Below are 144179 nucleotides of genomic sequence, written 5' to 3'. Positions count from 1 at the left end.
TTTATGTCTAGCATTAGAAAAATATTCTCCAACTGCATCCTGATTTTCAAGAACGAAATCGTCAAATATAACAACTGAATTATCTTCACATTCGTCGAAGATAAATTCATTTTCCATAAATGTAGCAATTTTTATCTTTTTATATTCAGTTTTTTCATCTTTTTATAAATTCTGAGTATTTCGAATGACTAAAGCTTTTGAATAAACACACAAGCGATTTATCTAATTTCAGTTTAACGATCCTGGAGCTAGAATATAATTCAATAATTAATGCTGTTTTTCCACAAGCTTCTGGTCCTATTAATTATACATTGAATAGAATTTGTTAAAAGCTTACAATGTTTTCTTTTTATTTCTTCTCTTGGAATTCTTATTTTTGGTTTCCAATCAGTTGTCATTTAATGAAATAAACTTGTATTCATATTAAATGAGTCACCTATTTCCACTAAGTGGTGAGTCATCTCTTTTCATAAAAATATTGACTGTACCTATATGTGAAAGTTACATCGATAACTATTAAATTATTTTGTGCTAAAGAAACAACAGAAATTCCTGTTGGTCAATATAGTTTAAAAAGTTAAGAAAAATTTATTCATTCAAAAAAGCCAAATATTGACATTAAGTAGATGAAATTTTAAATGGAATTGTTATTGAGAGCGATGTTAAATTATGTTTGGATATAAATGATAGTATAAGAAGTGTGCTTGGTTTTATTGATCAAGCTATTGAAGCTAACAAAAAGCTGTTGCTAATTACTACCCAAATTTATTCCTTTCGAATTAATTAACACAATTTCTAATTTATCTGATTGAATGTCTGGTGAGTATACTGGTCATTTTCACTAAGAAATCAATATCATAGCTTCCTTCAAGTCTACTGCTGAATTTGGTGGACCACTAATTCATGAAACACGTTATCCTGTATTTATTCCAATTTTTGATCCTGTTCAGGATTTATAAAGAACTATAACCAATGAATATGAGAATTTGACTGACGTCAATGGTACTACTGTAATAGCTACTTTATAAGAGCTTAATAAATATTTATCTTTAATAAATAATGAACAAAATAGAGAGCTATTAATTTTACCAATTCCCTGTGAATGTGAAAATTAAGAATAACGTAAAAGCTTCCAACAAGATCACAGAAATTAATACAAATATTGAAAATGATTGGTTTCATCCCAGTTATGCTTAACTGTAGATGCTCATCTACAGTTAGATTATTGGAGTTGATGGTATGTATTGCATTACATCTGATGGAAAAATGACTAAAAAATGTACTGACGAATTTGTGGCAATGCTGTTTGAAATTATCACCATGAAGAAACAATTTTTGTCTACAATGGAACATCCTTTTATTTCTTCATCTGTCCTTATGCAATTGACATCGTCTCTAGCCAATGTATTAACCATGGAAACTCATATCCTCAATAACTGGAAGATAAAAAGTAAGAAAAATTGAGTCCTTCATTCTTTATAAATATATTGGTGGATTTTTCAAAGATTATAAAGAAATTATTTTTTTGAAAGGAGATTTAAGAGTAGTTTTTACATGGTCTTCAAGTGCTGAAGATTCCATTTATCGATGGGCTGACCATAATCGAGCTCGTGTTGAAGATTCCTATGGAAGCTACTGTTGTGTGTTCTTGTGATTAGATATGAACCAGAATAGCCACTCAAGCTAAAGTAAAAAAGACGAAAAATTTCGAAGATTCCCATAACTTCCATTGAACCAAAAAGCATAGAGATTGCTGCATTGAATGGAAAGAGAAATTTTGAACTAGATGTCACCAATTACTATAATTCTATAGAATTTGATATGCCTCATTTCATCTTCATTGTTTTCCATACAAAAAGGAACAATAATTGACCTTTGTTTGATCACATCAAATTTCAAAATATCTAGATAGAGAATAGAATAAACGAAGTTTTTCCTAAGGAAATATGGAATCCACGTCCACCAAATAATTATCTGAAAGCATATGAGGTTTTCCTACATTTTGAGAGAGTCACACTATTGAATACTAATGCCAATAAAAGTCCCTTCAATATTATTGAAAATAATTGTATACATATAATAAACATGTCCAGGAGAATGAATGAATTAACTACTCAGAAAACGACAATAAAGCTGTGTCCCACATTCAGTAATAAAATTTCGAATGATACAATTGCTTACGTAGTCACGTATGGCAAGAAAAATTTCACACATGATGCTCAGCATAGAATTTCGTGTGAAAAATTTTAATCTTAATAAATTTTTAATCTATTTCAATGGAGGTTCCTACTAAAAAAGCTCAATAATGCAAACAGGTCTAATTCATTTAAAAAGATTAGTGAGTTTGAAATAAATAATTTATATTACATTACAGTCTGTGAATAATTAAAAATTAAATATAGTGAAAAAAATTGTCTCGAGCATGATAATAAATTTAAAATAATTTCGCCAAACAGATATTTGGAATTAAATAGTGGTTGTGAATTTCAATTTGTTTAAGATGGAGTTATTAAACTGAGATGTAAGGGAATGATTAAACATAAAAGTAATGATAATGAAATTCAAGATCCAGAATTTTCGGTATAATTGCAATTGGCAGCCGCCATCTGTTTCTTTTACTTTTTTATTGTTTTTTAGCTATCCATTTTTAATATTTTTGGTCAATAATTAATCTTTTTGTTAATTTATGACAGTCTATGTAGTATATGGGATGTTGTTGATTCTTATTTAGGCGATATTGTTTGCTCAGTAATTTGTGTCATAGTCCACACTAGCTGCCCACTTAGTAGACAAGAGTATAAGTCAATGAAGAAATTTAAGTGAGAAATTCAACTATAATAATGGATAAAAATACAGTTGTTTGTGACATTATTAGTCACATAACAAAAAAACGTAATGGATATAAAAACAGACTCTACTTATTGGCTGATAGGTATTGTTTGATGTGTTTGTATACATACATTTTTGCTAGTCAATAAATGTTGATGTTCTGAAACGTTGTTTCACTTCTGAGCATTTTACCACACAAAACTGATCAATAACATATGTTATGAAATTTGCTTTGATCATTAATAAACTTTATTGTTGTTAGTTCCTCAATTCCAATACTATACTTCAATTTTTTGTATCATGCATGGTACTCGTAGCCTCAGTTGCACTGTTCAGTGCTGGGCTAAGTGTACTGACATGACGTGAGAGACATTGTGAATACACCCTGATGTGGTTGTGCCTTTAGAATGCTCCAGTGACTTTTATAGTGCTGCTGTTTCTTTGGTTCATTACAAGTTCTGAGAAAACTATATAGTATCTTTGTTGTTCGACTTTTGGCAAGCATTCTGTTTTCATTTATTATATTTTAGCTATTTGTTAAAATTTCACTTGCAGCTATTAAATTGGAAAGAATATTTTTTGTAAGCATCTGTTAAATGTACAATCACACAGTCAGTAACTCTACTTTGTTTTTGATGTGCAATGAGGCATCTATTCTAGAACTTTAGCCATAGATTTGACAGCTACCTCTTGTTACCATGATGAAGGCTCTGGCTTGTTTAGAGGAGGCTGCATTTTCTCACTAGAGGCATAGCCTGCTCTACACAAGCCAGAGCCTTCAAGATGACAACACCATGCAGTTGTCAAATAGGCCTCTGGATTCACAGAGTGGACTTGTCACTGCACATTTTAAAAAAGCTATTTTAAACTCTGATATATGTAAATGTGCATTTACCACATGCTCACAAAAACGATATACTGATATCTTCATATTAAAATATCCACAAATGTCATTTTTACAAATGTAGCAAATTATACAACAAGAAAAAAACATTGCCCAAAATGCAGAAATCAAGCACTGTGTATGACAGGATGTGCCATGTGCTCATACATGAACACAATTTCACAATTAACGAATGTGCACACGAATGAATCAATGATATTATTCTCATTTAAATGGGCAAGAATGGAATTTTAACAAATGATGAAAATTATGGTAGACAAAAGCTAAACACTGTGCTGCTGTCAAGTATAGTGAAGAATGTACATATGATATGCATATATTTAATGCATCAAAAAATTTCTTTTCAATGGCAACAAATGTAAACGATGATGATGAATTGTTTTCATATGTTAAAGGTAATGTGCAAAAAATCATATGTAATATTATTATACAATCGCTTAATTCAAAGGCCCAGGTGTTTGTATACCCAGAAACAATTACTGAAAAGGAAATCTAAAACATTTTGGAAAGCAGAGCAAATGTGCAGTGTGAGCACAACTTTCATTTAAGTGGTAGGATAAGGTTTAGTGTGGAGTTGTTGAAAATGGTATATATTTCACCTTATGCTGGTTATCGACACAGTTCTTTTATCACAATAACCAACAGATAAAAACTGGAACCATATGTACAATAACAAGGTATGAGATTAGTTGAATATATGTGTATTTGATTTACTTTCAACTCTACTATGTAAGGAAATAATTTTATTACTGTCAAACCTGGCTACAGGTTCAGTTTTTAAAACTCCTTTTACTGCTCTAGAAAAATAATGAATTGTTCATTACAATATGGTAAACTTTTCTCTTCCTACAATCTTATGAAAATTTGCACAAATGCCCATAGGTCTTTTAATCACATTTTCTGCAACTGCATTTCATTTCTCTTATGACAATCTGGCCCTTGATTCAGTGTACTTTCTTTGGGATCTTTCCCAAACTCACATGTTCGTTGGTTTATTTAAATAATATGGTGGTTTGGGGAAAATTCTTCAAATCGCACCTTTACATAATTTTGATCAAGTTCTTGGGTAATACTACTTCTTGGTTAATACTACTCATTTACTTGAAAATCATCAAAGGTACTGTTATTAATGCACTTTTCTTTGAAATTTTTTGCATAGACCATGGCTCTCTTGGAAATTATCCAACATTTCCTTGGAATTGGTGTGTGTATGTCTGTATCTGTTGAGAACCAGAATACTACAGTGCAGCTCTTATCGTCACTGTCACAACATCCGTGTGTGCATACTGGGACAATTTATCTGTGTAGCATGAGAGAAATGTTATTTAATTCACAATAACACCCATTTATATTAAGTAAAGCTGGGTCCCCACAGGTATGAATTTCTTACACATACATTCCCTTCCATGTCTCATATTAGTCAGCTTAAATGTGGAAACACTCAACTCAACTTCCACACTGTTATGCCAACTTACATGAGGGATACGAAAGTTAAAAGGTGTTCTACTTTCTTGCATTATGTCGCTTCCGCCATCATCACATAAAGCTTCAGCATCTGCTGAAGGGTAGGTTTGCTCTCTAGAATCGTTTCTTTCTGTACATGAAAAGTTAGCATAGTGCCAACATAATGGGCTTACATGAGGGATACGAAAGTTAAAAGGTGTTCTATTTCTTCAGCTTCAGCACCTGCTGCTGGGTGGGTCTGCTCTCATTTTGCTTTGTTCGATGGCGCAGATCTAGAATCGTTTATTTGTGTACATGAAAAGTTAGGATAATCCAAAATAATGGTCTTAACCTTCAATTTAGCAGATAAATACTTTATAAAGTGACAAAATGTTCTTAGCAAGTGTGATAGGAAAGTCATTCTAGCATACAGCAACATTTTATAGTAACTTATTTGTAACGAAGTAAGACACCATCATTTGAAATGACAAAGTGGATTCAAAAGTATGAAACTGACAGTTGAACTTTAAGAGGCTATATTATTGCACAACAATTAACACTGTAATGGTATTTTTTATTTCAGTATAATGATCAAAATTTTTTGCTTGTCATTGAGTGTAAATATTATAGTGAAATGGAAAATTTTTGTGACTTAAGAGATTTACAACTACTATTGATCTTCATTAAAATTCTATGTAAATATAACAGAGGTCGAATTGCAGCTATCATTGAATAATGATCGTTCTGCACAATAGTACAAAGTTTGTTTATGGACTTAAGTGCCAAACTGGTAAAAGAAATGTATAATTATAAGTGTCTGTGAGCTATCAGAACCTTGACTAACTCTAAAAATAAAAACAAAGCTGAACTGTTGAGACAAAAACCTTGCTTTCTGACATATGTTCTGTGTATTGCAGATAACTTAAATATTTAGAAATAGTGCTGTTTAGAATGTAATAATTCTATTGTTGTGCCTCCAGTTGCCAGCTATTTCAATGTTGCATGTAATTTAATATGAGCTGACAGAGCGTCTCACATGCATTGTTAGACTTTCCTACAGAGACAGAAATATGGCTCATAAAGATTTCAGAATTGATTTTATTTATTAGAAATGCTTTCTGTGTGTTACACCATACTTGACAGATAACTCCCTTATTAGCATATTGGATACTCCCAAACGATTCCTACAAGATACCCAATTCCAGCTCTGGAATTTGTGGATCGGTTGTCTCTTTGTCAGCGGCACTATAAGCTCTTCAGTTATGTGCTGCACAACTACTGTAAGAATAATATCACTAGCCACCAGCTTCAAAGTCACCTAAGTAGCATTTCCACCTACGATGCGTGGAAACGCTAATTTGCCTGTAAATTTAGAGGTGGGGAGATGCACATGTAAAAATCACATACCTGTGGAAACACAGTTTCTCTTACAACTTTTTACTAACGTGTTGCAGCTATGCACTATGGTCTGTCTTCACACTATCACAATATCTCTTATGTAATAACAGATCAGTAAGAAAACTCGCCTTTGCAGAGAGATCAGAGGTCTTTGGACGTCTGGGGGGAATTGCCTCAGTATATGTTGAAGTTGAAACGATCACAAATAGTATTTCCCTGAATACAGTACTACATCGTCAGCAAGCCGTCTTCGCAGCATTGCCACTTGTCATGCCTCCAGGTTGTGTCAGTTGTACCAGGAAGCTTCATATGTACTATGTTTACATGGGGCTCCCAAAATTGGACTTCGTAAATCGATTTCACAAACCGTTTGTGGTTGGTCATGTAAACACTCCAGAATCGATTCTGGAAATCCGTTTGTAGCTGCCGGTTTTCCACTTTCACAACACATTTTGTTTCCCATGTACGAGTAAACACACAACCACTTTTGAATTATGATTGGATTGTCAGGTATGTCTTGTTTTCAAATTATTCGACTAATTCGAATGGGGTATCTTGCTTACTGTGCAGTAGAAGATTAGAAGATATACTGTAGTAGACTCAGCATGAAACTGACTACCTCCAACATTTAAGTGAAGAGCAACAGCGATTGTCCTGACTATATCAGAAACTGGAACATCTGCTTTTCAGACGCCATATTTAATTGGGCTAGCAAATTCGATTCAGATCTAAGTAAGTAAACGCAACAGCGAAAAACGATTTTCGAAATACAGTTTCCATCTTTTGTAAGATTATCACATGTAAATGTATTGATGATGATTTCGATATGAGATCCTGTTGCAAATAGAAACAAGCAGGATAGAATAAGAATCTCCTTGGTATGAAACATTTTTAAGGGCCCTCCACACTTTCAATATTTATTGACAACACTAGTTTTCAAACCTTCATTATGATGAAGCAACCTCACACTAACAATAATACTGACAAAAACTGTCAGTTGACAGCACGGTTTTACAACGATAAGATGTCGAAAACCCAAAGGGAAGTGTGTGCTGTAATTTCATTAGCTATCAACAGGAAATGTGTCTGAATGGTTGAAAGAAGGAATTGCTGGTCACTTTTTAATTTATTGACTGAAATCAGAACTGCTGACCCAAAACATTTCATAAATTGTTTTCTAATGCACCCTGTATCACACACCAAGTTATTAATGCTGATATGAGATAAAATAGGGAAGCAAAGTATGTTCATGAGAGAGGCAGTGGCAGTCGACAAGAGATTAGGAGTAACTTTGAGATTTCTGATGACAGTTGGGTCATTTTAATGCTTGAAGTTTAGTTCTGTGATATCAGCAAACTCAATTAGCAACATTCGATGCAAATCTGTGAAGCAATTATATCTGCCTAGGAAGGATATGTTCAAACAATAAAAATTAAACCTTTGTGATAATTTGGTGAAACTGGCATGCATTTTTCAGCCCTCTTACTAGTCATTACCGATAGGTGTATAACGTATTTTTTCTGAGTAGAGGCGGTTCTCAAAATTACTATGTAATTCACCAGTTTTCACTACATTTTCGAATTAAAAAAGTGAGCAGTGTCATAGAGAATCCTCCATTAATAATCTTAATGTGCCACATATGGTAGAATGGATATCCTTGCACATGCCTATAAATATTGTTTTGTCTTAGAAGACTACTCATAACATGTAGGAGAGAAAGTATGCTGACTCCCCTAACTGACTGATTCTGCCATGAGGTGTCAGTTCCTCTGCTTGTGACTCAAGGAATCACACCTTAAGGGACCCTCACAGCTTCAACAATATTATCAAATCGTGAACATATTGGCACTTTGAGGGAACATATTGATATATTGTCAGTACTATAAATAGCTCTTCAAACTATTGTTAGTATTATTAATAGATACTGAGTGTGTGAGGTCAAGTATTGATGATTTTACAATATTCTCCATTTAGATGTTGACAGAGTATCATTAACCAGCCACATGGTGTTATGGTACACTGTTTACATTTCCAATTCGGTGTTTCATCACACCTCAGATTCAGTTTTTAAGTAGTCCATAGTGAGTAGAAGAGGAAGTGTACAGACTCCCTGCATATTATCACAGGTAGCATGAGACAGGTTGACTGTGAACTAGGAGTAGCACTATCGCTTCAGACTCAACTTGATGCGCTTCTGCTTTATGGGATGGAGTATTTCATATGCATGTTTTGTGTGTTTGCTTATGGTGTTGTGTGTGTAACGTTGATAAGTTGTAGTGTGTGGTTACAAAATGGTGTTAGGACTTCTAATTACTTGTATTTAAATAAGAAAAAGAAGAGGAAAGCACACATGCAAGTTCCTGCATGCAGATCTGTTTGCACAGAAAATAAAGGCAAAGCACTCCAAGTGACAAGGAAACAGTCACATGTGTTATAAGGATAATGTTTGTTTTTAATAATTTTCTGCTTAATTAACAGAATAGTTGTTCCTTTTGCATTCCATGAGTTAGAAAAGTAGCAAGATCCATTAATTATCGTGAAAACAGTCAAACAGCACTGATTCTATGACAAATCATTCCTGAAGCAATACTTTCATATATGTTTATATTTTCAGCTTATTCCGCTGAAACAAGAGATTCCCATGAACGGTCTCAACCCTAATTTTAAAAAGACCCAATGCATTGAGTTATGTTCATCTAGAGGTACTACACCAATGATAAGTGTAACACGTGGTGAGGAAATAAAAAATAGGCTGGAAACTTCAAAATTCTAAGGGGTCCATAAAGGTAAGAATTTAAATTCGGGAAAAACCCATTTTGGTACTCTTAAAACAACTTAGTTGAGCCACATTTACACATAGAATCCTTGCAAATCTTGGGAAGAGACAAATGAGTAAGTTGACATATTTTGCATATTTTCTTTGTTAGTCATGTAGACTAATGATCTGGGATAACTTATCTTTAAGAAAGAATGTCTTCATTACACAAAGATGTGCTGTTGTGCTCACCCATGACCATCTTGTAGACATCTGGTTAAGGAATTGGACATTCTGACTACTGCTTCACAGTATATTTATTTCCTCATGAAGTTTGTTGTAAATAACCCACTACAGTTCAAGTGGAACAATGATGTACATAATTAGACAACCAGAAGGAAAAATTACATTCATTACTCCACATTAAGGTTGTGTTTTGCACAAAAAATGGATGCACAATGCTGCAACAGAAGTTTTTGATCATTTACCAAGTGATATAAAATATTTGGATGACAGCAAAGTATAATTTATAAGAAACTGAAAAAGTTTATTCTTGAAAACTCCTTCCATTCCGCAGAAGAATTTCTATTTCTTTAATGTGTAAAAGGTGGTGGGTAGAAACTACCGAAATTACTAATTCACATCTGTATACCTTTTTTTTCTTTCTGCAAAAGAAATTATAAATGTAACCATATGTACAAATTAATTTGCTATGTGAATATACAATGATTTCTTCCACATCATTACCATCTGTTGTACAAAATGATCCATGGAACATGTTACTAATTAACTAATTAACTCGTACACTGTGAAAGTGTATTCGAAATATGGAGCAGAAGAGCATGATTTTCAAGTTTGTTCTTACAATTGTATGGAGTATATTTCCCTAAATTAATAGAATCAGTAAGTTTCAACTAAGTGTAACTGAACTGCAGTTCTTGTTGGAATATTAATTCGTGAAAAATCGGCACAGATATGTGCGTATTTTCTTCTTGTAAAAATTCTCAGTTGCTTCCACAGTACGCATATTTATTCCATATGCTCATCTGATACATTTTAGCAAATTTCTGAGATGTTTCCAAAGGAAGTGACAAATCATGCTGCATACAATACCTGCATCCTTTGTGCGACTTCGTTTTAAGAGTAGGATGCCAATAACAAACACACTGTAGTGCTGCATTCCTTATCAATTGGCATCTCCTTGATATTTTGTAAACTATGTACGTTTCTTACAGAGTTTAGAATGATATAGGCATTTTTGAGTCGTCTTATGCTTTAAACTGCAAGCTGCTTTTGCAGTAGATTTATAGGTACTTCCTCGTTCTGTGTTCTCAGTTTACACAATTTCCAGTTTCTTACACTTTTGTGTTCTTTTTACTGGAGGTACTGCTGTGTCCAGCATTGATTTTTATCTGTGTTTTCATGGACTGAAGCCACTTTGGCGCACATCACAACTTCCTCTCGTTTACAGTATTATGTGCTACACCTGCTCTTTTGCGAGTGTTTTACTGGTAATTTTCTTTTGTGCAGAATTTTAGATCAGGCCTGGCAAGGCGTGGCTCGCGTGATAATCCCCTCCATTGAGCGCTTCCCCCTCTAAATACTACTCTGGCGGTGACGTCACGGCCTTTGGCCGCAGCCTTCTGGTCGTTTGTTTATCAGCAATCGAGTGAGGCAGTGCCTCTTCGACTTCGAAGAGGCATCGCGGTTTCGTCATTGTGCTTGATCTAGGCGTAATGTTCAGATTTGCTCTCTTTAACGCTATTGTACAAGTTGTTTTTGTGTTTATTACTGTGGCTGCAATTCCAGTTTTAATTGTGGTTATTTCTCTGGATAAAACCATCGAAAAAAATAATACTGGAAAGCTTGTTTTTCATGTGGAGTGCAAGATTAACATAATTATGATGAAAATCTCAATGTTTAATATGTAAAAAATGCTTGAGTCAAAACAAAGGCAGAATACTTACTTGACATTTCTCTTCACACCATGCGCTAATATACTGGCGTTACTGTTATGACATTAACTTTAAAAATGAGGTACACGAGTTACTTGACCTATCGAATTTTAAAGAAAAGAATTCAACTACATTGTATGTCTTATGCTTAAAATTAGCAAAACCTTGGAAATGCTTCAGCAACAACTTACACGTGAAATAATCTGTAAAAGAAATGGCAAAAGCGTTTGTTATTGATGATGCCACAATACATTTTAAAACAGGTGCAATGCCACCTAATACTGTGAATTACTGGTATGGGACATAACTTAAAAAATGAACAGAAACTTAATTGCTAACTAATTTATTTTTTATGTTTGACAAGAGTACCGATTGAACAGATGATAGTCAATCATTAATTTATTGGCGTAATGAAGGATGACATTTCTGTATATGAAAAGTTACTCGCTGTAGTTCCAATGCTCGGAAAAAAAGATTTGAATATTTTAACTGCAGTTAAAAAGTGTGCTGATAAAACTGGTGGTTTTAAAAAATTCTCTGCAATTTGTACCGATGGGGCAAAAGCAGTGGTTGGTAGCGAAAATGATTTCGTTGGTCAATTAAGAATGGATTGAGTAGTTAAGTTTTTCATTGCATTATTCGTATGGAAGCACCATGTGCGAAAAGTCAGACTGATGTCTGCAAGGAAAGATGTAACGAAAATTACGAATATAATACCCTAAGGAAATCCATAAATATTTCATCGAAAAATTTGAACACTTTTTCGAAAAAGTTAACGCAGAATACGTAGACATACTTCTTCATTCAGAAATTCGTTGAATCAATGCAGAAGGGTGTTTAACTCGTTTTTTTTTTCACTTAGAACACAAATTTTCAAATTTTTAAAGAGAACTAAAATCAAATACCAAAGAATTTGAAGATGAGCTGAATTATTTCACTTCTTTATCCGAATTAGCATTTCTAACAGATTTTAACATCATTTCAGTAATCTGAATCTACATTCGGAAGTTTGGCTTTAGGTGTGAGTCTAAAAAGGTTCTAATGACTCTGAGCACTATGGGACTTAACTTCTGAGGTCATCAGTCTCCTAGAACTTAGAACTACTTAAACCTAACTAACCTAAGGACATCACACACATCCATGCCCGAGGCAGGATTCGAACCTGCGACCGTAGCGACTGTAGCGCCTAGAACCGCTCAGTCACTCCGGCCGGATAGGTGTGAGTCTGCCCCATCCGACTGATTAGCCTGCCTGTTTAGATGAAGATAAATAACGCACCAACGATATATTTTTTGCTGGGATGACAACGATTTTTTTTCGTTCGTAGGCCAAATAATACAGAACGTCTTTTACACGTAGTGTACACAAAGACAAACTCTAGAGACAACGAATAAGCCTCTTACTGACTCGTTGCTAAGGGCTACCCACCATCATAGGACTAACCTTAGAGTAAACGTGAAGATGTAAATTACTATAAGCTAAGAGTAAACGGATCAGAGTTCATGGACAAAACACATCACTCTTGGCGGCCGGCGTGGAACTGGTTTGACTAGGTAGAGCACTCGCGGCACGATACACGCATCAAACGCTTGCACACAACACTGTAAAGAACTGCTGACCGCGGTCGCTACAATAGCTCTTACGGCGGAAGCGAGCTGCGTTCCTGGAATCGCTTCGGTGCGTTTAAATGGTTCAAATGGCTCTGAGCACTATGCGACTCAACTTCTGAGGTCATCAGTCGCCTATAACTTAGAACTAATTAAACCTAACTAACCTAAGGACATCACACACATCCATGCCCGAGGCAGGATTCGAACCTGCGACCGTAGCGGTCGCTCGGCTCCGGACTGTAGCGCCTAGAACCGCACGGCCACTCCGGCCGGCGCTTCGGTGTGTGCCCGAGATCTCGCGGTGCCCTGGTTCTCTGGTGCTGACGTCGTGGCCGTTGCTGGTGCAGGAGTTGCTGTTGCTGGACCAGGCGGTGGTGCAGGAGTTGCTGTGTCCGGGCCAGATGCTGCACGAGGCTGTGTATGTTGAGCGTCAGTGGCGGGAGGGGATGGATGGCGGCTCGTTGAAGACATATGCGCGGTTTGAACCTGTCTACTGTAACGGTAGTTTGCTTGCCATTGACCAGAATGTTCAGAGTGCGATCTCCTCTCTTGACGACACGATACAGCGCAGTGTATAGTGGTCGTAGGGCCGGTCTAACGCCATCAGTATCCAAAATCATAAGTGTGCACATATTGAGGTCTTCGTGGACAAACGTGGCAACAGTTACGTGTCTGGACGGCTGTGGAGGTTGAATCTTCTTGACATGACCTCTATGGCTATGGCGACGGTACATCGGGCTGTCGAGACACATCTACAAATTCACCAGGCAGTCGTAGTGACTATCTATGCACCAGTTCTGCAGAGGAACTGTCCAGTTCGGGTTTGTACATATTCCGTAAGCCAAGTAGAACCATCGGAAGAGCTTCTTTCGACCCGGCGACGTGGCACATTAGAACTGCTTTTAGTGTTCGGCCTAATGCTCTATCATTCTGTTGCTGGCCGGGTGGTAGTTGGTTGTTTTGTGCTGATTCATGCCACAGAATACTGCCAACTTGGCGAACAATTTTTATTCGAACTGATTGCCATGATCTGTTGTAAAGTGCAGAGGACAGCCAAAACGTGAAACTCAGTTTAGCACGAAGGCATGCGCCAAAGTTTCTGTGGAGATGTCTTCCACAGCTACCGCTTCTGGCCAATGGGTGAATCGGTCAGTCATTGTCAGCAGGTAGTGTTGACCATTCGAAGGCGGTAGTGGTCCCACGACGACCACGTGCAAGTGGGTGAATCAAGTAGTAGTGTCGGAACAGTTGCCGATCGGCGCACATACGCGCTAACTGACCTTGCAGCACTGTCGTTCTAAGCAACATCACGTCCACCCAAGGCAGTATTTCTTCATTCCTGGTCATACGAAGCGATCTGTGACGAGGCGCAACGTAGATCGCGCGCCAGGGTGACACAGATTCTGTAAAGATTCGAAGGCGTTCTTCCAATATCTTGCTGGTGAAAACGGCCATGGTTTTGCTGTTGGGCCGCCACTGTGGCCGAGCGCTTCGAGGCGCTTCGGTCCGGAACCGCGCTTCTGCTACGGTCGCAGATTCGAATCTTGCTTCAGGTATGGATATGTGTGATGTCGTCAGGTTAGTTAGGTTTAAGTAGTTCTAAGTCTAGGGGACCGATTGCCTCAGATGTTAAGTCCCATAGCGCTTAGAGGCATTTGAAACATTTTGCTGTTGATACATCACAGTATAATTTGATGCCAGTGCCAGGAACGTCGACGAATTGCAAGTCTAACGACGAAGTTCTTTCTTATAACAGCTCTCGCAGTTCCTAGTTGATTCATTGTGCTTTCGTGAGCTCTGAGTAGTCAATGGCGGAAATGCTACTGACTTGGGACAGACAGTCTATTATCACATTCTCAATCCCGGATATGTGTTGAATGTCCATGTTGAACTGTGTGATGAACATAATGTTGCTGTGGCGAACTGTTGGCGTTGTTCTGCCGAAATGCATACATGAGCAGCTTGTGGTCAGTGAAGATTACAAACTCACTGGCTTCTAGTTAAGGTTGGAAGTACTTGATTGCATCGTATATCGCTAACAGTTCGCGGTCATAAACGCTCCATTTCTGTTGCGATGTTGACAGTTTCTGTGATTTTTCTCACGTAGAGGCTGCCATGCATCATGCGATGCTGCAACACAGCACCCTCCGCCACCTGGATCGCATCTACCACCAATGCTGACGGTGCTCCTGTGTCAGCGTGCTCCAACAATGCAGCGTCCGCTATCGCTTGTTTTGCTTGTTTGAACACAGCAATTCATGCGATCTCTCCCAGTTATATATATGCGTTCCCTTCTCATTTCGGATCTGCGAGCACAGTCGTTAATGGTTCTTGAATTGATGCTGGCCATGGTAGATGCCGACGAAAAAAATTTAGCATCCATAGAAATCGTTGCAGCTCCTTAAATGTGGAAGGCTTGGGGATTCTCAAAATCGCTTCCGCTTTTTCAGGTAACGGTATGGGGCCTGATTGGATAGTGCAGTGTGTAAAAAAATCGATTTGTGGTTGACCAAAAATATACTTCACTGTGTCCAGAACAACGCCATATTCGTCCAGCCATTTGAAAAGTTCTATTTGATGCTGGCGATGTTCTTCTGGTGAGGCTGAGAATACCAATATGTCGCCAAGGTAAGAGAAACAGAATGGCAACCCTAGAAACACTGAATCGATAAATCTCTGCCTTGTCTGTGCTGTGTTCCTGAGACCAAATGTCAAACAGCTCAAACAGTGTAATTATAGCCATTTTCAGGAAGGCTTCCTTGGTGACAGGTATCTGCATGTATGCTTCAGTGCAACCCAACATACTGTACAGGTGGACACCACTCAACACTTCGTTGGAATCGCAGAGTAACAGCAGTGGACGACGATCTGGCACTGTATGGGCTATAAGTGCTCCGTAGTCGCTGCAAGGGATCAATGCACCACACTTTTTTGGCAGCAGATGCAGCGGTGAAGACCAAGGACTTCTGGACAGTCTCGAATCATACCGACGAATTCTACCTTTGCAATTTCTAAGCGATCCAGCGATAACCATCGCGGCCTACAGGATATAGCGGGTCCCACAGTGTGTTCAAAAATGTGTTGAATCCTTTGAGAGGTGTCAGTACTCATCAAAACAAGAAAAATACGTCCAATAAATATGAGTTTGTAAATGCATACTTTCCACGATAAACAAGTGTTTACAGGAGGTTTTCACCACAGCGTCCATCCATGACAATGCACTCCTCTGCCGTCTGGTATAAGAAGTGATGAGTCCTTTGAAATAGACCCAGTTGTTGTACCTGCTGGCACACACTGAAGATGCGACCCTGTAGTGCCTGCATGTCATTGATTGGTATGGTGTAGACCAATTCCTTCAAGTGTTCCCCCCCCCCCCCCCCCTCCAACCAGTTCAGCAATCCTGAAATGTCTGCGTCAGATGTTTGTGCACATTTTGACGAAAGTGTGTTGGTGTGCCATCATGTATGAACCACATCTGTATTCTTTGCTGCAATGGCACAGCCTCCAGCAAGGTAGGCAACACATTAATGAGAAAGTCCAGATAATGCACCACAGTTAACCTTTGAGGTAGTATGTATAGCCCTGTCAATCTATCACCAAGTTTGCCTGCCCATTCATTCATTGAGAATCGGTGTTGATGCCCTCTTTCCTGAATTGCTCGGGAATTTACATCTGCCCATACATGCCGGTTATGGAAATTCACAAGACCTTCTATTGTGAACCCTGCTCTATCAGTAAATAAAATCTTTGGTGTGAACAGTGTATCTGTGGCACACTTCTGCAACAGACATTGAAAGAACTGCCATCTAGCATGATGATCCTGTGGCCTTAGGGCCTGAAAGTGCTGTGGATGATACAGGTACAACAATTGTTCATAAAGTAACCCCCCTCCAGATAAGGAAGTGAGGCAGCCCTTCTGCTGCTGCTAATCATCGCACACTGGTCCCAGCAGCTTCTTCCACCGAGCGTAGCACACACTCCTCCAAGTCAGGTGTGCAGACTGTGCAGGGCCTTCCATTGTCAGTCATTCGAGGTGCGAGGGTACCTGTGTCCCTCAGACTCTGGAAAACTCTGCCAAACAGCTTACCAGAGGGCACTCTGCGCTGTGGATATATTTCAGTGTAGAGGACATGGGTTCACAGGCTACGTCCATTTGATAAACCATAGCAGAATGCCACATCCACTATTTCACTTGTCGAGTGGTGGGTTTCCATTGCTAACAAGTGGTGGAAGACATAAAATGTAAATGTACTACACCATTTTCACGTACGAACAGCGCAGTAACAGTAAATATATAATTTAATCCGCATTTGGAAGAAGGTAAAACTCCAGATATGTACTCAGGGTTGACAACACTGTACAATAAGGCACACCAACACGACGAAAACTAACGTAGCCTACAACACGACTCGAACCACACAATTGATGCAGATCACCTAATGGTAGGTAGAATACTGTGAGTAAGACATTATAATATCCTGCCGACACATTTTTGAGTAAACTCGATCTTTTTCGCTACCCATTTGGATTACATTCTCTCCTTCATCATCGGCATCATCAGTGTCCTCTTCACATCCTGTATAGTCTTTAATTTCACCAGAAGTTTGTCATTGTTGGATAAATAGTAACAAGTTTTGGTACTCATTTCAGCTTTCGTCCCACTATATATGCATAATATATTGCAGGTTGCTCCTAACTCCGCTTCTGAATATGGTGCTTCAATGAATGACTGCTTAGCTTCAGGTTCACCAGACTGTGACTGAAAACTAAAACCAGAAAATTCTCTCAAGCGTTTCCAATGTCTTGTGTCATCTGGAACTGTTCCAAAAAGTAATTTATGTAGAGATTTGATGGTTTTAACCGGGGCAGAGGTTATATTTTTATTTATTTTTCCGATTTCACCCAACGTTGCCATTTTTAGATTTTTTCTCGTTTCTTGTCGGCTGTTTCTCCTTTCGTCACGCTTAAAATTTCTCATTGCGTCGCTCTGCTACCGTTAATCGTCGTTAAAATGTGAATCCTCGTCATAAACCCCAAATCAGCAGAATTACTTGTCGCTACATCGTCGCAGGCGAAACGGCGCTCAGAAAAGTTTGTCGTAAATGTCGTAGATTAGGCAGGAAAACTGCGTCGTGACATCTCAGGCGTGTCCCCAAAATTTGTAGGATAAACGTTAGCTGATGTTCATGAAGAACTATTTATTAATCTCCAAATTACAAAATTTAGTACTGAACTGTCAAAGAAACAAAAGAACTTAATCGACAAACTCATTTTTTTACATGAGTATTGTTTCTCGATGAACATACAAAATTTTTGTTCAATATTCAGCTTCTCTGGCGTGTCACTAATCTCGTCAGCAGGTAATTCATTAAACCATTGATCTGGATCTCACATCAGTAATATGATCGTAGACTTTTTGTCTAATACAGGATGGAGCAGGGAATTATGCCTAATTTTAAATTGGTACTGCGGAGAAAGAGACGGCAATGGAAGTGCGGAGATGGAGTTTAAGGTCAGGGTGGCAGTGGACGTACACGTTAGTGCCGTTGTCAGGTCAGTATTACACTATCATATTTCTATCACAAAGAAATATCATCAAATATTAGTCAAATTTGTTTGACAAAGATCTTTGACGTGGCGCTAAAAAGGGGTATTGTACTGTCGTCATATTTTTTGTCTCATTTCAAGATGGCGGATAATAACCTGTTACGCGCTGTAGTTGCTAATACCGCAATTGCATTGTGTGTGTATTTGGAAGAAAAACAGGAGAAAAAAGCAAACAAACTTGAATGAGGCCATAGGCATTACATCGAGATAGTAAAAGCATCCAGCAAAATTTGATGTGGGAGCTGCAAGTGAAAGATATCAACTCTTATATGTAAATTACTTACGAATGGATGACAGTGTATTTCATTATTTGATCAGTAAAGCGGCTTCCCGTATTACAAAACAGAATACTCTCTTGAGAAACATTATATCTGTAGGACACAGGCAAACTGTGACCCCTGTACTTCTTGATACAGGAGAGAGCTACTCTAGTTTACAACACAGCACTCGAACATCACATTGCACATTAACCAAAATAATTCGAGAAAAAAGCACTGAAGGGGGAATATGTAAAGGTAAATAAATGTTTAGTACACTATATGGGCAATAAGAACTATTTTCATTTTTGAATAATTTAATTAATGGGGTTACTGTTCCACCAACTACGAAATTAATAAAAAGTACGAAGAAGATGAAGCGCTTTTTAACTTGTGGCTCCCAGAGTTCAAAAATAGACAAGTAGGAAGGAAAGCTAGGAAAGAATTTCCTATTTTACAGAGTGACCGCATATTCTATTCTGGCTTGCTGAAAAGCTGACTGGATGTTTCCAGATGTGGAGTTGGATGGCAGTAACTGTGCTTGTGGATATATGTCGCCTGCAACATATTCCACCTGCCCATGAACACACAATTAATAGCATGCACTGTGCCCCTTGCTCACCCCTTCACCCTAGTAGAAGCAAGTTTAAGTCGAAGGAGCACACCAACTTTGAAGCCATGTTTACGAACTCACTACAGAGACGTCAGATAGCTGTAGCGACACCGACGCTGTAAGCGGTTACATTTCTCGTTGCAGTGAAAATAAGACGAACGACTTTTATCATCAAATCTACGGCGAGGCCCTAGATTTTATCATGTTTATTTGGCGAAAGGCGAGATTTGACAACGTTCCCTATTACGCCATCAGATTTCTTTGACATATATATTTGACATATCAACTTTGGCAGATATGACAGTGTAATATCGGCCTTAGTAGCAAACACGGTGTTGTGAAACAGACAATGTGGTTTTACTGTCGAAATCTATATATCCTAAAACTGGTCCATAGGGCAGTACAGCGTGCTGTGAGTACTCTATATCAAATCCTCCCCTGAAACCGTGTTCCTGACCATATATCGATTCTGTTATTGGTAGGGAATATTCGTCGATGTGGCTATGTTATGAAAAAGGGATCTGGAGCCCGGAGGACCGCAGAACTCCTGAAAACATGACGTGTAAGAAGGTCTGTATTTCAGTTCCCTAAACGTTCTGCCCGCAAGCGTTTGTCTTTGCTTGCACTTTCTAGTCGTACTGTGTGTCGGATTCTCTGCAAAGACCTCCAATTTCATCCGTATAAAATGGTTATCGCTTAAGAACTGTCACAACAGGACTGGCAAAATCGACGTTCAGTCTGTGAAGATTTGACTGAAAACGTTCCTCAAGATTCGCACATTTTCTTCAGTGATGATGCACACTTTCACGTCCCTGGGTGTGTTAATAAACAGATTATGTGTTATTGGAGTTGTGTTAATCCTGGGGAAATTCATGAGAGATCTCGTCACAGTCATGGGGTCACAGTCTGGTGTGCAATTAGTGCTGAGGAAATCGTTGGACCTTATTTTTTTTTAGGAGAACAACCATTCTATTACCGTCAATAGTGGATAATTTCTGAACATGATCCAAAACGTTTTTGAACCAGAACTTCAACAAATGCATATGAAACTCGTTTCATTTCAGCAAGATGGTGCCACCACCCATCTTTTGAAGAAAATCTTTGTCAGTCATTTGATCTCTCTGTTTGACGACATTCCATGTCTTTATGATCGCCTGATTTAAATCTGTAGTACTACACTACTGGCCATTAAAATTGCTACACCACGTAGATGACGTGCTACAGACGCGAAATTTGACCGACAGGAAGAATATGCTGTGATACGCAAATGATTAGCTTTCAAGAGCATTCAAACAAGGTTGACGTCGGTGGCGACACGTTCAACGTGCTGACATGAGGAAAGTTTCCAACCGATTTCTCATACACAAACAGCAGTTGACCAGCGTTGCCTAGTTAAACGTTGTTTTGATGCCTCGTGTAAGGAGCAGAAATGTGTGCCATCACGTTTCCTACTTTGATAAAGGTTGGATTGTAGACTGTCGCGATTGCGGTTTATCGTATCGCGACATTGCTGCTCGCGTTGGTCGAGATCCAAAGACTGTTAGCAAAATATGGGTTGAAGAGAGTAATACGGAATGCCGTGCTGGATCCCAACGGCCTCATATCACTAGCAGTCGAGATGACAGGTATCTTAAGGCCGGTTCCCACTAGAGCGCGGCAGCGCGGCGTGCGGCAACGGCAGCGGTAAGCGTTTTCCGCTTTGACGCGGCGGCTCGTGGAATTGGCGTTCCCATCTGGAAGCGGCAGACGCTAGCGGTAGCCAATGACTGACAGCCACTGAGGTACGGGGTGCGACCCACCGAAACGACCGGTGTGTTTGAATAACTGTATCTTACACCTACATGAAGGAAAGACGAAGTTGGATGAAGACATACCAATTTTTCATTTTCTGTAGAATCTACTCTTTCACATATTTCATTATTCAAGTTCTCATTTCAACATAAAAAGATTTCATGATTACCGTTCATGATTGTTCACTATCTCCCAACACATTGAAACAATGTACGATAAAAGAGATTATTCAGATAGTTGAGCGAGACAAAAATTTTAAAATGTGACACGGTAGCATGTACACGAAAATAGTAAGAACACAAAGGCTTGGTGGAAGGGATGAAAGTGGAAGCCACCTGATAGAATTTCCCACAGACCATAGTGTAATCAGCGCCAGCACCTTGCTTAAGAATCACGAAAGAATGATAAATATTTGGAACAGAGTTTTCGAAACCATATTTTAAATTGTAAGGGATTTCCTGGTGCAGACGCAAACCTGACTGAAGACTGTCAATAGCAAGAAAAGCGTTCTGAAAAAGAAAATTTGTTCACACCGAATATAAGTTCTAATGGTTGGATACTATTTTATAAAGATGTTTGTGTGGAGTGCACCTTTGTATGTAAGTGAAACGTGGACGATGAACAGTTCTGTCAAGAAGACAATGGACGCTTTCAAAACGTGGTGATCGATAAGAATGCTGAAGATTAGATACGAGGATCGTGTGACTAAAGAAGAGGTACGGAATTAAATAGAGGAGGAAGAGGAAATTACGGCACAACTTTGACAACAATAGGGGTTAGTTGACAGGACGTATTATGGGTCGTCAAAGAGTGAGGACAAAGGGGTTGGGTGATAGTATTCTGATAATAATCATCTGTTGAAATACTATTCTACTATTTTATCTATTAATGTAAGCAGTGAATTTACTCTTCCATGCATTCCTCCACAAAATATTTAAACCAAAACTGAAATCAGCTGATCACCAAATCTTTCAACCACTGCCTGACAACTACTGGATTCACTTTCAACTTTCTATAACTATCACTGGCTAGCCACACACATACAGATATAAGGAGAACAGAAATAAACAAACATTAGTTTTCAGCATATAATTCTGCAGGTTGGCAACATGTACATAAACAAACCAGACAGGAAGGGACGTGGGGTGAACACACTGTAGTTACGACAATCACAATTTTCGGTAAAACTTCTTCTGCTAGTGACAGAAGAAAAAAGAGCGAACATGAAAATGTGCTTATGTTCCATAATCTAAGTTTTAGCTCAACCTCCAGCATGTGACCAGGTGAGGGGAAACGTATATGTCCGCCAAAAACTCGATTCACTGTAAGTAATCAGTCATTCACGTAAAAAAAGATGTGAACTGTTTTATAATCTGCAAGTATCACACATCAAAACAAAACTGAATCATTCTAGATTCCACCGAAGATGCCTTGAAGAAAAAGGTGAAACGCGTCTTGAATCAGTAAAGTATACTGCATAAAGAAAAAAAAAAGTTTGTCACTTACCAAAGGAAATAATCAATAGCTGTAGATATTTAGTAAATTACATCTTATGACATACCAGCAAATTAGTTTCGGTTTAACTTATCATTCCACATGCTATTAATTGCTGTTTAAAAAAATTCATCTATCCCTTCTGAAAAACTGTAGTTACTTTCATATCTCGGTAGATAAACAGGTTTAGGATATTTATCATGCGGCGAAATACATGACTTTTCACAAGTTATCGTTTGCAAAAAAACATGTTTCGATTTCTTGCACCGTTTACAAAATTTGCGGTTGATACAACCACATGGTTTACGACGAGCAGGACGAAGTACCGGTCGCGTCGCGAGCAACCCACGCGCAGTCACGGCACAGCCCGTCTGCCGACATATCATTCAATATCTCGAGAACGCTGATAGCTATCGATCTGCAAACAATCTCGATATGTTGACTAAATTTCATACGCAATAATGTATTACCTAAAATGAACTGTACGCAAAGTCCACGCAATGCGTTTTTACCTCTGCACACTCATTAAAATTTCATGTAAGGGTTTACGTAAATGCGATACAGCACGTAACCACGACGAATAACGAAAAGAAATTCGGTTCTTTATCGAGAGAAGATATCAGGCTGTAACATGCCCAAGAATCAAATTTTTCTGCCGAATAGTTTCCTTGGAATCGGATGATAAGTATTTCATAGCTGCCGCCGCGTCCGCGCCAGCGGTTCGGCGGCAGTTCGTGTGGCCCGGGGTTCCGTACCTGACGTCACGCTCAGCGCGTTCTGTGATTGGCGGCGCGCACATGGAGCGCGGCACGCGGCAGCGGAAGCGGTTCGACATGGTCAAACCGCGACGCAGAGCCCGCCGCGCCGTGCCGCTGACGCGCGGTTTTGACGCGCGGCAGCCCTAGTGGGAACCGGCCTTTATCCACATGGCTGTAACGGATCGTGCAGCCACGTCTCGATCCCTGAGACAACAGATGGGGATGTTTGCAAGACAACAACCATTTGCACGAACAGTTTGACGACGTTTACAGCAGCATGGACTATCAGCTCGTAGACCATGGCTGCGGTTACCCTTGACGCTGCATCACAGACAGGAGTGCCCGCAATGGTGTACTCAACGACGAACCTGAGTGCACGAATGGCGAAATGTCATTCTGTCGGATGAATTCCGGTTCTGTTTACAGCATTATGATGGTCGCATCCTTGATTGGCGACATCGCAGTGAACGCACATTGGAAGTGTGTATTCGTCATCGCCATACTGGCGTATCACTCAGTGTGATGGTATGGGGTGCCACTGGTTACACGTCTCGGTCACCTCTTGTTCGCATTGACAGCACTTTGAACAGTGGACATTACATTTCACATGTGTTACGACCTGTGGCTCTACCCTTCATTCGATCCCTGCGTAACCCTACACTTCAGCAGGATAATGCACGACCGCATGTTGCAGGTCCTGTATGGGCCTTTCTGGATACAGAAAATGTTTGACTGCTGCCCTGGCCAGCTCATTCTCCAGATCTCTCACCAATTGAAAACGTCTGGTCAATGGTGGCCGAGCAACTGGCTCGTCCCAGTACGCCAGTCACTACTCTCGATGAACTGTGGTATCGTGTTGAAACTGCATGGGCAGTTGTACCCGTACACACCATCCAAGCTCTGTTTGACTCAATGCCCAGGCATATCAAGGCCGTTATTATGGCCACAGGTGGTTGTTCTGGGTACTGATTTCTCGGGATCTATGCACCTAAATTGCGTGAAAATGTAATCACATGTCAGTTCTAGTATAATATATTTGTCCAATGAATTCCCATTTATCATCTGCATTTCTTCTTGGTGTAGCAATTTTAATGGCCAGTAGTGCAAATTCCAACTAATTTGCAAGCTGAAAGCTCCAAGTATAGAGCTGAAATGATGGCTGAATGCATTGGCAATCCATTGATGTCAAAGTACCAACAGATATACTTCGAGGTATTGGATAATACAGGGTGTACATAAAGTCTGGGAACACTTTCAGTTATTTATTGCACAAGAATTGAACATTGTACAGATGTCATACGTATTGCACTTTGAACAAACATTCGATATGCGAACCATGAGTAACCCGGCAGATGTCAATACGGGAATCGAATTCTTGCTATATCCGTCCCAGCAAGGTGTCGTCGACTGTAGCAGTCACTTCCCATGTTCTCACCCGGAGCTCTGCACCATCACATGGTAGAGGTGGTACATACACCAGATCTTTAATGTGTTCCCACAAAAAAAATCACACGGAGTGAGATCTGATGATTGGGGAGGCCATTTCGTGAAACAGCTCACTCCGCACCTGAACTCTCCATGTTTGCGACTAGCGCTGACTATCGGCAAATTACTAAACTACACTGTGGTGGTATACATTCTCTTCAAAGTGACTTATCTATGATATCTGTACAATGTTTTGTTATTGTGCAATAAATAATTAAAGCGTTGCCAGGCTTTATGTACACCAGGTATTATAATACAACTGAAATCAAGATTTTCCCATTGTGAGAAACTTCTCTTCCTTAAATTAGGCGATACTACTCAGTTCGCCCATTATGGTCAGCATTTCCCTGTAAACAGTGTGGATTCATTTTTAGAAACATATAGTTTGTCCTTCAGTAGCTCGCAGTTGAATGTAGAACTGAAGACTGTTTTATTCCTAACATATACATTTCACTCCACTGGCATACCAATTATTTCCTTAGAAGGGGTGGAGGGGGGGGGGGGAGTCAAGCAAACCCATTTACTGATTTTGTCCTTCAGCAAAACCTTTAACAATACATGCACACCGACAGTGTGGGAAGGTGTGTTAGGTAAGTAGCACTGTGTTGTTCTACTGAGAGAAACAACTCATTAACACTAACAGGGACCCAGTTTGATAGATATTGCTCTTGAAAACAATTTCGTTGTTTTAATTTTTAAAAAGACTTCATTTATCTGAGATGATATTTGTCCTACTTTGTTTTGAAACCCATTTACTGATTTCGTCCTTCAGCGAAACCTTTAACAGTACATGCACACCGATAGTGTAGGAAGGTGTGTTAGGTAAGTAGCACTGTGTTGTTCTACTGAGAGAAACAAATCATTAACACTAACAGGGACCCAGTTTATAGATATTGCTCTTGAAAACAATTTAGTTGCTTTAATTTTTAAAAAGACTTCATTTATATGAGATGACATTTGCCCTACTTTGTTTTGAAACAATCTACAAAAAGGAGTTTATGTTTACCCATTTACTGATTTCGTCTTTCAGCAAAACCTTTAAGAATACATGCACACCGATAGTGTGGGAAGGTGTGTTAGGTAACCAACACTGTGTTGTTCTACAGAGAGAAAAACACATTAACACTAACATGGACCCAGTTAATAGTAATGCTCTTGAAAACAATTTAGTTGCCTTAATTTTTAAAAAGACTTCATTTATCTGAGATGACATTGGTCCTACTTTGTTTTGAGACCATCTACGAAAAGGAGTTTATGTTTACCCATTTACTGATTTTGTCTTCAGCAAAACCCTTAAAAATACATGCACACCGACAGTATGGGAAGGTGTGTTAGGTAATCAGCACTGTGTTGTTCTACAGAGAGAAACAACACATTAACACTAACATGGACCCTGTTTCTAGAGATTGCTCTTGAAAACAATTTCGTTGCTTTAATTTTTAAAAAGACTTCATTTATCTGAGATGACATTTGTCCTACTTTGTTTTGAGACCATCTACGAAATTGAGTTCATGTTTAGTGTAGACTGCAATATCAATTGGCCAGAGAGAGACCCTTTGTTAGCATTACTATTTTACAAACACTCTGCATCACATCTTAATAAAAACAAAACATAATTTGTGTGAAAAAGAAGAAGACATTTATTTTGTTTTGTATTTAAACTAAGAAATTTTACATACAATTTCCAAGCTTAGTTTTCCTTTTGGCAGTTCTGGAGACAAATTCATTCATGACATCCATTAAGATTAATTTTTCTAGCCCTATATTGATGAATGCGGATGAGGAGTAGATGGGTGGTTCTCGACTAAGTCAGTGTTGATCTGAGGCAAGTTTTAAGTCATCTCAAGGCGCTGAACGACCTCCCAGAGGATGCTGACGATACTGGAACTGTCAGAATCAGAATGATGAGGCGAATACCTTCCTGAAAGACTACTATACCAGGATCAGCAATAAGTTTCTTCCAATGTAGGATATATTATATAGTTGCATACCAGTAGCAACGTTTAGCAGCATTTCGAATTGTGCATGAAGCCTGTCCAAGTTACAATCTGTTGTATGTACTACAAGCAATTCTTACAAACGTCGTGTAGATGAAGGATGTGTTTGGAGGACGTAATAAGTATCTCTTCAAGATGGGATAGTCGCTTTACATCGTCTTGGTTGACTCTTCAATCAATCTCATTCAGAAGATAAGGGATTTCAAACAAATCTTTCCTAAATTTTCGTTCTTGAGACAATGCTTTGGGAACAGATGGTGTTTCTGTATGTTACAATTTCGCTAGCAATTTTCTTGGGCTTGAGATATTTGGATCTTTCGTATTTAGGTTCTTACAATAATCTTTGGGTTTCTGTTACAGCATATCAAATGCTTCTGTAGTCCTAAGATTTGAGAGAACTGATTTTAGAAGGTCTAAAGAATGTTTCACTCCCGCTGTTTCAAAATTCGGATTATCTAGGCATCCGGCCAGTTTCTCGCACGGCCCAAACACTTCAGTTGCTGCTGTTATAAAGAAAATAATTTCAAACTTTTCGAGCCACTTCGCATAGCCCCGTAGGACTGACCTTTCGTCTCTAACTGAGCTTGATAATTTCAGTATATTAGTCACCGTTTTTTTCTGGACCCGCTCGTAGTTTTCCCTGAAACGTGTCAAAGATTTTATTCTTATAGCCCATTGGATGGGACACATTGGACTCAGTCACTGAGCTTTGCGGTGTGGATTTGTATCATCGACACCAGATAGTAGCACAGCATCTGCATACACGTTTTTCCTTTTAAGAAGTTCCAGAATTATGCTTGAAACGCTTTTCACAGTTACCAGAACATCGCATAATGGATCACAGCTCCTTGAAACTTCCTGTAGCTCAAGATACGAACAAAGAATGCTGCAATGGATGAAGCAACTCTTTGGCTGGTCTTGAAAAAGGATTTCCTTCACACCTTTCTTCCACCTAGACATATTAGCTGCACCATCGAAACAGCGGGCGTGTAGAAACTTAATTTGTGGTTAGAGTCTTAGAAGGATGTCTTTAATGGCAATTGCCAGCGTTTGCGCCTTAGAGTCCGGCGGACTAAAATAAACACAGAAAAAAATATTTTATTTCTAGGGTCTCAGGGTCAACACAACGTACACAAAGAGTGAACTACTCCTAGCCAGCCACCTCCGTCGTTGAATCTTCCATAATTCTGTAAAATGGGGACGGTTTTATTTGCTGCAAAATTTCTCGCTGGATCATGTGAACCATAATTTCCAGTACTTCGTTTTGTATCTCTGGTGCCAACCAATGTCACGGCGTTACAGACATATCTTCAGTTCTGGCACATCATTCTTCCTCTCAAAGAGAAGTGTCATGAGATTCCCAGAGATCGTTTCATGACCTCTCAGCGCATTTACTGTTCGTCTCAAGAACCTGAGTGAACTTACAATTATTAGCAAAGCGGTTCTAGCTTTCTCCTGATCGATCAGCAGATATCGCGCAACTTGGGCAGTCACAGGTGTGCTACTTCCACGTTGCTGAATAAAAGCGAGAGATTCTCGATGAAAAAGACTGTCTCGTGTATCTTTTAATTTTTCCGTAGCTTTTTGACAGTTGCAGAAACTTTCTTTGAGAAAAACAGGCTTTTTCTATGCTGTTCTATTGTTCACTAAGTGCATGGATTGAATGCAGTCATAGCAGAAAACACCGCCACTCTTTTCATCGTAATGTAGTCATGGATAAGCCACAAACCATTCCGATTTACAGGATCTTCCATTCTTTCGTGGAAACTTATGCTTTTCTGAAGAGTGAAATTTTGTTTCAAAAATAGGTATACTTGAAGTAGAGCCGATTGTGTTTTCAAATGAGAATGCGATGTTTACATGATTTGACAGTTCTATGCCACAACTTTTATGTCCATCGCCACTACCTGAAATCGTTTAGTATAGAAACGTGCAACATGACGTATCTCGCACACATCATACAAACTTAAAATTGCTTTCAGCAAGCCAAGTATGTTAATGGTGAGCATATAGTATAATAGCACAAGCATAGGAAGAAACATCCATAGTTGGCCATAAAATATTAAGCTTAACAGTATCAATGCTTGTGCTTTCTTGTATCTTTGGCTAGTATTGCTGCTATCAGACTGAGACTGGCCACTCTCATGAGTAACTCTAATACAAATGATCTGATATTTTTAGTGCTACTACCACCTCCAAAAATTCCTTGATAGATTTTTGTGACATTGTGCAGTACCACACCTAAAACAACAAAATAGTAATAATCGTATATAAATATTAGCCATGACCCATGGATCGATATATACATAAAAAGGGAACTAGAAGTTACATACTGAAATTTAAAAATGACACTTTAACTCACCAACTATATGTGTTGCAAGTAAGAGGAATCACTGTAAACATTGTTGAACATCTATACAATGAATTACAAAAGTGGGTGCAAATCAGACCTTAAAGTGCTGCTGTGTAAATGGAAAAACATTAACATCAAATGTAACAAACTTTCACAATTCGTATCAAATCGATTGCGACTGATGATTTATTAAAAGGAAACTCACGTGGTAAATAAAGGATTTGCAGCTGTAAAGATAATGTGTGCTACCATATTTGTTTGATAATAAACTGCCATGTAAAGCATTGCATTTTTGTGTTTATTTGACATTAAACTTTCGGTTGTTAAATCAATTTAAGTAAACTGAATAACGTTTGTAACGTTACATGTAATATTCGTGATGAAACTTGTATGAAGTACAGAGAACTCAAATCTCGTTTTCTGTGTAGAAATGATTTTCTCAATTGCTGTATAAGAGGCAGGAATGAAGTCGCACTCACACTATATTAAAACTTCTCGCCAAAGGTGAGTGTATATTTTTACATGATGGTGTTTTTGCGAAAAGTTTTATAGCAAACATTGATTTGCATTATAGCACTGTACTTTTCCTATCATAAGCTAATGAACAGCATAAATATACTTCCACGTTATGATAGATAAAAACATCTCAATATTTATTCTACAGAGAACTTCTCATCTCTTTGTGTACTATTATTTGCTGAAAACCTTGTTTCAATATGCTGACCTGTTTATGAGTAGTGACTTGTCTCTAAGCTCTCTGCGTGACGTGCAGGAACTTGTCATATGTGGCATATCACCAACACATACAATCCATTTACTCGTCACTGGAAGGATTCAGCTTTCTTACGACGATAAAAGATTACTTTGGTACGTTAGCTACAGTTGGTACGCTGCTATACACTACCTAAAGTGAAATAGCCAGTAAGGTCATTCTTCACTGCAAATTCTTCGAATTACGTTCAATAAGTTATGGTACTTCATTTTTCAACATCGTAAAAACTGTGACTAATAATGAAAAGGTAGCCACTTCACTGCCAAGCACGAATGTTCGGCTTTAATGTGTCAGATTTTTTTTTTTATGAAATCACATGAGAAACTTTGCACAGTAAAAAAAAATCATGCAAATGCAAAAAAAGTATTTTCTTAATTTTTGTATGCAAATAGTAAAACGATTTCCTAACAAACTAATTTCAGAAAAGAATTAACTTTGCCTCATTTGTATAAAACAGTGATCCACATGGCTGAAAATTCGGTTTCTTCTTCGACTCTTTTGTGTAGCAGTGTGGGAAAGTTTTCCACAGTTCGTGACAGTAATACCGTGTCTATGAGCCGTGGATAATGAATTGCAATAATGAGTCTGGATAATAAAGCATACACCACGATAAAATTATCTACAATGCTGTAAACTGAGGGCTGTTTTTAGCATGAAAGGCATTACCTAAGCAGTAACTGCCACGACTTATTGAGTGAATTGCGTAGCTATTATTGCAGAGCTGACTATGAGAAATTTGGCCCCCAAACGAAGTTGTATGTGTCAAATCATAAATGTATTATGTATTCCTGTGACACATAAATGGGAGATATCATGATTAGCCAAATTAATTAAAATTTTCATACTGAAATGTGGATGTAGTGAGTGTTATGAACTATGTACTTCATATCAGCTTGCTACATATTAATGTTTCGGAACATACGTCTTAATTTCTGATGCTGCTGCAGCAGTGAACTTTCTCTTGCTGTGGCATAAAAGGATGATGTGAATATATGCCTAATTTAAGACAATCTGCAAGGAGTTATGGAAGGATTTTCTTGTAATACTACACCTAGCTCAAACGCATGCATCCAGTTACTAGTTTTCATGCAGCTTGCAAGAATTATTACTTCTTAGTTCTCGATACGATGTTATACATACGTAGTTTGCGCCTTTCTGTACGAGTTTACCCTATATTGTTACATAGTTACTATCAACACCTTTGCTGATTGAGCCTCTACTTGCTTTGTTGTAGTGGTAGGCAACGCTTTTTCACCGACGTTTGTTAGTTATTTATGGAACATTTCTTCACTTTTTCCTGCATGAATCCTTGAGGCTGACCTATTTCCCACTGATATGGATAGTCAAGCGAGTTCTGAGTGTTCCAGTCTAGATGGAGGAATTTTTCTGTCGCTTTTGCATTGAGGTTTGGTGCCCCCTTTAACTCAAAAGCATTTCCACTGTATCGAAAATAACTGACATCTTTCTACAAATACTTTCGGGTTCGCCATAGCCCTCCACCCCCACCTCCCCATAAAAGTCTTAAGGAGAAATGTGGGAATATAATTAAACTTCCGTTCTTCAGTGAGCTACTGAGAACAATCAGTATTGAGCTAGGAGATTTATGACAAATAAATCACATAAAATAATATCTTTCACCACAAAGGATCACTCATATCAACTCGAAACTGCAAATCAAATGTGTCTATCTCTATGTTTGTACGGAAAACTGGAGAAAAATCACTTGCTACACTGTACACGTTTCACGCTTATTACCAGAGCAACAATGCATTTCGATGTAGCTACGGCATGATAAGGAAGGGAAAAAGGGGAGAGTGTTAGAATACCGCCTCTCCTCACATTTAGATAATCAAATTGTTTTTATTTCCTTAAATGTTGAATTGTTCGTAGATTGCGGTGGACATAGTCGTAGCGGCAATCTAGGTCAGGCATACAGACTGCTGTTTGGACATTGTTGGCCGGTGTTTGTCATTTTCGATAGCACCACACGTGGCTTGTGCCTGCTCGGCCGCGAGACTAAACTGATCAAAAAAAACTCTGCACCAGCTGCAGATCTGCGAGTGTATGTGGGCTTAGATTAAAGGGGAACTGAACAGTAAGTAGAGAGGGTAGCAGAAACACTTGTTTTGAACAGTATATTACACTACTGGCCACTAAAATTGTTACACCAAGAAGAAATGCAGATGATAAACGGGAATTCATTGGACAAATATATTATACTAGAGCTGACATGTGATTACATTTTCACGCAATTTAGGTGCATAGATCCTGAGAAATCAATATCCAGAACAACCACCTCTGGCCGTAATAACGGCCTTGATACGCTTGAGTATTGAGTCAGACAGAGCTTGGATGGCGTGTACAGGTACAGCTTCCTATGCAGCTTCAACACGATACCACAGTTCATCGAGAGTAGTGACTGGCGTATTGTGACAAGCCGGTTGCTCGGCCACCATTGACCAGGCGTTTTCAATTGGTGAGAGGTCTGGAGAATGTGCTGGCCAGGGCAGCAGTCGAACATTTTCTGTATCCAGAAAGGCCCATACAGGACCTGCAACATGCGGTCGTGCATTATCCTGCTGAAATGTAGTCTTTTGCAGGGATCAAATGAAGGGTAGAGCCATGGGTCGTATCACATCTGAAATGTAATGTCCACTGTTCAAAGTGCCGTCAATGTGAACAAGAGGTGACCGAGATGTGTAACCAATGGCACTCCATACCATCACGCCGAGGATGCGCCAGTATGGCGATGACGAATACACCCTTCCAATGTGTGTTCACCGCGATGTCAGCAATCAAGGATGCTGTAAACAGAACCTGGACTCATCCGAAATAATGACGTTTTGCCATTCGTGCACCCAGGTTCGTCATTGAGTACACCATCGCAGGCGCTCCTGTCTGTGATGCTGCGTCAAGAGTAACAGCAGCCATGGTCTCCGAGCTGATAGTACATGCTGCTGCTAACGTCGTCGAAATGTTCGTGCAGATGGTTGTTGTCTTGCAAACACCCCCATCTGTTGACTCAGGGATCGAGACGTGGCTGCACGATCCGTTACAGCCATGCGGATAAGATGCTTGTCATCTCGACTGCTAGTGATACGAGGCCGTTGGGATCCATCACGGCGTTCCGTATTACCCTCCTGAATCCACTGATTCCATATTCTGCTATAACAGTGATTGGATGTCGACCAACGCGAGCAGCAAGGTCGCGATACGATAAACCGCAATCGCGATAGACTAAAATCCGACCTTTATCAAAGTCGGAAACGTGATTTCTTCTCATTACACGGGGCATCACATCAACCTTTCACCAGGCAACGCCGGTCAGCTGCTGTTTGTGTATGAGAAATCGGTTGGAACCTTTCCTCAAGTCAGCAGGTTGTAGGTGTCGCCACCGGCGCCGAACTTGTGTGAATGCTCTGAAAAGCTAATCATATGTATATCACAGCATCTTCTTCCTGTCGGTTAAATTTCGCGTCTGTAGCACGTCATCTTCCTGGTCTCGCAATTGTAATAGCGAGTTTTGTATTAAGCACGTGCAGAGGATAACTGTTAACAACGTAAAGAGACAGCAAAACCAGTTTTTTACAGTCAAGATTTCTGCCTTAAGTGTGGCGCTCCTCTCCTAAAATCGGTGCACTGGCTAGTCTGTAGTTCGCACATACGATTTAGGCCTTACGCCTATACGACCCGAGGACCCTATCATCTCAACTACTGTTCGAAAGTGCTGTGCAGAATTTGTTACCCATGCATACAGAGGTCCCATTGGGAGCCAGACTGAAAAATGGGACGAAGGGAGAGGACAAAACGTAGTAGACGTTATAAGATGCTTCAGTCAAACGCTAAAATTGTGCCAACAAAAATAATGATCCTACATTTCTTGACGGCAACAGTTTATTCACTGGCTCTGCCTATAGATATAAGAAAACTCCAAATTAATTTTGAGGGGGGGGGGGGCAGAAACCGTATCTCACCCTCCACAGAGTGGTTTCACTCTCTCAGTTTGGGAAACATTATCAAAAGAAATTTCATTATTAAAAGAATGATTGTGAATGAAATGGACCAAATTCTTCCAGAAGCTTTCAAACTATTTGCCTAATTGTTACCATTCCTGCAACAAGTGTTTCAGTTCAAAGGAGTTTTGCTTACCTAAAACGTGTAAAAACTTTTTTGGGAACAGTGTGGCCTAGAATTGCTGATCAGCTCTTGTGTGTACCTCTACTGGAAAGTCAGTACTGAAATGCTTGAAAACCAAGACACATGGTATGACGATGTGATCAAAAGATTCGAGAAGAAGAAGGACAGTCGAGTTAACTTGTTTTACAAGTAACAGCGCTCAAACGCCCAATCTGCCAGTAGTAGTGGTGGTGGGGATGGTCGTTAGAAACGGTAGGTATGCAAATTTTAAAAGAGAAAAAAGGCGATTTTCCAACTTGTTTCTCCAGAATGTAGGCTCATGATCCGCTACTAGAGGGACGGCACTTGCCGAATTTGGTCTTCGGAATCGAAACTTAATGAAATTAAACATCCAACTGAACTTTATTGAGGTAATAAATAAATGTTTCTAGCATTTTTCGTTTCTGTTTTACTAACTTTTAGCACTAGGGGTAATTCCCTACCGCTCAGGGTACCACACCTCACATTTTTATTCAAATAATCTTTAGAAGCGGCATTCCATATACTTTTATTAGTGTCATCTATAAAAGTCAGCGAGCTTCCCTTGGAGTCAACAAGCTTTATTGCACATAGATTGCTTCACAGAATAACCTCGATACGGTACAGTGCAAAATCACACATGGGCCCCATCTGCCTGTCGTCTGCTAAAATGCGCAAAAATTTCCACCGACAGAGGGAAGCTAGGCGTTTCACGCATGGTCTCCATTTCCAGTAAAGCACAAATGCGCATGTGTTGATCCACTCCTGGAAATTTATGCGCATGTGCACAGTTAAACACGAAAGATGCGTCGTGCGGACGAACCTATGAACCGCTTACAAACTGAATATGAGGTATGATACAAACAATGGTGAATTAAAAATTTAAACAGTGCACAGCACACTAATGCCGTGTGGCTGGTTCATGCGAGTCTGTCAACATCTAAATGCAAAATATTATCAGACCGTCAATACTTGACTTCACACGTTCAACATGAATGATTTGAGAGGTTATAATACTGCCCGTCAATATTTCTAGTATTGGCAACAAGTAAATTAAGCTCATTCAGACGGTCAGTACATTGACATTTTTACAATATCATTGAACGTGAGAGGACCCCTGATGTGTATTGGTTTCGACTATTTAGTATCTATGGTCGAAGTGTCCTAGCTATTTTTGAAGATCTTAGGACATTTGTTTGCACACTAAAACAGCAGGACAGCGTGTTGTTATGGTTCGGACATGGCACCTGTGAACGTGAAGAGAGCGGTGTCAGCTTTTTCTGTTTACTCCAAAAAGAATGTAGGTTACTCAGATGAATGTGGAAGTCTGTTGTTTATATGACTGGATTTTCCAAGCCAGTGGACAGTTCTGTAAATAATTTTGAAGCTTAAAACTTTTCTATTAATGCGTTCAAGTGATCACAGAAATAATAGCACAAATTTAGAAACAATAACAATGCCACTAACGATTATTCAGTGGTAATTAAGCAAAACCTGTATCGTGAATGCATTTCAAAATTCTACCTGTCGTACAGAATAATTCCGCAGAGAACTCTGTGCTAGTTGTCAATTGTTCACCTCTCCAAGATTTTATTTTAATTTACAGTCAGAGCGCACATGATTTGAGTAGATATCAGGCTTATTTACATAATCGTGTTACGCATTTATTGTCTCAGTTTCATTTGCCACTACCTTTAATGAAGCACCATAATTCATAGCCGTTTGTAATAGTGGCTGTTAGTGAATGATACAGTATGTGATTTCAAAGTGAAACTAGTTTATTCTATATATAGTTAGTTGGAATAATTTTTTTAGAGGGGAGCCTACAAAGATAAACCTGGTATTCTAGAAATGCCTCGTGATCAACTGTTTGCAGATAAATTACATATCATGGTTAGTTTCATTTTTCTTCACAAATATTTCTCATTTTTGAAAGAAATGTCTGCAGCGCCCTCAAGGGATTAATTAAATGGGTACACATCTATTGAACAACTTTCCAGATGTGATGAAACTTAAGATTAAAAAGACTTTGTTGGGTAACTCTAGTGAAGGGTATCTTCACAGAAACTCTTACTTACTTTTAGTTTATTTTATAATAAAACTTATCCCTGTAATACAGTTATGTGTTTTAATGTTAAGTCATTGCATCGCACATAAAGAATGCGCATATTCAGACTTAACCACATTCCAGTGGCCCACTCCACAGAACCTGTGGAATATGATTGATGTAATGTAAAATATTATCATGATCTTCTTCATAATGTGTTTATTGACTGTAATGCAATAGTGTAATGTCAACTAGGGTAGTGGAAATGTCAGTTTTCATTGAAACATTCCCAGGATATGAATTCACCTTTCTTACCTCATGATGTAACTGTATTACAGGCAATGGTATTGGCTTCACATGAAAGTTTATTTTCTTTGCTGTAATACCATCCCTTTTTTGGGGTGCGTGGGGAGGGGACATAGATTTCCATCTATGTGTGTTCTCTCTCCCCTCAAATTTTCCCAAGGAACTTGGACTTAGTACAGGAAATAACTTATTTACGTGGGAACTTTTCTTTCATGACCTGATTTATACAGTATAGAAATGTGGGATTTGTTGCATTTCTTACAGGCACTTACTCCTAATTTCTATAAAACATATAAGTTTTCAAATTTCAGGTTGTGAAAAAGAAGAAGAAACTAGATGTACTTAAGAAAGACAACAAAAGACTAGAAGTGCCAAATCAAGATACCTTGGAAGACATCTCCATAATCACTAAGAGGCAGTCCTCTGGTAGGTATGAAATACATTTGTGTATATTTAAGCGCCACCACGAATGTGAATTTGAAGTTCTGATAGCACAGTAAATTGAAAAAGTGACTGCCGAGATTGCTCGAACCACAACAGTAAGGTACTTGCGCCGTATTAGGCATGGTTCTGTGAGAGGTTGTATGCCCTTTCCGTCTCTGACATGAAAAATTAGCTGACACAGCCACTGTTTGTCTGAACTGTCTAACTTGGAACTTCAATCATATGTTGAGCAAGCTAGTGCAGTAGTTGCCTCTGTATACATCATAGAGGATTGAGATTAAACCCTCTTCTAGTTATCTAGGTTTTGTGGTTTACTGGACAAGACAAGAACCAATTTTCCATTCCAAGTTTGTGCCGTGATGACATCATCACTGAGACATTACAATCTTACTTCTTTCCGTAGTGTCATTTAATATTTTTTGTAACTAAAGTTAAGAATAGTGGCTGTGCAGCCTGGGCACTTTTCTTGTATGTTACATAAGTCTGCAGTGTGTCAGTTTTGTATAACAAATGTGAGGATAGTTTTAGGCAAGAAAGTGGGCAAGATATATTCTTTATGACTTGATGAAATGTATCTGTAAACTTTTTATTGCTTCAGATTGTTATTGTTGAGCAATTTACAGTGTAATGGGAATACAGTGGATTAATATATGCAGCCTGTATTATCAGAAACAAGTGAAAATGTGGCAAGTACACTGCAAACAGTTAACAGTTTGATGATATTTGTTGTTCTGTTTTGCACAATGGAACTAAAAAATGGTACAAATGGGTGTGAGCACTATGGGACTTAACATCTGAGATCATCACTCCCCTAGAACTTAGAACTACTTAAACATAACTAACTTAAGGACATCACATACATCCATGCCCAAGGCAGGATTCGGAACTGCGACCGTAGCAGTCACGTGGTTCCAGACTGAAGTGTCTACAACCGCTCGGCCACAGCGGCCGGCCACAATGGAACTGATATGTAGCATAGTGAAAGGTGGACTGAAAAGTGTGAGGTTAATTGTGTATTGTTTAAGCTAGTCAATGTACTATCATGAGAAACAACTTCGCTACAGTTACTGAATAGTTCAAGTAGTGATTCAAAGGAAAGTCAGTATCAGGGATACATTTCTTATTGCTCTCCATTGCATGTTTGGCTTTATATACCATGTGACATAATTATATTCAATGCAGTGACAACATACACTATGTGATCAAAGGTATCCAGACACCTGGCTGAAAATGACTTACAAGTTCGTGGCGCCCTCCATCGGTAATTCTAGAGTTCGATATGGTGTTGGCCACCCTTAGCCTTGATGACAGCTTCCACTCTCACAGTCATATGTTCAGTCAGGTTTCTTGGGGAAAACAGCCCATTCTTCATGGAGTGCTGCACTGAGGAGAGGTATCAGTGTCAATTGGTGAGGCCTGGCACGAAGTCGGCGTTTCAAAACATCCCAAAGGTGTTCAGTAGGATTCAGGTCAGGACTCTGCGCAGACCAGTCTATTACAGGGATGTTATTGTCGTGTAACCACTCCGCCACAGGCAATGCATTATGAACAATGCTTGATCATGTTGAAAGATGCGCTCGCCATCCCCGAATTGTTCTTCAACAGTGGGAATCAAGAAGGTGTTTAAAACATCACTGTAGGCCTGTGCTGTGATAGTGCCATGCAAAACAACAAGGGGTGCAAGACCCCTCCACAAAAAACATGACCACACCACAACACCACCGCCTCAGAATTTTACTGTTGGCTCTAAACACGCTGGCAGATGACGTTCATCAGGCATTCGCCATATCCACAGCCTGCCATCAGATCGCCTTTTTGTGTACCATGATTCGTTATTCCACACAACGTTTTTCCGCTGTTCAATCGTCCAATGTTTATGCATCTTACACCATGCAAGGCATTGTTTGGCTTTTACCGGCCTGATGTGTGGCTTATGAGTAGCCACTCGACCATGAAATCCAAGCTTTCTCATTTCCCGCCTAACTGTCATAGTACTTGCAGTGGATCCAGATGCGGTTTGGAATTCCTATGTGATGGTCTGGATAGATGCCTGTCTATTACACATTACGACCCTCTTCAAATGTCGGCAGTCTCTGTCAGTCAACAGACAAGGTCGGCCTGTACGCTTTTGTACTGCATGTGTCCCTTCACATTTCCACTTCACTATCACATCGGAAACAGTGGACCTAGGGATGTTTAGGAGTGTGGAAATCTCGCGTACAGACGTATGACACAAGAGACACCCAATCACCTGACCACATTCAAAGTCTGTGAATTCTGCAGAGCACCCCATTCTGCTCTCTCACAATGTCTAATCACTACTGAGGTCGCTGATGTGAAGTACCTGGCAGTAGGTGGCAGCACAGTGTACCTAATATGACAAATGTATGTTTTTGGCGGTGTCCAGATACTTTTGATCACATAGTGTATATCTTGTGAACTACTGGGATTTTGACTGCCATTTATGTGAATAAACGGAAATATGGAAGTGTCCGATCCCGGCTTTGACCCATGACGTCACAAATATGGCAGGAACGACAATAAACCACTATGCCAATATGGTGCATATAAAGTTGGTACGTACACATTATGAGGACGAAAATACATTGAAAAACAAACACACACACTTTCCGCAAAAAGCCTAATGGCACTAACAGGACAAGCGCGGGAAATAAGGTGTTTTGGGTGGGGGCAAACTAAGTATAAACAAATTTAGACACCTACCCCCATACAAAACCACAAAAAAAACCGACATCACAAAACTCCCCAAATACCACTAAACACAATATCATCTGGAATCGGACACTTCCCTTGACCTATATAGCTCAACAGCAGCTCCCGATCCCATAAATTAGGATCAAACATTTCCCTTGGCCTATATAGCTCAAAAACATCTCCAGATACCAATATTAACATACACAGCTGCATATTGGGATTGAACACTTCTCTTGACCTGTGCACTGTTAATTTTATCCGTCATATCCATTCCTGAACAAAAACAACAAGCGATTCATTTTACTAAAATTACCACACGATGTACAGTGAACAACACTAAATTAACCTTCATACAAAATCGTTAACTCACTGAAACGAATTCCACTACAAACACAGCCGACACTCGAACAATTCTGGATAATGAGCAAAAGCAAACTGAGCCCATTACACCACACAAATGAAAATCCTGAACATACCACCAGAGAGCACAACACGACTAGAAACACGCCACATTCACAAACCAAACTCCGCGCCGTCATGACGTCACACACTACAACATCCTTACGTCACGGGTCAAAGCCAACGCGTGGGATCGGACATTTCTGTCAACCCGAATAAATTGTGCATTCCATGGTTATTTTCCAGTCAGTATTTGCTACATCGGATCTGGCCACTCCTGGACTACTTAAAACTGCTGGTTGACACAAACCGCTGTTCATATCACATTTCATGTTGGGTGCTATCAACACTGCTGTGCAAAAGATGTGATAGAACTGTCCCTATTCTAACCTCTTACTGTTATTAATTACAAAAAGTTCAGTCCAAGATGAAAGTCACTTTATAATTTGACAATGAGGTATGTGCCAGCCATCAGGGCAGGATTGCGCTGTTGTGTAATGAAAGTAAACAACTGTAATAATCTGTGTGCACCATGAAGTCAAATGTGTAACAAAACAACATATATAACTACTTACTCGATATTCATTTCCACACAGAAGAAGGAAAGTGAGAAAATAAAAATCAGAAGTGCTCTGAATTTCCTAGATCTCATGTAGTTCCTCAGTGTATCATTGTTCTCCAAAGCAAACACTTCAATAATCAAACCGTGTGTTAGGTTATATCCTTGGACAGAATAAGGATTGATCCTCAAACCATTTGTGTGTTTGGATCAACTTTGTCCCACCAATTCACATCACTGAAATACTTTTGGTGAAGTGCATAACAAGCACTATATTTTAAGTTGTCAAAAACAAATCTGCCATTAAACCACACTGGTTTCTCTTGTGATTAGATTAGATTAAGATTTGTTCCATAGATCATGAATACGACACTTCATAATGATGTGGAACATGTTAGTTTAACAAAAGGTTTCTTTACATGTCGCAATTCAATTTTTTCATTATTGCAAAATTATAAATTTATATCAAAAAGTTTGTCTATTGAGTAGAAGGAGTTGCCATTCAGAAATTCTTTTAATTTGTTTTTAAATGCTGGTTGGTTATGTGACAGATTGGTAAATGTATAAAAACTTTTGTGGCAGTATAATTCACCACTTTCTGTGCCGAAGGTAGATTGAACACATACTAGTGAAGATCAGCCTTTCTCCTAGTTGTAGTTATGTACATTGCTATTGTTTTTGAACAAGGAGTGATCTCGTAAGTGAATATTATATTTCAAAACTCCTGTGAATACCCCTTGTATATGTTTGCAGGATGATCTTGGGTCAGCTCCAGCTGTTATTCTGATTATATGCTTTTGTGTGGTAGGTTACCCCAAGATCTATTGCCATACAAAAGCAGTGAGGCATAATAAGCTAATTTACTGGTATGTTTATCACCAAAATTTGCAATAATCCTAAAAGTAGCTGAACTCAAATTTTTCAGTAAATCATCAGTGTTTCTTCCAGTTCAATCTCTCATCAGCACACACACTCAAAAATTTTGAATATTCTACCTTAGCTACAGACTCGTGCGCAAATTTTTTGTTTATTAATGGTGTTGTGCCATTTAATGTACATAACTGTATATGCTGTGTTTTATCAAAATTTAATGAAATATATCGCTTACAATTTCCTCAGTTATTTTTTTGTTGTTGGCTGTGGTCAATATATTTGTAACATCAGCTAAAAGAATTGGCTTTGAATCTTTGTGTGGGGTTTCTCCAGGAACGTCATGTAGAAAAGTCTTCACACAGCTAGGAATACTGACAGCAAGAAGTCAGTACATACACTCTCTGATGAATTTTTTCATTAAAAACTATGCTCATCATGAAATAAATTGTTCATACCACAACTATAACAGTAGGGGTAAAGATGATCTCCATTTTGAACTAAAAAACTTGTCACTTGTACAGAAGAGAGTAATGAATGCTGCTATTAAGACTTTTAATGCACTGCCTAATTATATTAGGCCTAAATGTACAAGAGAAAATGAAATGCTATTCAGATGTATGTTAAAAAAATCCTGCTTAACCATCCACTGTGCTCCTTAGATGAATTCTTTTCCAGAAATAGTTAAAAGTTCCCATTTACACTTTTGACACACTCCTTGAAGAAAAAGATATATCTTGTTATTCAGGTGTTAGATGAAAGGTACTATACTGTGTTAATCTTAGACAGTGAATTACAATACTAGATAAATGTTAGCTAGAAATATTATATTATCATACTAAGTTGTTGTTATTCTGTGGTATTAATTGTATTTGTATAATTGTATTGACATGCTCCACATCCAAGTGAATTACTCGTATCTACGGATCTGTGGAATATGCATACTAATTACATGAATAAAAATATAATTTAGCAAGTCATTAATGTATGCACTGATGGGGAAAAACTCCCCAACACTAAACAGTAATTAATGCTGTAATGAAACTCCAGGAATACGGTTGACTAGATGACATATTTAAATGATCCATAAAATTTCTGGCATGCAGCCGCATAAATTTGACTTCTTCTTCTGCTTTTCGTACACCCACTGTTGGCTTCATTTGTAATGCCTAAGTGCTGTGGAGAGTACCTGTTGGCTTCAAAAACTCTTCTCAAGTGTAGAAGCTCTTCCTCCAAACTACTCCCGTCAACAATGATGTGTGCTCTGTGTTCCAGAGTTTTGAGTACACTCATCGTCTGCAAATGTTGGTGGCAGCTATTTGCGCACAAATATAAATCCTCATGGATCGGTTTTCGATATACTGCGTGTCCCAAAGTGCCGTCATCTTTGCACCGTAGCAACACATCCAAAAATGGAAGGCACCCATCTTTTTCGATTTCCAACGTGAACTGAATTGGTTGTGGATGGAGTTCAGATAATTTAAAAATTCTTTTAACTTGTCTTCACCATGGGGCCACACTACAAATGTGTCATGAGCATACCTCCAAAGCAGTGTGGGCTTCAAGCTAGCAGATTCCAGCATCTTCTCTTCAAAGTCCTCCCTAAGAAAGTTGGCTAGCAAAGGCGACAAGGGACTACCCATGGCAATGACGTCAGTCTGTTCATAAAATTCGTTATAGAATAAAAAATATGTTGAGGTCAAAACATGTTCAAACCAAGCTGAAATCTCTTTATTGAGAGTTTTTTCAATGAGAAACAGTGATGCTACATTGAAACTGACGAACATATCAGAATTGCTCAGTTTGAGTGATTTCAGTTTGCCAATGAAATGAAAGATTGCCAGGTGCAAGTCTTTTGAGGTGACGCCACTTTGGTGATTTGTGTGTCAATGAGAATGAAAGAATGATGATGAACACGACATAAACACCCAGTCCCTGAGTGGAGAAAATCTCCAACCCAGCCGGGAATCAAACCCAGACCCACTGGCATTAAAAGCTGGTGCGCTGTCCCCTCAGCTACAGTGGCAGACAGTTTACCAATAAGTCCACAGAGGTATGTATGTCACGAATGCATTTTCCCACCAGGGTTCTTAATAATGATGCTAAGTGTTTGCACAATCATAGGTAGGAGAGCCAATGTTACTCACTATCGGATGCAGAGGAACACCATTCTTGTGGATCTTAGGAAGTCCATAAAGTCTTAGAGGAACCACACAACTTCTGGTGGAAGGGAGGAGGGGTTCAGAAACGAAGCAGTCTTCCTTACCACTTGGTTGGTGGGGTCTTTACTGATCTTCCAGTATGTGCTGTCATCATGTAACATTAAAACTGTGGCATTACCTTTATCAACTGGAAGAACTTCCATCATGGTATCCTGGCAAAGTTGACATAGTGCAGCCCTCTCTGCCACAGATATGTTACTCCTTTGTGGGCAAGCCTTCATAACTGCTCGACAAGATTTGCATCTTATTTCTTATGCTGATTCCATAGAAAGAGGATGAACAGCTTCTTGATTGGCTCTGATGAAAGCTGGTATTGGTAAAACCTTCGATGGGAGTGCGAAGTTCAGTCCTTTATTTAAAACCATCATCTTATTGTCATCCAAATATTTATCCATCATACTAATGACGGAGTGTCGAATAACGGTTTCTTGCTGTGAAGACATCTCAAACCGGCTAACCTTTTCCTTCTGTCTCAATGTGTGTACCTCACAAACCCAGTCTGACTTAGCCCACGTTGTACCATCAATCCAGTTCCATGAATTGTAGGGTAACTCCACAGATATCCTTAGATGTAGGTGATAAAGTTGTTCCATAACCAGGTTCTGTTAAAGGTGATTTGGTGCTTTGGAAGCCTGGGGTTTACAAGCTCCCCTGTGAATGCAACCGTTCATACATCGGACATACGACACATACTGTCCAGGAGAGATGCACAGAGCACTGCATGTACACCCGACTCTTACAACCTAATAAATCAGCGGTGGTGGAGCACTGTATTGACACTGAGCACTCTATGGCGTACAGTAGCGTCACAATTTTAGTCTCAACTTCATCTTTCTGGGACTCAGTTGTGAAGGAAGCAAATATAAATCGGTTGGGAATCAATTTAATTAACAGAGATAGTGGCTTCAGCTTGGACAAATCATGGACTCTGGCAATTTCTGTAATAAAATCACAAAGATGTCGTGACAGTGCAGCTAGCAGTGATACATCGATGCCACCTTGTGGATCAACTGCGCAGCCATAGATCTAATTCCACGCATATGTCATACCCCTTTGCCGCCGATCAATGTCTCTAGTGCCTTGTGCATCTTTGGCCGCATGCGTAGTGGTGCGGTCCGCCGGTTTAAAAGGATGGAGCAAGTGCTGGAGCGTCAGTCACCTCGGCTAACTCTGAAGATGGCTGGACGGTATTCAGCCAAAATATTAGAAGAAGAAGAAGTCGAATTTATGCAACTGCACACCCAAAATTTTATGGATCAGTCTTTGCAGCATGAAAATGTAAAGACATATTTAAATGATCAACATTGCAAGATCACAGGTTAATGTAAGAGCAAGATAAGCCATTGCAAATTTGAAGTGGTGGTATACTAATAACTGGTATAACCATTAGAATGTCGAATGGAAGCATACAAATGTACATGCATTATGTTGTACAGTTGTCAGATACCAGCTTGTATAGTGGAGTTCAACAGCTGTTGCACTTGGTCGACCAATACAGGGATGGTTAATGCAGTTTGTGGATGACACTGGTGTTTTCATCTCATGATGTCCCACATGTGCTCAACTGGAGACAGATCTGGAGTTCAAGCAAGCCAAGGCAGCATGTTGACACTTTAGAGCATGTTGGGTTACAATAGTGGAATTTGGGCAAGTGTTATTCTGTAGGAAAACAGCCCCTGGAATGCTGTTCATAAATGGCAGCACAACAGGTTGAACTACCAGACTGCCGTACAGATTTGCAGTGAGGGTGCATGGGATAACCATGAACATGCTTCTGCTGCCGTACAAAATCCCACCCCTGACCGTAACTCCATGTGTAGGTCCAATATGTCTAGCACGCAGACAGACTGGTTGCAGACCCTCAGCTGGCCTCCTTCCAACCAACACGTGGCCATCTCTGGCACCGAGGCAGAACCAGCTTTCATCAGAAAACACAATAGACCTCCATCTTGCCTTTCTATGAGCTCTCGCTTGACACCACTGACTACAAATAGCAAGGGTTTGAGGCCAGTGGAATGCACGTGACAGGGTGTCTGCCTCAGAGGTGACCTTGAAGTAACCAATTTGTGACAGTTCACTGTGTCACTGTGATGCCAACAGCTGCATAGTTGCTGCTGCAGATGTGATATGATGCACCAGAACGATATACCGAACACAATGGTCTTCCCTCTCAGTCTTGACATCTGGAGCCTGATCTTCTTGGAACTGTACATTCTCATAATCACTGCTGCCAGCAGTCATATTCAGTGGCTGCATTTCTGCCAAGTCTTTCTGCAGTATCGCAGAATGAATATTGAGTGTCTCGTAGCTCTATTACACGACCTCATTCAAACTCAGTGAGGTGTTGATAATGGCATCTTTGTCACTGTAAAGGCATTCTAATATCAACTCACCACATCCAATCTCAGAGATAAGTAACACTCCCTACTGTTACAACGTGTATTTAAAGGGAACCTGATTTGCATCCTCATAGTGGTGCTACTAGTGCCACTCTTATGTGACTGGCACAAAATTTTGAACGATGTAGTCAAAGACAGATTGCTACTTACCATAAAGAAGACATGTCAAGTTGCATACAGGCACAATTAAGACACTTGACATGTCTTATTTACAGTATATAGCAAACTGTCTTTTTGTACATTGTTGATATTCTCACCTGTAGTTTCCATGTTTTGATTGGCTTAAAATTTGAATGGATATCATCTTTCGGATGTAGAAACACACCTATCAACACAACTTCATCTTGGCGTTGCAATATAATTTATTTACTTTTCTGTCAGTCTGTTAAGAACAATAAGGGACCAAAGACTGATTCATGTGGGACCCCATTCTTGATACCTCCCCAGCTTGAGGAATCTACAGGTCTTTGCACATTATATGAACTTTCTATTTCAATATTGTGCACTCTCCCAGTTAAATATGAATTATACTGTTTAGGCACTGTCCCAAATGGATCTCAATGTTTAAGCTTATCTAGCAGAATTTCATGATTTACACAATCAAAAGTTGTCGAGAGATCACAAAAAATCCCAATGGGCAATGTTCAGTTATTCAGAGCATTTAATTTTTGATCAGTGAAAGCATACATAGCATTGTCTATTAAAAAGCTTTTCTGAAAGCCAAATTGATATTTTGATAGTAACTTATTTTTATCGATTTTTTTAAACTAGTCTTGAATACATTACTTTTCAAAAATTTTGGTTAAAGCTGTGAGAAGTGGGACTGAGTGGTAGTTGGCATCAGTCCACTCCCACTTTTTATGCAATGGTTTCAAAATAGCATATTTCCGTCTATCGCGGAAAATGCCCCCTTTCAGTGAGCTATTATGTACACTGATAAGCCAAACGTTATGATCACATACCTAATAGCTGGTATGTGCACCTTTGGCACAGATAACAGCTGTGACATGTCATGACATGGAAGCAGTGTGTCATTGGTAGGTACTTGGAGAGAGCTGGTACCACATCTGCACACGCAAGACACCTAATTCCTGTAAATTCAGTGGAGGGGGCAATGATATCTGATTTCACATTCAATCACATCCCAGGTGTATTTGGTCAGTTCCACATCTGGCGAATTGGGGAGCCAGCACAACAATTGGAAGTCACCACTGTGTTCCTGGAACCACACCATGACACTCCTGGCCTTCTGACATGGAACATAATATTGTTTAAAAACCCACAGCCATCGGGAAACATGCTTGTCATGAAGGGGTGTATGTGGTCTGCAACCAGCATACAATACTCCTTTGCCGTAATGGTGCCATGCGCGAGCTCCACTGGAACCATGGACGCCCACATGAATGTTTCCAAGAGCATAATGAAGCCGCTTCCAACTTGTCTCCGTCCTGCAGTACAGGTGTCAATTAGCTGTTCCCCCTCACATCAGCATGATGATTAAGTTATCAGGATCCATCAGACCTTGCAGCAGTCTGCCAATGCACCAACATCCAGTGGCAATAGTCACATGCTCATTTCAGTCAAAGTTGCCAAGTGGTGTTAACATTGGCACAAGCATGGGTCATTGGCTGTGGAGGCCTATTGTTAGGAGTTTTCAGTGTATTGTGTGTTCAAACTCTTTCGTGCTCTGCCCAGCATTAAAGTCTGATGTTAGTTCTGTCACAGTTCGCACCTGTCCTGTTTTACCAATCTGTCCAGCCAACAACACCTGACATCTGTAATGAGGGGTGGCCGCCAAACCCCATGACCTCTGGACTTGATTTCACCATGTGTTGAAGACACTCATCACAGCACTCTTCAAATATCCAACTTGCCGTGCACTTTCAAAAAATGCATGTTCCGAGCCTCCAGGCCATCACAATCTGCCCTCAGTCAAACTCAGATAGGTCACGCGCCTTCCGCATTCGAGACACGGACAGCATGCTCACTGATACTACTTGCACCATGCGTGCGTGTGACTAGCAGTCATTCCTCACCAGGTGATGCTGCTGTTGCCTGGGCAGAGTTATATCGATAGTAGGTCAGTGGTCATAATGCTCTGGCTGATCCGTGTATATCGCTGAGAATGCTACTTGTCTGTTGGGAACAAGCTTTTAGTACTCTGTTGGAATTACTGTCAGTTCCATGCAAGCTTTTGCTTTTGAATGAGTTTATTAAGTTAATTATTTTCCTAAATGAAAAAGGAGATGTGGGTAGAATTTCAGTTTTATCAAATTGCATAGGTATTGCCTCTTTCATACATAGCCTTGCCCTTTATAATGAACATCTGGACCCCATTTTCTCCACAACATTTTAAAAATGATTCTGAAAAATATTTTCAACTTTTGACTTTTTGTTGATAAACTTTTCATTCATTTTGTTGATAATACAATCTTCATGCAGTTTTGGTTGCCCTATTTCCCTTTCAACAATGTTCCAGATTGTTTAATTTTATCAGAGGTGGTAATCTCAGACATAATATGCGTACATCTAGACGTAATACGCGTGCATCTGGCCATCTTAATGTAGTACAGAAGTTTGTATAATATTTGACTCTTTCTGGGTCATTACACTTCTTTGCTATTAGATACATTTCCAGTTACAACATTATGTTTGTCCTTTTAGTAACCCATGGGTTTTACATGGTTCATTACAATTACATTTCACTGTTTTGTTAGGGAACCTGTTTCCAAATATACCCGAAAATGTGACATGAAAAAAGTTTATTTAAAATTGGTGTCAGGCTCCTGGTACTCCTAATCCCAATCTAACTGCTGCAAGCTCTTCTGAAAATTTGCAATAGTTAAATCATTAATTGAATGCAACGTTTTAGAGAACTGTTTCTCATTACCGTATGGAGCTACAGCATGCATTGTAATTAACTGTGTGTTGTGATCAGAAAGACCCTTCTTAAGCCTAGTTGATTAAATTTATCTTGGTCTATGAAAATATTATCTATCAGTGTGCTGCTTTTCTGTACTACTGGCCTAGGAAAATCAATAACTGACGTCAAATCTGAAGAACCACGTAATACTTCAAGGTATCAAACTCTTTCAGAAAATCTGCACTGAAATCCCCACAAATAATAATTTGCTTCCCATGTCTGACAGATAGCACAACAAAGAATCGGAGTTTTCAGAAATAGCTAAAAATTTCCCAGTAGGGACCTGTATATAGTTACAATTATAAAAGTACCATTATTTTGTTTAAACTCACAGGCACCTGCTTCTAAATGTTGCTACACTTTTTTTTTTAAGTTTCTAAATATTTCACACTGTGATAACATTTAACATAATATATAACAAGTCATCCTTCATCCATATTCTCTTTTCTTATACGTACCATATGATGATCATATAGACATAATGTATTTGTTACATCCTCAGTTTCTAAATCTTCCTAAGAAACAAGAACCTCATCTACTTTGTTTTTTAAACCTCTTACAAGAGTCTTGTAATATTTTAAGATTACCTGCTTGCCTGAGCTTCTTATTAAGCTTAAATTCTTTTCAATGTTGAATCTCTAAAAATTTTGCTATCACCCAGCCAATAAACCCTTTCCTTACCTGTTGAGAAGCAGGCCGTGCCTAGGGAAATCCCATCTACCAATAGCATCAGCAGGAACCAAACCAATATCGGTTTATACTTCTTAATTATTCCTTGAGTGCTGGCAACCTAGACTTTAACTGGGTTCTGAATTCATGATTAATTGCAGGTGGATGTTCAGGAACATGTAAGAGGAGACCATCATAACTTCAATGAAGTTTGGGAAGGTAATAACTGTGTGTAAGGGGGGGGGGGATGCATCTGATCATCCATACTTAGGTCTCATTGGTCTTGCCAAGTTACAGAAAAATTAAATGTAAAGATTGTCAAATGGAGACATTGTTTTAAAAATGGCACAGCTAATTTAATAAGCTGTTATTGTCCTACTCATGTTTGTGCTCCTTCTCTACTGACACCTTCATTGGCATTATGTTGAACTATAATCTTCTTTCAATTAAACAATGTGTACATAGTGTAGTTGTACACCATGATTTGGATTTTCTGTTATGCCACTAACAATGTAGCCATGGCCACTTTCTATGCTCATAAAAACTTGGTGTTCAGAGTTATGCAATATTAACGTAGCCACCACCCCAAGCTTTACTAGCCACTGTAGGAGACTAGAATTAGTTGATCCGAAGCTCTCACTAAATGAGGGTGTGAGAAAATAACAATTGTCCAACCATAAAGAACATATGTTTCAGAGATGATTATCAGTTGATACTTGTGTCTGCTTGAATTTTAATTGACTGAGCGCAGCTGGCATCTGACCTCGCAGCATTCACTGCACATGTTGTAACAGGGCAAACTTTGTACAGAAGGCTTCGGCAGAGTGAGCTTTACTGTCAGAGATCTGATGTATGTGTACCTCTGCCACATCTGCACAGAAGGCAATGTCTGGAGTGGAGCTGTTAACAATTCAGCTGCACAGTTGAACAGTAGGCCAATATTCTTTCGACTGATGAGTCCCAGTTTGGTCTGGGGAGTGGTTCTTGATGAATTTGCATCTGGAGGGAACGTAGAACACAATTTTGGGACCCAAACATTGTGGAAAGAGACTGATATCAAGGAGGATCCTTAATAGTGTGTGCAGGGATTATGTTGACCACTCAAACACCTCTTCTTGAAATTGTACATGTCAATCAGCAAGGCTAAATTGCTGTAAGGTATCAAGACTTCTTGGGAACTCACGTGCAGTTGTTGTGAGGTACTGTGGGTCCAGTCTTAGAGCTGGTGGGCAATAATGCTCAACCTCATAAAGCACAGGTGGTTGATGTTTTCTTGGAAACTTAAGATATTGCACATATGGTGTGGCCTGATTGCTCTCCCGATTCAAATCCCATAGAGCATGTTGAGGGATGCACTAGGCAGACAGGTTGCATCTCGTCAGCGTCCTCCACCTGCGCTTAAAGACTTGTGAGCAACTCTACATCTACATTTATACTCCGCAAGCCACCCAACGGTGTGTGGCGGAGGGCACTTTACGTGCCACTGTCATTATCTCCCTTTCCTGTTCCAGTCGCGTATGGTTCGCGAGAAGAACGACTGTCTGAAAGCCTCTGTGCGCGCTCTAATCTCTCTAATTTTACATTCGATACCTCATCCAGAAACGCACCCTCTCGAAACCTGGCGAGCAAGCTACACCGCGATGCAGAGCGCCTCTCTTGCAGAGTCTGCCACTTGAGTTTGTTAAACATCTCCGTAACGCTATCACGGTTACCAAATAACCCTGTGACAAAACACGCCGCTCTCCTTTGGATCTTCTCTATCTCCTCCGTCAACCCGATCTGGTACGGATCCCACACTGATGAGCAATACTCAAGTATAGGTCGAACGAGTGTTTTGTAAGCCACCTCCTTTGTTGATGGACTACATTTTCTAAGGACTCTCCCAATGAATCTCAACCTGGTACCCGCCTTACCAACAATTAATTTTATATGATCATTCCACTTCAAATCGTTCCGCATGCATGCTCCCAGATATTTTACAGAAGTAACTGCTACCAGTGTTTGTTCCGCTATCATATAATCATACAATAAAGGATCCTTCTTTCTATGTATTCGCAATACATTACATTTGTCTATGTTAAGGGTCAGTTGCCACTCCCTGCACCAAGTGCCTATCCGCTGCAGATCTTCCTGAATTTCGCTACAACTTTCTAATGCTGCAACTTCTCTGTATACTACAGCATCATCCGCGAAAAGCCGCATGGAACTTCCGACACTATCTACTAGGTCATTTATATATATTGTGAAAAGCAATGGTCCCATAACACTCCCCTGTGGCACGCCAGAGGTTACTTTAATGTCTGTAGACGTCTCTCCGTTGATAACAACATGCTGTGTTCTGTTTGCTAAAAACTCTTCAATCCAGCCACACAGCTGGTCTGATATTCCGTAGGCTCTTACTTTGTTTATCAGGCGACAGTGCGGAACTGTATCGAACGCCTTCCGGAAGTCAAGAAAAATAGCATCTACCTGGGAGCCTGTATCTAATATTTTCTGGGTCTCATGAACAAATAAAGTGAGTTGGGTTTCACACGATCGCTGTTTCCAGAATCCATGTTGATTCCTACATAGTAGATTCTGAGTTTCCAAAAACGACATGATACTCGAGCAAAACACATGTTCTAAAATTCTACAACAGATCGACGTCAGAGATATAGGTCTATAGTTTTGCGCATCTGCTCGACGACCCTTCTTGAAGACTGGGACTACCTGTGCTCTTTTCCAATCATTTGGAACCTTCTGTTCCTCTAGAAACTTGTGGTACACGGCTGTTAGAAGGGGGCAAGTTCTTTCGCGTACTCTGTGTAGAATCGAATTGGTATCCCGTCAGGTCCAGTGGACTTTCCTCTGTTGAGTGATTCCAGTTGCTTTTCTATTCCTTGGACACTTATTTCGATGTCAGCCATTTTTTTGTTGGTGCGAGGATTTAGGGAAGGAACTGCAGTGCGGTCTTCCTCTGTGAAACAGCTTTGGAAAAAGGTGTTTAGTATTTCAGCTTTACGCTTGTCATCCTCTGTTTCAATACCATCATCATCTCGGAGTGTCTGGACATGATGTTTCGAGCCACTTGCTGATTTAACGTAAGACCAGAACTTCCTAGGATTTTCTGTCAAGTCGGTACCTAGTATTTTACTTTTGAATTCACTGAATGCTTCACGCATAGCCCTCCTTACGCTAACTTCGACGTCGTTTAGCTTCTGTTTGTCTGAGAGGTTTTGGCTGCGTTTAAACTTGGAGTGAAGCTCTCTTTGCTTTCGCAGTAGTTTCCTAACTTTGTTGTTGTACCACGGTGGGTTTTTCCCGTCCCTCACAGTTTTACTCGGCACGTACCTGTCTAAAACGCATTTTACGATTGCCTTGAACTTTTTCCATAAACACTCAACATTGTCAGTGTCGGAACAGAAATTTTCGTTTTGATCTGTTAGGTAGTCTGTAATCTGCCTTCTATTACTCTTGCTAAACAGATAAACCTTCCTCCCTTTTTTTATATTCCTATTAACTTCCATATTCGGGGATGCTGCAACGGCCTTATGATCACTGATTCCCTGTTCTGCACTTACAGAGTCGAAAAGTTCGGGTCTGTTTGTTATCAGTAGGTCCAAGATGTTATCTCCACGAGTCGGTTCTCTGTTTAATTGCTCGAGGTAATTTTCGGATAGTGCACTCAGTATAATGTCACTCGATGCTCTGTCCCTATCACCCGTCCTAAACATCTGAGTGTCCCAGTCTATATCTGGTAAATTGAAATCTCCACCTAAGACCATAACACGCTGAGAAAATTCATGTGAAATGTATTCCAAATTTTCTCTCAGTTGTTCTGCCACTAATGCTGCTGAGTCGGGGGGTCGGTAAAAGGAGCCAATTATTAACCTAGCTCGGTTGTTGAGTGTAACCTCCACCCATAATAATTCACAGGAACTATCCACTTCAACTTCACTGCAGGATAAACTACTACTAACAGTGACGAACACTCCACTACCGGTTGCATGCAATCTATTCTTTCTAAACACCGTCTGTGCCTTTGTAAAAATTTCGGCAGAATTTATCTCTGGCTTCAGCCAGCTTTCTGTACCTATAACGATTTCAGCTTCGGTGCTTTCTATCAGCGCTTGAAGTTCCGGTACTTTACCAACGCAGCTTCGACAGTTTACAATTACAATACCGATTGCTGCTTGGTCCCCGCATGTCCTGACTTTGCCCCGCACCCGTTGAGGCTGTTGCCCTTTCTGCACTTGCCCGAGGCCATCTAACCTAAAAAACCGCCAAGCCCACGCCACACAACCCCTGCTACCCGTGTAGCCGCTTGTTGCGTGTAGTGGACTCCTGACCTATCCAGTGGAACCCGAAACCCCACCACCCTATGGCACAAGTCGAGGAATCTGCAGCCCACATGGTCACAGAACCGTCTCAGCCTCTGATTCAGACCCTCCAGGAAGAATTGCTGTTACTGGCTTAACATGAGATTGATGACGTCATTCACAGCATGCCCTGTTGACGTAAGGTCTGTATTGCCTCCAGAGGTGGTCACAGCCCGTACTACTGAGCACATTAACCAATGTGTGTGCAGTCTGTTAAGTTGGGAAAAAAGAACATTATTTTTGTGTGCTATTATGCATTTCACAGTTGCTTACATTCTGTGTTCTTCGTTTCTGCTTTACTATCACCCATTTATACTATTTTGTGGCAAAATAAATGCAGCCTTCAAAATTTCTGTTTGTTGCTTTAGTATTGGATGCCAGTGTATATTGATGATTGGCAAATCCATTTAAAAACAAAAACTGGCTATTCTTTCCTCTTAATAGAGCTCCCTGCACAGCAACTCTACCCCCTCCACAGCACTGTATTACCTCTTGGCTGCCCCCATTATGTAAAATGTTCCCATCATCTGCTGTGGCAGACTGATCAAGTCGTATCATCAACTACAAGGTGTGGTGTCGTATCCTTGATAATACACTATTGGCCATTAAAATTGCTACACCACGAAGATGACATGCTACAGACACGAAATTTAACTGACAGGAACAAAATGCTGTGATATGCAAATGATTAGCTTTTCAGAGCATTCACACGTGGCAACACCTACAACGTGCTGACGTGAGGAAAGTTTCCAACCAATTTCTCACACACAAACAGCAGTTGACCAGCGTTGCCTAGTTAAACGTTGTTGTGATGCCTTGTGTAAGGAGGAGAAATGCATGCCATCACCTTTCCTACTTTGATAAAGGTCGGATTGTAGCCTATCGCGATTGCGGTTTATCGTATCGTGACATTGCTGCTCGCTTTGGTCGAGATCCAATGACTGTTAGCAGAATATGGAATTGGTGGGTTGAGGAGGGTAATACGGAACGCCGTGCTGGATCCCAATGGCCTCGTATCACTGGCAGTCGAGATGAGAGGCATCTTATCCACATGGCTGTAACAGATCATGCAGCCACATCTCAATCCCTGAGTCAACAGATGGGGACGTTTGCAAGACAATAACCATCTGCACGAACAGTTCGACGACGTTTGCAGCAGCATGGACTATGAGCTCGGAGACCATGGCTGCGGTTACCCTTGACGCTGCATCACAGACAGGAGCACCTGCGATGGTGTACTCAACAACAAACCTGGGTGCACGAATGGCAAAACGTCATTTTTTCAGATGAATCCAGGTTCTGTTTACAGCATCATGATGGTCGCATTCGTGTTTGGCGACATCGCGGTGAATGAACATTGGAAGCGTGTATTCGTCATCGCCATACTGGCGTATCACCCGGCGTGATGGTATGGGGTGCCCTTGACTACATGTCTCGGTCACCTCTTGTTCGCATTGACAGCACTTTGAGCAGTGGACGTTACATTTCAGATGTGTTACGACCTGTGGCTCTACCCTTCATTCGATCCCTGCGTAACCCTACATTTCAGCAGGATAGTGCACAACCGCATGTTGCAGGTCCTATACGGGCCTTTCTGGATACAGAAAATGTTTGACTGCTGCCCTGGCCAGCACATTTTCCAGATCTCTCACCAATTGAAAACATCTGGCCTATGGTGGCCGAGCAACTGGCTCGTCACAATACTCCAGTTACTACTCTTGATGAACTGTGGTATCGTGTTGAAGCTGCATTGGCAGCTGCAACTCTACACGCCATCCAAGCTCTGTTTGACTCAATGCCCAGTCGTATCAAGGCCATTATTATGACCAGAGGTGGTTGTTCTGGGTACTGATTTCTCAGGATCTGTGCACCCAAATTGCATGAAAATGTAATCACATGTCAGTTCTAGTATAATATATTTGTCCAATGAATACCCGTTTATCATCTGCATTTCTTCTTGGTGTAGCAATTTTAATGGCCAGTAGTGTATATGGCTTGGTTGGGGATGCACAGTCATATGACCATAGACAGTGTTCCATCTTGTGTAAAGTAAGTTTCACTGATTGATCAGGAATTAAGCAAACAGATCTTTTACAGGTTCCTCTTTTTTAGCTTGTCATATATATATATATATATATATATATATATATATATATATATATATATATATTTGTGTTGTAACAGTTCTGCTTGCATTTATCACGTAAATTATGTCATACATTGCATTCTACTGTGAGAGTTATCTGTTAAAGATACAAAAATAGTTCTTTTAGGCAGGTAATGATGCACTAATGTGCTAATATTTATCGTGATTTATTGAAGGTGTCCGTGATCATTGATCAAGCTCAGGCGCGGCTCGTGGTTTCTATACTGGGGAAGGCTGCGGCATTTATCAGTCGGAGCCAATATAGACCTCTGGTTACGTTACAGATTAGTCTGACATAAACAACTAAGAATTCAGGGGGAGGGGGGTGGGCAGATCACTCTCTACCCATAATTCTACGTACTGTGTCTTCTATAATCAGGTATTTATTAAATATCAGTAGAAGCTAACTTCGAGTTAAAATCTTTGGTTAGTGTTTTTATACGTCATCATTACATTTTCTGACACTTTGGAGCAAATCATATGAAAAGACGCGTTTCGGAGAGGCCTTTAATGCGATGAATGTTAACTTTGCAGCTGCTTAATATTTTTGGTGTTTTCAGTTCTAAATTTAAGGCGTTTATTGTAGTTTACCTCCAAAGCTCGAAGTTAAGTGTTTTTCACTGGAATTATTTTTTTTCACCTTTGCGTGAAAATTCTTTAAGTCAGTGATACCACTTTCAGTCCAGGCACTATCAGTACTATTTGTACGAAGACAGGTGAAACAGACAAATGCATTTTTCACTTCACAACCACACAACCACTCAACCACTCAGCTGCATCGTACATTGCTCTATTAAAACTGCGTTTGTATCCTTGCCTAGATTTGCACTGTTTCTGTTCTTGATTGATCGTTAGATCGGGTCTGGGTGCACCAAGTTCTTTCACTTGCATCCTATGTCCGTGTTCCAAGTTTTTACCTACTAAATTGCACACTGAATTCATATTGCGCTGGTTTCACACTCGCAGTATGTCGCAGGTATTCACAAGCAAGTAAAACTCACTAAAATCTTGCAAAATACACTCCGAAAAAGAAACTTGCTATATCACACGATATCAACAAAAGCAGTCAGCATCAGCAAGCAAGGAAAATAAAGTCACGGGACAAATTTCGCGCGCTTTGTCCTCTAATCACTTATGAAACTCTCGCTAGATGGCAGTACTGTTGTTACGGTTAGAGAGCCTGTAGTTACGGTAGTCAAGTGCACTCTGCCGGGATATTTGCAAACTTATTCTAAATGTGGATAAAATAGCCAATGGTAGAAACAAAACAACTATGTAAAACATTATCAAAACAATAATACTAAACGTCGATTAATGACGCATTGAGGCGTAGTAGAGATGTGCAGAGACAGAGATTGGATAGCGAAGTTTCGGCCACTCTGCATTCCTTCATTACATAGGTAGTGGAACGTGAAAAACGTGTGGTGGTTGGTATGACACCCTTAGGCTGCAAGCTCTAAGCCTTCGGGTCGCCCATAAAGAGCGGTACTATGTAGAAGCCACGCCCCCAAACCGCTACTACATGCAGCTTACGGACGTTCCAAGGCGCAGCCTAAACACTACTAACCGTTCGGAAAACATCTATCGATACAAACAGTTCCAAAAACGTTGACCGTCGTTATTTTAGTCGGAATGGAAAATGTGCGAAATTCGTCCTGATAATTTAAATTTTGTAATATGTTCTTGCGAAATTTACTTTAACGTATATTTTGGGGCGGCTCCGCCTCAGAGCCTTGAATTACGAGCCGCACCTGATCAAGCTGTTGTTATTCTCATTTGCTACCCCCTCTGCAGGAAGTACAGTATCTGTCTTTACCCATCCACCTGACTGCGAGTGGCATGTGAATGTTAGATCTAGGCGTCCTGGGGGACCAAGGAGGACTGAGGATATTGTACCGATCCCCGTAACCAAAGAGTTTGAGGTGCTGTCTTACTCACTTCAGCTATTCTGGGGAAACCTGTTTTGTCAGGAGGAGGGAAATGCAAAAGGGTCAGGGTCTATTAATCATCAGCAGGTCAAATGTATAGTGACTGTGCAACCCCTTAGGGAAATGGCAGAAAGGGGCAGGAAAAGACACCGGGCGCACTCAGTGTATATGCCTGGGGACCTCATACAACTTGTTGAAGAGACTGTTCTGGAAGCCACTAAGGGAACAGAGTGCATCCAACTGCAGTTTGTGGCAGATGTCAGAAAAAATGATGCCTGTCATGTGGGCTCAAAGGTCAGTCGTGCATCATTCCAGCGACTGGCAGAGAATGAGGAGACCAGTCTTGCATGTGGAGTTTCAACAAAGTTCAAAATTTTCAGTATTGTCCCCAGAACTAATCATGGTCCTTTGGTTCCGAGTCAAGTGGAAGGACTGAACCAGAGGCTTCAAAGGTTCTGTGACATTCTAGACTGTGACTTCCTGGACTTGCACCATAGGGTTGAGAACTGTATTGTCTTCCTAAATAGGTCAGGTGTGCGCTACACAGCAGAGGCTGCAACTCGGGTAGCAGACTGTTTGTGGAGAGCACACAAGGTCTTTTATATTAGATGGCTCTCCATCCAATCCAGACAACAATAGCTATAGGAAACCTAAAAGTATCAGTGTAAGATAGAAATAAATTCCTCCCACAGGTGAGAGTATTAAAATCCTAATGGTAAACTGTTGAAGCATTCGCAACAAGGTGCCAGAGTTTGAATCACTCCCCAAAAGCAGTGAATACTAGGTACAGAAAGCTGGTTGAACCCTGAAATTGATAACTCTGGTACCGCACGACGCAGAATTTGAAACCGCGCCAGATGTCGTGAACGTCGAAGACCCATAGAGATCTCTGCACCGTAACCTGTGGCGGCGCGCGCCTCCTGGCCCGCTTTTAGTGTGGGGGCGCCACAGTGGAACACGTGGTCCCAGCGGCCAATAGCGGCGCCCCTGAGAGCATACTTAAGTGCCGGCCACTCACTCATCCAGTCAGCCTAATCTCGCTTACGTCGGTTTACACCTCGCTTGCGCTAGACTGCTATCTTCTTGGTTCGTGTACTAGTTTGTTTCTGTGATTCTGTTGTTCGGTCTTGTCGTATTCGTTCTGTCATACGTTGGTCGTGTTCGTCCTTTTCCGTTGTGTTGTTGTTTGCAGGCCTCTCTGCGGGTCCCGCCGCGCTTTCCGACAGTGCTACCCCGCGACCGTCCTGGTCGCAGTTACAACAATAACAGTGAAATTTTTGGGGAAAATTTAAGCATATATTGAAAGGACAGGCAAATAGGAAATGGGGGTGGTATTTTTGTCACAGTAGACCAGAAACTCAAATCCACAGAGGCAGAAATTCAAGCTGCATGCGAGGTTGTTTAGGCAAGACTCAGTATTAGGTGTGGGCACAAAATGAAAATTGGATCCTTCTATCACCCACGAGACACCTCTCCTGATGTAACCGAAAACTTTAGAGAAAACCTCAGTTCACTTGTATGTAAGTTCCCCAATCATACTATAATCATTGTTGGAGACTTTAATCATGCAACAGTTTATTGGAAAAATTACAGTTTTGTTAGTGGTGAGCATGATAAGACAATTAAATGCCTTCTCAGAAAACTACATAGAACAGATAGTTGGGAACCTCACTCATGATGGAAATATATTGGATGATCTAATGGCAACAAACAGACCTGACATCCTTGAAGATGTCCACATCAAAACCAATATCAGTGACCATGACATTGTGTGGCAGCAATGATTACCAAAGGACAACTAAAACAAGCAGAAAGATGTATATGTTCAGTAAGCTAGATAAAAAATCAGTAATGTCATGTCTCAGTGAGGAACTTGAAACTTTCACCACAGGTTGGGAGCATGTACAACAACTCTGGCTCAAGTTTAAAAGAATAGTTGACCACATACTGGATACATTTGTACCCATTAGAATAGTTCATAATGAGAGAGAACCTAGATGGTATACACTCACTGTAAAGAAACTTCTAAAGAAATAGAGATTACTGTGTAACAGGTGTAAAATAAAGTGTAGGGCCATAGATAAAGATATGATGAATAAAACACTTTTGGCTATCAAGAGAGCTATGTGTGATGCCTTCAGTGACTACTGTAGCAGAGTATTGTCGGTGATCTTTCGCAGAACCCAAAGATATTCTGGTCATATGTAAAGGCTATTAGTGGCATCACCGTGTCCAGTCCCTGGTGAATGAGACAGGAACTGAAACTGAAAGTAGCAAAGCAAAAGCTGAAATGCTTAATTCCATTTTCAAATGTTCATTTACAAAGGAAAACCCAGGAGACTTGCCTCCATTTAATCCTCGTACTGCTAAAAAGACAAATGAAATAAGTATTAATGTCAGTGGCGTTGAGAAACAGTTGAAATCATTAATATTGGACAAAGCTGCAGGTCCCAATGGGATCTCACTCGGATTCTATACTGAATTTGCAACTGAGTTAATCCATCTTCTAACTATAATTTATTGTAGATCATTCTAACAAAATATTGTGCCCATTTCTTGGAAAAAGGACAGGTCACCAGTCTGCAAGAAAGGTAGTAGAAGTGATCAACAAAACTACTGTCCAATATCCTTGAAATCTATTTGTTATAGAATCTTGGAACATATTCTGAGCTCAAACATAATGAGGTATCTTGAACAGAATGACCACCTCTGTGCCAGCCAGCATGGATTTTGAAACCATTGATCATGTGAAACTCAACTTGCACTTTTCTCACATCACATACTAGAAGCTTTGGATCAAGGCAACCAGGTAGATGCGCAGTGTTTCTTTATTTTCGTAAAACGTTTGATTCAGTACCCACTTATGCGTATTGCCAAAAGTACAGTCATATGGAGTATCAAGTGAGGACCTTTTGGTAGGGAGGACACAGCATGTTATATGATGGAGAGTAATCATCAGATTTAGAAGTAACTTTGGGTGTGCCCCATGGAAGTGTGTTGGGACCCTTGCTGTTCATATTGTATATTAATGACTATGCAGACAATATTAACAGTAAAATCAGGCCTCTTGCAGATGATGCAGTAGTCTATAATCAAGTTCTGTCTGAGAGAATCTGCGTAAATATTTAGTCAGATCTTGATAAGATTTCAACATGGTGCAGAAATTGGAAATTTGCTCTAAATGTTCAGAAATATAAAATTATACACTTCACAAAATGAAAAAAACTTAGTATCCTATGACTATAATATCGAGTCACCGCTGCAATCGGCGACTCATACAAATGCCTGGGTGTAATGATTTGTAGGGATATAAAATGAAATGATCACATAAAATCAGTAGTGGGTAAAGCAGGTGGCAGACTTTGGTTTATTGGTAGAATACTGGGGAAGGGCAATCAGTCTAAAAAAGATATTTCTTACAAATCACTCGTGTGACTGATTCTAGAATATTGCTCAAGTGTGGTAGCCATTCCAGGTAGAACTAACAGGGGATATTGAATGTATATGGAGAAGGGCAGCACGAATGGTCACTGGTTTGTTTAGTCCATGGGAGGGAATTGCACTGGCAGACTCTTCAAGGCTGACATAAACTATCCCTAGAAAGTCTATTAATGAAGTTTCAAGAACCGGCTTTAAATGATTACTGTGGGGATGTACTACAACCCCCTAGGTATCGCTCACATAGGAACTGTGAGGATAAGATTAAAGTAATTACTGCACACACGGAGACATTCAAGCAATCCATTCTTCCCAAACTCCATTCATGAATGGAACAGGAAGAAACTCTGATAACTGGTACAATGGAGCATACCCTCTACCATTCACCTCACAGTGGTTTGCAGAGTGTAGATGTAATGCCCAAGGCTTGTATCTTTTTGGATTCTGCTTTATTCCTATTTTTTTTAAATGAAATTCCAAAACACATTACCTGTTAATTTGATCCTTTTGTTCATAAAACTGTGTCAAACCAGTAATAAACTGCAGATCCCCATAACAACTTCTTCCACCTGCACCTACAACTACTACTTAACAATTCTCTCTCTGTGGTTAGCACAACTTTGTCCCTTATGTGTTTATTTACAATGTGTGCTTTCTGACAGTATAGTTGTAATAAAGACTTATCATAATTTACAGTGGATAGAAACTAGTTCAAATGAATTTATCTGTGCAGCATGGTAAGCAGAAAATACAAATATTTTACATAAATTGTTTTGTGAAATGCAGAGTTTTGCAATGCCAAACTACTTAAGATTAATATTTTGACATTAATAGTGATCAATGTAATTGCAATAATGATGATTGTTAATGCTAAAGCTTTACCATTTTATACGAAATACACTGTTCCTGTGTGTATAAAAGTCTAGTAAATTGAAGATTGTTCACAGTGCAAACAAATAATGGCCTTTAATGAAATTGTATAGAAGTTACTTTCCTTTGTAGCATGATTATTACTGTTCATGGCATACAGTGATAGGTGTAAATTGAAAATTATTACTTTATATGTAATGTAATTCTTGTGTGTCATGATGTATGTTAGTCGTATTTTACTGGTCAACAGGCGAATCTCTGTTTCATTACAATGTACACTTAATAACATATTCTGGACATATAACTTTTTGCATATTTAAGAATTATAAGCAGCATTAATATGATACTGTTTGCAGCAAACACTGATAGCCTTAAATCAAAGAGAAAAAAGAAGAAGAAAATCTCAAATCGTACTATAGAGCTGGAAGAAAGAGATGGAGATGAAAACAATGAAGAAGATACGGCTGTCAGTGATCAGTATCTTGAAAAAACAAATGGGCATGAGGAGTCAGAAAACATGGGAAGCATTGAGGAAGGAAAAATAATGTTTGAATGGCTTGTTCATCCTCTCCGTTTTGATGAATTCATGAAGTACGTATGTATAAACACACTAGCAGTCTAATGTACTTGATAGTCCATTGTTTAATCAAAGCAAATTTCTTTTTGTCACTAGGGATCCATGGGAAAAGAGGCCATATCATGGACAACGGAATAATCCATCCTATTATTCAGCTGTGTTATCTACAGAGATGATAGATAAAATGTTACGTAAACACAATGTTAAGTTTACGAAGAATATTGATGTAACAACATATTCAGATGGAGTTAGAGAGACTTTGAATCCTCCAGGAAGGGCAACTGCAGAAAGGGTGTGGGCATACTATGAAAATGGATGCAGTGTGAGATTATTAAATCCTCAGTCATTCATTCCACAGGTTGGAATGATGGTTGCAACACTCCAGGAATTATTTGGATGTATGGTGGGTGCTAATGTGTATCTTACTCCTCCAGATTCACAAGGATTTGCACCTCACTATGATGACATAGAAGCATTTGTCATGCAGATAGAAGGCAAGAAACACTGGCGTGTCTACTCACCCCGGTTGGTTCTACAATCACTGTGGATTTTACAGAAAGTTCTGATGTACTGCCGAACATTTTCAGTCAATATTTTATGTTGCAGGTCTGAAAAAGAAGTACTTCCACGATTTTCAAGTCAAAATTTGACTCAGGAGGAACTGGGTGAACCCTTACTCGATGTGGTTCTGACTGCAGGGGACATTCTGTACTTCCCTCGTGGCTTCATCCATCAAGCAAACACTGTTCCAGGAGAACATTCATTGCATATCACATTATCAAGTTACCAGCGACATTCATGGGCTGATATTCTTGAAAAGGTACTTTTTTTAACTACCTCTGTTAATTTTTGTCCCTGATTTGTACTGTATATTAACGGTGCAGAAATATTCACACATTCAAACTTCACAGTGTGATTCCTCCTCTGCTGGCTGTACAAAAATATCCATGACAAAATTATATCCCTTGCATATTTTGAATAGAAGATGGGCATCAAAGAATAGTAATTTGCCTGCAGTGTAATCACATGTATGTCAAGTATCTTAATTCATCTTAGGATGACAGTACTGCCCAGTTAGTGCAGTGGGTTAGAATACTCGAGGTGGAAAGATTGATTCCAGATATAGATGTAATTTTTCTTCATAATTTGCTAATTTTAGACTCCATGGTATGTTATCTGGCTTATTAATCATTATATGACACTTACAGTAAGTCTTCAATAGCCACAGCACCCACCATTTTAACCCGCACACCTCCAAAAACTGTATACATCAGTTCTGCTTTAATGACAACATGTTTCCTGCATTAAAACGACACTTTGGTTGACAGTATTTTTGGAGTTTGTTTATTATACTCCATCGACAAATGTCGAAGAAACTGGTAGTGCCCTTGCTGATCCTGTAACTGTGGATGCATACACATTGTGAGGAATTCAGAACAGCATGATATAGCAAATTGCTATATGTTTAGAGATTAGGAAGTTTGTTTAGAGCATCTGTTTTGAAGTCAGTGTATATCTTGTGAAGAGATAGTGTCACTGATAGTGGATTTAAAATATTTTAGGAGATTTCTGATGTATTACACTTGGCCAATCATACTAAATGTAGCAATGTAATGAAAAGGATGGTTGCTACTCACCGTATAGTGAAGATGCTGAGTCACAGAAAGGCTGTCAGAAAGTTTGTTTTCGGCCAACAAGGCCTTTGTCAAAAAAATTCCTCATACAAACATAGAACAAAGATACCTTATGTTCAAAAGTTGGCATAATCACTCTGTTTAGATGCTACACAACTTTCAGAAGATGAAAAGCAAATATGGGAAATCGTTTTTTGGTCCTCATGTTTACATGTTAAGGGCTGAAGTGGTTTTGCTAGACAGGTCAAATTTGTATTTCCTTTGGAAATCAACTGTTATGGTTTTTGATATAGTCTGCACAAAGCTTGCGTCTGTTCAGTGAAATATTAGAGGTAGACAGCTTCATATTCAGTCTAATGTTTCTACTTTTTCTTCATTGGACAAATAATCACACCATGCACATTAGCTGAAATTTTTAACAAGTCATAAGCTCGTAATTCAAGAATATTTCAAAGTTAGTTGTATGTTTACATGGGAGCAAAAATCAATTGTGGAAGTTGAAATCCAACAACTAGAACCACATTTCCAACATTGATATTGGAATATTTACAGTTCATTAGAGTAAAGATATCATGACCAATCACAAGTATTTTCAAACTGTTTGTACCACACAGCTAGGTGGTAGTTGTGACTGTCATGATATCATTGCGTTACACAAACACACATTCTGTTTTTCATTGTTTGGCCACCTGCAGTGTGAACCTTCTTTTGATGCCATGACGGATTTCATTGTTTCGAAGCTAAAGTGCCACATTTGGCTATCAACATATTATAATTTGTATACTAAGAAAATATCATGAATAATGGCACTTACACATAAAAGATTTATCAAAATCACATGATCACATGATTTTTGGCGCAACATGTTGTAGTAAAAATGTGGAAATGCCATGTCAATGTATAAATGTGTTACCTTCATCTGCCAGATAAAGCTACTTTTAAAACTGTAAAGCCTGATTCCATAGTTGCATGTGTACAGTAGTCATAGAATAGCTACAGAAAGCAGGTACAATTGCAGCACAATTTTAACAGGTGAGAACAATGTTCAAAAACACATTTTCTTTGTACTCCTATTTCTCTTTTGGTTCTCCAAATCGTTTTCCAAAAAGATATGCACACCTTGATGTACACAAAGTGTGCGTATTAAGATATGACAGGTGTCACGGTAGATGACAGTGATTTCATGTGATGATAAATCCATAATATTCATGGAGCAAACAAGATATCACATAATTATGTAAAAGGCAACAATTTGTTACATAACAGAAATTCACTCACATAGATTTTGTACAATTGCTTATATCTTTTATTCTTGCATTTGCTAATGTTATATTTCTTTGATCTTATATGTCAATAAAGATATATTTTAAAAAGAATTAGCAAGCAAAAAGTCTTTAAGATTCTCACTAAAAAAAATAAAAATTTTTTATTTATTTTGAGAAGTTGTAAATTTTTATTTTTGGTTGAAGAGGACTATTTTTATAAAGATAAACGATTCTCTTGTGGAAACATGGAGATTCATTGTATATTTTTTACTTTACTTTGGGCATTCAGTTGATTGCTATTATTTCCAATCACTTTAAATGTTCTCAGTATTTATACACAGCCAGGATATGAAATATGAGAGTATCGAATGAGAGATGCACTATGTATGTATGTATGTTGACCTTGTACTGGTCATTGCTCTCATATTTCTTTTCTTAGTGAGGTGATTATCATCATGATAGAACAGTATACACTGCCAATCCATAATTCATCAAACAATGACATTCTGTATATTTAAGATGTAAACAACTCTAATTAAGAAGTAACATGAGGCCTAAAAAATATAACATACAGGTATCAAAATGTGTCTCATGAACAGTGTTTTATTCCATGTTGCTGACTAATTTTGACTTATATATATATATATGTGTGTGTGTGTGTGTGTGTGTGTGTGTGTGTGTGTGTGTGTGTGTGCGCGCGAGTGTATACCCGTCCTTTTTTCCCCCTAAGGTAAGTCTTTCCGCTCCCGGGATTGGAATGACTCCTTACCCTCTCTCTTAAAATCCACATCCTTTCGTCTTTCCCTCTCCTTCCCTCTTTCCTGACAAAGCAACCGTTTGTTGCGAAAGCTTGAATTTTGTGTGTTTGTTTGTGTGTCTATCGACCTGCCAGCGCTTTTGTTTTATATATATATATATATTTTGAGGTTGGGAAATTACCCACTTACTATATCCAAAAATTCATCTAATGAGTAGAAGGAGTTGCCATTAAGAAATTCTTTTAATTTCCTTTTAAATGCTATATGGCTATCTGTCAGACTTCTGATGCTATTAGCTAAGTGACCAAAGACCTTTGTGGCAGCATAATTTACCCCTTTCTGAGCCAAGGTTAGATTTAACCTTGAGTAGTGAAGATCATCCTTTCTCCTAGTGTTGTAGCCATGTACACTGCTATTACTTTTGAATTCATTCAGATTGTTAATAACAAATTTCATAAGTGAATATATATATTGTGAGGCTACAGTGAAGATTTCTAGCTCTTTAAATAAGTGTCTGCAGGATGATCTTGGATGAGCTCCAGCAATTATTCTGATTACATGCTTTGGTGCAATGAACACTCTTTTACTCAGTGATGAGTTACCCCAGAATATGTATATCGCCAAAATTTGCAATGACCCTAATAGCATAAGTAGCTAAACTCAAACGTTTCAGCAGATCCTCAGTGTGTTTTTTTTCCCAGTTCAACCCCTCATCAATGCATACACCTAGAAATTTTGAATATTCTACCTTAGCTACCGATTTCTGATCGAAGTCTATATTTATTAATGGGGTCATTCCATTTACTGTATGGAACTGTATATACTGTGTTTTGTCAAAGTTTAATGAGAGCCCATTTGCAGAGAACCACTTAATGATTTTCTGAAAAACATCATTTACAATTTCACCAGTTAATTCTTGTCTGTCGGGTGTGATAGCTATACTTGTATAATCAGCAAAAAGTACCAGCTTTACATCTTCGTGAATATAGAATGGCGAGTCATTAATATATATTAAGAACCGCAGAGGACCCAAGACCGAACCTTGCGGCACCCCATTCTTGATTGTTCCCCAGTTTGAGAAATCACCAGTTTTTTTGCATATTATGTGAACTGTTTATTTCAACTTTCTGCACTCTTCCAATAGGTAAGATTTAAACCATTTGAGCACTGTCCCATTCATACCACAGTACTTGAGCTTATCTAGAAGTATTCCATGATTTACACAATCAAAAGCCTTTGATAGATCACAAAAAATCCCATTCCCCATTATGACTCTTCTCCAGTGGGAACATTTGTGGCATTAGATTCAACGAGGAGGAACTACAGTTGCTCTTGGAATCATATCGTCCAGTTGTTTTCTGCTTCCAGGAAATGAAGCTGCATCCTCACAACTGCTTTAATCTCTTGCATTTCCTTCCAGTATGCTTTGACCTTCCCCCTGAGAATGGCATTCCATCCTAGAAGGAGTCATGCCACTCATTCGGGATGACGTCCATAGCCAAACCATCTAATTGCACACCCAACTGCAAGCTGTCACAGTTCGCATTTTCCTCCCTCATTTCACCTTTTCTCTTTGTAACGTCTACATCCATTTGTCATTTGCTATCACCAGAGCAGACTTATTCCAGCTTATCAGTCAGCTACCTCACCCTGTTTTGCTCCTTGGTGACTTTAATGCCCACCATCCCCTTTGGGGCTCTTCGAGAACCCGTCCAAGAAGTTCCCTCTTGGCTGACCTTCTGAAATGGTTCAAATGGCTCTGAGCACTATGGGACTTAACATCTGAGGTTATCAGTCCCCTACAACTCAGAACTACTTAAACCTAACTAATTTAATGACATCACACACATCCATACCCAAGGCAGGATTCGAACCTGCGACTGTAGAAGACGCGCGGTTCCGAACTAAAACATCTAAAACTGCTCGGCCACTGCGGCCGGGTAACCTTCTCAGTCAACTCAGCCATCTTAATACTGGAGCACCCACATTCCTTTCAGACTCCGTGCACACCCATTCACATTGGACCTCTTAATTCTGCACGTGCACACCCATTCACATTGGACCTCTCATTCTGCACTGACCAGCTTTCCCATCATCTTGAGTAGCCTTTCTCTCTGACACATACTCAAGTGGCTATTTCCCATGCACCATCCATTTGCTGACTCCTACCCTATCAGCATGTAAACCCAAATGGCAGCTTCATAAGACCGATTGGTGGCTTTTCACCTCCTTGACGACCTTTGACAAATAACATTTCCCCAGTTGTGATGACCAGGTAGAGTGCCTTATGAATATTTTCCTTTTTGTCACAAAATATTCCATACCTCGCACGTTGTCTTTACTGTGCCATGTCCTGGTCCCCTGGTGGGTTGAGGCATGCTGTGACATGATTCATGCTCAGAGACTCTGCATTTTTAACCGTCATCCCCCTGATGACGAACTGTATTCATTATAAACAGTTGCTTGCACAGTGTTGTCACATTCTTTGGGATTCCTCTTCCGCCATACGGGGCAACCTATGTCAGCTCGCTGGGACCAAGGTTCATTCCCCGATTTCCTGCTAGAACGTAGCAGATGATGTCATGGAGGACCCTATTGCTATATGCCAACACCTTGGGCCACTATTTTGCGGATATTTCGAGCTCCACCTGCTATAACCCCACCTTCCCGGTAAATGTGTAGAGGAGCCTCGGATGATATCCTTCTCCTCTCTGAATCATGAATGCTACAATGGCGCCTTTATTATGAGGGAGCTTGACCATGCTCGCAGTTAATCCCGATCTTCCACTCACAATGTCTACATGCTGATGTTGTAGCACCTCTCTCTTCCTGGCAAGCACTTTCTCCTTCATATGTACAGTCGCAAATGGCACTTTTCCCTGATGCAGGCATGAAGCCACTGTCGTACACATACCTAAGCCCTGTAAAGACAAACTCCTTCCTTCTAGCTATCACCCCATTTCTCTCATCAGCTGTGTTTGTGAGATGATGGAACGTATGATTCACTGTCGGCTGGTATGGTGGCTTCAGTAACACAGTGTATCAACCACTGCACAATGTGCATCTTATGCATGTCGTTCTGCAGTTCACCATCTCATCACTTTGTAAATCCATGTCATGAATGGTTCTCTGCCGAAATACCAGACTGTGGCCATATTTTTTGATTTGCAGAAAGCCTAAGACAACTGCTCAAGGACTGATATCCTCCATACTCTATACACAAAATATCCTCTGTACTCTGTACACAGGGAGCTTCCAAAGCCACCTGCCCATTACCTTCACAAACTTTTAAAAGACCAGCCTTATTGGACATCTTTATCCAAGGGAATGGAGTGCCTCAAGACTCTGTACTGGAACATTGTTCTCTTTACTACAGCCATTGACCCTATTATGGCCTCTACCCCGCCAGGCATCGCTGGCTCCCATTTTGTGGACAACTTTACAATCTATTGCAGTTCTCCATGGACTTGTCTTTGAATGGTGTCTTCAGTGAAGTCTCGATCTACTTTACTTGTGGAGAGTCGACAATGGCTTTCGCTTTTCCACTGACAGAACAGGAAATGAAGCTGCTGTCTTGCTGCCAAGGTTGTAGTGCTCCTCCCTCAGCCTGCTAGTTCTTCCATTCCTTCAGATGACCGCCGTGTCGCCATCTGTTGGCAGATGGTGTCACTTTGGCATCACTACTGGTCTTCTCTTCATGGGAACAAGCTACGGGGGATTAAACCTCTCCCAATGGCTTGGCTGACCACCTCTCGGCCCTCAAGTCACAAGGAGACCATTTTAGCTAATTTGCGTATTGGGCAGTCTTTTCAGCCATAACAATTTAAGTGGTGATCCCCCACCACTTTGTGCTCATTGTCATCAATATTTCACAGTTCGCCGTATCCTGACCCAGTGCTCTTTTTTTATCCACTTACATTTCAGTGTGTGTTTGCCGGCTGAGTCACCTGCTGTTTCAGTGATCAACATGCAGGCTGTCCATTGCATTTTACTTTTTATCCATTCTAGCAATATGGCAAAGGACATTTAATTTTTGGTTTTACTTATTGGCATTGTAAGGTTATAACATAGGTGCTTATGGCCTCAGTTGCCTAAAAGAAAAAAAGAAAAATGTATTTTCCCAATCACAACATTCGTCCACAATGTCACCAATGGCATTCAGTCTAGTGGTGGTAAATGGTCATAATGTTTTGGCTCATCCGTTTGTCTCCAATGACAATATCCTTGTTTCTTTATTCCTCCTGTACATTGCAAAGTGTAAGGTCACAAGTGTTCCTATGACTGTTTACGTTGAATAAAGTGGAACTAATTGCAGTGCAATCCCTTGTTGAAATTTTTTATAATATTGTGATCATCACGCTCGTCCAGTACTTTCCATATTTTCTGGCCTTGTGTTTCAGTTTTGGGGGAATGCTTTTCTGAAAATGGTACCTGTCTTGTTTTGCAGGTTAAGATCATGAGAGTCACTTTATGTACCAGTGTCCAATGATTTTAATAACACTGATGTTAATTCGCTCACTTTTGCTGAATTCTTTTGGCTCAGATCATTACATTCTCTTCCAGTCTTTGACCATTTTATTGAATCACTATTTCTTCCATGTAAATGTCCTTTTCCTCTAGCAAGCTTTCTTGGTAGCTCACCTCAGTCCTACAGACTTTTTGTGTGCTAGTACTAATTGCCTCAGACTCCAGTGTCCATGCTGAACAGAGGTTTTCTGTATAGTTTAACACCTTTAAATTAATTTTTGAGAAACAGTCTGTGTACATTGTTAATTCTGTCAATTACAATATCTGTTTCACTTTCTTTACAGCTCCCTGAAAACTATTCCAGCTATGTTTATTTCTGATTCCTGTTGATCTCATTTCCAAGTAATCTGTGCTGCAGGATTTAGATTGTGTTCTTTGCTTTCTTCTAGTTTCTTATAAAATTGAGAATGGAATATCCATGATTTCTTTCTGTCCTTCTGTGGTTTCTGTACCAGTGGATTTATTTGACCTAAATTGTTCCCATCTGTATTATTTTCCACTCTTCTGCTATGGTTTTACTTGGCTCATTGGTCTTTGCCTCAAAGCATTCCCATTTCATCACAATCCTTTTTGAGTTTAAAATATAACTCTTTGTAATGATGTTCAAGTTTGGGTGGAATTCAAGTAATCAAAAAAGTAGTCCAAATTGAGATATGAAGTTCCCATATAAGTGAGCATTGTGCTGAAATTGAGGAACAGCCACAAACTAGCCATTGTCATGGTGCAACATGATACACATAAGACCTGGTCAGCCCCGGTCTTCAACTGCCAATCTCTTTTCTAGACAGTCGGTAGAACACCAATCTCGAATGCATAAAAAAGGACTTTGTCTGAAAGCTAAAAATATTTCTAGTGTTCTTTTTCTTTGTACCTTTCTGTGACTCAACTACTCATCTGTGGTGTGCAGCCTTTCCATACTGTTGTTATTCCCTTATGGACTTTCCAGTGCAAGAAACCAATGAGGCAGTTTAAAGTTCAGTCCCAGGAATAAGACATCTGTGTTTGACAAAGCTGAATTTTCAAGATAGAATTGGAGCAAATATCCATTTTTGCTACTAGTGAGTTGAAGGCTGTTTCTGACCTTGGCCAAGTGCAAGCAACCGTATATGCCAGGCTATTATCTTTAAACAAGGCTATGTAGACATTTCAGAACAGAAGTACATGATGAATAGCAGAATTAAGTCCATGCAACTGGGGACTCAGATGGAGCATTCCTCTTGTGCTGTCTGTTGAGTTCTCAGTTGATAAATAGATAAAGGTGCTCTTATTGAGAGAGGGGAGCTGTGAGAGAAGGTAGTGATGTCCAAATAAGTGACCCATTAGGTATCACAAATGGGGCTGAAGATTGGAACTGATACCTAACTTCAAGCCACTATCCTGTTTTCCTTTGCTCAAAGTTGATAATGACAACCAGTTCTGTTGCCTATCCTACAAAATCAGAGGGCAGTTGAGTATGAGGTTGTTTGCATGCTTGAGGCCCCCACCTACACCCAGAGCATGTCCTCTTGTGACAGTGAGGGGCAGCACCAGAGTGGCACGTATGTGGATATGTGATACTATGTCTCCCATACTCAATCCTGCAATGTCCAAGAATGAAGGGTAACTTGGGTACGACTTCAGGGCTGATAGTGGGTGGGCCAGGCCAATTCAAATCCTGTGTTACCCTCAACCTGTGGGTTCTTTGATAGTGCTACATCCTCAGGGTACTCCATGCTCATCTTTTAGCAGTTTTATGATTACCAGGTGTGACTAAACATGCTCCTCTTTTGAATATGGATTTTTTTTAAGTGACAGCCAACAGACAATTACCCAAGATGAGCTATTTATAAAACTATTTAAATTGTTTGGACTATTGTCTCATATGACATTCAGGGGGAGGGAGGGGAAAAAATCGGTTGTTTCTGTTTAAAATTCTGTCTACATTCTCTAATTGTGCTTGAATCCATATTAAGTCTTAGTTCCCCATGAAAAAGTCCAAAGAAACTGTGTAAAAGTTGTTTAAGCAAGTTTTTAAAATCACAGTATTGTCTTTACTGTGTACAGTTTTTGTCTCCAAAGTGAGCAATGATGACTCATAAAACTGAATGCTATTGAGGCCAGGTGAAACAGTTCCTGATATGGCACTGTAAAATTTTGATAGCAGTGCATAGTGTGAGTGTGATCTTGATAATAAGACTCTTTTTAGAACTTTGTAAAGTAGCTATGGAATGCAGTACTATGGCAACATTCTTCCTTTGGGTAATATATCACTAGGGACCTGAAAAAATCTCATTTGCAATAAACTTGGATATAGATGCAAGTTCTGCCTCAAAATGCAAGAATGCGAGTTTACCTAATAAACAATCAAAAATCCAGGGTGGAATGTAACAATGTTAGTATTTCAATCTATCTCTGATAAAACAATTCATCTGGATACAGGCTGCTATGAAATAGCATTTATTAGGTAAAGGACAGTTGTTACCATATAGCAGAGATGCTGAGTCGCAGACAGGCACAACAGAAAGACTGTCAGAAAGTGAGCTTTCAACCAACAAGGTGTTTGTTGAAAATAGACCCCCCCCCCCCCCACACACACACACACACACACACACACACACACACACACACACACTCTCACACTGTGGTCACGTGTGTGTGTGTGTGTGTGTGTGTGTGTGTGTGTGTGTGTTTATTTTCAAGAAAGGCCTTGTTCACCAAAAGTTCACGTTCAGACAGTCTTTTTGTTGTGCCTATCTGCGACAGCATCTCCACTATATGGTGAGTAACTATCCTTTACATAATAAATGCTATTTCATAGCAGACTGTATCCAGATGAATTATTTTATCAAGGATAGTTTGAAATACTTCTATTCTCTGTGTATAAATATCAAAAAAGTAACCAGTTTTCAGATACTTGTATTGACATGTCATCTGCCAAAGCCCAATTCTGAAAGAAAATGTGTGTAAGATCGCAAAATAAAGAGCACACCTGTACATAAACACAGTGATGTATTACTGAGTCATTAAATTATGCTCTGATGCCACATCAGCTGTGGCCATTGAATAATCAATATAGGCACCCTCACATGCTCAATAATTACTACACAATATACTGTACCATGTGAGGGCAATATTGTGCAATGCATGTCAGTTGCGTCACCAAGGAAAATTGTGTTTGCTCCAAACAAATTTCCGCAAATAACTGAGAAAAGGAAATGACAAAGATTAGAAAGTGGACTGCAAAATGTATAGAAAAGCACCGGGTCATACTGTGGAGAGATTAAGTTCACGATTAATCTGAAAATGCCAGATACCTCATTGTCCGCAACAGCAGAGGAAATTGTAGATCATGATGTTCTGACAGTTAGCAGAAATGTCTGCTTTCTTGAAACTGTTGTTACAGCACAGGCATAAGATCATGCAAGTTATCAATCAGCACAGTTGTTACAACAGAGAAATACATAGAAAATGGTATACATGCAGAATAATTTATACAGTTCACTTGTTTAATTTTTAATTAATTGTTGGGGTTATGATTCTTTGCTGCCGTGAGTGTGTTCCTGGTCCATTGAAATGTTCACAGAAAGCTTCTCAGACTTGTTCACTCGTTCTGCATAATTTCTCCTGTGTATTGCAAGGCATAATATTGTGCCCTTCTTGGCCTTGTAATTTCACAAAATACATCGACACAGCATTATCATGTCAATAATTTGAGCCTGCAAGGGCCCTTAAGATACATGTCAAGTATGGCTATGTGGGGCTCAGCTGTGGGATCTCTACCTGTGTGAGAATAACAATGTGACTGACAACTAGCCATGAAAAAGTGAAAAAGGACGGTGGTTATGATTCACTGATATCCTATACCAAAATGGTCACGGTAGCATAAGATGTAAAATTTAGTACTGAAGTCCACTGAAAGTTTACCATTAATCAGCAGTGATAAGTTTCCCTTGCCAGATCTTAATAGCCTTATCACTCTGCTTCTCATTTTGGCTATTAGCTGCAGACATTCTTGTGCATATTATAAAGAAGTTAACAAATAGAAGCAAAGCACAGATGAAAGCTAATCACAACAGTTGCTGTGCATTAGCAGCCATAATTGTCATCCACAGAGTGATATTACAAGGGCGAAGCTTACTGGGAGGTGATGTCCAAAGCATTGTGTATCTCTCCAACTCATTTGTAGACTACTACCGAGTTTTGTGGTCTCAGAGTTTTACAAAAGTAAGTTGTGTGAGTGGACCCTCAAAAATTGTGGCATTTTCAGGAAAAAAATAAAGCTAAATGTTTGTGACAAGCAAGGATGTAATTATCATTGCTGCACATTTCAATCACATTTTGAACTTTCAGTTTTTAATGAGACTAAAGTTACAAAATAGAACAAATACTCTCCTGGGAGAGAACAATCTTGTATGTAAACAACATTGAATATTGTAGGATATACCTCTGTTACAAAAACAAGAAAGTCCTAGAATCTTTCAGAAATGTAAAGATGTATGAAAAAATATTTGAGTATAGCACAACACACAACTACATGTGGCTTCGTAATTCCATATCTCTAATCGCACACCACTGTGAACACACACAACACGCATCAACAGCGTGTTTCACCATAGAATATCCAGAAGGTTTTTGGTGCTGATGTGTCATTAACTGACATCTAATTAGAAGAAATAGTACCATGAGTGACATGCTTGTGATAAATCTACAATGTATAGTTACCTTGAAATGGCACACTGTTATGGCACACAAGTTATAACATGAAAATAACGATATCCAATAAGTAGGTTCTTCATTAAATGAGTGCTATTGATTTTAGTGTTTGTATTTAGTTTTACGGAAGCATGTCATTTTGACATCACTTCACAAGAAGCATTAAGTGGCACTAGTTTCCTCTGCTACAGCAATGAGGAACAAACAGATAATGTGACCAAGCTCGTTCTCTGGCCAATTGTTGCTATGATAGCTGTCGTGTAAACAACTAGCTGCCTGATTGAGGTATAGCATTCTAAAACAAATGAATACATATCTTTGCTAGTATGCATGAAAACATGGCAGGTTTAGGGTTGGAGAGGGATGTTTTGAACTATGATTCTGAAAGATACCATTACCATGGAAGTAGAAAAGGACAAAAAACTACCACTTCTAGATGTGCTGGTCACAATGGATGGTGAAAACCTGAGGCACAATGTGTATCAAAAACAGACATACACAGACCGATACCTGCATAAACTATCAAATCACCACCTGAGCCAGAAAAAGAGTAAAATTAATACACTCGTAACATGAGCAAGGTGACTAGGTGAGCCGCAGCACCTCAGATGCGAAATACAACACTTGGAAAATGGTCTGTGGTGCAATGAGTATGCCACAAGTTATATTAGAAGTATAACAGCCAAACACTTGGTGAAGTGAGAAAACAGAAGGAAAAAAAAGTTCGGGTATGGCCTTTCTGCCAGTGATGGATGGAATCGGCCATATATTGCGCAAACATGTCGTAAAGACTATTCCCAAATCAACAAAGATCAAAGAGTGTCTCAAATCGGCAAAGGAGAAAAGAGACCCACTTGCAGTGTTGGGAATATATTGCATACCATGCACATGTGGAAAATTTTATTGGAATGACTAGACGATCAGTTAACACCAGAATCATGGAACATAAGTGACACTGCTGATTGGGGCAGGTGGAGAAATCAGCTGCTGCAGGGCACCAACCACATAGTAAAATTCACTGAGGTGGAAGTTCTGGCAGTAGAGAACAACTATCACACCTCTTTGTTCAGAGAAGCTATAGAAATACACGAACACAAGAATAGCTTCAACAAGTAAGTAGAAAGCCTCAAGGTAAATGGATCCTGGCTTCCTGTGCTGCAGCGTATAACCATTACAGGTAGGAAGAGAACCACGCCGGAAATGACTGAGAGAAACACTTGGACTTGGTGTGTCAGATGCCTATAGTCTGCGGCTGCTAGCTCGACTCCAGTCCACAACCAGAAATGGAAGGTGAAACTTCGACAATGCCAGCCACTCATGGTGGCAAAATGTTGGAAAAATTGATTAGACAAACGTCGGCCGAAGAACCCGAGACAGAAGCCAACAGGCCGTTTGTCAACAAGTGGCCACGGAAGCCTTAACTATTTTGTATACCAGTAGAGGTTGTGTCTGAACTATATCATTTATGTCACTGCCAACCTCAGCAAACAGTCAACCTGTAACCGTTACCAAGTGCTTTGTGCACTCCATTTTGCCATGGGTTGTGCATTGCTTGTTGTTTTGTTATTTCAAGTTCAATGCTCATGACACCAGAAGGGATCAGTGATCCCTATGGCAATGTGTCGACTCTGCTTTCACAGAAAAATAGAATGTGATTTTAGGCCAGCCGGCCTGCGAGAGGGAGGCTGGATTTGTTCTCCCGCGCTGCTCCTCTCACTTCAGACGATCAAAATACTCATTTGTTTACATTTGTGGCTGACTGCCATGTTATAGTGTCTGCACTTAAAGTGACCAGAAAACAAAATTAATCAACATTCTTCAACCAGCTGAGGATAAAAGTCTGCTTCTCAACAGGAACACTCAGTTGTCAAAACCTTAAGTAGAGCCTAAAGTAGACGAAAAGCAAAGACAATTTTGGAAAAAGCTCTTGAAGATTTAACAAAAGCAAACATTCCACTTATTATAAAGATGAAAACTGTTTAGCCTCTTTCACTGTTAGTTTTTTACCTCCAATCATTTTTTATGGCCAGTTTCATCTTCAGGCACACAGAATGACAATTTTTTGAATTTATACCCTCAATTATATACAAAAAATGCTAATTTTGCCAAAAATAGAAGCTATATTTTCAGGTCCCTATATCAGCAGTTGAAATTATTCCTAATTGGAAAAGGTTTATAAGGAGTCAGTTCTGTCATATTCATCATTTAAAAATAAGATATTCACCTGATAAATGTCCCATAATGGTAACCAGAGATGGAAATATCAACATAGTGCACAATATTCTGTTGGAAAATGGGCAATTAAAGTTGTATGCAGTAGACGACATCACCTACATATCAAGATAAAGATTACAATACATTTTGCATGGTGGATTAACTAAGAGGAAGCATCACGCATGGTGGGCACTGCTTCGTTGCGTGATGACCAAGAACAAATGTTTATGCTATTTGTAGAAGAATCCAGTCGTATTTGTAATTTGAAATGTTACTGTGGTAGATATGCTGGTCTACTGCTTCGCGTTAAAAGGAACTTGTGATACTAACGGTTCATGAAAGCCAGTCGCTCTGTGCCAGAAAATGAGTAGTAGATTTCATTTGTCAAAAAAGATGGCTGGTGTTTTCTGGGATGCTTTAGAATCTTTGTTGTTTACCTTGCAGTGCCTAAAACAAGTGGCAGATACTATAAAAATGTTTCCAACTATGTTCATTAAAAAGTTCAATGGAAGGCATCTGCATTGCATTAGAAAGAACACAAAAATCATCATTAATGATAGCAATTAAGATACCTCACCATTTAAAATACTGAGAATTTGAAATAAAAGTTGTTGGGGACATCCAGTCTATTCACTTGACTTGGCACTTACTGCTTTCCAGCTATTATTAAGCTGAAGAACTTGTCAGCTGTATGGGGGTATTTGTAAATGGCTTTAATACAAGTGTAGCAAGCACAATTTATTTGATGTTGTATGTTCCTTAGATTCATAGTGAATTCATACAGTGTCCTAAAAATAAACTACTCTTTGTGTTCACAAAATACTACTAATAATGTAAAGTCATTCTTAGTGCCAGCCTATGTAATCTCTGAAAACCTGTTCAGGGTGATGTGGGTGGTGTGTGCCTAAGTGACCCAGCCCAAATTGGCAGCTTCTGCTCATTTCAGTTATGGTTTACGTGTGATAATATGGGCTACTTAGAATCTTTCCTTAGTAGAAAGTGCTTGTAAGGGGATAATGATAAGCTACATGTGTGTTTGGAGTCATGCCAAACTCAAAGAACCTCACAGAGTTCAGTCATTGTTATCCTTATTCAGGTTTGGAAAAATTGGGCTTTCTGTGTATGTCACCAGTCCATCATTACCACAAACTCTGGACATGCTTCAGTGATCACTGCATATCTGACACAGTCATGTAATATTTTGTCACAGGGAAGCTAGATGTATGCCTACACTGTAAGTATATTACAAACCTTTAAGAAAGTATTATATTAAAAAAGGAACTCAACCTCAGAATAAGCTACATTCTGATATAGTGCCATACGTGACCCATCATAGCCCCAAATGTTGCATCCTTGTTGGTTTAGGCTTACTCAAGTATGCGTGGATTTACCATTGGTAGCTTATATATCTCTCATTTCTGTAACATCAACAGAGTCTACTGTTCCAAACAGTAACATATCAAAAGTGTTTACTATTATTACACGAGAGTAGAGTTTTTTGGGGAAAAAGCAATCTTTCTACATTTGGAAAGTGTTAGTGGCACATGCTCACTTGGAGGTTATATGAAAGTACATAATAAAGAAAGTTTTCAAGTTATATGATATTGTCTCCTCCTGCCACAGCAACAGGGCAAGGATGTGTGATTCTAATGGATATAGGACCATATAAGAAGTTTTGAAAATCATTGGGAGGAGTGACAACCAAATGACCATTCAAGTTGGTTTGTAGAATCTGCAAGTATGGAGACATATCATCAGGTTTCTGGAAAAAATCTCGAATGTAGCAAGAACGTTATATAGTCAATAACCTCTTGTCATGGAATGAAAGAAAAAAATTTTATCTTACTTCGATAGGCACAGAACTCATATTCAGCAAGTTTTGTCTTCAGATCGCATGGAAAATCCTTTGTAGAAGGGATAACTGCACCTATTAGATGAAACTTCATTTTGTACAATTCCCAAGCAAGTTGAGGACTTTTGTAGAACCTGTTAGGGGAAAATATGATAGTGTGACCCACCTGCACAGGCTTGCAATTAATGTGCCAAATGAGGTACTATTCACTTTGCAAAATGTAAATAGGATGAATTAAACTTTCTGTAATTGTCTTTCCATAATATGGAATGTGACAAAAAACTTAAACCTTTTCTGAATCGTACAGACATTCTATATAGGCAGGTGATAGTGAAGAAACTTGTAAATGATATCTAGGAATAATTTCTGTAATTATCAGTGTGACTGAAACAGCAGGAGGTGTAATTTGTTATAATAGGCCAGTAGAGCAAAATTAAAAAAAGTAGATGAATCTGAAGTAATTGCTACCAAATCCTTTAGTGTTTTAATGCCTCCATTTGTGCTCCAATATGACTATGTGAGTTTTCGCCCTTGGCAGAGTTGTGCTTAAGTGGTAGAGGGTAAAAATGTTCCCCCAGAAGGGATATTTTTGCAGTTTTATGGTTATGTCTTGTGAAGAACTCACAATATCAAAAGCATGGTCCTATTAAAATTGGTAGGGCATTAAATTCTGCATTGAGTGAGACCAGATACATATTTTGTGGATCACCTGTTCCCATACTAGTGCTCATCAAAGTTGGACAAATATTACATATTTATGAAAAATTTTCATTTTAACTTCTGCTCTTTGGCAATATCATCTGAACTAACCCATCTATCAGTGGTCTTTACAAAAGTTACAGAGAAATAAATTCTGTGTTCAATGAGCCAAAAGTGAATTTTTTGGACCACCTGTTTTTGTACAGCTCCACCTTATACTTGGACCATTTCCTATCATCAATGAAGACTGTTTAAACTGTAGTTCTTCAATAAGTATTATTTACCATGTATTAAGCATAGCTGTAGCACTCCATGGTACTTGCATTGTACTTAGTAAATATAATAATACAATAAACTATTAAAATTTTAGCATATATGAAAAGATAATATTAAAAAATGGTTTTGTATAGAATGTGATGAGATCTATTCAATTGATGTGAAGATGGAGGCAGAGAAAGAAACATAATTATTGACATCAATTAGTGATCGTATTTTGTAGTAATAAAAATTGTAGTTAAAGATATGAAGATGAAAAGGGAAAAAAATAGGTAAGTACACAAATTTCACAGGTGTCGATGTTTGACTGTCGTTGCACCACTGGATTCCTCAAAGTCTGTAATTTCCTACTCGGAGTCTGTCGCCCAATCACTCAGTTCCTGAAGGTCTGTAATTTTCGCTGCCCCATACATGCAGTCCAATGTCTGGTTCATCAATTTCATCTGGTTTGGAGGGAATTTGACAGGAATTCCCCTTGTAGTTGGTACAAATCAGTGAGCACTTAATCCCAGCCTTCCAACATCCACAACCACCTGCACACCCATTGTTGCATTTGCAGAAATTTGTGGAGAGAAGAGACTGTGGAGTTGGCACCTTGTAGGTAGGAAAGGGTTCAAGACCAAACTCTGAAGCCTCCCATCCGCAGAGAAATGAATTCATATGGTTCCTAACCACATGTGCACTTGTGGGTAAGTTCTCAAGCAATGTTGGCGGGCTGCTTCCGCTGTTGGTGGTAGGGATACCAGATTGAACTTGGATTTCTCGAGATCTTTGGAAAACAGGTCGAATCGCAATTTATCTAAAATACCTCCTGCCCTACCTCCATAGAGGGTTGTTAGTCTTAGCCCAGCTTTGGCAATAACTTCAGGTCAAGTGTTGTGCTCAGAGAAAAGTTTGATTTCTTTTGGAAGACATTTATTTTCAACCAACAGCTTAACTACCTTCTTTGCCCTACTTGAAGAATGCTGAGGTCATACCACATCCACTCATGGTGTGGAGAAATATAAGTGGCCTTCTGATGTTGTCTCCCAGTTTGAAGCTTTTGCGACCAAATACTTGTTGTACCTCTTTCAGGTTTTGCGAAATATTTTTGTTGATGGTGTGGCTAGGGCATTGAGCATGATGAGAAGTCTGCATCCTCATCAACTGTCACAACTGTCTCATGCTCCTGTGCTGTGATACCTCAGGGGCTGTGGCAGAGTTAGGTGGTCTGTGTCTTCTTTGGCTTGCTTTACTGAGAAGCCTTCACCTTCAGGCCTCTCGATAAGCAAGTTAATGAGAAGCACTTTATTTCTATCATTGGAAAGGAATTGCTCCTGCGACATGGTCAGCATCATTAACTCGATAAAGATGATCTCAGGAGTAGTGTGTCTTTGGCTTTGACAGAGATGCTCAGCTTATTTGATGCTCTTGGTGGGCAGGTCTTCTGGGTAGCCCTCAAACACCACACTTGTCGCACTTCGTTTGTAGTATCTTTATAGGTAGTCAACATATTTGGTTAAGATTAATTGGAATGTTTCACCATTGTTCCGCACAACTCTGTGGAGAAGAAGTCCATCATTGATGACAAAAGCTGCTCCTTCCACATTTACCTCATTCAGTGGTGTCATATAACACTGACTTGGAAGTTTTACTCAGTCCCACTGCATCAAACAGAGAGAGGGAATAGGGTGTTAGCTCATGACCGAAGAATTCTTTAAGCTATTCATTGGTTTTCTTGAGGAGTACTATCTAATGGAATACTGTTTCAGTGTTCACTGGTACATTCCCCAATCAATGGTCACCTGAGATTTGAATCATTGTTTTTTGCTTTTTCTTTTTTCCTTTTTTTAATATAAAAACTTTTCAAAGGTTTGGCCAACCAGGTTGAACATTGAGGAATTACCAATTTCAAAGGCTCTTTGGCAGTTGATTGAGTCATCCCTGACAATTCCTGTACTGATGGACATAACAAAATTAGTTACAGGGGGAGGATCCTGGGATTGAAACCACTCAATAGCATTCCTCACATCAACATGTTGCTTTGAGGTCGTGAGTGATACGGCACAAAACTCTTCCACCTGCCGAGTCACAGTAGTAACAGTTGGCATGGTCAGAATCCACCTACTCAGAGTACTGTCTGAAATGCTGCGACCATGACTGGGCCCTCTGGTACCTTACAGTGAGTGCATTAGGGCTGCCCATCATAATGTAGACCATAACCCACTCCAGACCTTCTGATGGAAACCACCTGTTGAGTGCAAACTGTGTACAGTCTTCCTGAGATATTTACTTTTCAAGGCCCATCATGTCTTGTGAATAGATCTTCGCAGATTTAGCATACAGGAAAAGCCCACTGGCCTGAAAATAGGGTAGCATTTTCTTATCAGTGGTGAAGTGCAGTTCCCAGTTGCCACTCCACTCAGCCTGGATGAATTGCTTCATCAGAGTAGTCATGTCAAAGTAGAGAGTCCATTCAGCTCCAGCTCTTAAAGTTCCTGTGCAAATATCTGCTTCAAAGTTTCATGATCAAGGGCTTCCAAAGGACTTGTTGAGATAGACCTCTCTTCAAGGTGCTGATCTCTTCTCTCATTGTCATTCATTCTTGTGAGAATCACACGTTTTACCCTTTGCCTGACTTCAGTATTAAACAGGCTGCAACAAAACAATTCCCCATTCTTCATTACAACCTATACAATCAATGTGAGTTGGTCCAAATTTAAGGTGGAGCTATATGGAAACAAGCAGTCCAAAAAAAATCCCATTTCGTCTAGTTGAATGCAGAATTTACTCCTCTGTAACTTTCATAAGAACCACTTTATTGATAGGTGGGTTAGTTCTGATGATGTTACCAAAAAGTAGAAGTTAAAACGAAAATTTTTCATAAATATATAAAATTTGTACAACTATGATGAGCACTAGTGTGGGAACAGTGGTCCAAAAACTATACATCTGGTCTCATTCAATGCAGAATTTAATGTCCTACAACTTTTAATGTATTCTTTATGAGATAAACCATAAAACCTCAAAAATACCCCTCTTCGGGGCACTTTTTTACCCCCCCCCCCCCCCCTTTCCCCCATCCCAACCATTTAAACACATCTCTGCCAAGGTAGGAAATCTAGGATAGTCAAATTGGGCCAAAAATGCAGTCATTAAAACAATCAAGCCTTTTGTGGCAATTATTCTTTATTTGGACTTAAAGCCTACTGGCCTATTAGTGTATTTTTTAAGTGACTGATTCTCTTGTGACAATGTGTAACATGAAATGCTCCATAACCCTGAAAGTTCTCCTTCATGATGAGATTTATATGTTGATATTGCAGATGCTGCCTGCAGCACTTAGCGTTGCTACTGAGGAAACTGTAGATTTTCGGCGCGGCTTACCAGTTGATTATCTGCAGTATATGGGAGTTGCACACAGCGATAAAACTGGAGATGAACGTAGAGAAGCTTTCATAACACAGCTGCATCAGCTGTTTGATAAATTGTGGGAACATTTGCCCATTGATGCAGCTGTTGATCAGATGGCAAAGGAGTTCATGCATGATGCATTTCCTCCTGTTCTAACAGAAGGTGAAGTTCTAGTCCACACATCATTGATGATTCATTCATTCATTGCGCTTGTCTTACAGTGTGGTCTATTACCAGATCACAAGATATGATGATAAGTCAGCTTTGTGTTGTCGTGAATACAGTTTATCAGCTGTTGACATAACTTTTCTCTATAAATACTTCTATTGCAAAGTGTTTTAGTAAGTAAACAAATATCTTGTTGCCATTTTTTATGTTTTCCACTGTTGTTAAGTTGCTTCTGTACTCTTGGAATGTGATTCATCTAATGCACCTTAATAAAGGCTGTTTTAATTTTGCTGTACACATTTTACATCATTTTATCTGTGAAGCATCTGCAGGTGCCTGTAATACAGTTTGTTCATGTGTATAATATTTGTTACATCATAATTATAGATTTGTTACTACATTACAGTTTTTTGTTATTCTGTTGTAGTTAGGTGAGAAACAACTTTTTGTAGCACAAGTTTTGTTCTGTTAAACTAATATTTGTTTCATAAAATGCTGAAAATTGGACATCTTGGGTACACAGACCACCTAAGTACAACTCCAGGGCGACACATATGCACTAATAAGATCACAGATTGTAAGAAATTATAAATATTAATTTAACTTCACAAAACTTGTGCAACAAAAAGTGGTTTTCACCTAACAACAAAAGAATAAGAAAAAAACTGTAATAAAGTGACAAGTCTGTAATTATTATGGAACACAAATATTATATACAAACTGTATTACAGGTCACAGAAGATGCTTCATAAATAAAAAGAAATGAAACATGTATGGCACAATAAAAAAAGCTTTTCATTTAGTTGCATTAGATGAACCACATTCCAAAAATAACTTCTGTCCACAAAAAACTACTAGATTTCATTTTATAACAAACTGAAATACTCAGTGGTAAGCTGATCAGCATTTGTAGTTAGACTTGCCTTGCACTTACAAACTACTTTCAATTTGTTAACATGCTACTATTTTGCATACTTTCAATCCTTGCTCTTTCACAGAATAATTTTCTAGCTAAATGCTGCACAAGCCAGTAGAGTACCTATTCTGCAAAAATTAATGAGAAGAATATTGTTTAAAGTCAATAATGGACTTGAAGAGGTGTCTTCAAGAACATCGTGATTTGAAAATGACATGCTATTGTTTATTTTTTAATACAATTTGTTGCTAATAGTGAGTTAGTATCATATAATCTGTTGCATACAATCACAACATTCTTTATAAAAATAATTTTAACAATATGTACTGTAGAAGAGAGGCAGCTACACGTCAAATGTCACGAAAGGAACTGTTGAAATTGTGCTGAGCAACGAAAGTTTAAAAAGTAGCTGCAATTCCCACCCCCACCCCCAGCTTTGGGAATAATCTGGCAAACAAGAAGGAAAAAGATAATATCTGCAGACACCAAAGGAAGAAAGTCAGTCTTAAAGTTTAGCTGTAACAAACAGTCTTAATTGGCAGCAAATTCTATTTTCATGCATAATGTTTAACGTAACAGCCAGGGTACTTCATAAACCATTAAAATCATTTGGGCCTGCTCCCAGTACTGTGCTTCCCTACTGAGGAGATTTGTACTCTCTCTCCAATTATATTTTACTACTGCAATTGATATAAGTTCAATTTACTCTAGTTTGATTTGCTCCATTCTTTTCCAAAGGCTTCATTCCTCTAATTTTCTGTTTGCATTCTGCATACTTTTCCCCATCAGTTCACCATTGTTATGTTCCTGTTCAATTTGTTTGTATCTTATGTACAAATTGTAATTTCCATAGCTTCTTCTTTGTATATTTTTTCACTATAGCAACCACGAATATAAAGAAGTCATTCATAAGCCGTGTAAAATTTACATACTCAAATTACCAAGGATCACAACATTGTTTTCATCATAAAAAGATAGAAATCAGAATACCAATATGTGCATTGTAAGACTTCCTTGCATTCACAGAAGCCATTGCTACTGTCATTACGTTTTCACCAGTTTTAAAAGGTCATACAAAAATTTTTAACTGGGGCTTGTCACTTCAACAACTGAATAAAACTAAGACAGCCTGAGAAGTGTGCTGTCTCAGAAAACAACATGACAAAGGAGCACAGAATAGTGTTTAATAACACTAAACTCGTGCGATGCTCACGCACCCAATATCAGCAAAATTTAGTAATTGCATTAGAGTGCCAGACTAGAGATACATCTATACCAGCAACCCCAAAAGAGATAGTCTGCTTGTGTTACATGGAACAAATAGCTTGGTATAGTAGAGCATCAAAGGGGGCAACATGAGACTAAAATGATCCTGGTGGTTGTGGCCCTGATACTGCCTCTCTATCAGGACTAAGCCATATTCTTCGAGCTCAAGTGCCCGCCTGTGGGCACATTTGGCCAGTCAGGAAACTAGGCCGTAGCCTGTAAGATTGTATGTACCAGCCATGTGCCCACTGGCAGGGATGGGCAAATGGCCCGTATGCACAACAGAACAAGATGTGAACATGATTCAGTAGGGTGATGTGGAAGATAGTCTGTCTTCTGCACCTGCCCTGTGAGTGAGCTGTGGGTGCTTGCAGACATCTCTGCCTCATGGGGTATACAGCCTGGAGTGAGATATGGGTATACTTATATGGATATGCTGTCCGTTCTTTCAGACATGTCCGACACCATATCCATATAAGTATATAGTTCTGGCAATACCAGCCATGACCTCTTCCTTCTGTGTGGATGCACACACATTCCCGAAGGATTGAGCAGCGGTTAGAGCACACAAAGACATCCCGTTGCCCTCCCCCTGATTTCTCTAATGTGTGGCACCTGTCGAGCATCACCTCTAGGTATTTGCCAGTCCGCAACAGCGGCAGGTCAGGAGCCAGACTCTTCCACGAGGAGGTAACTACCTGACTCTTTGCTGCACTGAATGTAAGGTGCCATGTGGTGGATCAGTCACATGGACATCACATTCAAGCCGTGGAGGTGGCATTGAATCGCGACCACGTTCATGCTGCAGGTGAACAATTCTGTGTTATCAGTATAGAGTGTAAACTACAAGTGTGCCACCCGTGGTGCATTGACCATGTACAGGGAGTAAAACAAGGGGCCAATAATGGAACCTTGTGACACCCTCACATGTAATGGTGGAAGTCCCTCCATCTGCTCAGTCATGGAAAGTGCATTCTGAAAGGAATGAGCACAGCAAGACCACAGGCAACATTGGTACCCCATCCACAAAGAGTTTGTATACAATGCTGTCGCGTCACATGGAGTTGAAAGCCTTGGAGATGTCGAGGAGCAACAAGAGTACTCATAGGCACTCCCTCATCTCCAAGGCTCGCATCACCTGCTCCAGCAAGCGCAGCAGCTGTTATGTTATAGAATAGCCACTCCAGAAACTGAACTGATCCTCTAGATTGAGCTGTTCAGCCATGGCATAGCAGACCAGCCACCCTGCATACATCTTCTCAAAGACTTTGGTGAGGGGGACGAGCAGGCTGATCGACCAGTAGTGTTCTGCCACACAGGGGCCCTTGCCGCTTTTGGGGATGGCAACCACTTCCGCATATTTCCAAATAGAATGAAAGACTCTGGAGCTCGGAATACTGTTGAAGATGTCCACCAGGGGCTGATAGACCTATGGCAGCAGCACCTGCAACAGACAGTTGCCAATACTTTCGGTGCCACCCACATTCTTCACGTCGAGGCGGCAAAGTTGCCAATCGCCTTCTATGGCTGTTATCGGTACGATCATGTCATCATCACACCTGCCTGCAAGGAAGACCAGCAGTGGGTTCTTGACAAGATGGACGTGATCGACATCAATCACATCCATGGATGACTGGAAATTTTTGGTAAATACGTTTGCAAGGATGCTGGTCTTAGCATCAGGCTTGCAGGTGGTGTCGCTTCCTGCATGGACAGGCAGGACTTGCTGATGGCAACATAGGAAACACTTGGCAATCGATCAGGCACTGCTTTCAGTTGTCTGTGGGGTAGCCACAAGGCCGCTAAGTTGTGGTTTCGGAGGTCATCAATGGTGGCCCAAATCTCGCACCATGCCCTGTTGAGGCAGTGCTTCATCATAGGGAGGCAGAAGAGGTGATTCTTGTCACTAATAATCTCTAAGGTGTGTAGTGGAAGCTGGCATGACATCTCACCTCCTGGGAGTGACCACCTGTGCAGCACCGATCAACTGCTAGGCGAAGAAGACCAACACTTCATTGATCCCCTCCAGGGCAGGATCAGGCTCATCACTATGTTAGCCAAGCATTTTGCCTCAGAATCTGTCCTTGTTGATGCCACGAAAGTTGAGACAGCCAGCTGGCATGGATGCACCTATTACCTCCATGTCGAAGACCACCAGGAGATGATTGGATGACAGGGCACATCGGACCTTGGCCAACGTAAATTGTCTGACACCTTTGAATATGGTGATGTTGAGCACATGGTCTGGCCTCGAGCGAGGAGTACCATGTGGTCATAAGTCCCCAAAACCATAGCGTAGAGCAGCATGAACCAGGTGACGCCCATTGGTGTTGGTGAGGAAGGAGTTCCATTGCATGCTTTTGACATTGAAATCGCCCACAGTGAAAAGTTTCCCACACAGTGATAGCAAGATGTCGAGGTCTGCTTCCTGTACCAATCCCTTCAGTGGCTCCAATGAAGTTGATTACTCCTGCTGTGGTGGTAACAGCCAACCCAGCAGCCTCCATCATGGCGAGAGGCGGCAGCTGTACCTTGTAGTAGGCAGCAGACCCTCCACCGGCAGTCAGTTCATCACTGCGATAGCACCGATAATTGGCTACCCTTACCCGTATTTCAGGTTTCAGGAAGGTCTCGCACATGAAGCAGGTGTCAGTTTCCTCATCCCACAAGAACTCCCCAAATTCCCTCTGCTAGGACACCAAACTGTTTGCATTGAATGCGCAAACGGTAAGACCATTGATATGTAAATTATCGATGTTGTGTCTCGGAAGCAGCGACGGATACAGATAGGGGCACACGCACCCCACGTGTGGAGCTGCTCACATTGCCACCTGCACCACGCCCAGCAGTCAGGACTGAATCGAGTTATCGAGTAGTTGTACTTTTTTATGTAGCATGTGTCCATGTCATTGTATTTTATACATTTCTGTCTAATCCATCATTTAAGGAATAGAACCACAATTGTAACTTTTTTATATCATGAGATGGCATTGTCTTGTATATGTGTATAAGCAGTTTAAATAAAACTTTGCCTGTGACTTGATTATTATTATGGTAAAAGTGAAGGTAGCTCAAGATATGTTTAGCACCCCTCCTTGAGGTTTTTCTGCATCTGCCACTGCTTGGAAGTCACAATGTAAGCCTTCAGGACCATCCTAGCAGTGATTACTAGTGCCAGAAGCTGTTGGAGCAACTGGCTCAATGATCACAAGACTGATCAGAGCTCAGCTGTGGAGGCCGCTTGGGCAGCCTGCACCGTGGGGGAAGCTGATTGTGGCCGCTCAGTATGCAGCAGCTGCTGCACAGCCTCAGATGCCGGCTGTGGCACATCACGTGGAACGGGCCACTGCCACAGCAGCGCATCAGTTTCAGGCTGCCATGGGGGTGGCTTGCATTGCGCGACAGTGGCGCCTGCGGGGAACGGCAGTCGTGGCTGCGGGAGTAGCCGCTGCCTCATGTGTAGCCACAGGCGCTGCAGGTGGCTGCCGTAACTCGTGCCTCTGGGTGGAGGGGTCAGGCGCCCCACCCTTAGTAGCAGCAGTGAAGCTAGTGTGAAGCTGCACCCTCTTGTAAGATGCATCCTTGCCTCACAGTTGTGTTCACAGCCTCTGCAGAAGGGCAAGCACCCTCTTTACCTGGCAACATGTACACCGCTGCTGTCACGGCAAGCCAGCTGCTTCTTGCGAAAAAGGCCACGGGCCTGAGCACTTGATGCAGCAGGCCAGGAGACCAGTACCTCTGGATGTAGTTAAGCTGCTGGCAAGAGTAGCATTGTACTGTCTCGCCTTTGGCCCAGAGTGACTTTACTGTCACATTGAAATGTCCAACATATTGCACCCATAAAATTTTGCGATTTTCCAGGTTGTTAACAAGGACAACCTGGCACAGCGGCATGTCTTGGTGTGTGCGCAGTGACTTCATCAAGCTGGTGGACCCGATGCCAAAGCCCAAGTCCTCAAATTTGTCTTGGAGACAGGTAGACTCCTGGCACCCAGAAGTAGTACCTGTAGTGATGGTCAGGAACAGGGCACTGGATGGCCTCTCATCCAGCAGTGATTATGTTAGTACAGAGAGCACCACAAGACATATTGGTGTTACAAGGCCCTCAGTCTCCCCCTCGGCGTTGTGTTAAGAGGCCAGTTCAAAGTTCCACAAGCAGCAGATAGTGGTTACTCGGATGTTGTCATCTCAGGAATGGCAAGCAGTGTGTCCACGAGAAGTGCTGGAACACCTAATACGTGGATGTCACTACGTTGTAACAATCATTGAATTGTGTGCTTTGGTATGAGTGCCATCAATCCTAATGACAAATTGAAATGAGAGCTGGAGAACTGTGGTATTTATGGAGACAGGTGGAAGGCAATTAGGTGAGGCTCTGTTCGTTATCTCCAAATGTGACATGCTTCTTTACTAGTAGTCAGCGACCCTCATTCTCCTGTGTTTGCTTAACAATTTGTTACAGTCTCTTAACCGCTCTCTCAAGTCTCTGATAGGTGTTATTGCATCCGAGATATAGCTTGTTGCTCCACATTAATAGAGCTAATGAATCTCTCTCTCTCTCTCTCTCTCTCTCTCTCTCTCTCTCTCTCTCTCTCTCTCTCTCTCTGAGTTGAGGTGTCAAGGTTCTACTGAATGTGTAGCTCAGTAGCTCATGCCTGGGAACTGGTGCAGATGTTGCAACGTTTGCTCACTTCTGCAATTGACTTACAGTGTTGATTGTCTCTTTTTGCTGCATTGCTAAGTCACCACCTCTGTCTAGTGTCACCTGTGGCTATGCCAGTGTGAACTTCAGAAAAGATTTATTTCCTTCCCCTTTTCTACTTTGTGGTGTAACTAATGGTCTCACCTGTCGGTAGTTGCAGTACCCATCAATTATGCAATTGTATACAACACAATAGATGCTGAAAATTCTTATTGTTCTCTTCTGTCCGTTCAGTTCATTTTTAAAGGTTTGTTAATGATAGGTCACCAGACTGACACTTTTTGTGCAAACAGTCACTTGACCTGTGAAATTTATTTAGGCCATGAAAAAGTAGCGAAGCATAAACAGCGTTGACACGATGATTGTGCCGAACCAAAGAAGGTCATCGCGATAGAACAATGCCGCACTGCACTGTTAAATGAGATGTCATGCTGTACTGTGTACTTCATAGATGTACCAAGCAAAGACAAGACAGGCCGAGCCTTAGCCTGCACATCATACTCGTGTCCAGTTTGGTGCATTGTGAACTATCCTGTTGTAGCTTGTTATGCTGTGTATTGCAGAACTTGCCCAAAAATTATTAGGTTGGCAAACACAGAATGCACTGTTGCAAGATGTTTGTTTCAATCTGTACAGTGTCTACTTTAGTTTACTAACAATGTATATAATTATAGCTCATTTCTTTGCTTTCACAAAACAATAGCCTGTAAAACAACAGGAAATGGGGGAAACATTTTTTTATGTCCCATTGGAAAATATTTCATGTTACAGATCAGTCTAAATGTCATTTATGGAGTATAGTTTCGCCTATGGTTACCATTTTTGTTTTAAAGAATACAGAAATTCAAAGTATTAATTCAGTGCCTGTATGTTTGTACCAGTTTTTGTGCTGGTAATCATTATTTAATTTTTTAGATTAAATCTTTAAAAAATCAGTGAATACGCAGCTGCTGTTATAGTGAGGTGCTTTGAAAATTTCTGCTTTTGCACTATTGAAACTAAGGTTACACATTCTATTTATTGAAACCTGCTTGTTCCTTGGGGTTACTCCCAAAGGCCTAGCATTGAAAGCCTCTGTTTCTGGATGTAATCCTATTCTACACCAGCCTCTTTTACAGTTTCAAATACAGTTATCTTTTGCACATAACCAGCTAATCTGTGACATATATGCTCTATCTGCCAATTTCCACTCCACCAGACTAATCTCATTCTACAAAATCCTCAAATTGTGTGCCCCTCTTGTTTCCTGCCAAGCCAATTTCAAACTGCAACAACATGCCTGACTTCTACTCAGTAAACGATCTCACCTTCTCCTAAACTACCTGAACAGTGGTGTTTCCCTTCCTGTCCCTCTGCAGCTCCATAAACTACCACATCACCAGTCACCACCCCTCTCCTACAAACTGAGCTTGGCCAGCCTCCGTAACATCCCTCAACCTTCACCAATGCTTCCCAGGCCAATAAAAACTCATAATCATAGCAACAAGTCATAACAGTACAGTGTCCTTAACCTCTCATCTAAAGCACTCTCCCCTCGTGAATTATCTCTGTTACCCAAGAGTCTCACTTTCAGCCATAAACCTGCATTTAATCATGCTGCTTTGGTGAAGGACCTCCTTTCGTTTACATATAATGTCAACTGGAAATATCACTTTTCAACCCAATTCCAAAACCATTCCCACAGCAAATCTGACATTGAACCCTCACAATCCCAACTTAATCCACCATCAGTACCTCAAAATCATCCCTTACAAACCTTCCAAGAATTCCTCACATCCAGCATTGCTTCAGAGCCCTTCCTCCAGTTCCTACAACATGGACCCTAACTTGTCCTATCCAGAACTCCAGGCTCTTCATTTCCTAAAAGCTGATAACTCCATCACTATCCTCTCAGCAGACAAGGATCTACTGCTGTGGTACTTGACTAATGGGAGTATGTAAGTGAAAGTCTCTGCTAGATGTCTGACACATCTATGTACTGCTCCTGCCATCAGGGTCCCATTCCTGTGGTTGAAACTAATCTGCAGTCCCCCCTTAAAACCCCAGGACCTGCACAAGGACTTATGCCCCAATCTATACTTCTTACCCCACCCAAACCATGCATCCCCACCTTTTACCTTCTTCCTAAGATCCATAAACTCAATTACCCTTGCCGTCCTATAATTTCTGGCTTCAAGTGCCCACCAACTATGTATCTACCTTAGTTGATAAACACCTACAATGCTGCTCCAAAGATTTCCCTCCTATACTGAAGACACCAACCATTTTGTAGATCATCACAACTCTGTGCCCCTCCCACTTCCACTACACACCTTGCTTGTCACCATTGATGCCACCTCCCTCTGTACCAACATCTCCCATGTATGCAGTCTGTCTGCTGCTGAACATTTCTGTGGTCACTACCCACTCAATTCAAAACCCATGACATCCTTCCTGCTCAAGTTAATCAGCTTCATGCTTACCAACAAATACTTCCTCTGTGAAGGACAGACATACAAACAGATACAGACACAACTATGGGAACAAAGGTGTCCCCTTCTATGCTAACCTTTTCATGGATCACTTGGAGTGGGCTTTCCTGGGATCTGTAAGCCTTCAGCCCCTGGTTTGGTTTAGATACATTGATGACATGTTTGCCATGTGGACTTATTGTGAGGCTGACCTATTAAAATTCCTGGAATCTCTAAATAACTCTCCCAGTTAATTTTCACATGGTCTTATAACAGATCCCATGCCACTTTCCTTGGCATTGATCTCATCCTCACCGAAGGTCAGCTACACACGCCTATTCACTTTAAACCTGCTAAAAAAACAACAGTACTTACATTTTGACAGTTGCTGTCCTTTCCACGTCAAATGTTTCCTTTGTACACCCTTGGATTCTAGGCAAACATATTGGTTCAGATGCAGACTCTTTACAGCAATACACCACCATTCTCACCCAAACGTTCTGGACCATCACATACAATCCAGATGCTTCTGCTCCCTCCAAGAGACAACTTAAGAGTACACAACTTGTCACTCAGTATTATAGTGGTCTTGAATGTATTAATCAGCTACTTAAACAAGGCTATGACTTTCTAAAATCTTAGCCTGAAATGAGGTTCATTCTGTCAGACATTATGCCCATCACATCTAGAATAGCTTTTTGTCGCCCTCCCAGTCTCCACAATATCCTTGTCAGTCTGTTTACTCCTGCACCCATCTCCCTACCCTATGGCTCCACCCCTGTGACCATGCCCACTGCAAGACTTGCCCTATGCACCCCCATACCACCTCTTATCAAGTTACCAAATAGAATGAATGGACATGGGCAGAGTGTGTATGCAGCCAATACACAATATTCTGTTGCACAGCATGGTATACAGCATGACAGTCATGACGTTGATGATGCTTGTTTCACCGCACATGCCATCATCTTCTTCAGTCCAAAAATTGGTTTGATACTGTTCTCCATACTAGTCTGTTCTGTGTCAGTATCTTCTTTGCTGCGTACCTACTGCAACCTGCATTCAGTTGAACTTGTTTTTTGTAAGCAATCCTTGAACAGTTTGCACTGCAATCATATTTCCTTTTATCTTCAGTGATTTCATCCCTATTGATCCATTGTTTTCATTTCAGTGCATTTAATCAATTTTGTATATATCCCTTGTCACAGAGAAAGTCAGTCTTCTACTAACTCCCTTCTCACAATGCTACTATTCCCGTATAACTCCTGAAGAATCTCTGGTAGTAGTGTTCGAAAAACATCAATTAGAATAAAAGTTTAAATTGGGTCTTTGGCATACTCAGATGGTTTAATGGTTAAGGCAGCTGCTCACAGTAGGAAGGAAATCCAATTGCAAGCCTGTTTGGCACAAATTTTCAGTTGTCACAGTAGGTTTATTGTTAGGATTAAATGTGCAGTTTTCAGTTTGTGTCAATAGATAAAACCACCATGTTGCGAAAAGGGACCCATTACAACTCTGATGTTGGTGATTAGGGAACTTTGTTTTTCGGGTGTCATTAACATATGCAATTGCCCAGAGCTAAAACTAGCTATCTTCTGTTAACCTTTTATTATCCCTGATTCTGACTATATTTGTCATCTGCTTATTCCCCCTTTGTTGTTGCCCGTGGTGTGTCTTCACTGCCCCTCTTTGCCCTTTACCATACATGATATTATTCAACATCTGATGAATCATAAACATTTTTTCTCATTGTTTCTTACTAACAGTACCCTACATATAAGCTTATGTATTTCGTATTCAATTTGTTAATTGTATCTGCTAGACATCGATTTGCCAAAGAACGCTGTATTGCCTTATAGTACAAAATCTGACAAAATAACGAGTCTGCTTACATTACCTAGGAACTGTTTGTTGTTTGATATTTGCACATATTGCATTTCAGATGTACTGAATCATTTTGCTGTGGATATATTTGGGCTCAGATTGGTTTCACTTTGAAGATAATGACCATGATTGAACATATTTTGTACGTACACATGATCAGTTTAAATTTCTGGGTCAGACCTCAAACACATTTTCTGTTAGAATGCAAGAACACAACTGCTTGTAAGCTGCCGCTGTGATGGTAAACCAAATTGAAACTTGTCATAGCATGAAGACACATTTCAAAGTTGAAAAAGTCATATTCCAGTGCTCAAAGGCAAACAGTTTCGACTAATGTAAGTAGTCTCATTTCTATTTTGTCAGACCTCACACCATTATATTTAACTGGATCTGTATTAAATAGAGGTGACCCTCTGAAATTGTTAGTATTGTGTGTTTATGAATTATTTGTCAGTATAATACTGAGTGTTCATAATTAAACTGAGGGTTTTGAGAGTGTGACAGTGCAGGCTGTGTAAGACACTGAAACATTGTAGGTATGTTTGTTAATCAGTGTACTCATGGAGTATGTAGGGGAAAAAAAATAATATTTCCACTTTCTGCCACCAGATGAAAATATGGCACTGTAAGCAGTCAGAATACGAAATGTTTCAGTTTCGATATCTGTATGCTCTTTGTCACTTGGCGATGTTTGTTGATTTATTTTGTGAAATGTCTGTCAGTGAAAAGGTTTAAGGAGGTTGAAATTTTCCATATGAATGTAATGGCTGTTGAGAAGAAAGACAGTGCACTCCCAGTAAAGTTGTTTGATAAGAACGGCAGCAACAGCAATTCTGCATTGCAGGAACATCACCGAAAGAAACAGCTGCAAAGAGGCCCCATGTCAATAAATGAGCTAAAGAATATGATCGAGAAGTTTGAAAAACGCAGGTGAATTAAGTTGTTCAGCAGGGAGAGAGAAACAACCCATCCCCATGACAGTTGTTGACGAACTTTCTTTAGCTGTGGGCAATGATGCAGCATGTGCCTCAGGCTCAGGTGCCAGTGCTTGAACTGTGTCACAGGAAATCTCTCTGCCCTGGTCAACAGTTCAAAAGATTTTGTGGCACATTTTACACTGGTTCCCCCCATGAATACTCTTTGGATGAACTGTCACTGTTCTACTCTGCCTCAGTCAGTGTACGTGACTGTGTGGTGTGGTTTCACAAGCTCCTTCATTCTCAATCTGTATTTCTTCAAGGAGATGACATCTTGTGGGCCTGTGCATGTTATAAGCATCTCCTTATGTAATACATGATTCCAGCTTTGCAAGAACACAACCGTGTCTACACCAATATTGTCATGTAAGCTGTGGCAACAGCACATGTTGTGTGGCAGGCAAAAAATTTGCTTCAAGAAACATTTTGAAATGACTGCATCATCTCTAGAGAATTTCAAGATGTGTGGCATTCCAAATCCCCTGACCTAAATCCGTATGATTTCTGGTTGTGGGGATATCGTGTCCATTAGGGATGTATCTTTACTATTTCTGATCAGTAGGAAAGCACACAACATATTGCTCTGATTACACCAGATATGCTGCGAGCAACTGTCAACCACAGCCTGTTACGGATGCAGCATGTTGCTGAGTCAGGAGGCTGTATTGAACATATGTTGTAACTTCTGAACATATCCTGGCAAATGTTTAAGAACCACCATTACCATGTGTTTATTTCTCCCCTTTTCCTGCAACCACAGCATGTTATGTTTGCTTACAGTGCCATATATTCACCTAGCGGCAGAAGGTGGAACTATTCCTCCACCCAACATACTCTGGGAGTGCACTGATTCATGAACATGCATAGGATATTTAGGGTTAAGAAGTTGGCAGCTCTAACATTAATAAATTTTTTATATATTTATCTTTTTTATTATGCAATTTTAAAAAAATAAACATATTACCTCTTCTCTACACTCAGAATATTATTTTCCTGTTGTAGGTTTCTCACACTCTCTTTTAATGAAAGACAACACTTTTACAACAGAGCATTAGTTTTCAAATCGTGTTTCTTTAAGTTTTCTTTGTAATGCTCTGTTTACAATGAATCACACATCCATCCCAATAATAAAAGTGAAGCACTCTCTAGTATTATGTATAAATTAATTTTATTTCTCAATCATGTTTACAGAGGAAGTGAAACAGACTGTAACAGGTGGAGGGTTAAGAATGTTAAGTGATGGGAAGATATCGAAGGACACCAAACTACAGCTTACTACAAAAATAAAACTGCTCCGTGCACACATACTGAGGTAGTATAAGTTTAGAATATGGCAGTACTGATAATAAAGTACTGGTTGAACCTGTGAGAGGCACATTTGCAAATTGATTCAGACAAATCATTATTCTGGCAGGCTTGTAATGGAAGATGACAATGATGAGGATAATGATGATGAAGATACTGTCGACATTTTTCATTATGCTGATAATTCTATGGAGTACCATGGAGAAGATCCACAATCATTCAAAATTTCAGCAGACTTAGCTCCAGGTGTTGAATTTCTCATCAGCTGTTACCCACAGTTTGTCAGTATTTCAGACATACCACTGGATACTGACAGTGAGAAGGTATGCAGTTGCTCTCAAGGGCATAAAATTGTGTTGTATTTTTGATTCACTTATTTTTTACTGCATAATAATTAAATTATGTGCTTTTTTTCTTTTAGATAAACCTGGCTTCAGACCTTTGGCAGCGTGGGCTCCTCCTCAAATGTGATTAGAGTTCCTAACTGGTTACTTGTAAAACATTTCTGATCTGTGTTTTTGACTGAGCATCTTCAAAAGTGTGGCATATTACGACATCCTACACCTCAGCTTGTGATGCTTGTTCTTTCTGTAGCCAGATTAAACTTTTAATAAACTGACTGCACTTTGTTGCTGAATTATTATCTAGGTGAATTTGTCATCATTAAGTTTTTCCTGCCTGTTTACTTTATCCTGCAATTATCTTATGATAGCAACAGCATGTATCTTCTGATAAAGAAATTTAACATAACAACTTGCAGTTTATGAATGATCATAATCATCATCTTCGTCGTCATCCTGCTGTGGTAAGGAATTTTCTTGAAAGAACTCACAAGCACTGCAGAGTGTTAGAATTATTCAGGAAACAAACCTCAATTTGTGACCATTACCCCAGCAAGGTATGAAGCTGAGCTGCTGAGAAGTTTCAGAACTAGAAGAGAGGTATTGGCGGAAACTGTAGGACAGAATGTCCATTTAACATGGATGCTTGGTTGCATAGACATTGTCCAGGAGATGTAAGAGTGTGGGCTAAAGTTCCATTCCAGAGAATAGTTTTAATCTGTTAGAAAGTTTCATTACAATGCACACACAGCTTGAGTGTAAGGTTCATCCTGAAATTTGGTGGGAATGTAAAACTGACTCTAGTAACAGCATAGTAAGAGATGGGGCAAAACAATGAGAATTTTTATGACAAATAATGAGTCAGTGAATGAGAATATGGTTCTTTTTTCTAATTCTTTTGCAATAAAACTTATTGCCATACTGATAGTTTTGCTTGTTACAACTAAAAGAATTCAAGGATCATTTCTCTTCTTGACTTACTTTTGCTATGGCTACTCATACGCCTGATGATACTATGTTAGTAAATTATTGTACTTTGATAATTGCTGGCGTTTATTAATTTGATTTAGCTCTATGCTTCATATTCAGAATTGTGCTTGATAATTGGTTGTGGGGCAATGTTTGTGGTTGGTCATTGTGCTAATTTTGAACTTGATGTGAAGAAGCTTATTACTCTTTCTAGTTTAAGACAGTTTGGTTTAATGATAAGAATTTTTGCTGTAGATATGATAGTGGGAAGTTCTTGACGGAATATAAATATTGTAAGGAAGACATTCAACTGTCAAAAGGCACATTATACGTCTACATCTACGTAAACACTCCGCAAGCCACCATATGATGCATGGAGAAGGTAGCCTGTACCACCACTAGTCTTTTCCTTTCCTGTTCCATTCGCAATAATGTAAGGGAAAAAAGACCGTCTATATGCCTCCATATGAGCCCTAATTTCTTGTATCTTATCTTCGTGGTCCTTCAAGCAGTTTTATGTTGGAGGCAGTGGAATCATCCTGCAATCAGCTTCAAATGTTGATTCTCTAAATTTTCTCAATAGTGTTCCTCGAAAAGAACATCACTTTCCCTCCATGGATTCCATTTGAGTTCTCAAAACGTCTGTGTAACACTAGCATGTTGTTGGAACCTACTGATAACATATCTAGCTGCCCCCTCTGAATTGCTTCAGTGTCTTTCTTTTGTAGTGGTAACTTCTGCCACCGAATATATCAGGATAACCAAATGTAGCAGGAAGAGGTAGATAGCACCATATTAACACTTGTCCAAGCCTTCAAAATGATTTATTTGTTTCCACTACAGTGCCCCATTCACCTTGGTCCGCGTCGCAGGGTCCCTCAATGCTGAGGCCGCCACCCCGGCGACCCAGTGCAACGCGCTGCTGTGTTGGAAACCAGGATGACCGCCCACGGTAGCGAGCTGTGGAGTGGCCCGTCGTTGGCTGGCTGGCTTGCTACGGACCCTGCGTCAGCCTCAGAGTGTCGAACCAGCGACCCACCGTGGACTGGAACACTGGTGCCCCATCTGCTGCTGTGTGTAGCTGGTGGTGTGACACGCCCTGCCATCCAGGAGAGCTGTCACACTTGAATGAATTTTGTTAGAAACCCGCACCTATTTACACACGGCTGTGCGCCTCTGTTTTGCTAATGTGCCTATCCGAGTCACGTACTCACAACACCTAGGTTGCGGCAGTGGGTCCCTTCTGCCTGTAACCTGCGGCATTTACTCTTTTCTACTTTGCAACCACTGGTCAGCGTAACTTACTGTCAACAGGCCTGTGCCTGGCTGTAACTTGTGCAGTCAGAAATGTTGCACCGAATCTAACTTTCCTATCTTAAACTGTGGTGCAGCTATATTATTCCCCTCTTTGGAAAAACCCGGTAACCAGGTCAACCCTTAAATAGCTCTTAACTTGTTTGTGTCGGCACCCATGGTATATTTCCTTACTATTGGAAAACTTAAATGTGGACTAATGACCCTTAAAACCATGACATGAAACAAAATGTAAAAATTCTTTACTGGACAACCACTGCTCGATCAACCCCTTACTTACCGGTCTCACGCCCTCAGTATTCAATCCACTGGGACTTGGAATACCCTTTGTGCCCTCTTGGAATTAGCTCTCCACCTGATCAAAAAGAAAACAGCATATAACAAAGTTAAGACTGCAATGACACTTGGCACAGAGCTGCTCAAAATGATCATAATTTGCCATTGCCTTTCCCCTCTACCGAGCGGCATGTTGCTCAAGCTGTTCAGCAGATATGCGCCCTTGTTGCTCTAAAATGAACTGGTTTACAGATCTCTACAGACCTGGCTCCAGAATATGATTTAACAAGGTCAGATTCTGCCTTGGCAAAACTCTAAAGTGGCTTCTGGCCAGTACAGCTGTGGCTGCGTAACATTCAATTGCATGACTCCTGAAATTTACACTGGCAGGTGGAAGGTTGGTCCTATTATGTTACACTTAGTTCCATTTATTGAAATTCTGCTTCCCTCGAGCTCTATACATGCCACTTCTGCAAATACTCCCCGCTCAAAACGACTTGCTACTACTACCAAATTCTCGTAGGTGGAGAAGATCCAATGCCTCCCGACCCGTTGCAAACTCAATTTTTGCTCCACAATGTTCCTTGGACAGTCTATTCCTTTTCCCCTGCCTAAAAATAACTGCACTGTGCATGTGTCCCATTTTTGTAGCTTCACAGATTTTCCTCCAACATTCACTATTTTTTATCCAAACTCAGCACTGATTGTGTGACTACTTTTATCCTTAAATTTACATTATATGAACTGGTGCAATAAACACAACTTTCCTGACACAGCTCTGTCGATAACTAAAAATTTAAACAGGAAATCATATGACTCTGACATCATTCAACACATATTTAATACGGCTTTGCGGTAAAATTTACTCCGACGCATTTTATTTCTCCAGACCTGCATTAGATTTCTCCTCCAACAACACTCCACATACGTCAGACGCTACACTTCCCTTTTCAGTGACCTGAGGACAGGGATCACCATCACCCTTCCTCCCTCTTCAAACATACTGCTGCCCCTTGCAGGCTCGCAATACTCAAAAACACATACAACATATGAAAATACAATGCCTAATTACTCTATGCAAACCCAATGATACATGACAAAAAAACAAACAAAAAAAAATTACAATTACCCTACTACTTTCTGGATTGCAAAGCATACGGTACTTCATGCTGTACTCTTATCTTCCTGGTTTTCTCTGCGCTTAGCACATCTCTTCACTCTCTCTTTCTTCCTCTTTCCATTCTGTGACACGCCCGGAATCACATCCGGGCAACCCTTAAATGGCCGTAACTGCCCAATGTGTACTATCATCATTCTAGTTGGCAGTTGAAATTTAACATTAATGGGAGATGTGGTATCAACAACTTGGTATGGCCCTTGATACCTCATGAGGAACTTCTTCGTTTTCCCTTTTTGCGTATAGGGGCTGGATGGCATTACCCATTGCCCCACTCTATACTGTGGTAAACTTCCTTTCCGCTTTACTGCGTCTTCCTGCCTTTCCAAAGCCTTTGTGTTCACCTTTTGTATCCATTTCCAAATATCCCAAATTGTCCTTGTGAATTGACACACAGATTCACCGGTCCTTCCTCACCAAATCAAACGCTGACAGCATTTTTTGGCCGTGCACTACCTCATATAGTGACAAACCGATATTTGTATGGACTTTTGCATTATATGCGCATACAACATGCTTCAAATACCTGTCCCACTGATGATGATGATGAGTATCCACATAAAAACTCAGCATCTTTCCGATTGTTCTGTGTACTCGTTCTGTCTTTCCGTTGGCCTGTGGATGCAATGTGCTTGTCCTCAACTTCTTTACATTCAACAATTTACAAAGTTCCTTCATTAAATCTGACATTAAGTTGGTCCCTTGGTCAGTAAGTATTGTCTACGGTACACCAAACTTCAAAGTCCAGTTGTTTACTAACGCTTGTGCAACCATTGCTGCCTCTTGATTTGGCATAGCCACCATCTCCACATACCTTCAAAATTGGTCTATTATTGTGAGGACGAATCTGTTCGCTGATGGTGTTCGCCTAAAAGGTCCTAAGACATCAGTCCCCAACAAAGAAAATGGACATGTCGCTTCTGGCAATCGTTGTAGCTGTATCTGTTTCCGACTTAAATCTGCTCTCTGTGCACATGGTATAAAATTCTTGACATCTACTCCTAGATTTATGTCTTAGCCGTCGCTTACCCATGGTACTACCTCCACGCATGCATTAAATCAGACTTTCTCTATTTGAAAGTCAACTGTCACCGACCCCAAAGGCATGACCTCCTTATCCACCACTCCACGCAACCTATAACATGGCGGGTCTAGCTTCCTTTGTCCCATTATATTCCTAGTAGCCACTGACACTTGTGCCCCTGTGGCCAACAAAATCTTAAACGTCTTAGTCCCTACGGATCCTACCACTGTACAATGCACTTCTGCATACGTATTCATAGCATTGAAATTAAACGGGAGCTCCTTTAGGTGGGTCTTGGGTGTAGCTGGTGGTGTGACACGCCCCGCCGTCCAGGTGAGCTGCCACACTTGAATGAATCTTGTTAGAAACCCACACCTATTTATACACAGCTGTGCGCCTCTGTTTTGCTAATGCGCCGCTCCGAGTCACGTACTTTCAACACCTAGGATGCGCCAGTGGGTCCCTTCTGCCTGTAACCTGTGCCATGCGTACCATGGCATTTACTCTTTTCAGCGGTTCGAGCCCCCAGGGGCTCAGCATTCATTTGCTGAGTACGGGCTTGGCGACCCCGGGGTCCTGAGCTGCGGACTGGTCGGCGCCGCCAGTTTCCTGTCACCGTAACCCCCAGACATGCTTCAGCGACCACTGTATGGCGCGGCAGTGGAATGTTGTGTGCTGCGGGGAATGGTACTCTTGGCTTGACCGCCTGGATTGCGAGGAAGGACAACCTCTATAAAAACCCCTCAATCTTCCGGTGTGCTCCGCGCCTATGAGATGCATGGCTGTTGGGGTGGAACAGTCGCAAGCGGGCAACCTCTGGGCACCTGCCGCACTCCAGTTGTAACAGGCTTACTCAGGTACGCGGGGCTCTGTCTGAGCGGACCTTTAGTTCCCTAGCTGCTTGTGGGACCGCAATGGACCCTTCGACCTCTACATTTTCCCCTACCAGTGGCTTGGGTGGGCCACTGGTAGGAAAACACACCCCATCGAAGAAGCGACTTCGTGCTGCGAGTTCTCCAGCGCCTGGTGTTGATCGAGATTTATCAGACTGTCGTAACAGAGCACATGCTGATAATCAGAATGTGTTTTTGATTATTAAACAGCTTTGAGAGGGTTTCTTCCTTTTACATCCACAAGGGTCTTGAGGGGATTGCAGGAACACTTAAATCTGTGAAGCGACTTCGCAATGGGACTCTGTTAGTTGAGACATCTAGTTCCCGTCAAGTCGCTTCTCTTAGGAAAGCAACCTGTCTCGGAGAGTATGCTATCGAGGCCGAGCTCCACTCCACTCTGAACTATAGTAAGGGTGTTGTGACATGTAGGGACTTGGTGGATATCCCCACAGATGAGTTAAAATCTGAATGGGCTGATGACAGTATTGTTGACGTGCAGCATATTATGAAACGAGTCGATGGGAACCTAGTCAAATCCGACTCGTTTATTCTCACGTTCAGTTGCCCGAGACTCCCAGAGCATGTTAAAGCGGGGTTCTTACGTTTGCCAGTAAGGCCATATTTCCCCAACCCAATGCGCTGTTTTAAATGTCAGCGCTTTGGGCATACTACGTTGGGGTGCAATGGGATAGCCACTTGTGGTAAATGTGGTCAGCCTGCCCATGAAGGAGCCGATTGTTCATTGCCTGTGAAGCGCGTGAATTGCTCTGGGTGTCACCCTGTCTGGAGCCGGGTCTGCCCCATCTATCTCGAAGAACGGAAGATACAAGAGATTAAAACATCTAAGAGCATCCTCTATGGTGAGGCCAAGAAGCTCTTTAAGGCCATGCAACCTCCTGTGTTTACAACATCTTTCGCTTCCGCTCTGAAGAAACCGGTACCAATGGCCACTGTTGCTACGCAAACGGAGGTTGCTAGTGTTAGCACTAATACCTGCGTTTGCCAGTGCACTTGTGCTGCTGCGGTTGTTTTGCAACCTGCGGCTCTCCCTGCAACGTCGGACAAGGCTGTGGTTGCTGACATTGGAGTACTTCCTGCCTCTCCCCCTATGGCGCCTTCTGCCCCGGCGAGTAAAGCTCCTCCTGTAGACAAGGCTCTGCATTCTAAGCCCTCCAAGACAAAGACGCCGAAGGTGAAGGTTTTGCCACCTGAGGAGACTAGTCAGGGTCGGTCCGATGACGAGGCCATCGTACTGTCTGACATCTCCTGTGGGTCGTGATCGGAGCTGATGGACATTGATGTCGACCGGGGGCGATCTTCTCCCCCAGGAATAAATCTCCGGCGGGTACGGGCTCTCCTCCGAAGCACAGAGGAAGGGTGAAAGTTCAGCCACCCTAATCTCTGGCTCCCATATTACAGTGGAACCTGAATGGGTTCAGGACGCATGTGGCCGAATTACAACTCCTTGTACGAGAGTGCCCTTTGTGCTTTTTGTCCGTGACATGCACCCCTCATCTGAGCTCCCTCTCGTTATAGACTTGCAAGCAGTTGCAGTTGACCTTCTTGTGGGTTGGAGGCTCACAGTCTGTTCAGTCTACTTACCACCTCAGGATGTGATAGACTCTGAGGCTCTCACAGACCTTATTAGCCAACTCCCCCGCCCATTTCTTCTGCTGGGGGACTTCAATGCTCATAATGTCTTATGGGGCTCTCCGACTACTTGCCCCAGGGGTCGCATTCTGGAAAGCCTCATGATGTCTGAAGAATTGTGCATCCTCAACTCTGGTGCTCCCACTCACTTCTGTACTGCTTCCGGGTCGTCATCGGCTATTGACCTTTCCTTTTGCTCTCCAGCACTCGCGGATTCTGCTCTGTGGGAGGTTGTTGCTGACCTCCATTCTAGTGACCACTTCCCCCTTTGGATTCGCCTCCTGGATGAGGCTGTGGCATTATCAGTGCCGCCTCGGTGGCACCTCTGCAGAGCTGACTGGACACTTTTCAGCCAACTGGCTGTTTTGGAACACCGTGCCAGCGTCCACGAATGGGTAGACCATGTTACAGCCGTGATCTCCCACGCTGCTGAATTGTCCATTCCACGGTCATCCGGTAATCCCAAGAGGCGTCCTGTCCCCTGGTGGACCACTGAGTGCCGCTCCGCCATCCGAGCCCGCTGTGCAGCTCTGCGCTGCTTCAAGTGCCGTCCCTCAGCTGACAATCTTGCGGCCTTTCGGGTGGCAAGGGCCAAAGCGCGGCGAGTGATTAAAGAGAGCAAACGACGGTCATGGCAATTGTTCTTGAACTCCATCTCCCCCTCCACTAATTCTACGAAAGTATGGGAAGCCATCAGGAGGATTTCCGGGAAATGCAGCCAACTACCTGTCACGGCATTGCTGCATCAGGGATGTCTCCTCACGGCGCCGAGAGACATTGCCCAGACACTGGCCATGCATTTTGCGGAATCTACCACCACTATTAACTGTGATCCAGATTTCTGCCGCTACCGAACTGCCATCGAGAGGGGTCACTTGGACTTCCGGTCTCCAAATTCTGAACCCTACAACTGCCCCTTCACAATGTGGGAACTGGATTCGGTGCTGTCTGTGGCTCATGATACTGCACCTGGTCATGATCAAATCCGGTACAGCATGCTGCAGCTCTTGTTGCTGCCATCCAAGGAAGTTCTCCTGCATTGTTTTAATATGATATGGTTATCCGGCACATACCCTGACTCGTGGAGGGAGGCGATTTTGATTCCTCTCCTCAAACCGGGGAAGGACCGCACGCATCCCAGCAGTTATCGAAGTATTGCTTTGACGAGCTGTGTCGGGAAGACGTTGGAACGCATGGTCAACCGTCGCCTGGTTTGGCTGCTCGAGACCAAGCAGCTCCTTAGCCCCTCTCAATGTGGCTTTCGGAGATGTCGTTCGACTGTAGACAACTTGACCCTGCTGGAGGCGGCCATCCAGCAGGCCTTCCTACGTAACCAGCATTGTCTTGGTGTCTTCTTTGACATTCATAAGGCGTATGACACTACTTGGCGCCGCCATATCCTCAATCAACTCCACGAGTGGGGCTTTTGTGGCCGTCTCCCCATCTTCATTCGGTCCTTTCTTTCCCACCGCCTCTTTCGTTATAGGGTTGGTAATGTGCTATCTGATTTGTATGTGCAGGAGAATGGTGTTCCTCAGGGAAGCGTTTTAAGTGTCACCCTCTTTGCCGTCGCCATTAACAGTATCACGTCCACTATCCAGAGTCCTGTCCAATGCTCCTTGTTTGTGGACGATTTTGCTGTTTTCTGTTCTTCCTCCAGTCTTGTCACTGCTAGTCGGCAGTTGCAGCTTACGATACGGCGATTAGAGGCATGGACTGCGCAGACGGGTTTTACCTTTTCTGCAGACAAATGTGTGTGTGTGTTCATTTTAATCGATCTCGACGTCTTTTTACCTCCCCTGAATTGCGTCTGAGGGACACCATTCTTCCTTTTAGCGACACTGTGCGGTTCCTGGGCCTCACTTTTGCTTCCAAGTTGTGGTTGCCTCACCTTAAAGACCTCAAGGTGCGGGCCCTGAAGGCACTGAATATTTTGAAGTGTCTGAGCCATCGGTCCTGGGGAGCAGATCGGGCGCGTCTGCTGCAGTTCTATAGGGCTTTCGTCCGATCGCGTCTTGACTATGGTTGCACCGTGTATGGGTCAGCAAGGCCTTCGTATCTGAAGATTCTTGATGCAGTCCACCATGAGGGTGTCAGGCTGGCCACTGGTGCCTTCCGTACCAGTCTCATCCCCAGCCTGTGTGCTGAGGCAGGGGAACCGCCGCTCGCCATCCGGCGGAAACTCCTCATGGTGCGACGGGTGTGTCAATTCCTTGCCTGTCCTACCTCCCCTGCTTACCCTACCATTCAGAAATGGTAATTATTATTAAATTATCTACTTAAACTGTGTTATAGATAATAAAGTACCAAGGAAATGAAAGACAGCAAAGACCCATTTTGGTTTAATGGAGAACACTGTGTGTGTGTGTGTGCGGGGGGGGGGGGGGGGGGGGGGGAATCTATTTAATTTTAATTCATCACAATGTGACTGAATTAGGTCCCCTACAGGTTACGTACTACCAGAATCTTGTTGATTTCAAAAAGAGTTATTCCAAACAAAGTAGGCACTAAGACAACCACAGATTAGTCATGTAAGCAATTAACAAAATAACTAAATGGTTTTCTAAGTTTACAATTTCTAGACTATCCTCAACTGATAGATAGTGTCAGAAACTAATCTCTCTCATAAATCTAAGAGTATGCTACTTATAGGAAAAACAGTTCATTGTATCTTTATAACATAATGATAAAAAGATGGAGAGATACACTCTAAGACAAAAAGAAGAAGAAGGATGTGTCGTGAAGGACTTATTATCTGAATGGGAGGGAAGTCGATGGATGTGACAGACACATATAGACAAATAAATGTTTATATCTAAAAACAAAGAAGCTGTAACTTACCAACAAAAGCATTGGTATGTTGATAGAGACAATAAAAAACACACAAATACGCACACAAATTTCGAGCTTTCACAACCCAAGGTTGCTTCATCACGAAAGAGGGAAGGAGAGGGAAAGACGAAAGGATGTGGATTTTAAGGGAGAGGGTAAGGAGTCATTCCAATCCCGGGAGTGGAAAGACTTACCTTAGGAGGAAAAAAGGACAGGTATACACTCGCGCACACACACATATATCCACCCACACATATACACACACAGGCAGACATATGTAAATGCAAAGAGGTTGGGCACAGATGTCAGTCGAGGCGGAAGTACAGAGGCAAAGATGTTGTTGAATGACAGGTGCGGTACGAGCGGTGGCAACTTGAAATTAGCGGAGGTTGAGGACTGGTGGGTAACGGGAAGAGAGAATATATTGAAGGGCAAGTTCCCATCTCCGGAGTTCTGATAGGTTGGTGTCAGTGGGAAGTATCCAGATAACCCGGACTGTGTAACACTGTGCCAAGATGTGCTGGCCGTGCACCAAGGCATGTTTAGCCACAGGGTGATCCTCATTACCAACAAACACTGTCTGCCTTTGTCCGTTCATGCGAATGGACAGTTTGTTGCTGGTCATTCCCACATAGAAGGCTTCACAGTGTAGGCATGTCAGTTGGTAAATCACGTGGATGCTGTCACACGTGGCTCTGCCTTTGATCGTGTACACCTTCCGAGTTACAGGACTGGAGTAGGTGGTGGTGGGAGGGTGCATGGGACAGGTCTTACACTGGCGGCAGTTACAAGGGTTTCAGAAAAAAATGAATCATTTATTCAATAGAAAGAGCTTTACAATTTGAACAAGTCAGTAACACATGGGCCTACCTCTGGCTCTTATGCAAGCAGTTATTTGGCTTGGCATTGATTGACAGAGTCGTTGGATGCCCTCCTGAGGAATATCAAGCCAAATTCTGTCCAATTGGTGCATTAAGATCATCAAAATCCTGGGCTAGTTGGAGAGATCTGCCCATAATGCTCCAAACATTTTCAATTGGGGAGTGATCCAGCGACCTTTCTGGCCAAGGTAGGATTTGGCAAGCCTTAATAGAAGCAGTAAAATCTCTCGCCAGTGTGGGAAGAAATTATCTTTCTGTAAAGCAAGCCCAGGATGGCTTGCCATGAAGGGCAACAAAACAGGGCATAGAATATCATTGACATACTGCAACACTGTAAAGATGCCGTGGATGACAACCAAAGGTGTCCTACTATGAAATGAAATGTGACCCCAGACCATCACTCCTGGTTGTTGGGGCATATAGTGAGTGATTGAGAGGTTGGTATCCCACCACTGTCCAGGACATCTCCAGGTTTGTTTTTGGCCTGGAATTTCATTGACTGGAGTAGAACTGTCTTCAGTGATGCGTCCTGCTTCGAACTGAGCCCTGATGATCAGTGAATAACTGCTTGCATAACAGCTGGAAGTGGACCAATGTGTTATTGACCTGCTCAACTTGTGAAATTCTTTCTCTTGAAAGGATCATCCAATTTTTCTGAAATTGTAATCTTTTGTGTGTCTGTACATTTGCATCACATCTACTCATTTCCATCCCATTCAGATAATTCCTTCATGGTGTACTACGGTATATGTGACATTAACTAAGCATATAAAATTCCCTCTGGGCTCCCGAAATAGAAAGTAGACACATGATTCAGTGATGTAAGTGATGAGCAAACAACCTAATTTACTCATAAGTGTAGGAATAGTGCCCAGGTTGCCAAGTACATTAAAGTGCCTACTTCCAGGATGTGGGGGAGACGCACTGACACTGAACCACATCTGCTACACGTTAACAAGGGAGGCCAGTGTGCTGGCCAGCCTAGAAGTAATTTTTAGGTGAAAGGTGTTCATAGCATCATGCTGCTCTTACATATTCCTCAATTTTCATACACTTATCCCAATAAAAATTAGAACCAGTACATATACTAGCTTTCAATTCATTTGATAAGTTCAAAAATGCAGCTGGGTGTATATTTCCACTGGATCATATGTCATTGACTTATGTAATGATAACTGATCATCTTTGTATGTCTCTTTCCTCACCCAGTTGACTTAATTTATTAAATGGATTTTCCACATTACTGAATTGATTGTTATACTTAAATATTTCCATTTTGCCCAGGTTTCAGTCTCATTACTAGAGTTTCTTGACTACTATTTACATCAGTGATCGGCCTAGGCACAATTGCTCAATGTACAGGTATACTTTCTTTAACATATACTAGATATCCCTCTGACATCCCTTATCTAGGCTCTTGAACGCATCTCGTCAGTTGGCTAGTTTCAGTTTTCAACACTTTTCTTTGTTCTTTGGTTTGGAATTTTAGTTCAGGTCTTATGCCCTTGTAATTAGTTCTAATTTATTATTTAATTCAGGTTTTAATTCTATATACATATTTTTCATATCACTAACTAAACTCAGAATTGCTTCCCTTCTTACTAGTTTCCTCCTCCTTAGATTCTAGACAACTTATACTTAATTACACATCACTGACACTTCTTACAGTTTCACCTTCTGTTTTGAAACTGTGTGTTTCACCATCCTTATTCACTAAGTCCTTCTTAATTGACATTCCCTGCCATGATTATTTTAAATAATTATTACAATAATGTGCTGAAGACTTAACATATCACTGACAAGACATGCACTGCTGCCAGTGGGCTGATCAGTTGTTGACTTGTTGTGCACACTGCCAACAAACCTGCAGAGCTGAACCTATGGCCATGACCCAACAGTTGCACAACCAGCCCTCAGTTGAACAGTGGCCTTTCAGTTGAACAGCGCCAGACACATGAGATGAGCACAATTCCATCTCCTGCTGCCACTGCCAGCAGTACGTATCGGTGACCTGCCCACTGATGATGACAGGCAGTACTGCACCCTCACCTGGTAGGTACTGGACCCACCAGATAATAGCACAAGCTTGTATGTACTGCCTTAACAAGTGAGTGAACAAATATTAATTCAGGTTTTCATTCTATATACATATTTTTCATATCACTAACTAAACTCAGAATTGCTTCCCTTCTTACTAGTTTCCTCCTCCTTAGATTCTAGACAACTTATACTTAATTCCACATTACTGACACTTCTTACAGTTTCAACGTAAAGGTATACTTTCTTTAAAATATACTAGATATCCCTCTGACATCCCTTGTCTAGGCTCTTGAATGCACCTCATCAGTTGGCTAGTTTCAGTTTTCAGCAGTTTTCTTTGTTCTTTGGTTTGAAATTTTAGTTCAGGTCTTATGCCTTCAGCCTTCAGCTTCTACCTAGGCAGCCAGCACTGCATCGTCCAACACAGGCTCACCCGGCGCCACTGCTGATGTAACAAGGGATGCATTGAACTGCATCTCCTGCCGAGATGAGCAGAGCAGCACCTGCAGCATCATCAAAGTTGACTGAAGTTGCCACGCCACTGATCACCTATTTGCCTATGATGCTTAGAGCCTACCAAATTCAGTTAATTATCAGAAATATCCTAGCAGGGTTGCCAGTGTGTTGTTCTGCAGATCAAGATGTGGTTTACTAAATGGTGTTACGGAGTTTGTCTGACTTAACACCTTCCCTATCCTGGATGCAAAAGGAATATTAAGTCTGATCCAGGTGCAACCATCAGCAATAGGAGCCTAAAATAAATCCATAGTTAATGTGCAACAATCACTTAACTTGTTCTCCGATTAAAAGGCTCGCTTGTCTGCATAAAAGATACAATCAATGTTCATCACTGCATACAATCTATAAAATTTGCAAATCTCTGATAATAATTATTAACACCACACAGTAAACATATTGCACTGTTTGAGATTGCTTGAAGTAAAACCAACTGCTTCAGAGAATATTAAACAGGGATGTGGAGACCTAGTACTCCAGAGCCATGGCACTAAGATCCATGGCATGAAAAATCCAATTGAAGTGGTCCCACAGACTTTCAATTGAGATTAAATCCATGGACTTTGGTATCCAAGGAGTACAATAAACTCATACGGGTGCTTTTTGCACCATGCTCGTACACTGCGAGCTGTGTGTCATATTCCATTGTCCTGCTGGCTGTAACGGATCGTGCAGCCACGTCTCGATCCCTGAGTCAACAGGTGGGGATGTTTGCAAGGCAACAACCATCTGCACGAACAGTTCAACGACGTTTGCAGCAGCATAGACTATCAGCTCAGAGACCATGGCTGAGGTTACCCTTGATGTTGCATCACAGACAGGAGCGCCTGCGATGGTGTACTCAACGATGAACCTGGGTGCACGAATGGCAAATCGTCATTTTTTTGGATGAACCCAGGTTCTGTTTACAGCATCATGATGATCACATCCGTGTTTGGCTACATCGCGGAGAACACACATTGGAAGCGTGTATTCGTCATCGCCATACTGGTGTATCACCCGGCGTGATGGTGTGGGGTGCCATTGGTTCCACGTCTCGGTCACCTCTTGTTCGCATTGACAGCGCTTTGAACAGTGGACGTTACATTTCAGATGTGTTATGACCCGTGGTTCTACCCTTCGTTCGATCCCTGCGAAACCCTACATTTCAGCAGGATCTATGCACCCAAATTGCGTAAAAATATAATCACATGTCAGTTCTAGTATAATATATTTGTCCAATGAATACCCGTTTATCATCTGTATTTCTTCTTGGTGTAGCAATTTTAATGGCCAGTAGTGTACATAAAGAAGATTTTACTTATGAAAGCTTTTGGAGCCGGTGGCTCCTCCTCCTGGTAGAAGGGTTGAAGGAGAAGGAAGAGGGGTGAAGGGAAATGACCTGGAGAGCTTTAGGAAAAGGGGTAGTGTTCTGAAAAGTCACCCAGAACCCCAGGTCAGGAGAGGCTTGCCAGATGGGATGAGAAGGAGAGACTGAACGGGATGAGAATGAAGAGTATGTCTGAACTGGAAGTACTTGCTATTGTATGTGGATTCCAAAAATTTAAAGGATCATTTTTGTTAGGACATGAAGCAATAGTTTAAAAATATTGTAAAGCTCTGAATTTTTTGCAACACTGTTGTAGGTTGGAACATCCTACGAAGAATACACTGGGATGTCTATGGATGCATTGCAGGAGGTATATGGAGACAGTTGTGCGAAACACTTTTGAACAAATTTTCTGAAAACTGTCTTGAGCAGCTAGTTCAGCAACTCACACACAATGGAAATTCCTCATACTTTGTAGCTACAAATAGACTGGATCTTATCGAGAATGTCAGTATATAAATGGGGATTATTGATCATTATGTCATTATGAAAGTTAATAAATCAGTCAAGAAGTCTAGGAGAGTGTTTCTGCTAGAGAGGGTAGGTGAGTAGTTGTTAGCATCCCACTTCGAGAGTGAACTGATGTTAGTTAATTCCAATAACATGGACATACAGGGATTACGGGCAAAGTTCAAACATATTGTAAATTGTGGTCCAGAGAGTTATGTGCCTAGTAAGTGGATAAAGGATGGAAAACACCAACCTTGTTTTAAAAACGAAATTCGGAAGATGCTGATGAAGCAGAGGCTGTTGCACTCTCAGTTAGAAAGAGTATTCACAAATGATGACAAGCATAAGATAGTAGAAATTTGTGCATTTGTGGAAAGATATCTGCACAAAGAATACAACAGCTACCACTATCATACCTTAGCAAAAGATCTGGTAGAGAACTCAAGAAAATTCTGGTCCTATGTAAAGTTGCAAAGCAGGTCTAAGGCTTCCATTCAGTCTCTTGTTGATCAGTCTGGTGTGGCAGCTGAAGACAGCAAAAAAACTGAAGTTTTAAATTTCACATTCAAGAAATCATTCATGCAGGAGAATAATAGAAACATATCATCATTTGACCATGAGACAGACTCTTGTATGGATGACATGGTTATAAGTATCCATGATGTAGAGAAACAAGTGAAAGATTTTAAAGCAAATAAGTCACCAGGTCTGGATGGAACCCCAATTCCATTTCACAAAGAGTACTCTATGGCATTGGCCCCTTACCTAGCTCGCATTCATCACAAATCTCTCACCCAGCACAAATTCCCAAGTGACTGGGACTTTTGGTTTGCTGTATGATCCTCAGTTCATATATAATAAATTTTCTTGAGAGAGAGAGAAGCTTGTGGCCACAAATCAGGATGGTTTTAGAAAGCATCACTCATGCGAAACTGAGCTTGCCATTTTCTCACATGATATACTGCGAACTGTGGATGAAGGCAACAGGTAGATTCCATATTTCTAGTTTTCCAGAAAGCATTTGATATGGTGCCCCATTGAATGCTGTTAACAAAGATTGAAGCATATGGAATAGGTTCTCAGATACGTGAGTGGCTCAAAGACTTCTTAAGTAATAGGATCCAATATGTTGTTCTCGACAGAGAGTGTTTATCAGAGACAAGGGTATCATTACGATATACCAGGGAAGTGTGACAGGACTGCTGTTGTTCTCTATATACATAAATGATTTTGCGGATGGAGTGGGCAGCAATCTGCGGCCGTTCACTAATGATGCTGTGGTGTATGGTAAAGTGTCGAAGTTGAGTGACTGTAGGAAGATACAAGATGACTTAGACAAGATTTTTAATTGGTGTGATGAATGGCAACTAGCTCTAAATGTGGGAAAATGTAAGTTAATGTGGATGAGTAGGAAAAACAAACCTGTAATGTTCAGATACAGCATTAGTGGTGCGCTGCTTGACAAAGTCATGTCATTTGAATATCTGGGCATAACATCACAAAGTGCTATGAAATGGAATGAGCATGTGAGGACTTTGGTACAGAAGGTGAAGGGTTGGTTTATTGGGAGAATTTGGGGAAAGTGTGGTTCATCTGTAAAGAAGACTGCATATAGGATGCTAGTATGGCCTATTCTTGAATGCAGCTCAATTGTATGGGGTCCATACCAGGTTGAATTGGAGGAGGACAATGAGAAATTTCAGAGGGGGCTGCTAGATTTGTTACTAATAGATTCAAACAACATATAAGTGTTACGGAGGTGCTTCAGGAATTCAAATGGGTATCCCTGGAGGGAAGGCAACATTCTTTTCAAAGAACACTGTTGAGAAAATTCAGAGAACCGGCACTTGAAGCTCACTGCAAAATGATTCTACTGCCGCCAACATATGTTGCCCATAACGACCACGGAGATATAATATGAGATATTAGGCCTCATACTGAGGAATATAGACAGTTGTATTTCCCTTGCTCTGTTTGCGAGTGGAACAGGGAAGGAAATGACTAATAGCGGTACAGGGTACCCTCCACTACACACCATAAAGTGGCTTGCGGAGTATCTATGTAGATGTAGATGTAGACTCATGAGATGGCCTTATATCTACACCAGTTTGACTTATAAACCAGGTACATAAATAATAGTTTACATGTACCTTAGAGACTTGAGCTTTTTGCAACACTGTAACTTGGAACACCCTAGATTGACCAGATGACATTACAACTACAGCATTCTGACCTGGAAATTTGTTACATAAAAGATAAGGAGAACACAACAGCAGATGCTGTCTGCAGAATGCCAGTAGGAAAAATGATTGATGGTGGTTTATGACGCAAATGTAGGTCAAATAAGATTATTTTTTTTACAGGGATTAAAATATGAGAAATCAATTTAGTGAATTTTTAAATACACAAGGAGGGAACAAAATAAAGATCCAAAACTGAGACTAATTAAGTAGTGTTATAATTCAGACGGCAGTCCTAAGGTAAAACAGTAATGTAATAAATGCAAAGGTCTATTATTCAGGAGGAAGTCATTAGTTAAACAAGACTAAGTTTTGGTTTCCTGAACAACATGTGGACGAATAAACTGACTACCTACAAGAGAGTCATTATGAGACAAGGAAATAGTGGCTGAGCTCCAATAAGCAGTAATATTAAATAATTTGTGGAAGAGAATGAGGAACATGTCAGGGCCACCATTGTACCCTCAAAGGGTTTGATGCATTCCGTCCTACCAAATTCTCCAAAAGAATTAACTGGTGTCATCTTGCTAGGACAGTTATCCATTGCCTACACTATGTGATCAAAAGTATCCGGACACCCCCCAAAAACATATGTTTTTCATATTAAGAGCATTGTGCTGCCACCTATTACCAGGTACTACATATCAGCGACCTCAGTAGTCATTAGACATTGTGAGAGAGCAGAATGGAGCACTCCACGGAACTCACGGACTTCAAACGTGGTCAGGTGATTGGGTATCACTAGTGTCATACGTCTCTAAGTGAGATTTCCATACTCCTAAACATCCCTAGGTCCACTGTTTCTGATGTGATAGTGAAGTGGAAACGTGAAGGGACACGTACAGCACAAAAGCGTACGGCTGATCTCATATGTTGACTGACACAGATTGCTTCCTGTTGAAGAGGGTCGTAATGTGTAATAGGCAGGTATCTATCCAGGTCATCACACAGGAATTCCAAACTGCATCAAGATCCACTGCAAGTACTATGACAATGAGAAAACTTGGATATCATGGTCGAGCGGCTGCTCATAAGCCACTCATCACACCGGTAAATGCCAAATGACACCTCGCTTGGTGTAAGGAGCATAAACATTGGATGACTGAACAGTGGAAAAACATTGTGTGGAGTGATGAATCATGGTACACAATGTGGCGATCCAATGGCAGGGTGTGGGTAAGGTGAATGCCCAGTGAACGTCATCTGCCAGCGTGTGCAGGGCCAACAGTGAAATTCGGAGGTGGTGGTGTTATTGTGTGGTCATGTTTCTCATGGAGGGCGCTTGCACCCCTTGTTATTTTGCGTGGCACTATCGCAGCACAGGCCTACATAGATGTTTTAAGCACCTTCTTACTTCCCACTGTTGAAGAGCAATTCGGGGATGGCAATTGCATCTTTCAACATGATCGACCACCTGTTCATAATGCACGGTCTGTGGTGGAGTGTTTACATGACAAAAACATCCCTGTAACAGACTGACCTGCACAGAGTCCTGACCTGAATCCTATAGTACACCTTTCGGATGTTTTAGAATGCCAACTGTGTGCCAGGCCTTGACAACTGACATTGATACCTCTCGTCAGTGAAGCACTCTGTGAATAATGGGCTGCCGTTCCCCAAGAAACCTTCCAGCACCTGACTAAATGTATGCCTGTGAGAGTGGAAGCTGTCATCAAGGCTAAGGTTGGGCCAACACCATACTGAAGTCCAGCATTACCAATGGAGGGCGCCACGAACTTGTAAGTCATTTTCAGCCAGGTGTCCAGATACATTTGATCACATAGTGTATGTCTACTGGGGAAAGAAGGGAGGGGGGTGCAGACATTATTGTAGCACTAGATACCGCCTTGAAATATGTATAAAGAGGGCCAACATAAAAAGTGTTGAGGGAAAATTAGAAACAAATTAAATTTCTCATAGTGTGAGAGTACCAAAATCACTCTTGTCGGAAAGTACACAGTGTTTCAAAAAGGAATTTAAAACTTTAAAAATTCACATAAATTTATAGAAAGAAGATATAGGATTTATTGTTATTTTGTACGAAACACATCAAGTATATAGGTCCCCTTCAGGAAAATTTCTTTTATTCCTGGAAAACTTGGAAACCTTGTTGTGCTACCTGTCAGATAGGGGAAAGCAAATTATTATTTGTGGGTACTTCAATGTTGATTCACTGAAAGAGTGCATTAAGAAGAATGACCTGGAAATGTTGCTCGGTTCTTTCAATTTGACATCTGCCATTAATTTTCCTACTCAGGTAGTAAAGGACAGCAGCATATTGATAGATAACACTTTTATAGACCAAGATAGGTTTAAAAACATAAATTCTTGTCCTGTTGAGAATGGGCTTCGTGATCATGCTCAGCTAGTTACAGTATATGACATAGCTCCATTCAGTAATTCAAAACTACCCTCCAAAGTTGTGCATTCAATTAATGACTCAACAATTAGAAATCTCAGAGAAAATCTTCAGCAGTTAGTCTGGGATGAGGTGTACAAAGAACCCAATGCTAAATTGACATATAACTTATTTCATGATACACTTGTAAGAGAATTTGAAAACTGTTTCCCCAAGAAAGTAGTTAAATCTATTTATAAGAAACCATGCAAAAAACCTTGGCTTACTAAAGGAATAAAAGTATCTTGTAGCCAGAAAAGGGAACTGTATCTAATAACAAGAAAGAGTAATGACCCAGAAACAGCCAAATATTATAAAAACTACTGTGCTACATTAAGAAAGGTTATTAAAAAGTCCTGAATCATGTGCATCATGTCTGAGATTAATACCTCTGATAACAAAATCAAAACAATTTGGAATATTATTACAAGGGAGACAGGGCAACCAAAAGTACAGGATGATGGCATCACCATCAAAGCGAATGGAAACTTGATAAACAACAAGCTGGAAGTCGAAATCATTTTGAATAATCATTTTTAAAATGTTGTATAGAAAATAGGATCTAAATGTTCATTAGAAGAAGCAAGGCAGTTAATGGAAGAGGCCTTACCCACCCCATTTGATACAACTGAAATTCCACCCACCTCTCCTTCTGAAATTAGCAAGATAATAAACTCTCTCAAGAATAAAAGCTCACATGGAATTGATGGCATTACCAGCAGGATAATAAAAGCTTGTTCCCAAGAAATAAGTGGGATTCTTAGCTACGTATGTAATAGCTCTCTGAAGCAGGGTATTTCCCCAGATAGACTGAAGTATGCCATTGTTAAACCACTGCATAAAAAAAGGGATACGTCTGATTTCAACAACTACCGCCCAATCTCTCTTCTGACTGCCTTATCCAAAATTCTTGAAAAAGTAATGTATTGTAGAGTAGCTTAACACCTTTGTAAAAATAAAGTTTTAACAAAATGTCAGTTTGGTTTCCAGAAGGGTTTTTCAACAGAAAATGCTATATATACTTTCACTAATGAAATATTAAATGCTCTGAATAACCGGAAGTCACCCGCAGGGATTTTTTGTGATATATCAAAGGCTTTTGATTGTGTAAATCATGAAATACTTCTAGATAAGCTCAAGTACTGTGGTATGAATGGGACAGTGCTCAAATCGTTTAAATCATACCTAACTGGAAGAGTGCAGAAAGTTGAAGTAAGCAGTTCACATAATATGCAAAAAACTCATGATTTCTCAAACTGGGGAACAATCAAGAATGGTGTGCCACAAGGTTCAGTCTTGGGTCATCTGCTGTTCTTAATATATATTAATGACTTGCCATTCTATATTCATGAAGATGCAAAATTGGTACTTTTTGCCGATGATACAAGTACAGCTATCACACTCAACATACAAGAATTAACTGGTGAAATTGTAAATGATGTTTTTCAGAAAATCATTAAGTGGTTCTCTGCAAATGGGCTCTCATTAAACTTTGACAAAACACAGCATATTCAGTTCCACACAGTAAATGGAATGACACCATTAATAAATATAGACTTCGATCAGAAATCGGTAGCTAAGGTAGAATATTCAAAATTTCTAGGTGTATGCATTGATGAGGGGTTGAACTGGAAAAAACACACTGAAGATCTGCTGAAATGTTTGAGTTCAGCTACTTATGCTATTAGGGTCATTGCAAATTTTGGCGATATACATCTGAGTAAATTAGCGTACCATGCCTATTTTCATTCTCTGCTTTCGTATGGCATCATATATATATTTTAAGTGTCATGTAATATTTTGTGTAATGTAATATATTGTATAGACACCTTTTATTAACCTGACACGTTCCACATCATTACGAAGTGTCGTATTCATGATCTATGGAACAAGTACTAATTGAATCTAATCTAATCTAATCTAATCTTTTTTTACCTTAAACTAAAGATTTTGTATGTGGCTTCTGTTGGTTGCCCTGTACACAGTCCATTGAAAGTCAATTTCTTCACAAACTCACTGCAGCATTGCAGATGTAACTTGCTCAATGGCAGTGTAAATTCTTGCCCTAAGTTCAGGTAGAGAAACTGGCACAGGAGGTACAAACACGATATCCTTGATGCATCCCCATTTAAAAAATAAAAAAAAAAAATAAAAAATAAAAAAATCAAGTGGTGTCAGGTCTGGAAACATGGGGGCCATGCAATTAGCACATCATGGCTAATCCATTTACCTGGAAAGCAGTCACTGAAAAAACCCCAGACATTGGCCAGGTAGTGGGGTGGTGCACCATCTTGCACGAAATAAACATTTCATTCTTGGCCATCCTCATCAATCTGTGGTATCAAAAAGTGTTGTAATATATACAGGTACACTGCCATGTTGATGGTTCTCTCACAGGACAAAAAACGTTCTTGCTTAATGCACAAAAAACGTTCAGTTTAGGGCTATCACGAATATGTTGCAAGGTCTGATGTGAATTTTCACAGACCCAAATCCTACAGTTGTGTGTGTTAACCTTGCCACTTAATTCATCCGCACATAATCGATTTAACATATCCGCATAGAAGTTCTTGCGAGCAATTTTATCAGTGTCTTTTATTGCTTGTACGATCATCAATCTGTACAGTTTCAAATGCAAATGGTTTCTCAACACACGCCAAACAGTTGTATGTGGGATTTGCAGTTCGTGAGATTTCCCATGTCTTACCAAGCACCCTGTTTCTACAAAACATTTATGCCACTCATAAATTGTACACCTACTAGGAGGATCTTTAGCATACTTGGTATGGAAATTATGCTAAACTGTTGTCACCGACTTCATTTCTTCTAACCAAAACACACAGCTAGCACACTCGGGTCCAGGGAAGGCAGCCATGTTTAACGCAACTACTTCTAGTGCTCCTTACAGTGTGATGTGGCACTAGTGAACTATGCGAGACAAAACTTGACATTATTTGCCTACAAGTTGACACTACAATCACCTCTGTGGTACTATGAATTAATTTATACAAATTTTCAAAGTTGTAAAGTCCTTTTTGAAACACCCTGTAGGTCTCAATTTGTTTCTGAAAGATTTATGTAATGTATAGGGATGTACAAAATTATCCATATAAAGATTTCTACCTATTTTTTACAAGGAAATATGAGAAAAAGATTAATGAGAGATCAATCAACCGTGTCATATATAATGTAATAAAAAACACAACTACAAAGTTTTAAGAGCATAATAAGCAACCTGTGGAAAGAGCCTACTGGTTTGCCCCTTGTGAGCTAATGTTCTGGAAAAAATCTACTGACATTATTTGGGGAAAAGATTGAGTTTCCAACATTGAGTAAAATAGCTCAGGATGAAAAAATTAGAATGATAAAAGAAATGATGAAGAAAAAGGCTATGGAAGGAAAAGTATACCTAGTAATACTGTAAAACCAAGCAGTTTCAAAATAGGGGAGTGGTAAAAACAAAGGCAAAAATCCAGTAAAGTAAATGAAATACAAGAATTCTTACATTAATATCAAGATGCATTTAAGGTAACCAGAATTTCTCATCACAATGTCTATAAATTAGCTTGCCTTAAATTTAATAAAATATTTGGTTTAAAAAACATAACTGACTTGAAACAACACACTGTCTGTAAGATGTCTAAAATTTCACCCACCTAACTCTGAATTTCTTCTGGAATTGGACACCATTCACTTTACAAGCAGCATTGAGCATGCCTTTGGAAGTAAATACATTAAATACCCTAGGGGATTTATTGCTATTTAGTGAACACACTACATGGTGAATTGTGCCTTCCCCAGCTGGGTAGATAAATACTTGTTTTTCTGGACCACTCATATTGACATCATCCCTATTGAGGGTTCTTTCCTATCATATTCATTTGTCTGTCTTATCTAAGAGTTCTGTCCCGATTCTGCCCTCACCAGTCAGTATTCCTAGGATGTTGTTTGTGGCATTCCCTCCTACGATTGTACAAAAATTTCAGCTACACGAATTATTTCTGATATTCAGCCTTTATTGGCCTCTATTGGTTGGGCAATTATGCTAGCAGCATAGTCAATTATTTCATTGACACTATTAATTTAAATGTGTATGTGAGCATAATGAAAGAAAAGTTACTTTTGTAAATGTTACACTAAGACTAATTATATTGACAATTCAATCCAAACTTAACCCTTACAAGTGCAGTGGTTTTGTAGTCAGAAAGCCTGACAAATACATTGACATTATTGTTTATTTTATGCTGTTAAAATTCACTAAACTTTTAGGTAAAATTTACTCAAATCTCAATTTTACAAATTGGATGTCCAAAGCCTTAATGCAGCAGAATATCCTAGACACAGGAGGATGCCATCATCATGTTTACCATGCAGAATAAAGTAACAGCACTTAAATAAAGTCAGATGTAAGGGTGGTTACTCAGAGCACTGACGCTGCAGAATATGATGTGTTCAAAAAGCATAGGGAATTTTCATTTTTTTTTTAAATAATGTTATTTGCTTGTCTACATTAATGTTATCTCCTCCAGAGTAAACTCCAGCAGATATTTTACACTTATGCCAGCAGTTCTTCCAATACTTTAAAAACTTCTGAACTTGATCTTTGGGATAGCACCAAGTTCTATCACGACGACTTTAAATCTCACTTATGCTTGTAAAACAACAGCCTTTTACAGTCCTCTTTATTTTTGGAAACAATAAAAAAGTCACATGGGACCGTATCTGGTGAATATGGAGGCTGGGGCATCATTACAGTGTTGTTTTTCACCAAATATTTATGAGCAAGCAATCAAGTGTGAGCTGGCGCATTATCGTGCTGTAAAAGCCATGAATTGTTTTGACACAAATCTGGGTGTTTCTTTTAGACTGTTTCCTGCAAACAGTGTTGGATTTGTTGGGGTAGTACTCACTGGTCTTTTGACCTTTTGGCAAGAACTCATGACTCAGTATGCTGTTAAAATCAAAGTAAACAGTGACCAGAACCTTCACATTTGGCCCTGCTTGTCAAGCTTTTTTCAGTCTTGTCAATCCCAAGTGCCTCCATTGGGACAAATGAGCCTTAGTATTGAAGTTGTATCCATACACCCATGTTTTGTCACATGTTATGACATGTTTCAGTAATTTTCATTGATTGGTGATGTGTTGGGGCATCCACAAAGTTTGTCATCTTCAACATCTTCACAGCCATGTTGGGAATGATTATACCACTAACAAACCCTTGTTTTACACACTGCAAACTCATCAAAAGCAATATTCAACATTACTAAACCTTTGATACATTTTACTCCATCTTTATAGCAAAATTTAATGCAAATTCTCTGATTCATTTTTAAAACAAGTCAGTAATCACCACTTGTAAGCAAATAAATTTATCCTTCTTGACAACAGATGACAGACCAAATATCCAATATGACTACCAGTGCACAGATGCATTTCAGACATGTTTACCAATGTTGTTGTTGTCTTCAGTCCTGAGACTGGTTTGATGCAGCTCTCCATGCTACTCTATCCTGTGCAAGCTTCTTCATCTCCCAGTACCTACTGCAACCTACATCCTTCTGAATCTGCTTAGTGTACTCATCTCTTGGTCTCCCCCTACGATTTTTACCCTCCACGCTGCCTTCCAATGTACCAACACAAAATCACATGACCAGACTAATACAATCAGCAAAATTACAAAATTCCTGATACCTTCTGAACACACTTCATAAGTCCGCCACTGCTTCGAAAAGGCAAAGCTAAGACACCTTTCACCTACAACCAGAGCACTCAGAAGGCTGACCAAATAAAGAAAAGCAGGCCAAGTGAAGTCATTGTTGCCCACAATAGCAACAAACGTGATATAGTTCCTGTATAAGTGTTACTCCTATCTAGTGGTTTGCAGTTGATCCACCTGGAGGTTGAAACTGTGTTGGTCTATCCTCCACTCATCAAGACTGTCTTCAAAAACTGATGAAACAGTGAGCCCTGTCAAGAGGTAATCACCACTGCAAGACACAGTGCTACCTTTAAGTCAAGACTGATGGAGAGCTGTGGGTGACAGCTACCATCAGGCCCTTTCATGGTCTGGCCTGGGTCCAGGGAGCTGTCAACAGTTGTCATCATGGAAGAGTGTGCCGTAGCTGCCACCTGCCTGTGGACGTACTTTGATGTTGCAGGCCTTACTCTTGGCAGAGGCCGCAGTTTGACCAAGTCAGATGTCTCACACTCCACGCACAGCCAGTGGATGCTTACTGGGGTGCTGTCTGCGACGTGAACAAGAGTCCTCTGATAACCCACTGCTCTGAGCTGTTAACACCAGAGGTAGCATGAACAACAATAACCAAGCTCCTGCCAATGACCTGTGATGCCACTAGGCACTGCATTTGCGCCTCCATCGCAGCAGCAGCCAAGACAGCGTGGCACATATCGGTGTCAGCTCATTCCAGCACACCTAGTGCCCTTCTGGTTGCTGCTATTGCTGAATGAAGACAACAGCTTATTTTGGAATAGTAAATGCACCTTTGGGTGCTAAGCAGGCAGTCTCCCACCAGGTCACAGCTTGCCCCTGCTCAAGGGGTGAAGGTCCAGCATGATCCAGATATCGCTCACCTAGCACTGTCACATAATGTAGCGTCTGGTCCCTGGGCAGTTACGGCATGTTCTTCACTCACGAACTTTCCTAGTGTCTTCCTGTGTGTTCCCATGGTTACCGATATTGGATTTAGTGAATTTTACCTTTGAATGAACAGTTCTGTATTTTGCCCACTGCCATGTACGGACAACATTATGAAACTTATAACATTTATATTTTTACGTGTTATTTTTGGTGTATGTCCCCCCCACCCCCACACCCAAACATAGCTCTAAAGCAAGATGGACAGCACAAAGGAAATATAAAAGACAATAGATGAGCTGTCAGTATGCAGCCAGAGGGAGGCGAGTACACTACATACAAACCACACATGCACAAAGTCTGTCTGCCTGGAGAAAGCTGCAGAAAACTTCTGCACACTAGGCACCATCACATCACATCATACTGTTACTGGAGCAGTGACAAACACAGGTCAGGTGCGGGTTAGGCTGCCATCTTTTTGGCCCGGTGATGCATTTGTATGCTGCAGCTAAGTGGAGGCTGTTTTCTTGAGCAATGAAGCAACCTGCGACCTCACTAAATTGGGCCTTGTCATGAGTCAGCTACGCAAAGAGTACTGTCAGAATGTAGGACATACCACTACCCGACTGACACAATCCTCATACGGACTGCTAAAAAGGAGTTAATCCAATGGATTGCAACATGCAAGAACACTGGTTGCATTAACTGCTACACCTAGAAGACTGTGGTGGCACGAGGCCATTTGGCTGTGCATTCTTCCATGTCAAGTGCAAGATGTCATCATTGTGCAGACAGAAATGCAGCTGGATACCATTGCAGACTTGGTCGATATGTGATGTGACACACTGCCAACAGCTCCTAATATAGCAGGCACAGCAACTTACAACACCGTAGCTCCAGTATCAACTTTCTCACCAAGGCTATACACACCTCCTCCACCCAATATGGTGGAAGCCGATCTGCACCATCCAGTCCAGAACCTGGCTACCCACATGACAGCACTAACCACACAGATGAACAGGCTGGTGCACTCACAGTCAGAGGGCAGGAGGCGATTAAGCTAATGGTGAGCCAGTCTGCACACCCGACAATGCTCCACTGCTGACAGAACAGCTGCTGGATGGGTTTTGCTGGTACCGCAAATGCTTCAGGAATGAGCAGCAAAGTGCTGGACACCCTGCACACCCCCAAATGCCTACTGCAGTGGGGCTTAGGCGCACCCTAATGATGTGCAATATTGAAGCTTCTCCTCATAGTGGAACAGGCAGCCTGAAATACCTTACTGACACAGGTTCTGATCTGTCAATATTCCTGTGAACTATGCTGAAAGATCACAGGACCATCAAGGCACTCTCTCTTATGGCACATAACATTTATAGCACACAATTGTACAGCACACTCCCACGGCATTTGGACCTGGGCCTATGCTGCACATTTATGTGGTTATTTACTGTGGCTTAACATTAACAAGTGAACCCTAAGTGTGGATTTCCTCAGCTACTACAAGCTGCTAGCTGACATTGTGAATGCCCAGCTGATCAACTCAATCATGAATCTGAATATAGCTGGACAGCAGTGGCAGGCCGCTTGCTTTAATGCATAACCAGTGAAGAGCACTGGATTGTACACCAACATTCTTGACAAACTTCTGGAGCTCACTTGCCCACCTGCTGCACGGCTCTTGGTCATGACACAAATGTCACAACACACATTAATGTATGGGTGGAGGTTACACTCAACAACCGAGCTAGGTTAATAATTGGCTCCTTTTACTGACCTCCCAACTCAGCAGCATTAGTGGCAGAACAACTGAGACAAAATCTGGAATACATTTCACATAAATTTTCTCAGCATGTTATAGTCTTAGGTGGAGATTTCAATTTACCAGATATAGACTGGAACACTCAGATGTTTACGACAGGTGGTAGGGACAGAGCATCGAGTGACATTATATAGAGTGCACTATCCAAAAATTACCTCTAGCAATTAAACAGAAAACCGACTCGTGGAGATAACATCTTGGACCTACTGATAACAACAGACCCAAACTTTTGGACTCTGTAAGCGCAGAACAGGGAATCAGTAATCATAAGGCCTATGCAGCATCCCTGAATATGGAAGGAAATAGGAATATAAAAAAAGGGAGGAAGGTTTATCTGTTTAGCAAGAGTAATAGAAGGCAGATTTCAGACTACCTAACAAATCAAAACAAAAATTTCTGTTCTGACACTGACAATGTTGAGTGTTTATGGAAAAAGCTCAAGGCAATCGTAAAATGTGTTTTAGACAGGTACTTGCCGAGTAAAACTGTGAGGGACAGGAAAAACCCACTGTGGTTCAACAACAAAGTTAGGAAACTACTGCAAAAGCAAAGAGAGCTTCACTGCAAGTTTAAACATAGCCAAAACCTCTCAGACAAACAGAAGCTAAACGATGTCAAAGTTAGCGTAAGGAGGGCTATGCATGAAGTGTTCAGTGAATTCAAAAGTAAAAATCTATGTGCCGACTTGACAGAAAATCCTAGGAAGTTCTGGCCTTATGTTAAATCAGTAAGTGGCTCAAAACAGTATATCCAGACAAACAGGGATGATGATGGCATTGAAACAGAGGATGACATGCGTAAAGCTGAAATACTAAACACCTTTTTCCAGATCTATTTCACAAAGGAAGACCGCACTGCAGTTCCTTCTCTAAATCCTTGCACAAACGAAAAAATGGCTGACATCGAAATAAGTGTCCAAGGAATAGAAAAGCAACTGGAATCACTCAACAGAGGAAAGTCCACTGGACCTGACGGGATACCAATTTGATTCTACACAGAGTACGCGAAAGAACTTGCCCCCCTTCTAACAGCCGTGTACCACAAGTCACTAGAGGAATGGAAGGTTCCAAATAATTGGAAAAGAGAACAGGTAGTCCCAGTCTTCAAGAAGGGTCGTCGAGCAGATGTGCAAAACTATAGACCTATATCTCTGAAGTCGATCTGTTGTAGAATTTTAGAACATGTTTTTTGCTCACGTAACATGTCGTTTATGGAAACCCAGAATCAACATGGATTCCAGAAACAGCGATTGTGTGAGACCCAACTCACTTTATTTGTTCATGAGACCCAGAAAATATTAGATACAGGCTCCCAGGTAGATGCTATTTTCCTTGACTTCCGGAAGGCATTCGATACAGTTCCACACTGTCGCCTGATAAAGTAAGAGCCTACGGAATATCAGACCAGCTGTGTGGCTGGATTGAAGAGTTTTTAGCAAACAGAACACAGCATGTTGTTCTCAATGGAGAGACGTCTACAGACGTTAAAGTAACCTCTGGCGTGCCATAGGGGAGCGTTATGGGACCATTGCTTTTCACAATATTTATAAATGACTTAGTAGATAGTGTCAGAAGTTCCATGCGGCTTTTCGCGGGTAATGCTGTAGTATACAGAGAAGTTGCAGCATTAGAAAATTGTAGCGAAATGCAGGAAGATTTGCAACGGATAGGCACTTGGTGCAGGGAGTAGCAACTGACTCTTAACATAGACAAATGTAATGTATTGCGAATACGTAGAAAGAACGATCCTTTATTGTATGATTACATGATAGCGGAACAAACACTGGTAGCAGTTACTTCTGTAAAATACCTGGGAGTATGCATGCGGAACGATTTGAAGTGGAATGATCATGCAAAGTTAATTGTTGGTAAGGCGGGTACCAGGTTGAGATTCATTGGGAGAGTCCTTAGAAAATGTAGTCCATCAACAAATGAGGTGGCTTACAAAACACTCGTTCGACCTATACTTGAGTATCGCTCATCAGTGTGGGATCCGTACCAGGTCGGGTTGACAGAGGAGATAGAAAAGATCCAAAGAAGAGCGGCACATTTCGTCACAGGGTTATATGGTAAGCGTGATAGCGTTACAGAGATGTTTAGCAAACTCAAATGGCAGACTCTGCAAGAGAGGCGCTCTGCATCGCAGTGTAACTTGCTGTCCAGGTTTCGAGAGGGTGCGTTTCTGGATGAGGTATCGAATATATTGCTTCCCCCTACTTATGCCTCCCGAGGAGATCACGAATGTAAAATTAGAGAGATTTGAGCATGCACGGAGGCTTTCCGTCAGCCGTTCTTCCCATGAACCATATGTGACTGGAATAGAAAAGGGAGATAATGACAGTGGCACGTAAAGTGCCCTCCGCCACACTCCGCTGGGTGGCTTGCGGAGTATAAATGTAGATGTAGATCAGTAATGTAGACCCTGGAGAGAGAAATCTCTATATCAGTGTATCAAAAGAAGAATTCACTTGAGAAGCAGAATACTGAGTAATATATATGTGTGTGTTTTGTCTATATCTGATGAAGGCCATGTTGGCAAAAAGCTCACTTTCTGACAATCTTTTTGTTGCACCTATCTGCGACTCAGCATCTCTGCTATATGGTGAGTAGCAACTATCCTTTTCACAATATTGTTCATTCCACCCTAGATTTTCCGTTGTTTGGAGAAGACAGAATGGGTGATGAGTACTTACCTCCAGAAAGCAAAATACAAGAACTGCCAACACACAAATTTAAAAGTGGAAGAAACTATACACGATGTTGCAAGAGGAGTAGTAGATTATCAGGGATATAAAAGGAATTATAATTCCAATCAAAAAAGGGCTCTAAAATGCATACCTTTAGTAGGAGAGAAATGTTTCACAGCAGCAAAAATGAATGAATGCTCATATCTCTTAAGGTACGCATTTTAGAGCCCATGTTTAGTCAACAATTCTGCTTCAAACGACAGTTGCTGTCATATCCCTATACACTGACCATTCCTTCTCACACATACAGAGGTAGGTCAAGATGTGTGTGCCCTTGGCTACGCTCCAATTTGTGTTTTCCATACCATTTCCAAATCGCTCCAAGCAAACTGTGATATGGCCTCTAACAATGGTTGTCATATTCTTCTGTTCGTTGCTCGTTATTAATCAGATGAAACCAAAATCTTAGCTTTTACAATGTTGATCTAAGTAAATGTAGTATCAGAGTAGTTGTCTCTTTTTACAACTAATAAATTTCACTAAATATTAAACTTGGCATTCTGATGATGTGAATTAAACTGAGGTGAGTCCATTCAATCAAAAATTATAGCACAAACAGTACTTTTCTTTAAATTTCATGTTTCAAACAATTAGGTGAAAAACCAGTTTCTTAACAATACTTTAATTACATTGAACAAAACCTGTTATTACATTTCAATTGATTTTTTGTCATGTTCCACAGCACATGTCTGTAAAGCAGATGTAATTTTCCTTTATGAAATATGTGATTTTACTGAATTGAACATTACAAATATCTGTTACTACAATAATGAAATCATTGTGACAGTAATAATATTGTGCCAATCACTGGGGGGCCTGGGGGGGGGGGGGGGGGGGTAAATACCTGCGGTGCCTTGCTGAAGCTTTCTATTGAGGCAAAATCACCATCAGTGGGCTGTCAAGAATAGCCATCCGTCATGAACCTTGTCTACGATTTCAGCGTTGTTCTTTCACTTAAAACTAGTTTCATTAATTTATCTACCATTGTTAAACCACAGTTGGTGTACTTTATATTGGTAATTGCACCAAACTCAAGACACTATTAATTTCTATGTAATGTAATATGACAATGAGAAAATAAAAACACTGACAAGCACTGAATGACTAAATGTGATGGAAAATATTCATTGCTGGATTATCATCCCAAATAATTGGTTCCCCAGTGCTACCTTTATTACTGTAAAATATGGTGAATCAGACTGAGTATAAGTCAAACAATTAAACAAGTAAAATCCTATTATTGGAACAATGAGAAGAGCAAACATCCACAGCAAATTGCGGCAAAATATTAACAGGTACAGTGGTGTAATTCGCACTACACCACTTTAGTTCTCAACAGAAAGAAATGTCTCTGTTAAGAGCAGAAACTTGTGCTACCTACCTATTTAGTTGCTATATGAGTTACAAATTACACCATTTGTTCTGTTAATGAATGCCACTTGCTCATCTAGATCCCAAGCCTACTAAAAAAAGAGAAGGATAAGTCAACTACTTGGGATTTAAGGGGCTCATATTATACCCATACAGTGTGTATTGGTCATTACCTGAAGTCAGTACAATTTCTTTACCTTTTGCAGATACACACAGTTTATTTGCTGGGTGCAGTCTAAATCAGAATGATTGCTTTCACAAAAACTTTTGTATGTAACCATAAGGTGGCTGTCACTTCCAGCAATATCCTGAATCTGTATTGCTGAAACGTTCATGCTATTTTCATCTTGAGTAACTATAGTTGTTGTCATGAATGATAGCAGTTGAGTTTAGGTTTGTTTTGCGCATCTATGTCATGCATTCTCTGACAGCCAATGAGCATTCAGAAGTGTTCTCAGCACACTGCTGTAAATGCCATAGCTAATGCTAGCTTTAAACGCGATCATAGCGGGTTGTTTAGTGAATTTCTGTTCCACTTGTTGTGAGCTGTCATTGCTGATGGTGGTGGTAAGTGATAAATTATGCATAAGCAAGTAAGAGACATAATTTGCAGAATATACAGTTTCTTCAATTGGAAAGCATGTCCATTCGCGTTCTGCAACTGTCACTTAGAATTGCTAACAATGTAGTCCCTCTCCATGCCTTGACATGCGCGAACCACCATCATTCGTGGATTGGACTGTACAAAGAATGTAATCATTCAGCATTTCACTGTAATACTGACTGTATGCCTTGCGTAACAGTCATTCTCAGCTTTCAGACGCTATTACACTTGTTCACTTATTTTTGCCAAGGCCAGACAGAAATCACCTGAAAATGTGCCCAGTCTCAGCAAACAATAACAACATCTCCTCTATATGGTAGGCAGCAATCTATTCATAATATTTTTGTTATTCCATATTGGTCTTTCCACTGTCTGGAAATTTACTTCAAAATAAGATTTACTGAGCCCATTCATTCATGTATTGTCTCCACTATATTCAATGGACAGAAACATTCAAGGATCAGGTAGTAGGAGTCAAGGTATTTATTAGCAATGAGAAACAAATGTCACAAACTGTAACTGTGATTTGAAGCCAGAAGTTAACATAGTAAAATTAGTACGAAATGTGAGATGTAAAAAGATGCTGTTCCTTAATTACATTTATCTAAACTGTAAGCATACAGTAATGTTGGCCAGTGTTTGTCTTCAGGAGGTGAAAGTCATTGTTTGTCAAAACAAACAATACTAATTGTAGCTTTTGGAACTTGTAAAGCGACATTCTCCTCTAGCTTAACTTTTCCTCAACGGAAGCAGTTGATACCAGAAATATTTTTGAATTTTGAACAGGTTAATATTATCTCAGTTGTTTTTCTAAAAAATTTCATATAATTTTGTACATGATGTGTTTTTACTTCAAACTATAATCTGTAAAAAAAATTACTTTATTTTCTTTATTACAATCGACATATGCTACCTCTGTATGCAGAATTATTTTTTTTCCCCTTCGAAACATTTGAAATTACAAAGTATTTGGCACACTTAAAATTTCTGTTATTAATTATGCAATTTGCTACTATTTATTTGTTTATTTCTGGATTCATTTACAAAATAATAATATAAATTAACCGAAATTCATTTGTCAAGAAAATCTGTAAACCCTATGGAATATTGTTATTACCACAGAGTTAAGTAGTAGTGGGCATCCTCTAATGTGGCCGGACATGTTTTTGTAGTTTGGAAGAACAATATAATTTTGGCTTTGTTAATGTGAAAACGCAAAAGCCAGTGCGATACAGAAAAATGTGAGAGAATAAATTATAGTGAAAACAAAATATCTCCACAGGATTACTTCAAAATTATTTAAGTCGGTTGAAACCACGAGAACATAAAATGTCAAGAATCAGCCCACAGACATGAACTGGAGCCAACTATGAGAAAATAAGTAGAAAGTCTATTGTAAATCTTACTCCTCTCGTATTTTTGAAAAAAGAGACTTCATCATCGAAAATAGTAGTGACCACAACAACAAATTGTGGGAGGGGGAGATCTTATGTGAGCACAAGGAGAGATAAAGATGACAGACTAGGGTGCCAGAGAAATGAGGTTAAAAACAATGTATTGGCAATGGCTGTGCATTAGAGAGAAAGAGAAGTGAAGAGTGGAATGAATAATGTAATTAACTAAAATGGGGTGAAGGAAAAAAGTGTCCAAACGAAAATAAACACGTGATGAAGCAGAGGGAGGTGGAGGGGGGGGGGGGGGCAGTAAAGGAGGTAAATGTTGATATGTTTGATAGCACAATTTATTCAACTAGCAAATCACACAAATACTTGCTATTCATTCTATTTACATGATTACTCTGCTGTTTATTAAGAAGAAAGAACTATTACTTTTAAGAAGAAGAAGAAACTGTTTAAAAAAAGAACTATTTACAACATGGAGTTTTCATGCAGCTAACAGAAATCTTCTATCCTAGTGTCTATATAATGAAACCACTGGCCCACAACTTTTACGAGAACAATTTGTAACTGAGAAAATTTACTCCAAATCCAAATATAATTTCACAATTCCACTACAGGTCTTTAATTTTTATGCATGGTGCTTTTTGTAAATGCTTATTGCAGCCTATGTATCATATGTGCCTGGAAATGCAGACAGAAAAGAAACAATCACTATACAAACAAGTAAGCAACACACAAGACTAAAGAAATGAATCGTGCCTGACAATATTTCTTTCCCAGTTTCCTATGTTGTTTTGACTCAGGAACATCACTTCATAAGGACCAGCAGTAGTCTGACAGCAATGAGATAATCAATTTGCATTGATAACACTTACATTTGAAAAATGTCCAGCATCTCCGCTATATTGTGAGTAGCAACTTTCTTCCATTGCTTAAAAAACCAATGAAATGTTCATCAGTAATTCATTCCTGCTTCAGTGATCCTTAGAAACTTCTCTCACATACATGAATCCACCTGAATTACTGTCCATGGCTTTCATCCAGTTTCTGGTAAGATCAAGGAAGGATTTATTTACAAAAGCTAGGAGGATGCCACGTCAAGTGTATCAGCAGTACATGCATTATGCATCCTGAAGGTAAAGTACTGGCTAGAAATTCTCTCATAATCTATTAGCATACATAAAATGTCATCCAGAAGCTGAATCCACCTACCTACAGATTGTCTCCAACCAGCACCAATCATACACACACAAAAAAGTTTTGCATCACCTCGGTTCTGAGAGTTCCGGAACATGTACAGAAAATTGGAAGAGAGTTCAACATAAACATCATTTCCGCCCTTTTTACTGCTCATGAAAACCACACACTGCATGTTGTACCACCACACAGCGAAACACTCAGAGGTGGTGGTCCAGATTGCTATACACCTATAACACCCAGTAGCACGTCTTGCATTGATGCATGCTTGTATTCGTCGTGGCATACTATCCACTAGTTCATCAAGGCATTGTTGATCCAAATTGTCCCATTCTTCAACGGCGATTTGGTGTAGATTCCTCAGAGAGGTTGGTGGGACACGTCGTCCATGAACAGCCATTTTCATTCTATCCCAGGCATGTTCGATATGATTCGTGTCTGGAGAACATGCTGGCCACTCTAGTTGAGCAATGTCTTTAAGTCATTCACAAGACGTATAAGATGGGTGCGCGAATTGTCATCCATGAAGACGAATGCCTTGCCACTATGCCGCCGATATGGTTGCACTATCGGTGCAAAAAAACCGTTATTGTGAATTTTTTTAAGCACACTACTTCTGGATTTCACATTTGTGCGAAGCAGTTCAAATTTTGTAAGAAGGTAGACAAATACATGTAATTAATGGTCGTCCTGCTGTTGTGTGAAAGTTTTATCGATTGCCACGAGTAGGCAATGTAGTTTGAAAGCCAATTAAACTATACTAGATGAGTCGTTGCCAGAGTGAGTAAAAATCTGCATTAGTTCCCAAGCTGGGGCGGTCTGATGTCAAAATTACAGCAGAATAAAAAATGCTCCTATCATTGCACAAAGGAGGTGAATGTGTTCTGGACAGAGTTAGGAATGTAAAGTAGGGTACTAGCTTTTCAACTTATTTGGCAGCTTTAAAGACATTTAAATCAAAACATCTTGACATATTCACACTGTTTTACAAGTTAACCCTGCTTCTCGAGCACAGTGCGCTCTTTAGACCCACCCGGAGTTACACGTGTAAGAACAAGTAGACAAATGTATTTTGTTCTAGAGACCCGGCTACATCTCTAATAGCCAATAGCCGAGAGTGGGGGTGTGTCTATAACATGAATTATTCATGTACCCTAAACTTTACTGACATGTGTCATACTGCACGAAACGTTTTCCATGTTACTTTACCTGACACCATGCATTATATTACATGACATGGTACTAACAAGTAAAAAAAGCATGAATGTGTCAAGATGTTTTGGTTGCTTTGTTTGGGGAAGGAGACCAGACAGCGAGGACATCGGTCTCATTGGATTAGGGAAGGAAGTCGGCCGTGCCCTTTGAAAGGAACCATCCCGGCATTTGCCTGGAGCAATTTAGGGAAATCACGGAAAACCTAAATCAGGATGGCCGGACACGGGATTGAACTGTCGTCCTCCCGAATGCGAGCCCAGTGTCTAACCACTGCACCATCTCACTCGGTTCAAGATGTTTTGATGTAAATGTCCTTGAAGCTGCCAGATATGTGGAAAAGCTAGTTGCCTTCTTTTACATACCTAACTCTGCCCAGGACATGTTCACATTTTTTGTGCTATGATAGAAAAGCAGCATGAACACAAAATTGGTTAATGACCACTGTGTTGAGAACCTTCCTCATTATTGGAAAACAAAGTGCACCACTCTGAAACAATTTTTCAATGGCTTCCAGTCACAAACCACAGCTCTTCAAACACAAGGTGAACAGGTTTTATCTTAGCAAAACCCTCTTCACTCCAATAATACAGGCCAATGATGGAAACATTTTTTTCCTGAAAATTATTCTCATGTTTTTAGGGTGGGAAATCCAAATATGATATTAAAAAAAATATCACCCACCATTTCTTCACATTTTGTAGTTAAATTTATTAAATTAAGTGACTTTTTTAAAGAATTTGACAGCTTTTATATAGTTAATAATAATTTGTAAAGGAGGTGTAATGAATATAGACGACGTTGGTAGCACTGCAAAAACGTTTGCTGGCAAAAAAGGTCAATTCTATTTTTCTGTTAACAGATGGTGTTTTGTTTACTGTCAATGTAACCTCACTTTCCCGTTTCCTGTTTATGTGCTCAGTACAATGTCTAATGGTGGTTGTAAAAATTCTGCTGACAGTCATATTTGTGGTGAATTTTGTGATTAAAAAACACCAAAAACATTTCAGACTGTGAAAAAGGTTTATCTGTCATACTTTGGGCCTAAACCTTGTGATCAAGATAAATCTTGGGCACCGCATAAAGTACGAGGGGGAACCCAAAAGAAACCGGATTGTTGTCATAAAAAATTTATTGATGAACTTTTTTACAAAATTACTTCAGTCACCTTCAAAACACTCTCCATTACATGCGATGCACTTGTCAAGTCTCTTTTTCCCACTGTTGGAAGCATGCTTGGAACTCTTCAAGTTTGATATTGCCCAGTGCCCTTTGCAAAGCTGTTTTTACCACGTCGCACGGGGCTAGGTCCGGTGAATACAGAGCATGGGGAACGACAGACCACCTCTGAGATGCCAAATAGTGAGTCACTCGTAAGGCCGTGTGTGATGGAACGTTGTGATGCAGAAACCAGTCACCTGATCGCCAAAGTTCTGGGCGTTTCCTCCTCACATCCTCTCGCAGACACCTTAAAACATCCAAGTAAAAGTGCTCGTTAACAGTCTGGCCAGGGGGTACGAATTCCTGATGCAAAATTCTACGAACATAAAAAAAGACAATGATCATCATCTTCACATTTGACCTCACTTGCCTTGCTTTTTTTGGTCTGGGAGAGCTGGGAGTCCTCCACTGGCTTGACGCTTGCTTGGTTTCTGGGTCATACTGGAAACACCAACTCATCCCCTGTAATTACTTTGTTCAAGAAGTTTGAATCATGTGCAATCTCTGTTTCCAAGTCCTGACACACATTCATGTGGATGGTTGTTTGCTCCTGTGTGAGAAGGCGTGGGACAAATTTAGCAGCAACACGTCTCATGTGCAAACCCTCACTCAAAATCCGCTGGCACGAGCTCCAACTGATTCCTGTCTCTGCTTACATTTGGTCGATTGTTTGGTGACGATCCTCATTGATCTTTTGGCGGCCCTTTTCAATGTTTTCCTCATTTCGCGATGTTTAAGGGAGTCCTGAACGAGCTTGGTCTTCAACACACATCTCACCACGTTTAAAGCGCCCAAACCACTTGAAAACCGGTGTGCGGCTCAGCGTCGTCCTGGAAAGCTTCCTGAAGCATTTGGTGTGTCTCCGTTGCAGGTTTTTAAAGCAGGAAACAAAATTTCACACACACTCTTTGTTGTTTTAAAGTTGCCATAATGACTTCACAGAGTTAACGGCCAACAGTCAGATAAACACAATACCACACCTGCACGTTCAGCTCTACACTAACGCCGTCTGCACAGCTGTTTCATGAAGGCCTCTACTAACACCATCTAGCGTGAGAACCCTGCACTACTTCTACAAGATGCTGCGCCCTCAGAGTCCGGTTTCTTTTGGGTCTCCCTCGTGTGTGTGTGTTTTTGTTTTGAAGATCTGAGAAAATGGTCCAAAAAGGAGAAAGAAGCCTTTAGATTTGCTGTTCCTATGATATGGAGGGAGCCAAGAAATCATTCTGATGATTGCTACTTATGCAATGTAGATATTACTGGTCATAATTCGAAAAACAAGAAGGTAATAAGCTACCCTAACCTTCCGTCAGATTTAAATTCCATTCCAACAGAAATATTTTCTGATGTACGATCTGATTTAGATGAATCAGATGATGAATTGCATTGTAATACAGGAAGCGTAGAGCCCAAACTGTTTACTCGGACCAAGCTTAACAATTTGGTTAGGGATCTGGGCTTAACGAAAGAAAAAGCTGAATTACTTGGCTCTAGATTAAAAAAAAAGAACTTATTGGCAGTTGGAACCAGCATATACATGTGTGTGTTGGTCACTTCACCAAGAAGTTCAGGAAGCGACTCATCACAGAAAAAGCTACACAAGAAGCTGAAAAGAAAAGACAAACCAATACCAGCTAACAAGTGAAACCCCTATTAACATATATTGTTTTAAGTAGCTTACTGTAAATACAAACTATGGTTATGTTTTAATAAAAGCATTTCATTAATTTCTCCATTTACCATACAGCATACGATTTTTGTACTAAGTAGTAAAAAGCATATTGCTCAAAAACTATGGGTGATACAAAAAGACAACCTAAATTTGGATTCAGCTCATAAAAATCTCTGAAGATCAGCTGTCAAAGTAAAAAAAATTGTTGGCCTGTGTAATATTTAAACCCACACTCAGTTACAGGATAGAAATGGTACCCCACTTAATTGAAAAACACTGTACATGTACACAGTTTACTTCATTTTCCATATTCATGAGACGTAGCTAGAAAACAGATTGAAGCTGGGTTTTTGAAAGAGACCTCCTGTTCCAGGTTTTCGTAATCATACTAGCAAATGCCAGTACTGTTGCTACTGATCATACAGAAGCCTCCATTCTGTAAAACCTTGTCTAATTGCCCACCATATCCGATTCAAAATTGACCCAAATAAATTGGGCACATTCAAGAGTTTCGCACCAAGAAGACAGTATGGTAGCAGGTGGTAATATCAAATTGGAAGAAAGTCCGTGTACTTTAATCAATATTTGCCTGGTTTCCTCTCACTATCAAGCTTAGCCCAGCTTACAATGCTGTGTACACAGACAATGTCACCACTCGTCTTCACTGCACACTTCTTTCAAGTGTGTGTATGCGTCACAATACTTTCACCCATACTAATTTGTTACACCTCTTCTTCACTGAAGTAGTAGGTATCTCATGTCAGCAATTTTAGACCATGACTGCCTCAACTCTTATGCCAATATGGTCTTTCTGCATTATGCATTCCACAACCCAACATAAAAATGTTTTGTTCAGGAAATTATGTTCTGTGACAATTACTTTACACAAGCTTTAAAGGTTTCTTGGATGTGATAACCAACTTTACAATATTCAGGAAGTGCGGCAGCTAATTTGCTACCTTTTACCTGGGACCAAGTGTTCCCATAGTTAAATATTCGTGAGAAAAATAAAATACAAGACTGCGCTGAAACGAAGCTGAAGTGCCCCACTTTTCAGCTATGATAATACTTTTCGAATTTAATTAAAACCACTAATTTTAACCATGAAAATTGCAGTGAAAAGCATGGAGGGACTGGTATTCCACATGAACACGTTTTGGCTATCACAAATTTGAAAACTAAGTTATTGAATGCAACCATAATTTTAGCATAACCTATTCATCTCAGTAATATCAACTTTTCTCCAGCCCTATTCAGTTTACCTCCATAGAATTTGATACTAGCAGTATTTTTGTGACAATACCCTATTCAGTCTTATAACAATGTTATTGACCATTTCCATTAATCCAGACTTAACATGTAATATAAAATTTTTGTTCTTTGCATATTTACTTGTGTAAGTTTAAATGTTCATGTGGTTACAAAATTTTCAATTTAATCGAATTAATTTTACCAAGGCCACAGCTCAGATTTTTCCCGTGTCCAATAGTCCCAAGACTGACTTTGTTTAGATAGCTCATCTACAGCAGCAGTCATCACTTTCGGTGAATAGTCAATACGGACATTGGGCAGCATGCCAGACTAAATAACTACAGGTATTAATTGGTACATCACAACTGCCCAACAGCCTAGCTATATGAGGCCACAGTAAGTTTGCTGCCAGCCCCAAATCCTGATGTTTTAAGTCTGCACAATTTGGTACACTTTACTATAGTTGTTTGACATTGCTGCCAATGCTAGAAATCTAACAGTTGAAGTGAAGTGCTGGTTTTGCTATTTGTGTGAATTGCCAATTTGTAATACTGTATGTACTTACATTTAAATGCACTATTGAATATGAAACCAGCATGAAAGTATGGTAAGTGCCATTATTTTAACAGCCATAATTCAATATTCCTTATTACAAGTACTGCATTTGAATGATTATCTGTAATACACATCCACACACCAATGTCAGAGTTTATATCATAGTAACCGATCAACATTAAGTTGCACACACACCAAGTTGTCAGTACTGGAAGATGAACCTTTCCCATTCCACTATTATCCTCCAGTGGCTGCAGTCCCTACATCCAGGGGAAAAATCTCCTTTGTGAAAGTCAACTTGAACAATTAAAATTACTTTTAGTATTGTTTAGATATAATATATGGACAAGTACAGAAAAAAAATAAAAATCAACAAAGACATTTTTGCTTAAGTTTTGGTATTTTATTTAAAGAATAAATCAGTTTCTCACAATATCTACACAGTACACGACAGAACAAATCTAATCATTCATTAAGATAAACTCTTCTGTTAAATCATATTTCAGATAGTTAATACAGGAAAAACATGCAACATGACAATTAACAAACAAGAACACAAGTTGAACATTAAAATTTTCAGCTGTAATTTACAAATTTTCAAACTGAAGGTCTTTCACACAACTAGACAAAAATTTATGGAAGTACATTTTATTTAAATGTGACAACCAACATTAACATCAGGTTCAGTACTCCTGGGAGCTCTGGGTCTTTGACGATTTACCCGTTTTTCCTGCTGCTGGTGCCTGCCCTGTCTTTTTAGGCAAAAGAACTGCTTGAATATTCGGCAAAACCCCTCCCTGTGCAATTGTGACACCAGACAATAGTTTATTCAATTCTTCGTCATTTCTAATTGCCAACTGCAGATGCCTTGGAATTATTCTGAAACAAATTTACCTGAAATTACTATTATTAATAATGGATTTGTTATTCACTGTCAGATTAAAATATTATCAGTCAGCTCTATACATAATGTTAAACATACAGATTTCTTTATGTCACTTATTACTGAGGAACTTTACCACCTATTCTCATACATGTCCCCCTTCCAAGTTATTTTCACTAGCAATTTTTAAGTCATCCACCTTAGTATCACCCCCAATGTATTTGCTTATCTTTCTCGTTCACTATTTGTCGAATATTCTCATTCCCTGGCTGTGAATCAGATAATTGCAAATATTCTTTTGAGACATGCCAGAAACTGTCCAAAACCATATTACTAAATCAATTCTAGGCCATTTGTACTCCAAATTTTTCCACCTTAAGTGAACTGCTCTTTGTAGTCTCGTATTACACTGTAGAATGATCTTTAACCAAACCTCTAACTGTACTAGTCAAGCTTTTATTGAAGACCTTTTATACTAGTCACTTGGTATCTTGCTTCTGACACATTTGTGTGTCTTGCATGTCTGTGAGGAGTCTAAGTATGAATAATAAATTCATGACAAAGCATACCAACAACAATATTGCATTAAGAAGTTAAAACCTTACAGAAAGTGCCTGCACTGTGGATGATATAAGAACACTGAATTGGCTAAGGAGTTCATGGCTGTGTTGAAATCCCAATATTAAAGAGTAGACAAGTATAAAATGAAATATGTTACTCAAGACAATTCAAGCTGCACAAATTCCTCCTCAATTCTGTAACAGTAGGTTGCTGTGTGTGTGCGCGCGTGTGTGTGTGTGCGCGCGTGCGTGTGTGTGCGTGTGCGTGTGCGTGTGCGCGCGCTCTACTAATCCATTTTAAAGTTTAGTACTTCACATTTTATTCACAGAACATAAGCTGTGCATTAGTTAAATGCCACTATCCGATCAATGGCATCTTACACCAAACCAAGTGCAGAATGTTTGGTCTTATACCCTACTGGACTCAAATTCTATGAGGATTTGAAAATCAGGATTAAGCAATTTACACACAAGTTCACATGTTTCTGGAATAATACAATAAAATAGTCCATATGATGTGGGGCAACAGTTTCATTATCTTTCTTTCATGTTTGCTATTTTAACCTGACCATGAGAATATCCAGCAGAAATGGCTTGTCTTAAATGAATATCTTGTTTTCAAATATGATAGGCTATCTTCATATACTGATGTCATTAGCCCATTCAATTTTTGTAGCCTTATGTCTAAGCACTGTAGCAAGAAAAGTTATTGTTGACAGATTCTCAATATTTACGATTTCACCCACAATTTTATGCATTCACCACCATCTTTACAGTAAACACTGTTCCATGAGCAACTGTGACTGCATTTAGCAGTATATTACAGTCTTTGGAATAACTTATTCTGCACAATTTCTGAAGGTTTTCGTTAAAATTTTAACCAATTTTTAGGGTTATTGTACAAAGTTACGCAGTGCCAGTTATGCTTATTCTACAACTTTAAGAAAAAAGATTAATTTGGATATCTTAAGCTTAGTGACAGCAATAGACTATTCTCATCACTTCAAAATAGCAGCAGGGGACAAAGGACTAAAGCTTTTACTTTGCATTATTAGAAGTTTATACTTATGATCTCACAAGCAAGAATTACACCTAACATGAACGTACATTGCCGGGGCTCTGGCATACACATTAGCTGAAATGCAAAATATCTTGCATGAATTTGGTCAAGGGTTTCACAAACCCGTAAGCATGTAAGTATATTTTGCGTGGGAAAGCAAAAGCTTTGCATAGAGGAAATGAAGCAGAATTTCTGACAGGTCATTCACAACTATCTGTTCATGTTATTACAGATAATTCCACCAGCCAATACCCATGCTTTTGGTTGCAAAAGCAGATGACAGTAATCATGTTAACTGACCCCTTCTGGTGTTAAAATCTGTGCTCTTCCCTCACAATGAACCAAAGTTACTTTTCACCCCATTTTGAAACAAGGAAAGAAAATCTCTACAAGTAAAGCTAAACACAGATAATTTATTAATTAGAGTCTCATACTGTGCCAAACAGTTAATGAGCTTAGTTTACAGCAGAGTTCGAGTTCTAATTCCACCACCATCTACAACCCTTTAGTAGCAGCAACAAGTAAAATTGAGAATAGGAGGAAAAAATCGACTATGCCTAAGATGGGCTAATGAAAAATTAGAAAACAATCCAAGAAAACATGAAAATGCAGTAGTGCAAGGGAGCCCAATAAGCCATCCAATACCTTACTCCATAGGAACAGTATGACAACATATCTAATTCAACCAGAACAGAAACTGAAAATTCTTATAGGTATTTGTATGCTAAGTGGAAGAGAAAAGAAAACATTACATTCACACAAGAATGTCAGGGTTCCAGATACTACATTATGATAAAATGTAGTTTGGCAGACATCAAACTTACTGCAACCTTTGAGAAAGTTTTAAACCGAAATCAGAACATACGACAAAACCTTGTTTCCACCCACTATGTGAACAATTAAGACCCACACATTCCACCAAACTGTGGAGTCCGAAGTTGCTGAACATTCAGCAATGGTGCTGTCACATGTTTGGTACCTAAGTACAGGAGCCTGTACATTATAACTCTGCACTTAAGAAATATTCACAGCTTACAAAATTTAAGTTAGATTACTCCCATATTTGATAAATCAAACAAGATTAAAAGCAAGAAATGTAAAAACCTGGTGATAGTGAAATTTGAAACTAATTGTGTCCTTCAAATTGAAGATACTAATAACGCCATAGTCTGCTGTGCTGCATCAAACACTGAACTATTTCACTGTAATATTAACGTTATTTCCGATCGCATGCTTTACATTAGCTCTGTATCTTAACAACGAGAGGCTCGGAACAAAATCAAGATAAAACTCTACATCAACTTCATTACTTTCCCTTTATTATCAAATACCTGCAAATTAGATGATTCACTTTCTTGGCCACATTGGTCATTCAAAAATCATCGAAAATTCCTAGAATTTCGCCAAGAAAGAGGAAAACATACACTGAAGACGTATCTGATAGAATGCACGCGTAATTACCAACTACATCATGAAGTCACACTACCACTTACCTTGTTTTCTTGTTGTCTCTGGCGGCATTACCAGCCAACTCAAGAACTTCAGCTGCCAAGTACTCCATAACAGCTCCGAGGTAAACCGGAGCACCCGCACCTACTCTCTCTGCGTAATTTCCCTTCCTCAACAGCCTATGAAT

General features: G+C 40.2%; 2 protein-coding genes across 3 annotated transcripts in view; one reads left to right on the top strand and one right to left on the bottom strand.

The window, feature by feature from the left end:
* Positions 1 to 35323: 35323 nt before the first annotated feature.
* Positions 35324 to 98667, top strand: LOC126092334 (ribosomal oxygenase 1). Of its 2 annotated transcripts, none has more exons than XM_049907870.1 (9): positions 35324 to 35476; positions 36841 to 36955; positions 62826 to 63060; positions 63143 to 63571; positions 63653 to 63866; positions 84269 to 84518; positions 97911 to 98031; positions 98134 to 98347; positions 98446 to 98667. In XM_049907870.1, the coding sequence occupies exons 1-9, from the start codon at positions 35417 to 35419 to the stop codon at positions 98497 to 98499; spliced, it is 1692 nt and encodes a 563-aa protein (XP_049763827.1). In that variant the 5' UTR covers positions 35324 to 35416; the 3' UTR covers positions 98500 to 98667. The 2 variants fall into 2 exon arrangements, with proteins under 2 accessions (XP_049763827.1, XP_049763828.1); XM_049907871.1 differs by lacking the exon at positions 35324 to 35476 and adding an exon at positions 35505 to 36069.
* A 41759-nt stretch (positions 98668 to 140426) lies between these two features.
* LOC126092453 (histone H2A) overlaps positions 140427 to 144179 on the bottom strand; it is a 4050-nt gene continuing 297 nt past the window's right edge. The window contains exons 2-3 of the mRNA XM_049908054.1: positions 144037 to 144179; positions 140427 to 140919 (exon numbers count right to left, since the gene is read on the bottom strand). The exon at positions 144037 to 144179 is cut by the window's right edge and continues 65 nt beyond it. Coding sequence (XP_049764011.1) covers positions 140724 to 140919; positions 144037 to 144179 — 339 coding nt within the window. The 3' untranslated portion in view covers positions 140427 to 140723. The remainder of the gene's footprint in view (positions 140920 to 144036) is intronic.

This window comes from Schistocerca cancellata, chromosome 7 (genome assembly GCF_023864275.1).
Source record: "Schistocerca cancellata isolate TAMUIC-IGC-003103 chromosome 7, iqSchCanc2.1, whole genome shotgun sequence".
Lineage (NCBI taxonomy): Eukaryota > Metazoa > Arthropoda > Insecta > Orthoptera > Acrididae > Schistocerca > Schistocerca cancellata.
The sequence above is the reverse complement of the archived record's forward strand: the minus strand, read 5'-3'. Positions and strand labels throughout refer to the sequence as shown.

Bases quoted from the DNA above. Each gene is read 5' to 3' on its own strand.
- LOC126092334 (XM_049907870.1), top strand. From the start codon at position 35,417: ATGGCACCTGTGAACGTGAAGAGAGCGGTGTCAGCTTTTTCTGTTTAC. The intron at 36,956-62,825 runs GTAGGTATGAAA...TACTGTTTGCAG, and splicing joins CACTAAGAGGCAGTCCTCTG to CAAACACTGATAGCCTTAAA. The intron at 63,572-63,652 runs GTTGGTTCTACA...TTTATGTTGCAG, and splicing joins TGGCGTGTCTACTCACCCCG to GTCTGAAAAAGAAGTACTTC.